At 32.0% G+C, this 134,077-nt stretch overlaps 6 protein-coding genes and 1 long non-coding RNA gene across 7 annotated transcripts; 1 reads left to right on the forward strand and 6 right to left on the reverse strand.

The window, feature by feature from the left end:
* Positions 1 to 3,414: 3,414 nt before the first annotated feature.
* Positions 3,415 to 8,014, reverse strand: LOC143062498 (neuronal acetylcholine receptor subunit alpha-7-like). The gene is made up of 3 exons (XM_076234171.1): positions 7,960 to 8,014; positions 5,853 to 6,087; positions 3,415 to 5,318 (listed from the first exon to the last, which is right to left on the reverse strand). Exon 3 carries the CDS (start codon positions 5,196 to 5,198, stop codon positions 3,927 to 3,929), a length of 1,272 nt encoding a protein of 423 aa, XP_076090286.1. The 5' UTR covers positions 5,199 to 5,318; positions 5,853 to 6,087; positions 7,960 to 8,014; the 3' UTR covers positions 3,415 to 3,926.
* Positions 8,015 to 48,197: 40,183 nt separating this feature from the next.
* On the reverse strand, positions 48,198 to 51,123 carry LOC143062617 (uncharacterized). The gene is made up of 2 exons (XM_076234280.1): positions 50,018 to 51,123; positions 48,198 to 48,204 (listed from the first exon to the last, which is right to left on the reverse strand). Exons 1-2 carry the CDS (start codon positions 51,121 to 51,123, stop codon positions 48,198 to 48,200), a joined length of 1,113 nt encoding a protein of 370 aa, XP_076090395.1.
* A 1,217-nt stretch (positions 51,124 to 52,340) lies between these two features.
* LOC143065382 (uncharacterized) lies at positions 52,341 to 56,303 on the reverse strand. The gene is made up of 2 exons (XM_076238925.1): positions 53,723 to 56,303; positions 52,341 to 52,441 (listed from the first exon to the last, which is right to left on the reverse strand). Exons 1-2 carry the CDS (start codon positions 55,196 to 55,198, stop codon positions 52,427 to 52,429), a joined length of 1,491 nt encoding a protein of 496 aa, XP_076095040.1. The 5' UTR covers positions 55,199 to 56,303; the 3' UTR covers positions 52,341 to 52,426.
* Positions 56,304 to 56,415: 112 nt separating this feature from the next.
* Positions 56,416 to 60,378, reverse strand: LOC143065384 (uncharacterized). Its single transcript, XM_076238927.1, has 2 exons — positions 57,798 to 60,378; positions 56,416 to 56,516 (listed from the first exon to the last, which is right to left on the reverse strand). Exons 1-2 carry the CDS (start codon positions 59,271 to 59,273, stop codon positions 56,502 to 56,504), a joined length of 1,491 nt encoding a protein of 496 aa, XP_076095042.1. The 5' UTR covers positions 59,274 to 60,378; the 3' UTR covers positions 56,416 to 56,501.
* Positions 60,379 to 60,490: 112 nt separating this feature from the next.
* LOC143065383 (uncharacterized) lies at positions 60,491 to 65,196 on the reverse strand. Its single transcript, XM_076238926.1, has 2 exons — positions 61,873 to 65,196; positions 60,491 to 60,591 (listed from the first exon to the last, which is right to left on the reverse strand). Exons 1-2 carry the CDS (start codon positions 63,346 to 63,348, stop codon positions 60,577 to 60,579), a joined length of 1,491 nt encoding a protein of 496 aa, XP_076095041.1. The 5' UTR covers positions 63,349 to 65,196; the 3' UTR covers positions 60,491 to 60,576.
* Positions 65,197 to 75,390: 10,194 nt separating this feature from the next.
* On the forward strand, positions 75,391 to 117,257 carry LOC143062499 (calcitonin receptor-like). Its single transcript, XM_076234172.1, has 13 exons — positions 75,391 to 75,618; positions 80,018 to 80,075; positions 83,895 to 84,339; positions 84,902 to 84,993; positions 104,725 to 104,816; positions 108,785 to 108,938; positions 109,599 to 109,749; positions 111,110 to 111,170; positions 112,515 to 112,581; positions 113,149 to 113,231; positions 113,632 to 113,767; positions 115,452 to 115,493; positions 116,701 to 117,257. The coding sequence occupies exons 2-13, from the start codon at positions 80,028 to 80,030 to the stop codon at positions 116,911 to 116,913; spliced, it is 1,584 nt and encodes a 527-aa protein (XP_076090287.1). The 5' UTR covers positions 75,391 to 75,618; positions 80,018 to 80,027; the 3' UTR covers positions 116,914 to 117,257.
* On the reverse strand, positions 104,394 to 107,743 carry LOC143062500 (uncharacterized). The gene is made up of 2 exons (XR_012974792.1): positions 107,687 to 107,743; positions 104,394 to 104,805 (listed from the first exon to the last, which is right to left on the reverse strand). It is a non-coding gene; the product is annotated as an uncharacterized LOC143062500 (long non-coding RNA).
* Positions 117,258 to 134,077: the final 16,820 nt, after the last annotated feature.

A 134,077-nucleotide genomic window follows, 5' to 3' on the forward strand; every position in this document is an offset into this window, starting at 1 on the left:
GTGTCTTTCGCCATCTTGGATTGTAAAAAACGGAAAATCTAAGGTGCAGATTTTCAATCTAGTTAGCAAAATATGATGCAGAAAAGCAGATAACTAATGTGAATTTGCATTTAAAAGAACAAATTTATAAGGTAATAACTTATGAATGTAAATATTTTTCCAAGTATAGATTATTTTTTGCTTGACTTTTAACGTTTTTAAATGGGCATTTTAAGGGGAGGTAACCTGAAATAGTGCATTTTCTGAAGGAATCTACATTGAGTTTTGCTATTTTGTATTTTAACTCGAAAAAATGCACGGTGACCCTATCTTTTCTTTTGATATTCTCAAAGAATTTACTAAAAGCTATCTTCTTGTATTTTATTTTACAATTCTATCATTTTGTTAAGCTTCTTATCACATAATGGTGTTTTTTCCTGTATAATCCATACAAAATTTGTCATTTTGTCACAAACTTGTAGCTTGAGAAAATGCGCGGTGACCTATCATTTTTATTATATTTTTGATCATATATCAATAGATACTATGTTTTGGCAAAGTATGAACAGATTCTATCATTTTTAATTTAGACTCCCATTCCACCTTAACAACAGCCATAAAAAACCTATTTCGCGTATCAAACATATACTAAAAGAACTAGCCAAGGAATTTGTTTTTGCCCCGGCTGATAAAGCTGCTAATAATATCATTATTGTTTGACGTAAATTTTATATTGAGGTTCTGCAAAAGGAAATTACGAATTCACCAACATTCAAACTAACTTCATTTTCAGAAAACGACATCTGTAACAAAAACAAACTTTTAGCTACTTCTTTACAATACAATGAAAGTCCCAACTATGTACTTGCTTCCAAAGCTACACAAAAAAAAACCTGACAAATTTAGATTTATTTTATCTTCAACCACTTGTTCCACTACTAAATTGTCTATTCTACTTACTAGTACACTTGGTACAATAAAAAACCTGATAATAAATTGTTCAAATAAGGCCTTTGAAAATAGTGGAATTAATTACTTTTGGAGTGTAAAAAACTCATTGGAAGTACTTGATAAATTGCATGCATATATTGGTGATTTTGAATCTGTTCAAAGTTTTGATTTTTCTACCCTATATACCACTTTGCCTCATATTCTTATTTAGAAAAAAATCACAGCCCTAATTAACTTGGCATTTAAAAAGTCAGAATGCGAGTACATATGTGCAAACTCTTTTAGGTCATTTTTTAGTAGCAATAAACAAAAGAATTATGTCAATTGGACATGCTTTGATACTATATATGCGCTTGAATTTTTACTTGATAACATTTTTGTTCGCTTTTGAGATTCCGTATATCGTCAAGTTATTGGAATTCCAATGGGGAATAATTGTGCACCACTTATTGTGGACCTGTTTTTGTATTGTTATGAGTTACAATTTATGACATTTATGACTAAAAGACCCCATCGAAACAACAAAAAATTAACAATACTTTTAGATATTTGGATGATATATTGGCTCTCAATAATGACGACTTCAGTATGAATACTAAAGAAATTTATCCTGTTAAATTAACTGTAAATAAAGCCAATGCTAACAATGACCACTGCCCCTTCCTCGATCTTGATATCTATATCATTAACGGGAAGCTTAATACAAAAATTTATGATAAAAGAGATGATTTTTCATTTCCTATCGTTAATTATCCATTTTTAGATGGTGACGTTCCCTTGTCACCATCTTATGGTGTTTATCTATCTCAATTTGTACGATTCGCTCGTGTATGTAACAACGTATTAGATTTTAGCGAGAGAAATTTATGTATTACTGAAAACTTATTACACAAGGGTTTTCGATATCACAAACTAGTCAAAACATTTACTAAATTTTATCATCGGTATAAGGAAATAATTCGTAAATATAACTCAGCATGCAGACATCTTATACGTTCGGGTATTTCACATCCAATCTTTTATGGTAATATTCTTTACAAAGCACAAAAATGTCAGTATTCACCTCAAAAGCTTACAAAACCTTTAAACAGACTTATTAAGAAGGGATATAGTTACGATACTGTTGCCAGGTCATTAAAGATTGCATATTTTGGCTTTAATATTGATTCACTTATAGGGTCTTTGCATCAGAACTAAACACATTTATTTAAAAAAAAAAAAACAGTTGTTGGCATGACACGGGTTATGTTCTTCTCATATATTTTATGTTATCGGACCACAGATAAATTATCACGTTGTGATTGGGTAAACGCCGTCACGTGGTGACCCCCTAAGAGACTGTAGGGGGTTTTTAAGTTTCATAGGGGGTTCATGACGCGTTAATGGTGACGTCATCTATTGCTGTTGTTGTGTTTCATTGTTTATTTTTCAGAAAAATTCCAGAGTCCGATAAATTCGTTATACGGTTAACTACTGACCCCCTACGGATCCATAGAGGGTGAATAAAATTCATAGGGGATTCGGCCTCCGGCCTCACCCCCTATGGATTTTACTAACCCTCTATGGATCCGTATGGGGTCAGTAGCGAACCATATAACTTATAATAGTATGATACTAAACCCCTAACGGGAGGGATTGTGCCTGATATTCATATGATGAAGACATAATCTTTCAATCAGTATAATTGAGGTCTGGAGCTGGCATGTCAGTTAACTGCCAGTAGTCTGTTGTTATTTATGTATTATTGTCATTTTATTTATTTTCTTTTGTAACATCTTCTGACATCGGACTCAGACTTCTCTTGAACTGAATTTTAATATGCGTATTGTTATGCGTTTACTTTTCTACATTGGCTAGAGGTATAGGGGGAGGGTTGAGATCTCATAAACATGTTTAACCCCGCCGCAATTTTGCGCCTGTCCCAAGTCAGGAGCCTCTGGCCTTTGTTAGTCTTGTATGATTTTTAATATTAGTTTCTTGTGTATAATTCGGAGTTTAGTATGACGTCCATTATCACTGTACTAGTATACATATTTTTTAAGGGGTCATTTGAAGGACGCCTTCGGGTTTCTCGCTACATTGAAGACCCAATGGTGGCCTTCGGCTGTTATCTGCTCTATGGTCGGGTTGTTGTCGCTTTGACACATTCCCCATTTCCTTTCTCAATTTTATCATTATCTTTATTTACATTTGTATAGTATATGTGGTTTTATATGTCATCCAATGGTTTCAGTGAAAATATCAAAAGGTTAATCTGTAAAATTTATAAACGAATTGTTATATGTATTTGTACAAAAAGAGGAGAAGCAAATACATGTAGATCAAAATCCTCTAAAATACCTTAAGGAAAATATGTTTTATAACAATATCTTTAAATATATAACCCCGTGAATTTCGGTACAACTCCGTGAATTTCGGCACGGGTAACATTAAAGTCTGTTGGTCTATAATCGACACTGTGGCTGCTTTAAACGCAAGACCGTATACAATATATATACAAATTTATTCACAAGTTTACAGCTTGAAAGCTAGGGGAAGACTGCCCAAGCAACAGTTTACAACACCTAAATTAAGTCAAAGATAAGGGTATTAAAACATTATAAAAGGTTCTCATAAAATATATATTAGTGTCCCATCTTATGTAATAATAATCGGATTATTGTCCTCCGCGTTGATAATATATAATCTCTTAGGGTATTTGAAGATCTTTGAAATAAAGAAACATTATATTTAAGAATAAAGAAACATTTAAAACAAGAAATATTTAACTGAAAACTAAAATGACAAATATTCAATTTAAACTAAAACCAGAGTTCATAGAAATATTCAAATCAAAAGAGAGTTCATATAATTAAAAACGAGAGTTCATATAAAGCACTTTACGAATTATTGTAAAAGTTCCGATAGTCACTTTTCTTCCGGTTATATTTAAATACATAAAATTACTATATGTTTTCTTTACTTATTATAGCTTGAAAACGAACTTCTTGAAGCTTTTATAGCGTATCAATGAAAAATTTCATATTGCCTACTATAAACCACAATAAATAAAAACAAAGTGAAACTGTGTCCAAGAATTTACTGACTGTCTCCCAGGTTAGTTCGTTGGTATTTTCATCTTTTTGTAAGTCCACTTTGATTTTATCTGTGGATTTTAATACATGTACAGAATTTGGTTCTGTTAAATGTCTATTAAAGTAAGGATGTTTCTTGTTGCAGCAGCAGAATTTAAATCCTACGCACTTACGAATCCATTCAGGTATGGCTTGCTGGTCCTTTTGATAGTATATCCTCGAACTTAAGATAACAGAAATTACAATACAACCACTTAAAGCCATATCTTGGATGAGTAATTCATACAAAGCTGCTAATTTTGGGGTAGCAGTTGCCGGTAGGATGTCTTCAGCTATAGTAATGAAAACTACTACTGCTAACAAAGCTGTTATTGAAAACCCGATCCTTTCTCCAGATTCTTGTGGTAAAATAAAAACAAAGATATTGAGGAATCCTAAAAAGTTGACCGGAAGTAAAAGATTCATGATAAAGAAATAAGATCGTCGTTTAAAATTGAACTTGACTTCGACTCCTGGAATAGCTAATATTCCAAAGACATTTCCTGTAATTGTTGCACTTGATAGTTCCCATCCACTGTTAGTACCCATCAGATCAGTAGCTACGAGACCGTCATTAAACACCAGCGTCTCATTAGAATAACCCCATGTCAATATGTCCATTGTACATATCTGTGTATCGAATGGAAACTTTGAACTATCAATATCACATGTAAATGTAAAACTATCTCCTGGGAAAAACAATACTCGTCCGTCTTCCTGTACCGCTAACATCATATTCTCCACAGTCATAATCTTTATGTTTTTTGCGGCGTTACCATTAACCATGGGTGGTTTCCATAAAACGTTTTCCGGAAAGTCCATTGTATATATGTTGTTATGGTCTGCTGGATTCCATGCTAAATTCTTGTCTATCCACGAAAAACTAAAGAAACCAGATAACGTTACAGTCCCCTGCACTTCACTGATGTCCTGGACAGTTATAATGTTAAAAGACGAATCTATATACGTAATTTCGGACTGGTCAATTACTGGCCGTATTTGTTTATTGTATCCACTTGTTAGATTTTTATATAATATGTCTACATCAGTATAGGAATATGTGCTACACAGTTTTACTAGAAAAGACAAACAGATCAAATTTAACACAAACTGGCGATGTACGTTATTCATCGTCAAAAATCTTGACCAGTACATGTTCTTTTTCCTGGTTGGCGTATAATCGACTACTAATATCCCAAATGAGTATCAGTACATTTTATTTGTTCGTCACAGATCTTGAGCAGTACATGATCCTTTTCCCAGTTGGCGAGTATCCTAAATGATTATCAGTACATTTTATTAGTGGTCAGTTTAAATTTAAGTCGATTACGCAAATTCTACTTGTGTTTTCTCTATTCAAAATGAATGAGGTAATTCTTGTTAACAAATAGAAATACAAATATTTGTGTATTTCATTTATTTAAATAAGCAGAAAAGAAACATACGAGTTATTAAATTGAATATATAAAATAACTTGTATTCCTTCATATATATATCAATATTGATAATTAGACTTGAAAGCATATTAGTTATATATTGTTTGTATTAATAGATGTCGTCAATAGAATATTAACAGGTACGCACGAAATAATCTTTTCAAATATGACATAAAATTAACTTTAACAGTTTAAACAGACTAGCTTTGATTGATTGCTGCTTGCTTAACGTCCAGTGGCAAATATTTTATGCATATGAATCAAATTGAAGAAATGTTTCTAATATAAAGATACAGTTGCTTTACGTTTGATTATTGTGATAAAAGCTATGACTTTATCTATTGTTTTTTTTCGAATACTTTAGATTAATTACCTTGCTGTTCTTATCTACACATTATACGGTATCAGGACTATCAATTCCTTTTTACGTCCATAAGTCCTTGTTATAAACAAGTATTAAAGTTTCAAATTTAATTCCCGCAATGTCTTATACTATATATTATTGTCACCAATTAAAGTTCAAAGCTTTGTTAGACTTAACATTCCACATCATACACTGGTCAATGACACTATTCTAATTCTTCAGTCTGCATTTTATTTTTCAATTCCTGTAGTAATCATAGATTGTAAAAATAATAAGATGTTTTAATACCGTTTGATAGGCAAATAAAACTATGACAAATGTAACCTAATGATTGTCACGGTTTAATAAGGATGAGTTACTTTGCTTTGATCACTTAATCTTAGTGAATTTGTATCCCTATCTTTAGACTTATAAACTGTTTCTCGACAGATTGTAGACACCAGTTGCACACCGTAGGTAATATATATATATATGTTCGTGTAGTGTAGTGATTTACACTTCATGTCTTAACTCAGTTAATATCTGTGTAAATTGTATTACATTGAGAGAGAACTTACACTTTATGTTAACTAATTGATCACATTTTTGCTTCAAACAACCACGAATTGACTTATCATTATGATAGTGCTGAAATTTTATTTTAGTGAACGGACTATATAGTTGTTAATTTCTGTGTCATATTGGTCTCTTGTGGAGAGTTGTCTCATTGGCAATCAGACCACATCTTCTTTTTTTATATATAAGCAAATCTCATGTTAACATGTCCTTTTCTTGAATTGAATATTTGGTCTTACCCTGTCATTTGATTGGTTACCTTAGCAGGGACAAAACAAAAACGGAGATCAGAATAATTTAACGTGGATATCAGGACACTCCGTTATAAAATAGGTGTTGTTCGGGTTTCACAAGGGATACGGGCTCACATTCCATGTGAAGACTCCGAATAATGATAATAATATAATATGATTATTGCAATATAGATAAATCATCAAAATGAAAATCTAATCTGCATTCAAATGTTACTATGTCAATGACAGCAAATTGTAAAATGTCAGATTTGACAGAACAGATAATGTCTAGACTCAAAATATGAATATAGATTTGATCTAAGAATATAGCTAAGCATACAATTAATACATCAAGACCAATTTAATATCTTATAAAAACTGTAATAACTGGCGGATAATGTGTCTGGATATGCAGTGAATAAAATCTAATACCTACTATCAACGACAAATTTTCGAAAATGGCAATAAAACAAGTGAGAAAAATGTATGACAAAAGTCAACAACTAGTAAGGTTCATGAATTGGTACATGCACATACACGTGCATGTGTGGAGGGTAGGCAAACAAAAGGAACTCTCTAGGACTTACATTTACAGCATACTTGATACATGTACATACACGTGCACGTACGGAGGGTAGCAAACAAACACAGCTCTCCAGGACTTAGATCTACAGCGTACTTGGTGATAGACATTCAAGACACTCGTAGCGTATGTATTCAAATCGATTTCATATCGTTTTTGGTTGTCCAGCTGCCGGCAGACAATCGACCCTTGAAGGCACTTCTCCAAAGTTCTAACTACTGTAATAACTGTTTATATGTTTTATGATACAACTAATGTATCTTTCTAAGTAAGTAAACATTTCTTTAATAATGAAACGTGAGTTTCAACTTCGCTAGAACTGTCTCTCTTAATTTGTCGATATCAATAACAAAGAGAATATTGTAAACATGACACACTGTCATGAAGCTTCTTACACATATTAATCTATCTTATTCAGACCGTGTATGAGGGTTCGAGACTGTTTTAAAGACGCAGAGTTTCTTTTTTCCTATGCAGAAATATATATGCAAAATATTTCTTTAGTATACGAACGATCATACAAAACATTAAAAAGAGCCAAGAGCTAGCAGAATTATTGTAAATAATATAGATTTTAAATGCTCATTATGGTAGATTGTCAACACACGCCCTAAACAAAATATGCCAGATTTTCATCACAAGACAAAGACAAAGTATGCTAGAATGTCATCCCAAGGCATGTGTCATGGTGTAAATTTCTGTGACTTTATTTCTAGTCAAATAAAATAAATGTAGTTTCACTAACCTGAAAACAAACCAAGAGAAACTTGAAATATAGATGTTTATTTATTGGAAACAAATCAATAAGTGATCTGTTTCAAAGAAATAGTATTTAAATTTCCTCTAGGATTATTTTCTGTTTAACCAATCGGACTTCTAGATTCTTAGAAAATAGGGGGGACTTGTCAATTCTTAAAAATAAGGGCGGTCCTAAAAAAAGTGTGCCCTGGTCAAAAGTGCTAATTAAAATTACCTGCATTTCAGGACGATAACAATAGCAGCTTAATTAAATCTCTGTCTACAAGTTTGTATCTGTCAAAACTTTATATGGTTGAATCAAAGGTGTTAAACACATGACAAAGATTATTTATAAAATTCTAGAAAAGTATAAAAAATAATCCGTAAGGAATCTACAATCCAGAAGCAAATTAAATACAATAAAAACTAAGTTCCGTCTTAAACGCTTCAAAATGTTAACTTAAAATTAACCTTTTATATAAGATATAAATAAATCTTTATCTTGAGCAGTAAATTGGAAAGTTTTCTATGTAAATGAAGAAACAAATAAAGAAAATAATCCTAGAGGAAATTGAAATACTATTTCTTGGAAACAGATCACTTTCTGATTTGTTCCTAATTAATAAACATCTATGTTTCAAGTTTCTCTTGGATTGATTTCAGGTTAGTGAAATAACGTTTATTTTGTTTGATTATGAAATAAAGTCACAGATATTTACACCATGACACATGCACAAATTATGCTAGATTGTCATACCAAGACATAGCCAAGTATGCTTGATTGTCATCCCATGGTATGGACAAAATATGCTAGATTGTCATCCCGAGGATTGGACAAACAAAGTATGCTAGATTGTCATCCCAAGGCCTGTACAAAGTATGCTAGATTGTCAACAAAGGGCATGGACAAAGTATGCTAGATTGTCAACACACGGCATGGACAAATTATGCTAGATTGTCATCACAAGGCATGGACAAAGTATGCTAGATTGTCATCACAAGACATGGACAAAGTATGCTAGATTGTCATCACAAGGCATGGACAAAGTATACTAGATTGTCAACACTTGGCATGGACAAAGTATGCTAGATTGTCAACACACGGCGTGGACAAAGTATGCTAGATTGTCAACACACGGCATGGACAAAGTATACTAGATTTTCATCACATGGCCTGGAAAAAGTATATTTGATTGTCATCCCAAGGCCTGAACAAAGTATGATAGGTTGTCATCTCAAGGCCTGTACAAAATAAGCAAGTTTGTCATTACAAGGCCTGTACAAAGTATGTTAGATTGTCAACACAAGACATGGACAACGTATGCTAAATTATCATCACAAGGCATGGACAAAGTATACTAGATTGTCATCCCAAGGCCTGGACAAAGTATGCTAGATTGTCATCCTAAGGCCTATACAAAGTATGTTAGATTGTCAACACAAGGCATGGACAAAGTAAGCTAGATTGTTATCACAAGACATGAACAAATTATGCTAGATTGTCAACACAAGGCATGGACAAAGTATGCTAGATTGTCATCACACGGCCTGGAAAAAGCATGCTAGATTATAATCCTAAGGCCTGTACAAAGAATGCTAGATTGTCATCCCAAGGCCTGGAAAAAGCATGCTAGATTGTCACCCCAAGGCGAAGACAAAGTATGCTAGATTGTCTTCCTATGGCATGGAAAAAGTATGCTAGATTGTCATCACAAGGCATGTACAAAGTACTAGTATGCTAGATTGTCAACACAAGGCAAGGACAAAGTATGCTAGATTGTCATCCCAAGACATGGATAAAGCATGTTAAATTGTCATCCCAAGACAAAGACAAAGTATGCTAGATTGCCATATTGTCAACACTAGGCATGAACAAAGTATGCTAGATTGTCATCACACGGCCTGGAAAAAGTATACTAGATTGTAATGATAAGGCCTTTACAAAGCATGGTAGGTTGTCAACACGGGCGTGAACAAAGTTTGCTAGATTGTCTTCACAAGTCCTGGACAAAGTTTGCTAGATTGTTATCACAAAGCCTATGCAAAGTCGTTCTCATTATGTCTATACATATTTATATCGAGAACACATCGAATTCTTTTTTTTAAAGAAACACACATGATTTGTGCAATGAAATTTTAATCAATGCCCAATTTCGGTGTTAAGTGCTTTAATAGCAATATTGGAAAAAGATCAATGAATGAAGAATAACAAGGTAAAAGTTCTCAAAAAAGTTTAGAAATAAAAGAGTTAAATTATGTACAAGAGCACGTAACTGATGCTTGTATCGCAAATTCAGATACAATTAATCATACAAGAGTGCACACGCTGAAATGTCTCGCCTTCTTTGCTAATTATTGATATTATGTTGATAGTCCTAAGTATAAAGCTTTACTTCAACTATCACATAAACTTAATATGATCCAAGAAATGATGTCAATATAAAAAAGAAGATGTGGTATGATTGCCAATGAGACAACTGTCCACAAGAGACCAAACCGACAGACATTAACAACTATAGGTCACCGTACGGCCTTCAACAATGAGCAAAGCCCATACCGCATAATCAGCTATAAAAGGCCCCGATATGACAAATTATGTAAAACAATTCAAACGAGAAAACTAACGGCCTTATTTATATAAAAAATTAACGAAAAATAAATATGTAACACATAAACAAACGACAACCACTGAATTACAAGGTCATATAAACAAAACAAGAAATATATGTACACCTTAAAATCATTCAATACACTAAATATAGTTGACCTATTGCTTATTGTTTCTAAGAAACAGACCTAACTAAGAAAACTTAACATTGACCAATGAACCATGAAATTAAAGTCAAGGTCAAATGAACAATGCCAGACAGACATGTACAGCTTACAATTTTTCCATACAACACATATAGTTGACATATTGCTTATAGTTTAAGATAAACACAAAAACTTAACACTGAGCAATGAACCATGAAAATGAGATCAAGGTAAAAAAAAAAATACCTGCAAGACTGACATGCACATCAGAAAATATTTCGATACACCAAATATAGTTGACCTATTGCATTAAGTGTTAAAAAAGACCAAATCCCCAAAACGTAACTTTAACCGCTGAACCATGAAAATGAGGTCAAGGTCAGATGACACCTGCTAGCTAGACATGTTCACCTTACAATCGTTCCATACACTAAATATAGTAAATCTAATGCATACAGTATAATAAAAACAGACCAAGACACAAAAACTTAACTATAACCACTAAACCATGGAAATGATGTCATGGTCATGACACCTGCAAGTTGGACATTTAGACCTTACAATCATTTCATACACGGAATATACTAGACCTATTGCTCATAGTATCTGAGTTATAGACTTGACCACAAAAACTTAACCTTGTTTACTGATACATGAAAAGAGGTCGAGGTCAAATGAAAACCATCTGAAGGGCATGAGGACCTTGCAAGGTACGCACATACCAAATATGATTATCCTATTACTCATAATAAGAGAGAAATTAACATTACAAAAAATACAACTTCTTTTTTAAAGTAGTCACTTAACCATATAAATGAGGTCGAGGACACTGGACATATGACATACGGAAACTACGTAACATGAGGCATCTATATACAAAGTATGAAGCATCAAGTCTTCAACCTTCTAAGATATTAAGCTTTTAAGAAGTAAGCTAACGCCACGCGGATCACTATCCCTATGTCGAGCTTTCTGCGACAAAAATCGCAGGCTCGACAAAAACGAATGTAAAGATATTGTTATTATTATAATATAATGAAGTTCTTTCAATTTCAGAAGTATTTGCAACTTTCACATTTTAATTAAAAGTGTTGAATTGCATGTTCCTTATTTATAACAATATTAAAATAATTGAATAACAAACAACGCATCATTAGTTTATAACGGTTACACAATCTTGTTAACAAAATAAGATTATATCCAAATGCATTCCTATAATTCACGAGTCAATGCATTCATCAACTTTTATTTCTAAACTATGGTAAATGCCTCTAGTTATTCCGCGTTTGAAGCAACAACAAGTACTACTTAATAATGTTGCACAAGTGTGGGGAATATGAGAGTAATTACGGGGGGTATGACATCTAATGTTTATAAAATAAGCTTTGTACTGCTTTGGTTAAGTGCAGAATTGACCATGTCGTCCTTTTTTATCATTTCACTCCCCAATCTCATCTATCCCTCGATTTTTACCAACTGAAACACGTTGTTTATTCTACTTGAAGTTGAATCCACCACTAGAGTAAGTTTACCTTTTATATTTTATATCGTTGTGAATATTGTTGAATTATACATTTTATGCAACTTCATATTTGATCATTGGTGTTCATTTATACACGACATGAAAAAATATTGCCGCTGTGAATTTACACTACTGTTTGTATGTTTGATGTATGCATTTACCACTTTAATTCCATTCATTATTTGTCCTTCCCACATATTAGGATTTATTTTTGTGTTTTATTGATGTAGCCAAGGATCACGCTCGAATTTTCTAGAAATACAGTCCCGCACAGTTTCAACGTCTGTAAAATTTATATCGTGCACGGTATGAAAAGTACCGTCAATGACAAATGTAACCTATCATTTATTGCATATATAGATACGTGTGTGCAATCTTTTTCTGATATGTTTATATTGTTTTTCGAAATAAATAAATTTGGTGTATTTACTGTCTTCTGATTGGTTAAAAGTATTAGTTTTATTTTCAATGTTATCAATTTTTATGGCGACACGCCCACTCTGACGCGTTGTGTATTCATACTCCAACATTTGTGTACGTTGTTATTGTTAATATAAATAATATAAAAAGGTCTTTGAGCCTTATTTTTGATAGAAATTTATTTATAATGAATGGCAATAATTTATTTTGAATTTATTGACCCATAAAATTAATTTTTGACTCTTCACATTTTGCATAATCCGCTTCGCAGATTATTCAATGTGAAGAGTCAAAAATTAATTTTATGGGTCAATAAATTCAAAATAAATAATAGCCATTCATTAAGTGTAGTGTACAAGAGTTACTTGTATTGAACTAAATAACCTTTTTCTTTGTAAATTTACTACTTTTTGACCTTTATTGTATAAGTGTTAACTTAATAGTATTCTTATGATTGTTATTTTGTACTTTCAGTTTGTAACCCTCTCCGGGGGTTCTGTATACCAATAAACTGTTGATCCCTCAACTACTCATCAGTACAAGCCTATTTACTGACGTTTTCTATTTCTTGTTTTATTTGACGATGTAAAATATTTCGGTGTAGATAAACTCACAAACAACGGATGCAGACTATGCGAATGAATTTTATTTTTACAGGACATTCGGTCTGGTAAGCATCCTAGCTTTACCAGACCGAATGAAATTTTACCAGACCAATTTTTTTTTACATCTAATTGTATATTATCCGACAAAAAACAACAAACATATGTATGACTTTGTTGTGCCCTACTCCTCCCCGAAATTCAAAAATTAAAACAAAATGATGTAACAAGAGGGGATATTGTTATGAAAGTTGTGCACAATTGCTTGAATGCATTTCAGTGAAGAGTAATGTCCCATTTTATTGGATTTTGACAATGTTTGTGAACTAAACATAATTTAGAGTTTCTGTATAAAATATTATTTCCTGTTTCTTCTTTCTTTTTCATATATCTTTTGGTTTTCAATTCTTGTGGTTATATTTCATAGCTAAATTTTGTGATCTGCTTGGATTTTTATTCATTTATTGTATTTAAATCGGCAAACCCGGAATTATCCTTATCCGTTCCCAGAATCTGATCCGGTTTTATTTACATTTCCGGTTGTGCCAATGATGGCATCCATTGTTGTTTTTGACAGTCAGATATGTTTTTACCCGGATTTACACATTACTGGTTGTCGATGTTCGGCATAAAGCTAGCGGTTGAACAAAACAAACATCGCTGTGGTGAATAATAAAGATGAAAATGAATTTGAGATCGTTTGGCAATTTTGCTAGAATGTTCCATTAAAAAAAACACCGGACATTCGGACCGGAATTCAACAAAATTTTACCAGACCGATCCATTATTCACCGGATTTGTCCGACGGTCCGACGTATTTCGCATAGTCTGCGGATGTAATCAAATATCTAGATGACATCATCATTTGATTGACGTTTTTTTTATTATCTGTACCACAACAGAATAGTATATACTTAGCGTGTTATTTTGTGGAATGGTGTTTTCTTTTAACCTTTATAACTCATTTAGCCTTCAATGGTTGTCGTTTGTTCATTTCTGTCAAAAACATCAAAAACAAAAATCTGAGCAACACGAAACATATTTTCATTTCGTAAATAATTTTGCTATGAATTGAGACGATATTTTTCTGAATTCTATTGATTTTTCATATCGGGGCCTTTTATAGCCGACTATGGTGTATGTTTTTTTTCCTCAGTTTCAGTACACATTACATATCCTAATTTTCATAACTGGTTTATATAAGTTTGCAAATTATATCGACAACTATGATAGATAAAAAGAAACATTTAACAGCAAAACTGATAAGCCATACAAGGTCAACAAAATGTTATCAATTTTAATATTTCTTTTGCATCTTCCACTATTCCTTTGCACCAATCAAAATACAGATCATATGTCAACGCTTTTCTGTCGAGCAAAACGTGAACACAGGATCTGAAATTTAATAAGATAGTTTTGGCACAAAATATAATATGAGAAATCCCCAGCTGTTAGAAGTGGGGACATTTTCCTCTTGTCCCTCCCGGCTACAACGCCATGTCTTGAACTCATATTATTACATACAACCGTAAATGAGAGGTAACAGATACCAAAGGGATATCAAACTAATAAGACGAAACGAACAGAGAGTCATATGGCAAAAACAAGCACAATACCAGTGACAATCTGCAATAAACCCGTCAAAAAACTAAAGTCTGAGCAAAACAAATCCTATCAAAGAGTAAAATAACAAAAGTACCGAACTTGGAGGAAATATTTAAACGGAATGTTCGACATCATAATGGCAAAATCAAAGGCTCAAACACATCAAACGAATGGATAACAACTGACATATTCCAGGGGTGATCTCATATGCTCTGGAAGTGTATGCAGATACTGCTCCACATTTATTGTGTTCAATAGTCACCACACTTCTAGCTACGCAGTAAGCAGACATCATTTATATAACGGAAAGTGCAGTTAAAGTTAAACCTGTTTCCTATATATCATTCTTCAGAAGAAGCTGCAATATGAAGTCAGCCTCAAAGGTATAAAGGTACAAGCCGGCGCTGGGTTTTCAATGGAATGTAAAAATAAAACATTTTCAAAGAATTCTTCGTTTGTATCAGAGTGGTTTTCACAATTTACTATTGATCCTTCCTAAAACAAGATATGTATATCTATGTTGGCCATTCTTTTATATGAAACATGGCAAGCTCAATTCATTTAATTTGTCTTTTAAGTTTGGAATTGCGAATCCTGGACAGTTAGAAACGTCAAATTATTTAATACTGATGAAAGTGGAAAAAATTAATGTACTCTAACAGATTGTAACTGGAATATACACTGTCTATGTATATGATTGAAATGGTGATAATATGCATTTATTCGTGTGAAAACTTATTATAAAGATAACGTATTCGTCACAACGCTTTCTATAAGACTACATGGAGGCAATGTTTTTGGTGTAAGTAATTACCAATGGTGTCCAATGTATGCATGTTCTGACAATAAACTGTTAATTTACTGTACGTTTAGCTGTTTCTTGTATTAACACTTTGGTCTAGAAGTGGTTTTTCTGAAATTCAAACCGACCATCCGAGAAGAAATATTCAATAATAGGAGACAAATCAAATGATTTGAAATTTATCAGTTTTTGTTACCTGTAAATCTGACGTATTTTAGTGTCCACATGAAATCACCCCAAGTTATTGGTGGGGTCCTTGTTGCTCAGTCTTTAGTTGTCAACGCTGTGTTTTGTGTACTATTGCTTGTCTGTCGGCCCTTTTCTTTGTTAGCAATGGCGTTGACATTTTATTTTCGACCTATAAGTTTGAATGTCCCTATGCTATCTTTTTTCGCTCTTGTATGCATATGTTTGTAAACAAATCACAGTGGGATCAAAAAGTATCATCTGCCCTTAAACAGAAAGGTTTTATTATGAGCAGATAATATGTATATAAAAAAGTGCAATATACAGTCAGAGAAGCTTGTATAATTTAGTCAAGAACAATTTTAAAACTGAACAAGGTGGTACATTCAAAAGTCATTTACTGAAAGAAGTTGTTTTGCCAAATTACAATTGGGAGAGGCACCATTAATAACATTAACGGTACCAATTTTTCCTGCACCAGATGCGCATTTTGATAATACATGTCTCTTCAGTGATGCTCGTGGCCAAAATATTTGAAATCGAAAGCTTACATAAAAGATGAAGAGCTATAATTCAAAAGGTCAAAAAAGTATAGCCAAATCCGTGAAAGGAATCAGAGTTTTGCATGAGGGAGATACATTCCTTAATTTATAATAATTTCTAACATTTTGTAACAAAAATTTTTTAAAAGTCATATGACGGTTTTAGGGACAAAAAATTCATAAAAAAATCATTGTTGTGTTTCTTTGTTACATATTTGTTCGTTTTTATAGTGATTAAGATTGTAACACAATGTTGACTGCTGTGACCCCATTTTTGACCTATTGTGTCTGTTTGTTTTGTTCATGCATCGTTGTCAATGTAATGGAATTTGATGCGACTGACATCCATATGAGAGGTTCAGCTAGGTGACAAACCAGGTTCAATCCACCATTTTCTACATATGAAAATGTCTGTACCAAGTTAGGAATACGACAGTTGTTATCCACTCGTTTGATGTGTTTGAGCTTTTGATTTTGCCATTTAATTATGGACTATCTCTTTTAGATCACCTGGCCAGAAGGACCAAGTGAGCTTTTGCCATCACTTTGCGTCCGTCGTCCGTCGTCGTTAACTTTTACAAAAATTTTCTCCTCTGAAACTGCTGAGCCAAATTAAACAAAACTTGGCCATAATCATCATTGGGGTATCTAGTTTAAAAAATGTGTCCGGTGATCCGGCCAACCAACCAAGATGGCCGCCATAGCTAAAAATAGAACATAGGGGTAAAATGCAGTTTTTGGCTTATAACTCAAAAACCAAAGCATTTAGAGCAAATCTGACGCAGTAAAATTGTTTATCAGGTCAAGATCTATCTGCCCTGAAATTTTCAGATGAATCGGACAAACCGTTCTTGGGTTGCTGCCCCTAAATTGGTAGTTTTAAGGAAATTTTACTGTTTTTGGTTATTATCTTTAATATTATTATAGATAGAGATAAACTTTAAACAGCAATAATGTTCAGCAAAGTAAGATTTACAAATAAGTCAAATAACCGAAATGGTCAGTTGACCCCTTTAGGAGTTATTGCCCTTTATAGTCAATTTTTAACGAATTTTCGTAAATCTTAGTAATCTTTTACAAAAATCTTCTCCTCTGAAACTACTGGGCCAAATTAATCCAAACTTGGCCACAATCATCATTGGGGTATCTAGTTTAAAAAATGTATGGCGTGACCCTGCCAACCAACCAAGATGGCCGCCATGGCCAAAAATAGTACATAGGGGCGAAATGTAAATTTTGGCATATATCTCTGAAAGCAAAGCATTTACAGCAAATCTGACAAGGGGATTAATTGTTGATCAGGTCAAGATCTATCTTCCCTGAAATTTTCAGGCAAAACAGACAACCTGTTGTTGGGTTGCTGCCCCAGAATTAAGGAAATTTTGCAGTTTTTATGCCCCACCTACGATAGTAGAGGGACATTATGTTTTCTGGTCTGTGCGTCCGTTCGTCCGTCCGTCCGTTCGTTCGTTCGTTCGTCCGTCTGTCCCGCTTCAGGTTAAAGTTTTTGGTCAAGGTAGTTTTTGATGAAGTTGTAGTCCAATCAACTTGAAACTTAGTACACATGTTCCTTATGATATAATCTTTCTAATTTTAAAGCCAAATTAAACTTTTGACCCCAATTTCACGGTCCACTGAACATAGAAAATGAAAGTGCAAGTTTCAGGTTAAAGTTTTTGGTCAAGGTAGTTTTTGATGAAGTTAAAGTCCAATCAACTTGAAACTTAGTACACATGTTCCCTGTGATATTATCTTTCTAATTTTAATGCCTTATTATATTTTTTACCCAATTTAACGGTCCATTGAACATGGAAATTGATAGTGCGAGTGGGGCATCCGTGTACTTTGGACACATTCTTGTTGGTTATTATCTTGAATATTATAATAGATAGAGATAAACTGTAAACAGCAATAATGTTCAGCAAAGTAAGATCTACAAATAAGTCAACATAACCGAAATGGTCAGTTGACCCCTTTAGGAGTTATTGCCCTTTATAGTCAATTGTTAACGATTTTTCGTAAATCTTAGTAATCTTTTACAAAAATCTTCTCCTCTGAAACTACTGGCCCAAATTAATCCAAACTTGGCCACAATCATCATTGGGGTATCTAGTTTAAAAAATATATGGCGTGACCCTGCCAACCAACCAAGATGACCGCCATGGCAAAAAATAGTACATAGGGGCGAAATGTAAATTTTGGCTTATATCTCTGAAAGCAAAGCATTTACAGCAAATCTGACAAGGGGATAAATTGTTGATCAGGTCAAGATCTATCTTCCCTGAAATTTTCAGGCAAAACAGACAACCTGTTGTTGGGTTGCTGCCCCAGAATTAAGGAAATTTTGCAGTTTTCGGTTATTATCTTGAATATTATAATAGATAGAGATAAACTGTAAACAGCAATAATGTTCAGCAAAGTAAGATCTACAAATAAGTCAACATAACCGAAATGGTCAGTTGACCCCTTTAGGAGTTATTGCCCTTTATAGTCAATTTTTAACGATTTTTCGTAAATCTTAGTAATCTTTTACAAAAATCTTCTCCTCTGAAACTACTGGGCCAAATTAATCCAAACTTGGCCACAATCATCATTGGGGTATTTAGTTAAAAAAATGTATGGCGTGACCCTGCCAACCAACCAAGATGGCCGCCATGGCTAAAAATAGAACATAGGGGTAAAATGTAGATTTTGGCTTATAACTCAAAAACCAAAGCATTTAGAGCAAATCTGATATGTGGTAAAATAATCTATTATGTCCGAATCTATCTGCCCTGAAATTTTCAGACAAATCGGACAACCTGTTGTTGGGTTGCTGCCCCTGAATTAGTAATTTTAAGGAAATTTTGCAGTTTTTGCTTATTATCTTGAATATTATTATAGATAAAGATAAACTGTAAACAGCAATAATGTTCAGCAAAGTAAGATCTACAAAGAAGTCAACTTGACCAAAATTGTCAGTTGACCAATTAAGGAGTTATTGCCCTTTATCGTCAATTTTTAACCATTTTTCAAAAATTTTAGTATTCGTTTAGAAAATCTTATCATCTGAAACTACTGGGCCAAATTTAGCCAAACTTGGCCACAATCATCATTTAGGTATCTAGTTTTAAAAATGTGTGGAGTGACCCTGCCAACCAACCAAGATGGCCGCCATGGCCAAAAATAGTACATAGGGGCGAAATGTAGATTTTGGCTTATATCTCTGAAACCAAAGCATTTAGAGCAAATCTGACAAGGGAATACATTGTTGATCAGGTCAAGATCTATCTTCCCAGAGATTTTCAGACAAAACAGACAACCTGTTGTTGGGTTGCTGCCCCAGAATTAAGGAAAATTTGCAGTTTTTGGTTATTATCTTGCATAATATAATAGATAGAGATAAACTGTAAACAGCAATAATGTTCAGCAAAGTAAGATCAAATAAGTCAACATAACCAAAATGGTCAGTTGACCCATTAAGGAGTTATTGCCCTTTATAGTCATTTTTTAACAATTTTCATAAATTTTTGTAAATTTTTGTAAATTTTTAGAATATATTTTCCACTGTAATTACTTGGCCAAGTTCATTATAGATAGAGATAATTATAGCAAGAAGAATGTCCAGTAAAGTAAGATCTACAAACACATCATGATCACCAAAACACAATTTGGTCATGAATTTATCTGTGTCCATTGTTTAATATGCACATAGACCAAGGTGAGCGACACAGGCTCTTGAGAGCCTCTAGTTTACTTTCCCCTGTAGTTCAGTATTTTTGTGATTTTATTTTTTAATAGTTATTTTGTGTTTTTTTAATGATAAACAGAATGAGTATTTTATTCCCAGATGTAAATATATGATTCGTAGCTGTGCAAAAGCCTGTTATCGTATTGTAAATATTGTATACAGTAAATAATGTACTTAAAGAAATGTTTAAAGTAGACGAATTTTCTATAATGATGTTTAATCTCTGAAAATTTCTGTTCATACCATATCCCTATTTTCTATCAATGATATTCATGTATCAAGTCAGGAATATCCCAGTTGTTTTCCATTTGTTTGATATGTTTGGATATTTGATTTTGCCTTTTGAAAAAGGACCTCTCAATTTGAAATTTTCTTGGAGTTTATAAAAAAAGAAATATGTGAGGTTTGAAAACAATTTTAATGAAACACGAACATAGTGTTGTTATTTTTGTATCATTTTCCGCTACTTATACTTTCAACTATCAAATGGATTGAACAATAAAGGGATTTTATGGATAATAACCTGAAGTCATCTAACTTAATGTTTTTACAACCTAATCCTATTTAACTCATTGTTTATACAAATATACGCACTACAGTCAAATTTGTTATAGAAGTTCTATATTTTATTTTTTTTAAAGACCATTTCGTCAAAAATTTTGTTCAACAATTCGTCCATGATTCATGTCAGGTAATTGGGTAATAACGTTTCCAAGGAGCTTTCAAGTTTGGAAAGGGAAGCAAATAAAATATTTTGAAACATAAAAACATTCAAGGACACTGGCTCTATTGGACAGATACTATATTTATATCAACAATTAGATGTGCATTATGTAGGACTAGTGGTTATCATTAGTCTTAACAATTGACTCATAAAAATTCTTAGGTTTCAACAAGCTATTTATTTTACTATCACATTTAATAAACAACTATTCAGTGTTATGATTAACAAAGTAAAAACACTGTCAAATCCGTCTTAATGGAAGACCGTCAAATACTTCTTTTATACACCAGGAGATGGATTCTATCACCAAACGTAATTATAAGACGGAAACTTAATAGATTAGGAAATCTGTTTTTGTATCTTGTATTGGTTATTATTTGTAACGAGGTGATAAAAACAATTATAGCTATATTAATGATGAGAGAAAAACGATTTCTACAGAATCAACAACACTCATAAAACAGGGACAATATTATCGTCTAATGTCTTGAATTTAGGTTTTATTGTTACGATCACTTTTCATCTAATTCTTTGGAAATCTTATACGCTAAAATTTGATATTTAATACTTTAGTATAAAATCTATTTGTTTTCGTGTTTATAAGCGATAAGCGTAAAACATAATGAAAAGAATTAGGGACCGAAAAACATAATGAATGATATTTCCCCCCAAATTTGCTCACAGAATTGCACGTTATGTCGTTATTGGTTTTTTTTAGGAGGGGGGGGGGGGGGGTTCTCGAATGTACCCTCTTAAACATAATAATAATATATGGTTAAATCAAATAAACCTGTTTGCTGTTCTGAAATTGTATTGGTGATTGACCTATTTTTTGAAACATATGCAGAATATAATTTAACTTAGTTATTGGGCACCCTCTACATCATCTTGTTGGTTAACTTGATTCAACAAAGTATGCATTATTTTGATGAAACTGTCGCCCAGTCATAATGTTGACATTGCTCACGCCCTTTTTTATGACATTGATTCTTTGTTATTTTTAAGCGAGAGCTTTTTAATCAAGAGAATGCTTTATTACACAATGAATACAATTTGAAGAAGACGGTTGTATTTCTGTGATAGTAAAACTATTTGTAATGTAATATTTATCAGTTATGGACTTTTGACGAGGTCAATACGTTATATATGGACTTGTTCAGATTATATTGACCGAGGACGAAGTCCGAGTGTCAATATAATCTAACATGTCCATTTATAACGTATTGAATGAGTAAAAGTCCCTAATTTCTGTATTAGATATGTAAATAATAGTTTATGAAAATAACGTTCAATGTTCTTTCGGTTCATCTTTATAACTATTTTGATCTAAGCGTCACTGATGAGTCTTGTCTAGACGAAACGCGCGTCTGGCGTATTCAATTATAACCCTGGTACTTTTGATAGCTATTTACATCACTGGGTCGATGCCACTGCTGGTGGACGTTTCGTCCCCGAGAGTATCACCAGCCCAGGAGTCAGCACTTCGTAGTTGACATAAATATTAATTATATGGTCATTTTTTATAAATTTCCTGTTGACAAAACATGTTATTGAAAATATCATTTTTTTTTAACTGCATAACTTGTTGCATAAGCATTCTTATATTCTTATAGTTTGCAATTAACATAAAATTCATGAAATCTCTTGATAAACTTGCATATTTTCTTTTCTGATGCGGCACTACCTCCATGGTTGTTATGTGTGACGTCATGACGTCATAAATCTAAACTTAGCAAGATTTGTTTTATATTGTCCACCAATATACATATACATAGCGTCAATGTACGAAAAATTAGAAACAAAGCGTCAGATACGTAAAATAAACTATGAAACACGTAATCGTCATATCCATTGAAAACAGTAGAATGATACAAATTGTGTAATATAGATATATTATATAAATTGTATCGGAAAAAAATTACTTCAACGCTTTTAAAAAAAGGGTACCAAAAAGTAAAATCACAAAGTACCAAGTTCCAAGGTAAATTAAAAAAGGGGGAGTCCATAAAAATGAAAATCTAATTTCAAGTCGAATATTGTTTATTTTATCTGTTGTAGACCTACTGAAGGATCTTGCTTTTATCTATTTTGATAACCATATAAATGCTTATATTAGACTAAAAGTATCCAGTCGTGTAGAAAAAATCTTCGTCTGCAACAGATATATGTTTTAATTCTAAAGTACGACCGAAAATTGACCTTTTGTATAATAAAATATCATCTACGTCACAAATGTATCAAGTATATTGATTTGATATATACAAGGCAATAATTATAATTAAATTAAATATGGTGATACATATACGTTTTATGTAAGTTATAAAATTTAGAAGGGTAAATCTACTTAGCAATCAATTTTTTTTATATCCATATGGAGTTGAATGTCATTGCTCTAATTTCTTTTTTTGTATGCTCGTTCAAGTATCTCCCTGGAAATCTTTATTTTTCTTTTAATGGAGTTTTTACAACAATTTTAACATACTTGATTAACTCTTAATATATATGTTCCGGACCATATGAGTATTTGGACCATACGCGTTTGGTCATGACCATATGCGTATACTCATATGGTCCGACCATACGCGTATGGTCGGACCATATGAGTATAATAATCGTTTGGCCGGACCATATGAGTATTTGGACCATATAGGTATGTTTTTTTTAAATTATATTATAAAAGTTTCAATAATACAAAAACTCAATCTTAAAAAAACAATGATGGTTACATGACAATGTATTATTTTTATAATTCAAATGCTACGTAAAAATTAAATATTGATGCCATAGTTAGTTTACATCGCTAATTACATTCTTGCATGTAGACTTGGGGTGACATTTACTTCCAACCGGTATCATAGCTGTTTTGCATTTGCAAGTCTTGGTTGTGCACGATCCTTTTCATTTACACCTTTTGTTTGCGAGTGAAAAGCTAACCGTTTTGTAGCTGCGTACAGTGATACCGAGGTCTTGGGCCAATCCGATATGTCGACGGTGTTTTTCAGAAGCTCTAGATCTCAAATATCGTAGCATTACTGCAATACACCATACTCACAAGATAACTTAAATAAACTATGTTACTTTCCAGTGACTTTTTGTGTAACAGTTCATTACGAAATTTTGGAAATTTATTTTTTAAGGCGACATATTGACATTCACTCGTAATAACAAATCGGTATTGACCATCGGTATAAAATGTGTTTATTATAGTTTTGACAAGTAAATAAAATTAACTTTCTGAAACTTCTTATTTTTATTTAGCTAATCGTTTTATTATTATATAATAATAAAACAACCTATATGATAGCGTCTTTTTAATGATTGGTCATATCATATGAAGAGTTTAGAAGTATTAAAAGTAAACTGTAACAGAGTGTTAATTACCCCGACCATATGAGTATATACCCATATGGTCATTACCATACGCGTATGGTCCAAATACTCATATGGTCCGGAACATATATATAATATATATATTTTGACATACAGCTGCATGGTTCATATCAAAGTGTTATGCTGTGTTAAGCAACATTTGTATTTTCTTTCATACCTATGTTAACTAACATTTTTTTCCCTTTAAAAATGTCCTGTACCAAGTCAGGAATATGGCCATTGTTATATTATAGTTCGTTTCTGTGTGTGTTACATTTTAACGTTGTGTTTCTGTTGTGTCGTTTGTTTTCTCTTATTTTTTAGTGTGAATTCACATTACTATAAGACGTGTCACGGTACTTATCTATCCCAAATTCATGTATTTGGTTTTGATGTTATATTTGTTATTCTCATAGGATTTTGTCTAATGCTTAGTCCGTGTGTGTGTGTGTGTGTGTGTGTTACATTTTAATGTTGTACCGTTGTTTTCCTCTTATATTTAATGCGTTTCCCTCATTTTTAGTTTGTTACCCCGATTTTGTTTTTTGTCCATGGATTTATGAGTTTTCTACTGTTGCCTTTATTTAACTAAAAGACACTCTGACTGTTCCTCATACCGAACTACATGATTTTTTCACCATTCTGCACCTTATCCTGATATTATCTTATTAGCATAGCTTTAACTTTTTAACTCACATCGGCTAAACGTTGTATCATTTTGGATGTATACGATTTGGATTTTCTTATATTTCGGCCTTGAGTATTACTGATGAGACAATTGTTGTCAAAATAAGCATCTTGTGAAAGAACATTGGTGACTTTAATGTTTTTATGTGTTCTCTTAGCTCACATTGCCGTCCTTATTCGACTATTTGTCTGAGAAATTTCACAAAACGGTTGTAGTCATCTTTTTTACATACAGCAAAAAAAAAAAGGAAAACACAAATTTGTTATTCTTTATTTTAATATTAGTATTGTTTGTCACTGCGAATTTTCCAGCAGTAAACATATCTCTTGTGAATATGATTTTCAACATTTACAAAATTTACAAAAAAGTTAATCGTATATAGTGATTAAAACATAATTACAAATTTATAAATTAAAGAAAAAGCTAAGACACAAAGGAACATTTAAATCTCATAAGTCGAAAAAAAACCATGACAATATAATATCAAGAAGTAGTACACACCAGGCCGTATCAATCTCACCTGAAGTCTCAGATGTCAATATACTTTCTTTTAATTGGTTGATTATCAAAGTAAAACTCTGAAGACACTTCAAGGAAAATAATAATGTAAACAATATATACAATTCAGTTGTATCCTGAATGTTTTGTATAACCAGTACGTACTCTATTCTCGGAATAATAAGTGTTAGGTCCACAAAAACATATGTCTTCATTATAATAGTGTTGCTTTCACTTCAAAGCAATGTATCTTTAATTTTCATATCACCATTATAACAATGTTTATGTTGTCATTTCTATGTTATATTTAACATTGCCATTAAAGTGCGAGGTTTGGCATGCCACAAAACCAGGTTCAACCCACCATTTCTTCCTTTAAAAATGTCCTGTACCAAGTCAGGAATATGGCCATTGTTATATTATAGTTCGTTTCTGTGTGTGTTACAATTTAACGTTGCGTCGTTTGTTTTCTCTTATTTTTGAGTGTAAATTGACATTGCGATAAGACGTGTCACGGTACTTGTCTATCCCAAATTCATGTATTTGGTTTTGATGTTATATTTGTTATTCTCGTGGGATTTTGTCTGATGCTTGGTCCGTTTCTGTGTGTGTTAGTTACATTGTAGTGTTGTGTCGTTGTTCTCCTCTTATATTTATGCGTTTCCCTCAGTTTTAGTTTGTTACCCCGATTTTGTTTTTTGTCCATGGATTTATGAGTTTGAACAGCGGTATACTACTGTTGCCTTTATTTATATGATGTTGAAACATGTTGTGTTACATTTGTTAATTTAAGTGGGCTAAGTTAAACCCATAAACGAATTATGTGTACACCAGGCCATATTAAAAACTAAAGAATCAGAATTTTATTAAAGCTAAGAAAACACATTAGCACATTAGTATATTTAAGAGTTTTTGTGTTGATGGTAGTAATAGAAATTATTATTGTTTATTTTAATATTAGTATTGTTTGTCATTGCGAATTTTCCAGCAGTAAACATATCTCTTGTGAATATGATTTTCAACATTTACAAAATTTACAAAAAAGTTAATCGTGTATAGTGATTAAAACATAATTACAAATTTATAAATTAAAGAAAAAGCGAAGATACAAAGGAACATTTAAAACTCATAAGTCGAAAAAAACCATGACAATATAATATCAATAAGTAGTACACACCAGGCCGTCTCAATCTCACCTGAAGTCTTAGATGTCAACTTTGATCTTGCAGTTACCATCAGGAATTATAATGCAGACGTTGTTTGTTGTGAGATATTATTTAATCATAGTATTGTTTGGGTTAATTTTCAGTTGTTCTTTAATATCCTTTCTTTTAATTGCTTGATTATCAAAGTAAAACTCTGAAGACACTTCAAGGAAAACAATAATGTAAACAATATATACAATTCAGTTGTATCCTGAATGATTTGTATAACCACAGTGACACTTTTCTGTTGCCATGAGCAGTACGTACTCTATTCTCGGAATAATAAGTGTTAGGTCCACAAAAACATGTGTCTTCATTACAATAGTCAAAGCAATGTATCTTTTGTTTTCATATCACCATTATAACAATGTTTATATGATGTTGAAACATGTATTACATCTGTTTATTTAAGCGGGCTAAGTTAAACCCATAAACGAATTATGTGTACACCAGGCCATATTAAAAACTAAAGAATCAGAATTTTATTAAAGCTATGAAAACACAATAGCACATTGACAATGAGGGTCAGTTGAAAACAAAACTTTACGACAAAAGAGATGATTTCAGCTTTCCAATTGTGAACTTTCAATTTCTAAGTAGCAACATTCCAGCAGCACCTGCATACGGGGTATATATCTCCCAATTGATACGATATTCCCGTGCTTGCATTTCCTATCATGATTTTCTTGATAGAGGGTTACTGCTCACAAGGAAGCTATTAAACCAAGAGTTCCAAATGGTGAAGTTGAAATCATCCCTTCGTAAATTTTACGGACGCCATCACGAGTTGGTTGACCGTTATGGAATAACCGTTTCACAAATGATATCGGATATGTTCCTTACGTCGTAACTACAATCCCCTTCCCTTTCATGAATGTGACCTACCGAATTAGACTATTTACCGGATTTGTAATCACATAAGCAACACGACGGGTGCCACATGTGGAGCAGGATCTGCTTACCCTTCCGGAGCACCTGAGATTACCCCTAGTTTTTGGTGGGGTTTGTGTTGTTTATTCTTTAGTTTTCTATGTTGTGTCATGTGTACTATTGTTTTTCTGTTTGTCTTTTTCATTTTTAGCCATGGCGTTGTCAGTTTTTTTTTAGATTGATGAGTTTGACTGTCCCTTTGGTATCTTTCGTCCCTCTTTTAGTATATTTAAGAGTTTTAGTGTTGATGGTAGACATAACAGTCGTACTTTTATTGTGTTACATCCTATTTGCTGTGGTTTTTATTATTATATTTTGTTACATTACGTTTTTTTCATTCATTATGTTCTCTTTTTTGTAATAAGGGGAAAATGTGGAATAAAAGTTGTATCATGATAGCTTATTATGAAAATAAATTGTATAACAAAATTTTAATCTAAAATAGGAAGATTGGGTTAGGCAGCAAAAGTCTTTATATTGAACTTTTTCATGACATTGAGTTGTTATTTAATTGACTTTTACCCGTCATCTCTTCTGATTATTTTCATTAATTTTAATTATAATCCCGTAATCTCCTGCAAGCCTCCAAAATATGTACCTTCCATTATTATGTAGCAGCATTCCAGCAGCAACTGCATATGAAATATATATATATATATATCCAAGTTGATACAATATTTGAGGGCTAGCATTTTCTTATCATGATTTCCTTGATAGAAGATTGCTGCTCCTACAAAAAAGCTATTGATTCCAGAAATCCAAGTGATGAAGTTGGATATCCTTTCGGAAATTTTACGGAATTCATCATAACTTGATCGACTTTATTGAATATTCTTAACTTCGAATCTAATTTGTTCTTTTATAGCTTTTTCCTTTGAGCCTCCATGATGAGTCTTTTGTAGACGAAAAGTGCAGTTGGCGTATTAGTATATATATACTTTTAATCATAGTTTCTATGATGAGTTTATTTACAACCACTTGGTCAAGCTAGTATTTCTCAATTTGAAACAAGGATAAATTCGATATTATAAACAACATTTTTACATATTATGACTGTTTTTTGTTCACACATCGTTGTTAATAAAATGGAGTTTAATGCGACTGTCATACAAGTGAGTGGTTTAGCTAGCTTTAATAATCCACAATTTTCTACATTAGAAAATGCCAGTACCAAGTGTAATATGAATGTTGTTATCCATTCGTTTGATGTGTTTGAGCTTTCAATTTGACTATTTGATTAGAGACTTTCCTTTTTGAATTTTCATTGGAGTGTAGTATTTTTGTGATTTTACATTTTACTATGATACTGCTAAAAGAGGTTTCCAAACAAGGGTTTCACCAGCCAAGTAAAAAGCACATCTATGATGCAATGAATTATTATTGATATTGAAAAAATCAAAAATTAGCCGTATACAAACGTGAATTTTTTTGAAATACGTAAAATTTTTTAACCAGGAATAGATAACCGAAGCTGTATTTAGAAACCTTTTCTTGAATTTTTGGCATCAATGCATTAAACTTTGTACATTGTTTGGCTTTCTTAAACTGTTATGATTCTTGTGATTTTTTAAGACGAAAGGCACATCAGGCGTACACAAGTTGTATCCTGTTATCTATATTTTTTTTCAAGTATTATCTCCTTGAAAAATGGTTCCTTAGTCTTGACAAGATTTTATATTTTTATCCTTAAAATGTTCTAACAAGAAATAAATCACCAATTCATTATATCCCAAACTTCAGATAATAATTTTGCCAAAATTTATGGTTCACAATTATAATGCACACATATGTTTGCTTTAGTATCGAATTCATAACAGTGTGGCTATGGACATTGATTGGCGCACTTTAATATCCCATTGACTGGGACAGATTAGGTGAACGTTCGTCTATAACGCCCATTGCTCACGACGTCCTTAATATAAACATTTAAACCGTGGGGTCACCAAAGGTTCTCAACGCCTATATAAAATAATTCGAAATACTAATCAGGAATTTGTGTTTTGATTTATATTGATTAATTAAACGTCCTTTACTTGTGTTTTTGTTATGTTTCGACAATCAATTTTCATAATAAGATATCGCAAAGCCATGTTCTTTCAGAAAAAAAGAATGACTTACTGAATGCATGTATTGATTGATTATCTTTTTCGGATTTAACAATTGCGATTGTCGAGTTATGTAATCTTTTAACTTTTATCTGGTCTAATTTTATTTTAGAACGAATGCATAATCCACTTTCAAAAGTTGTACAAATACGAAACATAAAGACAAAATATACTTCTGCCCTGTCTTTTTCGTACTTGAAAGTTATTGGATAGTAAGAAAGCTATTTGGATTAAACCTTGTGAAATTTGCATGCATTTACGTTATTGTATTCAATTTGGCAAAATGTATCATTTGGTGTATATAGGAAACTTAAACCGTTCTGCTATACTGCTACTATACTTGTGAAAAACACTTGGCAACAGAAACGCATTCATCTTATCTATATAAAAAAATCGACCCAATTTACATAGAAATGGACGTCTTCGTGCATTTGTGATCGCAAATAAAATATGTTCCGGACCTTATGAGTATTTGGACCATACGTGTATGGTTGGACCATATTAGTATACCCTTATGGTCATGATATATGCGTATGGTCCAAATACTCATATGGTCCGGAACACATACATGATATTCTGTGTGTTGTCGGTCGTCTATTAATTTTTTTCTTTTGTTGATGGATTTGACGTCTTTCTGTGAGTGATTATATGTTCATGACTTAAAACTTACTTGCAAATAATTTAAAAACAAGACTTGATTTATAAAAATGTCTAAACAAACCATGATTTTTTTTAAACATACATCACATCCATTGCAAAAGGCTAAAATTCGCCAGGTCTTTAATTTCAACTAAGTGAGTTGACTAAATTAATGTTGCGGACCATTTTCCAATTTCCATGCAGTATCCCTATTTTTTTTCTCGCTCATCTTTTATGTTTGTTTTTTTCATCCCAAGACCTCTTGGAGCTTTCATTCTATAAAGTGTGTATTTTACTAATGGTCGAAGGCCATACGGGGACCTATAGCTTGATAACGCCTGTTGGTCCCTGGAAAGAATGTGTCTGATTGCCTATCACACTTCATATTCTTATTTTAACATGCAGTTATATCTATGATAAGAATGAAAATTGAATTGTCATTGAGACAAAAACCCAACCAAAGAGCAAAAAAAAAAAAGGAAAAAAAAAGAGCCCAAGGCAACATGTAGATCTTTCGTATCAAGGGAATTGCTATAAATATGTTTATTTCAGGTTAATAGTATTAGGCCATACTCAAGTTATAAAATAGATCTTGTCGTCAACTTTTGCAACCAGCTTCTATGTTTCTATAATGCACTGTTCATCTTTTTTGGGCTTCGACTTTTCCATTGGACAGACAATTTTGTTTTCGACTGTTTTAAAAAGATGCATTTTTTTACAAAATCATACAAGTAAGGAGTCTCTGGCCTTTGGTAGTGTTGTATGTTAATTAATGTTTGTTTATTTATTTGTTTAGGAAATAAGTATGACGTACATTTTCACTGAACTAGGACACTTTTTATAATAGTTTTTCGATATCGCTCGGGCAAAAATAATCACGAATATAATGCCTACCCATGTTAAAACTACAATAAAGTATAGTTTGCATCAATTATTTCTTGAACCTACCATTTTTTTTGTCTGTGTTGGATTTGTGTGGCATTGAAAAAAACGGGTATAAACTACACAGTGCAGCTTCCAACAAGAATACAAGATTTATTGATTTTCAAAATGCGACCAAAATTAAAAATTTGCTCGCAGCGGAAAAAATTCAACAGTTTGATTTTCATTGAAATAAAATAATTGTTATGATTTACACACCGTTACTTTTTCCAATATAAATATTCGAACTATTTTGTTTGTTGTTTCCTTTATAAATTTACATCATTTTTAAAAAGACCACGCGTCTTCGATATTTAGAAGACTATAAAAGCGATGTTCATTATCTTTCTTCTGCTGTAAGTTTAATTTAGTTATTTTGTGTCATAATTGCCATCTCGTATGTTTTAAATTTGAATAAAGAAGATTCAGGTTGTCTTATACGTCAATGATACACACAAAAAAAAAAACGATAACAAATAAAATAAGGTGCAACATTCATTCTCCATGAAAAGAATACATCACATGGATGTAATTTTTGTAAGAAAAATACCAATTTCGTGAGAAGTTGTGTGTTGGACTTGAAGAGCCAAGGCAAACTGACAAATATCTGAATGAACGAATCGATTTATGGTATATAAAAAAAAAACAAAGCCCACATGGTTAGCATTGAATAAATAGAAGGCCACTCTTAAATGATCACAACGTAGAAGTTTTTGTTCTCTTAATCAATAAGATATTTTCTGAAATAACGCGGGTCCCTATTAACTTAAAGTTTTTTTGTTTTTTTTTACCATGAATAAACTTTTTCTTTTTTATTATTATTTATTGATATCAGCTCTGGACATTAATATTCTTAAAAGTGAAACTGTTGTAAGTGATGGTATAACAATTATTTAAAATAAATTCCTTAAATGATATGTGAAAAGAAAGTTTCATTTTATGTATCAAAATGTGTAACAAATGGTTATTTAAATCCCCACTTGAAGGCCTCCGATAGACTGAGTGAGCATAAAATCATCGCCCACGACAAACAGGTTAAAGGTAAACTTTTCAGTACAATTACTAATAAACGTTTTACTGTCGACCACACTGTTATGAATTTCGTTCTATTTTGGTCGATCTGTTAGACATGTATTTATGTTTTGTATCAGTGTAATCGCTAAAAGTATCAAGTATAAAATTTAGACTCCTTGATATAAAAATCATTAAGGTGTCATTCAGCTTTTGGCTGCTTAAGTGAGATACATAAAAAGGACATCAAAGGAAGGCTACACAAACGTATGTGCGGTCATGGATCAGACATTAACCTCAATGCTAACGACATTCTTTACCAGCATTTCAATCAGCCCGATCATTCCATCGTTTCTATGACAGTACGCATTTTTGAAAAAAATATACCATAGTTCTAACAATCCTAATCTTGCAACGCCTCTCCGTAGACAAAAAGAGGACTACTGGATTATACAATTGGGAACTGCGACACCATATGGTTGCAATGACAAAATTGATGGTATAGGTATTCTATCTAGTCCTTCGTGTAGCTCGGTAAATGTGATGAATATTTTCAACTCTACTCCTCGACGTAGACGCAGTCATGGTCATCGTCATTATACATCACCTACTCTGCATGATGTCTCTATTAATGACTTGCTGCCATTTATACAAAAGCCGTTAGGTATTCATCACATTCGCACGAAACTTTATTCATTACCCCTTTCAAAACTTCATCCTCAGTTCAATTTATTTTAGGAAACCAATGTTACAAACCTTCATTCAAACCGATACAATTTTACAGCTATAATTTCGGATATTGAAAGTCACAGACTTTTCAAGCCAGTCCGCATTGGAAAAGATAAAAAAGAGAAAAGATCTTTCCTTAATCTTTCCTAAAAAATTAATCTAAAAAGGGTCTCGATGGCGTCAACTTAGGCAATATCCTTCATCATAAATTAGTTCAATCGAAAATACCTCCTTATTTCAAAGACCAGTCTGTACCAATCATTTTTTTATACCTATATCAAACCTATTGCAACTAAAATTTTCAATTACAAACACGTTTTGCAAGATCTCAGTATTGACGACTTCAATACTGAGTCTAAACCTCCTGATTGCACTTGTGCTAATTCCCTATTCACATATAATCCGGCTGGCCACGTTATTACGGTGACCTCAACATTGTTAATAACACTTCCCTACGAAATGTGTTATCGAAAGGTCCAAAATATCGTGAGCCGAAATCCATCAATTGGAAATACAACTTTAAAATTTTGATGGATTCAGTCGAGGATTATACCAGGCAATGGGCTAAGCGTGAGAAAGAAGACGTAGACACTCTTTCCGAATGGATTAAGGCAGTGAGGTCGTTGATACAAATCAGAATTAAGAAACTGAATGAGTCTATCAATGCCCATGCTACGTCAATCTTTAAAGACCCTAATGTTGCAAAACATTTATCCTACCTTCATGACAAATATGTTGTTGTCCCCGCAGATAAAGCCCCACACAACATCGTTTTTGTGTGTAAAACTTATTATATTAACTGCTTGATAAACGAATTAGGTATTGACAATTCACTTGGAAACCCAACACATACCCTCACGACACTTACCAAAGAGGAAATCCTGGATAATCATAGGTCTGTTCTATGTTCCTTTGGAATTTCAACCAAAGATGATGAAGTGGATCTTCCTTCACTTCATTGGATACCTAAACTGTATAAGTGTGCTTACAAACAACGGTATATTGCTGGGTCTTCTAAGTGCTCCACGAAACCTCTTTCTAAATCATTAACATCTATTTTATCAGCAATCAAAGACGGGCTTCAAAGTTATTGTGAAACTGCCTATTCTAGAGTTGGCGTGAATCAGATGTGGATACTTAAAAATTCCAAAGATCTTTTTAGAGTACATACAATCTAACTCTCTTTCATCTTGTAATAGTATTAAAACATTTGACTTTTCTACACTGTATACAAGTATTCCACATTCCAAACTAAAAGACAAATTGAAAGAGATGGTATTGCTTTGCTTCATAAAAAAGAATGGCCAACGAAGATGCAAGTATCTTGTCTTAGAAAGGAATAAATCCTACTTTGTAAAGGATCACTCTGATTCAAACAAAAAAATCTCTGAAACTGACATTATCAAGATGCTTGATTTCTTGATTGACAACATATTTGTTACGTTCAGAGGACGTGTTTTTCAACAGACTATCAGCATTCCAATGGGAACGAATTGTGCCCCTCTTCTTGCCGACTTGTTTCTTTATTATTACGAGGCTGACTTCATACAGGAACTTCTTTCTTAGGAAGAAAGATAAGAAGTGAGCGATATCCTTTAACTCTACTTTCCGCTATATAGAGGATGTTCTTTCACTAAATAATTCAAAATTTGGTGACTATGTAGAACGCATCTATCCCACTGAACTAGAGATAACGGATACAACAGATACAGTTAAGTCGGCCTCATATCTTGACTTTCATCTAGAAATTGACAATGATGAGATCACCCCTAGTTTTTGGTGGATTTCGTGTTGTTTATTCTTTAGTCTTCTATGTTGTGTCATGTGTACTATTGTTTGTCTGCTTGTCCTTCATTTTTAGCTATGGCGTTGTCAGTTTATTTTCGATTTATGAGTTTGACTATCCCTCTGGTATGTTTCGTCCTAACTGCACCTACATAATCACTAATCATTATTCAAATCTAAGTTCTTCATCGATACATGGTTTAACCTATAACTCAAAAGAGGGAATATAGTATCTAATGATTTAAGCCCTTTATAACAGATTTGTGTAGTCTTTTCTTGTATATGCCTATATCTAGTCAGAAACCTATGATTTAGCGGTTACCAACTGTGACCCTAAACTTGTTGACTTGTTTCTTCGTTCATATGAGTATGACTACATACATGAAAATTGAATTAAAGAAAAGAAGTTAGCAATATACTTTTCTTTTCGTTATATCGATTATGTTCTTTCACTAAATAATTCAAAATTAGACTATGTTGAACGCATCTATCCAATTAAACTTAAAATAAAGGATACAACAGGTACAATAAAGTCTGCATCGTATCTTGACCTACATTTAAAATTTGACAACGAGGGTCCGTTGAAAACAAAATTTATGACAAAAGGGGTGAGTTCAGCTTCCCGATTGTAAACTTTCAATTTCTATATAGCAACATTCCAGCAGAGTATAAATTTCCCAGTAGATACGATATTTGAGTGCTTGTATTTCCTATCAGGATTTTCTTGATAGCGGGTTGCTGCTTCCAAAGAAGCTATTAAAAGAGAAGGGCAAAAGATACAAAAGGGACATCCCTTCGTTAATTTTTTGGACGCCATACCGAGTTGATTAGCCGTTATGAGATACCTGCTCCATAGATAATAGTAAAAAGGTTCCATGTTTTGTATCTACAATCCGACCTCTTATTTCAAGAATCTGACCTACCAAATTAGACTTATTAATTGGTTCATACTAACACGAGCAACACGAGCAACACGATGGGTGTCACAAGTAAAGCAGAATATGCTTCCCCTACCGGAGTACCTGTTATCACCACTAGTTTAGGTGGGGTTTGTGTTGCTCAGTCTTAGGTTTTCCATGTTGTGTTTTGTGTATTATTTTTTGTTGGTCTTTTTTTTTTTAGCCATGGCGTTGTCAATTTATTTTACTTATGAATTTGAATGTCCCTTTAGTATTTGTTTCTAACTTTCATCGTTTGTCGATTTTGCAGTTTTTCCTATTTGATTTTTCGATTATTGTGTTTTACATTAACCAGACATTTAGTAAAATCTGTCAATTCAAGGTCTTTTATAGCTTACTAAGTTCGTCCGTACGTTGAACTATTATAGTCACCTTCTTCAGCATGTGGTCCCTGGTGGAGAGTTGTCTCATTGGCAATTATACCTCATCAGCTTCTTTTCATATTTTCTATTAAATACTTCGAAAAGCAAAACGATTCAAGGATATCTACATTGCAACAGCTAATTAAATTATGTTTTATGAAGTCAGTTTCAGTTCACTGTTAGAGGTCAATACACGGCTGTCTACAAAAGACAAGTGTCATGACCATATGTCTGACTCTAAATCATTAGTTGAGATTTTAGATGCCGTATAACAAACAAAGATGACAAAATTTTACGAATTACTGTTTATACAGGTTTATAATATTTTACGTGCATCATTCAAAACTTGAACATTTTATATTATAGTTGATGTGTTTCCCTCGGTTTAAGTTTGTATCCTGGAACTGTTTTCTTTCAATCGATTTATGACTTTTGAACACCGATATACTACTGTTGCCTATATTGGTCTTCCTTCCTTACGTTAAGAAAATATACATTCTTTAGTTATTTGTATTGTTGAGAGAGAGAAGGGACAAATCAATAAACTAATATCAATAATTCGAATATACCCAGACAACACCAATGCTATGTAAAAAAAACCCACAAAAACCAATATATGACTACAGAGGAAACATCTAAACATTAAGAAACATTAAACCCACCACAAACAGGGGTGAACTCATGTGATCCGGTAGGGTTAGTAGTTACAGTTCTACTATTGACGATCGATATTACTTCCAGAAATACGCGTTTAAAATTAGACATTTCTAAATAATAAACGATCGGTCAGACGAAATCTGAGAAAAATGAGAGGTAGGACAGGTTTTTAACAACATTTGAGCGTCTACAGATCAAAGATGGGCAAAAGCCACAAGTGGAACTGTCAAACTCATAAATCGAAAATAAACTGACAACGTCTTGGCTAAAAATGAAAAAGAAAACAGACAAATTATGACTTGGATGGAGAGCTGTCTCATTAGCACTCATACCACATCTTCCTATATCTAGATAATAGTACACAAGAAACAACATTGAAAACTAAAAACTAAGCAACATGAACCCCACAAAAAACTAGGAGTGATCTCAGGTGCTCCGGTAGGGTAAGCAGATCCTGCTCCACATGTGGCACTTTTCATGTTGCTCATGTTATTACAAACCCGGTAAATAGTCAAATTCAGAAGTCATATTCACGAAAAGAGAAGGGGATTGTTATTACGACATGAGAAACATATCCGATATCACCTGTGACATTGTAATTCCATAACGGTCTACCAACTCGTTAGGCGTCCGTAAAATCAAAATTTTCATCTTTTTAGCATGTAGATTCTAAATTTTGCGTTAGTTTCATTTTTTATTTCACATTTGAGAAAAAATGGATGGGATTGAGGATACGAAATTCTGATTATTTCAATCGTCATCTTTGAAACAAATCTACCGTAATGATCAATCAAATTATACTCTGATTGATTGGTGATTGCTTAACGCCACATTTGCACACAAAGACTATATTGCGGTGAGTCCACCAATTCGTGATGATGAACCGAAATTATTCGAAAATATGATTTCAACTGTACCATTTGAAACCCTTGTAAGCAGCAACCCTCTTTCAGGGGTATTTTGATAATAAACACAAGGTCCTGAATATTGTATAAACTGATAGAAGTGTGCACAATATATAGGCGCTTCATCGATATGGCTACGTAAAATAGAAATGTTCACAATTTGAGTCTTAAAATCATGTCTGTTTGTTGTATAGTTCTGTAAACAACCGACTCAGATTGTCAATCTATAGATGCACTCTAGTAATCAGATCTTTGGAATTTATTAGTATGCACATCTAATTCACAAGTAATTTCATTTTGATTTGTGACCTGTTGTTGTTGATTCGAAATGAATCTGTCTAGCTGATAAACTAATAAAAGTAATTTAAATGACACATTTCAATTGAATCATAATGTTCTTCTGTTCTTTTTCTGGATATCTTTTCACAATTGCGGGTAACAAAGGTAATGCAATAAAGTCGATATCAACATGAAATATATTATTAATTTAGGAGGATATTTTAGTGACTCGTCAATAACAATTTCGAATATTCAAGAATAATATAGCTTATGCATTTTCGTACAGTTCTATCATCGGCATTAAAATTTAATGAACTATATTTCTTGTAATCTAGATACAGATTCACGACTCAATAGATTTGTGCCATAATCTATGACAAACAAGACGATTTTAATTTTGAAATAATAAATTAGTTAGCTTAGTAGCAATATACCAATTTCACCTGCATATGGGATAAACATTTACCAACTTGTTCGATATTCAAGAGCTTGCAGCTCATACTCAGACTTTGTAAAACGTCACCAGTGTCTGAGCAGAAAGTTGATGAACAAGGGGTATGCCAAAGAACCTCCCGTCCTTTTTCTAAAAAAGTTCATCGGAAGGTACCAAGACCTTGTGGATGAATATTCCGTATCAACTTCACAAATAATACATGATGGTATTGATGTATAGATTCTGCGTTATGACGTTGTTTATAATCTTAACTATGTGTTATATTGTTCTTTTATTTGTCTTTGTTCAATTTATAATATTACTTTCACTGTTTGGTCTGTTTTATGTGATATCCATTTGACGTGGCTCAGTACTTATATATCCCGTCATTGTGTATGTATTATCGTTCATTTTTGCTGGTGTGGTTTGTGTAAGCGACTTTTTGTGTTTCCTTGTTTCTTATAATGTGACTCTGTACGTTTAAAGATCCCGGCAGTATGTTATTGTTCTATTATATGTCATTATGTTATTGTTCTATTATATGTCATTATGTTATTGTTCTATTATATGTCATTATGTTAATAGTTATTGCTCTATTATATGTCATTATGTTATAGTTCTATTATAAATTTGATAATACTTTGAAAAACAAACGACAAAATTATTTCATTCGCGTAGTAGTATTAACCATTTATGGATTCTTAAAAATTCTAAAGAACTGCTGGATAATTTTTAATCTCGGTCTGTTTCTGTAATTAATTCTAAAACTTTTGATTTTATAACCCTGCATACCACCAGTCTCCATGTGAAATTATAATTGTTTAGAATAGGCATTATACGACAAAATTTCTTTTTTGTGACGTTTTCATTTTGTGACGCCCAACACGCGAAACAAGGAAGGTAATTTTTGATTTGATAGTACTTTTTGTGTTTTTTGTATATGTATGTTTGTCTTGAGATCGTAACACAGTGATGACTGCTCTAACCATATTTTGACTATTTTACCGATTATGTCTTTTTTTACGCATCTTTGTAAAAATAACGGAATTTGATACAACTGTCTTAAAAGTGAGAGGTTTAGCGCTATAAAACCAGGTTCAATCCACAATTTTCTGCATTTGAAAATACCTTATCAAGTTAGGAATATAACAGTTGTTGTCCATTCGTTTGATATGTTTTATCCTTTGGTTTAGCCATTTGATTAGGGACTTTCCGTTTTGAATTTTCCTTGGAGTCCAGTATTTTTGTGATTTTACTTTTTGTAACAACTTACCACATATAAAATATGATATACAATATACATGTACAAGGGAGGTACCTTATATGTGTGTTATTCTTAATATGAAGAAGAACTTATGTAAAGTACATTAATCTATAATTATATAAATCATTAAAAAAGACTGTTATCCTAGTTATAATTTTATAGCAGCAAAAGTTACATAAAAAGTCCATAATAAATGAATAACATTTTCATGATTTGACAATTTTTAAAAGAGATAGAGGACAAAAAGGAGTTCAATAAGAAAAAGTATAAACAACATAACAGAATCTGTTCACAGACAACTACAGATTTAGCAACACCAAGCCAGTCAAACAAAAAAACATTTCGGAAAAAAGTGCCATTCAATAAGTATTAGTTGGCGTTTTTATCAACTTGACCTTGAAAGTCGTCATTTCATTGAATTATTTTTCTATGTCATTGGACCATACAAAGAAAATAAATGCTATATACTCGATTAAATCGAACTAAATGATAAATAAATGCTGTGCGATATTAAATCATATTGATACTACTATACCTAGTAATTAATTAGAGTTTTCCATTTTGAGTTTGATTTTGATCTGTTGCCTTAAGATAGTCTACATGGAAAAAAGGTTAATTGCTGTAAATTTATGTTTTCTTTTTGACTTTAATGTGTGACGCCTTTACAATTAATTTGAAACAAAATCTTAATAAGATAAATACTGAGATGTGTTATGATTTCTAATATTTCTAACAGAGACAAACTGATGTGGGTTTATGCAATTATATAGGTTAATGGGAACAATGTTGTCAGCTACATGTCAAAAATGAGGCTAGAAGACAAAAGGTAAAGTGATTAAAACATGTATTCACAAAAGAATCATTTTACTAAGGACAAGATGCATTGTAGTCTCGTTGAAAGTAACAAAACATTTACAATTACTTTTAATCAGAAAGATAAGAGTTAAAACCTAAAGAACCAACCTCTTATGGTAACGCTCTTTTCGAAAAAAAAAATCCAATTCAACGACGGGTATACAAAATATTTTTAATTTAGATAAGAAGATGTGATGTGATAGTGTCAAGGCAACTCACCACCTGGGAACAAATTAATATAAACGGTAAGCAACTTTAGGTCACAGAACGACCTTCACCAAAAAGCCAATTCTATACTGCTCATCAAGCTTTTAAAGGCCCGAATAACATATTTAAGGCAACTAAAACGAAAAACAAGGAATGCTTAATGTGGGATATCAAACAATAAACGAAAAATATAATAAAAAGCAAAAGATGACAACCACAGAATAAAGGATCCTGACTTGAGACAAGCACATACATATGTGCTGGTATTACGATAAATGAAAGTGATCAAGAATTTGAGTAACGAATGTAACTAACTTTCAAGTGCATTAAAACATCCATATGTGTACATGATAGATAATAAAAAGAAATAAATTATAATTGCCAAAGAGAAAACCATTTCTGTAAAGGATCTTTATGTCATCACCATTCGGAGTAGGATGCTTGAAAATTGAAGACATTACTTTGCATAGTCCTGCGCAATTGAAAGTCGACACATGAAAAAGAATTTATACAATTCACTCGCAACAAACGACTCAATATAAGAAACGAAATGAAATTTGACATGCGTTTGAAAATTAAAATATTTACAATATTTTGATTTCTGACAACGTATTATCATGAATATGTTTCAAAGTATAAATTCAAAAACAAAACTATGCTAGAATTAGTATAAATCTGTCTTTTCCAATAATGAAAAGAGCATTTGTGACTACTGAAAATACGCAAAAAAAATGAATTATGCATAATTCATATCAAAACGTTTTCCTAGCACGAAAGAAAACATTTTCAAAACAAATGAAAAGTAATAATAACATTATCTATAAATGAATTCGTAGTCGATGTAGAGTCGTGATTTACAACAAAACATGGTTTATATTAGGAACTTATTGTCTATCATAGAGATATCATAAATTCTATAAGAAATAAAATGGAAATAAAAACCGTTTTCTAAATTGAAATCCATTTTAATTAGATAGACAATCATTGTATAACTTCTCAGAACACGAATAAGACATTACATGTGCTCAAGGGAAAGCTATATTGTATAGGAATCCAACCACTTAGTACAGGAATATCTTCAATTACACCTAGACAAAAACTGAACAAAACAACCTAAAAACTGTAAGAAGAGGGAAGTCCATAAAACCTGCTCAAATGATACGCTCGTCTAGATCATTTAACGTAACGGAAGAAATGGAAAAATATACATTATGAGAAATCCAAGTGTTCTTTGTCATCGATTCGTTTGGTTTATCAAAGAATTTTGTAAATATTATGCCCCCAAAGCGCTTGTCTCCATTTAATATATTAAGGAACACCCAGAACTAAATATTAAAGAATATGACTTACAAACTCTGAAATATTTAAAAGATATATGACCAAAATAAATTCATCAAAGATACCAAGATTGAAATTTTATACTTGCGCAACGCGTGTTTCGTCTACAAGAGACTCATCATTGACGCTCATATCAAAACAAATGTAAAGCCAAACTATTACAAAGTTGAAGAGCAAAATTTTCCATAGTGACGCTCGAATAATTTGAAAAAAAGGCCAAATAAAGTACGAAGTTAGAGAGAATGGAATTTTTGTCGAAATTAGAACATAAAAAAGAAGCCAAATTCATCTACGGTCAACCTCTACTAAGGTAGTTTGATTCATCAACAGATCATTTTGGACCCAACCATGTGTATAAAAAGTAAAATCACAAAAATACTGAATTCAGAGGAAAATCTAATAAGTTCATAATCACATGGCAAAATCAAATAACAAAACACATGAAAAACGAATGGACATGAACTGTCATATTCCTAACTTAGTAAAGGCATTTTCAAATGTAGAAAATGGTGGATTGAATGGTTTTATAGCGCTAAACCTCTCACTTGTACGACAGTTGCGTCAAATTTTGACAATGATGCGTGAACAAAACAAAAAGACATAAGGAACATATCCGATATCATCTATATAACAGATATTCCATATCAATCAACCAACTCGTGATGGCGTCCGTAAAATTTACGAAGTGATGATTTCAGCTTCCCAATGTTATACTTTTGGGAAGCTGAAGCTTAACTCATCTCTTTTGTCGTAAAGTTGTGTTTTCAACCGACCCTCATAGTCACCGTCTAGATATAAATCATAATCAAGTGGCAAAATCAAGAGCTCAAACACATCAACTGATAACAACTGTCATACTCCAGACTTGGAACAGACATTTCCTATGTAGAAAATGGTAGATTAATCCTGGTTTTATAGCGCTAAACCTCTCAATTTGATGACAGTCTCATCAAATTTCGTTATATTTACAATGAGACAAATGTCCACAGGAGACCAAAATGACACACAAAATAACAACTATAGGTCACCGTACGGCCTTCAACAATGAGCATAGCCCATACCGCATAGTTTTTGATTTTAAACATATTTTAAGATTAAGATATGAAAAAGATTGAGCAACAGGCACAGCCTATAAAAGCTCTCTCTATAATACATGTACAAGGTATAATTCAATAATAACAACTGTATTCAAAATGATGCATTATAGTAGACCATGCATGCTACTTGTGAGCACACACGAGCAAATATATGTTAACAGTGTTACTTACTAAATGTAAGGTAGATTTAAATATATAGGCAATTAATTATCAGTTATATATAGGTAATAAATCATCAGTTATATATAGGTAATTAATCATCAGTTATTTAAAGTACCTTGAAACATGCAAATATCCTTTATAAGTCATTAGAAATATATATATATATATATATATATATATATATATATATATATATATATATATATATATATATATATATGGCTTGAAAGAGACACTAAGCTTGCATAGTGGAATAAATGAATTAATGTTGGAGTGTAGGAGAAAAAAAAAAATAAATGAAGCAAAAATTAGATAAGTTTCAAACAAAACGTGGAGTGTCACTGATATATTTCTGAACAGATTTAAAAATAGCAATATTCATATCATATAAAAATATTCTGTTTCCAAAATGTAGTAATTCAATACGTAAGTCACCATTATCAACAATGTAGTAAATGGAATCAAGAAGGATCTGTCTTACATCATGATACTTAGGTCAAATAAAAAAGAAGTGTTGGTTATCCTCAACAAGATGGTTACAGTTTGCACAAAAAGTGTTCTCGGATAAGAACTGATTAAACAAATAAGATATAAGGTTGCTAGCATAATTTCTGAGTTAACAATGACTTATATTAAGTCTCCTTATCCCATAGTTGAAAGGTTTAAATATATCATCAGTCCTATAGACCTTATCCAGTCCACTTCTAAATATCCCCAAACTTGGTGATTTTTGAAAACTCAAAGGAAGACTATTCCAAAGTCTTAAAGTGGAAGGAATGAAACTATTAAAATAAGAGCTAGTTCTAGCAGGGGGCGGGTGAAAAGTGTTCTTTTCATTCCTCAAAGTATAAGGGGTTTGTTTGGGAAAATATGGCTGGACTAACTCATATAAGTACGCAGGTGTCATCCAATTTAATATTTTATAGAATAGTAAAAGCTTATGATGTACACATAAACAAACGACAACCACTGAATAACAGGCTCATTAGACTTTTCTAGACTACACAGATATGGTTTTGTCTCTTATATTTTTATAATCGAACATTTTTTTATAACTTATCATGAAGCTTTTCAAAAAGAGGGACGAAAGATACCAAAGGGACAGTCAAACTCATAAATTTACAACAAACTGACAACGCCATGACTATTAAAATGAAAAATACAAACAGAAAAACAATAGTACACATGACACAACATAGAAAACTAAAGAATAAACAACACGAACCCCACCAAAAACTAGGGGTGATCTCAGGTGCTCCGGAAGGGTAAGCAGATCCTGCTCCACATGTGGCACCCGTCGTGTTGCTTATGTGATTACAAATCCGGTAAATAGTCTAATTCGGTAGGTCACATTCATGAAAGGGAAGGGGATTGTAGTTACGACGTAAGGAACATATCCGATATCATTTGTGAAACGGTTATTCCATAACGGTCAACCAACTCGTGATGGCGTCCGTAAAATTTACGAAGGGATGATTTCAACTTCAGCATTTGGAACTCTTGGTTTAATTGCTTCCTTGTGAGCAGTTACCCTCTATCAAGAAAATCATGATAGGAAATGCAAGCACGGGAATATCGTATCAATTGGGAGATATATACCCCGTATGCAGGTGCTGTTGGAATGTTTCTACTTAGAAATGGAAAGTTCACAATTGGAAAGCTGAAATCATCTCTTTTGTCGTAAAGTTTTGTTTTCAACCGACACTCGTTGTCAATTTCTAGATGTAAGTCAAGATATGAAGCCGACTTAACTGTATCTGTAGTATCCTTTATCCTCAATTCGATGGGATAGATGCGTTCCACATAGTCACCAAATTTTGAATTGTTTAGTGAAAGAACGTCATCTATATAGCGGAAAGTAGAGTTAAAGGATATTGCTAACTTCTTATCTTTCTTCCTAAGAAGTTCCTGCATGAAGTCAGCCTCATAATAATAAAGAAACAAGTCGGCAAGTAGAGGGGCACAGTTAGTTCCTATTGGGATGCCGACAGTCTGTTGAAAAACACGTCCTCCGAACGTTACAAATATGTTGTCAATCAAGAAATCAAGCATCTTGATAATATCGGTTTCAGAGAATTTTTTGTATGAATCAGAGTGATTCTTTACAAAGTATGATTTATCCCTCCCTAAGACAAGATACTTGTATCTACGTTGGCCATTCTTTTTTATGAAGCAAAGTAATACCAACTCTTTCAATTTGTCTTTTAGTTTGGAATGTGGGATACTTGTGTAAATAGTAGAAAAGTCAAATGTTTTAATATTGTTTTCAAAAGCTATTACAAGTTGAAAGTTGACTATTGATATGTTTTTTAATTGAGGGCTGCAAAAGTTTTGTATCTTGATGTTTTATTTGAGTTACTAAAAGTAGGCAAGACAATAAATATACTTATCATAGATACCAGGATTCAAATTATATACGCAAATCGCGCGTTTTGTTTACAAAAGACTTATTAGAAACTCTCGAATAAAAAAAAGTCCAATCCGTATGCTTTGTGTTTTTTTTTTTGTATATATGTTGATGTATGCAACTCCAATAGGCAAAATTCACCCAAGGTGAATATGGCTATATTTTGGGGGTAAGAATAAAGGACACATCTAGTTAGGAAATATACATTTTAATATCTTTACATAGTATCTTGTCACATGCTGTTACACCCATATGATAACTTGCATGCGCTGATGTTTAGACCGAGGTAAGGCAGGCGATAAAACGACTAAGACGAACGGAAAAAATATTTATGTATATGTTAAACGGATACTCAAAATTACTAGCTAAAGTCATTAAGGATTCTGTAAAATTTTCAAAAATTTCAAATTTTTTTTTATTACGTACCGTTGGTTCATAAGCAGTAATTATATAAGCAAAAAAAAAATAAAAAAAAAAATACCGAAGGCAAATTTAAAAAGAGTGAAGTTTATAAAAAAAACTGACATAATAAAGCACTATCACAAAATGGAACAAGTAAAAAATGATGCCATATTACAGAAATTTTCAGACAAAAATGGTGGGTATAACCTGCATGTTTTTTTTTTTTTTGTATGACAGTGTTTCAAGCTCCGTTATATTGACAAAATTGGGTAAGCAAACCTAAACAGACAAATTTGGTTAAAGTGACAATAATTCGAATCCTGAAACATTTCCCAAAGGAAATCTTGATTGGGATGGCAAGCGATTCTGCGATGATATGAGGTGATATGAACATATGTGTAGCATATACAAGGTCTATGTGAATGTTGCTAAATAAAAATGAAATGCTCCCCATATAAAAAAGTTGAGTCAACAAACCGACCATTACTCGCAACTTACAGCTGTCAAGATAATATAAGACCTTGACGTGTTAGTGGTATAACTAACAATAACAATTTTATGAGATCGATGCAATAAAAAAGGTCACTTAATATGCGGAAGATTTTCATGATTGTACAAACCTTAATACATGCATTATCTGACTTGTATACCGTTAACAAATATCATTTTTTTTCAATTTAATATCACAGGAAAGATTTGTTTCTGTTTAAATCTTTAAAGAATATTAAAGAAGATAAATTGTACTGTTATATCCAAATCGACAACAACACCAGATTATTATTTTTTAACTCCAGTTTGCATTTAAATCGGGAAACGTTATGACCTGCAGAGGTTTAGGCATTATTTTATATCATTAAGCACATTTGTATTGCAACTTTGTACCGCCCGTGTTGTTCTGATGGGACATAAAACCGTATGAGTATATGAAGGTCGAATAGTATACACCTATTTATCGGGAATGAGGGTAATGACAGGTTTGTTGTCCCTATGATACCCACTATTGCTCGAGGCGAAGCTAAAAGAACAACACACTTGATATTACTTTTATAACCAGTCATTAAGTGTTTTATTATACCGAACAAAACAACTTTCTAGAAAGACTGCATGCAACACTTGAAACAAAAACCGAAATAGTCATATAAACATGCTCAATAAAGGCAACAGTAGTATACCGCTGTTCAAAACTCATAAATCCATGGACAAAAAACAAAATCGGGTAACAAACTAAAACTGAGGGAAACGCATTAAATATAAGAAAATAACGACACTAGATTGCTATCAGGTTTTGCTCGTGCGATAATTGACAATTGTTATCAACTGTATTCAAGACCAGGAATCCTTGTGTAAATATTCTTGTGCATATGATAAACGCTAGCTAACATATTTGACCGTACACCAAAGCGATTCAAGATTGCCTATACCATACGTTTATTATGTATTAGTCCTGAAAATTCTTGAAATATGTCTCGTAGATTTTCTTTTTTGCTTCAGTCTAGTAAGTAATATATTAATTTGAAATAACACCACATACATATAAATTATACAGTTTACGATATTTCAGAGTTTAACATTTACAGGCGCATAAATCGAGAAAAAAAAATCCAATGACGCAATTATTGTCTAATGACAAATCAGTATGAAAAAATACGGGAAATATGTTTTTTTCAACTATTGACCGGGGATACAGTCTTGAAACTATTGACTGGCAAATGGTCTGTGGAATGAAATGGCACAAATACATTTAGATTTCATCCTATTTATAAAGTAAAACATACTGTCGAATAATAGATAACACTATTGTTCGAAGCTTGTGACCTTGTTTAAATGTATCAGATAATTTTTCTTTCCCATATTTGTATCAACGACTGTAGAGATAACATTTTCACAATAATTATACGGGAAACAACTAGACACAAAAATAGTGTTTATTTGCTTCAAGACCATAAAACGCGAGTTTTATATTTCATAGTACATAACAATATTTCCTGATATTCTTTCTTTTAAGTTAATTGGTTTTTTGTCCTCTCGGAATGTAGAATTGACAAAATTTCAAGATACAAAGAATTAATTATTTACTTTTGTATTTTGAGAAAGGAACAATGTTATTTTATGTCAGGTTTATTATTTTCATTCATTAGTTTTTTTTTACTTTTATGTACTAAAATACAGACCTTCATATTATGGGAAATGTATGAACATTATCAAAGAAAGCCTTAATGGAGATGAAATATAAAAATATAATTAAACCAGCGTCTTGGCATCAAAACAATTGTTTATAGTTTAATATTTGTTTACCATGATTCATTTTAAACTCATCATTTGTATGCCAAGAACATGGAAATTTAGTTAAGACAAAAAATGTTCCTTTGGAAGTGATCAGACATTGGCGTGTTGATACGGTTACAATTGCGCAATTATTTGTTTACATTTCACCGGGAAGTTTTTGAACCCAAGATGGTAGTAAGGAAAAAAATCTATGAGGCTTCTGATTGGATGGTATGCCTTCAATTTATTGATTTTATGAAAGATAAACCATTTTTGTGCAAAAATAGTAACAATTTGGAATGATTGATTTAGTATTCTCTGTGGAAATATTTTTTTTGTGGTAATAGGTTGACTGAAAATTTTGCTATGTCATTTAGTGCGGATTTTGGAAGCGTCCATAACAACAGCTATTTAAGGCAATTTCCGCCGCATAAGCATGTTGTTTTTTTTTACTGAAATAAATTCTTAGTATGTCTCCTTTCAGATTCTGGCTTTGGTTTCTCTGCAATTTATGTACTTTTTTTTTATTAGGATTCAAAGAGACAGGGTACCCTATGGAAAATGCATTGTAAATAATTGCGCAATTGTAACCTATAGAATTTCTCTACTTTCACTTTCGATATTGGATTTTCAGAAAATCTGACTCTGAATCAAACATTCAATTGATTTGGATTGAATTTTAATCAATATGGATGACTTTTGGAGAGAACTACAACACAAATTCAACAAAAAAACCCAGGGAAGTGTCAATGGAAAGGGGTGTATTGAGTGGTCGGGCACAAAAAAGGGAAAATCTGGTTATGGCATACAGGTTGTGAAATGGCCACAGGGGGAGGAAAAAAGGGAGGCTGCACATAGAGTGGCATATATGATTAGGCATAAATTGACCAGATATGATATGCCAAAGGTGGATGAAAACAATAATGCAATAGAGTGTAGCCATATTTGTCACAATGCATCATGTGTAAATGTAAACCACCTTGTGTTAGAACCTCATGCTATTAACTTGGACCGACTGCACTGTAAAAACCAGGGACTATGTTCAAAGAGTCACAAACCATATTGTTTAATTTAAAAGTACTAAATTTATTTATTTTCGAATAGAAATCTTCTTCTGCTTCTTGTTCTTAACATACGGGTGGTCTTCATGTTTCGATTTTGATGATTTTATCCCGCGGTCAGCTTTCATTAGCATATTCTTTTCATATTGGATTATTTCGCTGAGTTTTTCATATAATTTGTATAACTTGCACCTTTTTTCACCTCGAAATACTTTATAATTTACACTTTGTTTGTGTTTTTTCTGCAAAATGTCAGTTTTTTGAATATTTTTCAGAGCCTTGTATGCACTACTGCCTACTGGAATATCACAGTGTAGAGCACTACAGAGTTCTAATATAGACTCCCCTGGACCATAATTAACGCTGTGAGCTGCTGCATGTGCACGACCCGACATGTTTTTCTTGAAAGTAACATTTGAAGGTAATGATCTTCTTAAACACCTATTAAATCCCTCAACAAAATTGGTGTTCATGTTTAACCGTGTCTTTTCAAGCACTTTGGAACCTAGTCGCTTATTTATTTGTTTCCGAAGCGAGTCTAAATTCTCATTGCAGCTACTTATTTTAAAAGAATTTGGTAAGAAAGGACGGCCTTTTAACCACGATCCCTGAAATCCTTTACAGGCAAAGGAGTTTTTTCTGCACCTGGCATGATCTCCCATGTAGCAGTAAGCTATGGCATCCACAGTGTGAGAAATTTTATTTTTTACTTTGTAAAAGTCTCCAGCATAAAATTTATAGGCCAGTAATAGTTCTTTGTTACATCTCTCAGTCAGATCAACAGAGAAATTATTCAAAAGTTTTTGTCTTTTTAGTTTTGTTGTAGCTGGCATCACTTTTAAAAGAGTTTTATCTGACTTTGCTCCTTTACGTACATGGTCGGAAAGATGTCTAGTGTCTAAAAAGTTTTCTGGCTCAACGGTATTTATTCCCTCATTGTGAAGGTCCATGGCAGCTTTATAGGCAGAACTGTCTGCATCAGTAACTAAATGCTCAATTTCAAGTTGGTCTTCCTTTAAATCAAGGAGGCATTCCCTGGCCCAGGTATACTCATCTCCTATACTTTTTACCATGGGTATATTTGCACTGCAATCATCTGTGCAATCTTCATGAAGTCGGCCTGAGTCATTGTCTACGTCAAGACTAGAATGTTTGGAACAGAGCTTGTTTTTGATATTTAATGCTAATATATTGTGTTTTGATGTTTCATTTTCAGCTGCCGTATAAATTGTTTGTGTTGCTGGTTGAAATGGAGTGCGGCCTACACCAGAATACAGTGGATTATTGTACATTCCATCCATTTGAACACTTATAGCATGTGGATTTTCCTTGCCTCTTAACTTATTTATTTCTACAATATCATTTCTTCTTCTTTTCATATCCTGTTTATTAATTTGTTCAATTTGTTTCATGACTGTATTTGCTCTTCTTTGTAGGCTAGATGTTGTTGGTGCCAAGATGTTACCACTTAAGAAGATTTTTTGTATACCAGAATAAGCAATGGGTGATTGACTCAGGCCGACATGAATTGCAGTGTCAAGTTTTGATGCTTTTCTCCCAGGTTTCCCACTTTCCAATTCTTCATACAGGGTGTACCGCTTTGATTTGTAATCACACTTTGTGCATATTAACTGTTGTCGCGTTCCAAAGCCTCTTTTCTCTTCATTTTCTAAATCGCATAGCAGAATACCTTCACACTGTGGATTTCTCAATTGATGTTCTTTAAATGCTGCATTCCACATTTCCTCCATCTTGTATATACATATTGCTCTGTTTGAATTGTAATCCGGTCTAAAAAATATAAAAAAAAATAAAAATTAGACTTAGCAAAGTACATATGCCTATTTACTGATTTTGAAAATAGAGTTACCTGCCCCTTAGTTGACAGATATTTTTCTCTGTGATTTTAGATGGTACATAGACTTTTAAATCTTGCAATATGTATGAAGATGCTTCTTTTTATTAATATATTTGTTGTTAAATTCATAAAAATAACAGTTTATATGATTATACTGTTCTTTTTTAATTAAAAAAGGTGCATAGTGGCTCAAAATGGGCAATTTTTTGTACTTTTTACTCTATTATTTCCAAATTATTGTCTTTTTTGGTAAAAATATTTCACTTAAACTGTTTATGAGTAAATATTATTCAATTGTTAGCTTACCTTTTGTCCTTTTTAGCATTTTTCCTGATTGGTTTGGTAAGAAGCACCTCATCACTCATTGGACGGAGTAATCTTGCAGCACGGCAAACCCTTTTGGATTTCTCCTGTGGATTAGCATACGGATCATTCACTACTAAATTGTGTTTTTCTTTGGTAAGTCTAATGTACTTAGATGTGTAAGAGTCACTTTTATTTTGTTTCACAGTCTTTCTTTTCTTGTTATAAGGAACATTTCCACCTTTGAATTTGTGTGTATTTCCCTTTTGGAATACCATATTTAGTAAAACAACAGAATTTTCACTTATATTCTACACTGTCTTTTTTTTTTATATGCTGATTTTGAATAATGTTCTTATAATTTCTTTTTGCAATATAAGTTGAAATCAAATGCTCACTAATTTATAGAAGAAATTGAAAAGAAACAGATGACCCCTTAAATTTTTACAGAATTTCTAAATAGACAACAAGATAATGTTTTGATATTTTTATAGTTTCTGTGAGGACAGCCAGATTTAATGCATATCATCTTTATTTCTCTTATCATTGGTAATAAAATGATAGAGGTTAATGATTCAAAGTGCCTCTTCAGTACACTTTTTTTTGGACAAAAGTTTTGAAAATATATGAAAAAAGACTGTTTTTCACTATTTTCAATAAATCTTGGGTATATTCCACCCTGAATAAAATTTGAAATCAACTTATACATACACAAAGAAACATTGCTTATATGTACATGAAAAAACAACATTTGTATTTTTTTGTAGAATTTTAATGCTTGAAATTTTCATTTAAACTTCTGTTTCAGTTGGTATTGCTGACTAAATCTTCTACTGGCCGCAAACATGGGATGAAGTATAGAAATGTCCATTTCTCAAAGAAGACTTCACCGATCACTTCCTAATTTGGTGTGTGTGATAGACATAGATAGTTGTATATGCAGGCAAAAATAAAGTCTCATTTGAAAACTTTTTATTCTTTCTATAGGTTACAATTGCGCAATTATTTGTTTACATTTCACCGGGAAGTTTTTGAACCCAAGATGGTAGTAAGGAAAAAAATCTATGAGGCTTCTGATTGGATGGTATGCCTTCAATTTATTGATTTTATGAAAGATAAACCATTTTTGTGCAAAAATAGTAACAATTTGGAATGATTGATTTAGTATTCTCTGTGGAAATATTTTTTTTGTGGTAATAGGTTGACTGAAAATTTTGCTATGTCATTTAGTGCGGATTTTGGAAGCGTCCATAACAACAGCTATTTAAGGCAATTTCCGCCGCATAAGCATGTTGTTTTTTTTTACTGAAATAAATTCTTAGTATGTCTCCTTTCAGATTCTGGCTTTGGTTTCTCTGCAATTTATGTACTTTTTTTTTATTAGGATTCAAAGAGACAGGGTACCCTATGGAAAATGCATTGTAAATAATTGCGCAATTGTAACCTATAGAATTTCTCTACTTTCACTTTCGATATTGGATTTTCAGAAAATCTGACTCTGAATCAAACATTCAATTGATTTGGATTGAATTTTAATCAATATGGATGACTTTTGGAGAGAACTACAACACAAATTCAACAAAAAAACCCAGGGAAGTGTCAATGGAAAGGGGTGTATTGAGTGGTCGGGCACAAAAAAGGGAAAATCTGGTTATGGCATACAGGTTGTGAAATGGCCACAGGGGGAGGAAAAAAGGGAGGCTGCACATAGAGTGGCATATATGATTAGGCATAAATTGACCAGATATGATATGCCAAAGGTGGATGAAAACAATAATGCAATAGAGTGTAGCCATATTTGTCACAATGCATCATGTGTAAATGTAAACCACCTTGTGTTAGAACCTCATGCTATTAACTTGGACCGACTGCACTGTAAAAACCAGGGACTATGTTCAAAGAGTCACAAACCATATTGTTTAATTTAAAAGTACTAAATTTATTTATTTTCGAATAGAAATCTTCTTCTGCTTCTTGTTCTTAACATACGGGTGGTCTTCATGTTTCGATTTTGATGATTTTATCCCGCGGTCAGCTTTCATTAGCATATTCTTTTCATATTGGATTATTTCGCTGAGTTTTTCATATAATTTGTATAACTTGCACCTTTTTTCACCTCGAAATACTTTATAATTTACACTTTGTTTGTGTTTTTTCTGCAAAATGTCAGTTTTTTGAATATTTTTCAGAGCCTTGTATGCACTACTGCCTACTGGAATATCACAGTGTAGAGCACTACAGAGTTCTAATATAGACTCCCCTGGACCATAATTAACGCTGTGAGCTGCTGCATGTGCACGACCCGACATGTTTTTCTTGAAAGTAACATTTGAAGGTAATGATCTTCTTAAACACCTATTAAATCCCTCAACAAAATTGGTGTTCATGTTTAACCGTGTCTTTTCAAGCACTTTGGAACCTAGTCGCTTATTTATTTGTTTCCGAAGCGAGTCTAAATTCTCATTGCAGCTACTTATTTTAAAAGAATTTGGTAAGAAAGGACGGCCTTTTAACCACGATCCCTGAAATCCTTTACAGGCAAAGGAGTTTTTTCTGCACCTGGCATGATCTCCCATGTAGCAGTAAGCTATGGCATCCACAGTGTGAGAAATTTTATTTTTTACTTTGTAAAAGTCTCCAGCATAAAATTTATAGGCCAGTAATAGTTCTTTGTTACATCTCTCAGTCAGATCAACAGAGAAATTATTCAAAAGTTTTTGTCTTTTTAGTTTTGTTGTAGCTGGCATCACTTTTAAAAGAGTTTTATCTGACTTTGCTCCTTTACGTACATGGTCGGAAAGATGTCTAGTGTCTAAAAAGTTTTCTGGCTCAACGGTATTTATTCCCTCATTGTGAAGGTCCATGGCAGCTTTATAGGCAGAACTGTCTGCATCAGTAACTAAATGCTCAATTTCAAGTTGGTCTTCCTTTAAATCAAGGAGGCATTCCCTGGCCCAGGTATACTCATCTCCTATACTTTTTACCATGGGTATATTTGCACTGCAATCATCTGTGCAATCTTCATGAAGTCGGCCTGAGTCATTGTCTACGTCAAGACTAGAATGTTTGGAACAGAGCTTGTTTTTGATATTTAATGCTAATATATTGTGTTTTGATGTTTCATTTTCAGCTGCCGTATAAATTGTTTGTGTTGCTGGTTGAAATGGAGTGCGGCCTACACCAGAATACAGTGGATTATTGTACATTCCATCCATTTGAACACTTATAGCATGTGGATTTTCCTTGCCTCTTAACTTATTTATTTCTACAATATCATTTCTTCTTCTTTTCATATCCTGTTTATTAATTTGTTCAATTTGTTTCATGACTGTATTTGCTCTTCTTTGTAGGCTAGATGTTGTTGGTGCCAAGATGTTACCACTTAAGAAGATTTTTTGTATACCAGAATAAGCAATGGGTGATTGACTCAGGCCGACATGAATTGCAGTGTCAAGTTTTGATGCTTTTCTCCCAGGTTTCCCACTTTCCAATTCTTCATACAGGGTGTACCGCTTTGATTTGTAATCACACTTTGTGCATATTAACTGTTGTCGCGTTCCAAAGCCTCTTTTCTCTTCATTTTCTAAATCGCATAGCAGAATACCTTCACACTGTGGATTTCTCAATTGATGTTCTTTAAATGCTGCATTCCACATTTCCTCCATCTTGTATATACATATTGCTCTGTTTGAATTGTAATCCGGTCTAAAAAATATAAAAAAAAATAAAAATTAGACTTAGCAAAGTACATATGCCTATTTACTGATTTTGAAAATAGAGTTACCTGCCCCTTAGTTGACAGATATTTTTCTCTGTGATTTTAGATGGTACATAGACTTTTAAATCTTGCAATATGTATGAAGATGCTTCTTTTTATTAATATATTTGTTGTTAAATTCATAAAAATAACAGTTTATATGATTATACTGTTCTTTTTTAATTAAAAAAGGTGCATAGTGGCTCAAAATGGGCAATTTTTTGTACTTTTTACTCTATTATTTCCAAATTATTGTCTTTTTTGGTAAAAATATTTCACTTAAACTGTTTATGAGTAAATATTATTCAATTGTTAGCTTACCTTTTGTCCTTTTTAGCATTTTTCCTGATTGGTTTGGTAAGAAGCACCTCATCACTCATTGGACGGAGTAATCTTGCAGCACGGCAAACCCTTTTGGATTTCTCCTGTGGATTAGCATACGGATCATTCACTACTAAATTGTGTTTTTCTTTGGTAAGTCTAATGTACTTAGATGTGTAAGAGTCACTTTTATTTTGTTTCACAGTCTTTCTTTTCTTGTTATAAGGAACATTTCCACCTTTGAATTTGTGTGTATTTCCCTTTTGGAATACCATATTTAGTAAAACAACAGAATTTTCACTTATATTCTACACTGTCTTTTTTTTTTATATGCTGATTTTGAATAATGTTCTTATAATTTCTTTTTGCAATATAAGTTGAAATCAAATGCTCACTAATTTATAGAAGAAATTGAAAAGAAACAGATGACCCCTTAAATTTTTACAGAATTTCTAAATAGACAACAAGATAATGTTTTGATATTTTTATAGTTTCTGTGAGGACAGCCAGATTTAATGCATATCATCTTTATTTCTCTTATCATTGGTAATAAAATGATAGAGGTTAATGATTCAAAGTGCCTCTTCAGTACACTTTTTTTTGGACAAAAGTTTTGAAAATATATGAAAAAAGACTGTTTTTCACTATTTTCAATAAATCTTGGGTATATTCCACCCTGAATAAAATTTGAAATCAACTTATACATACACAAAGAAACATTGCTTATATGTACATGAAAAAACAACATTTGTATTTTTTTGTAGAATTTTAATGCTTGAAATTTTCATTTAAACTTCTGTTTCAGTTGGTATTGCTGACTAAATCTTCTACTGGCCGCAAACATGGGATGAAGTATAGAAATGTCCATTTCTCAAAGAAGACTTCACCGATCACTTCCTAATTTGGTGTGTGTGATAGACATAGATAGTTGTATATGCAGGCAAAAATAAAGTCTCATTTGAAAACTTTTTATTCTTTCTATAGGTTACAATTGCGCAATTATTTGTTTACATTTCACCGGGAAGTTTTTGAACCCAAGATGGTAGTAAGGAAAAAAATCTATGAGGCTTCTGATTGGATGGTATGCCTTCAATTTATTGATTTTATGAAAGATAAACCATTTTTGTGCAAAAATAGTAACAATTTGGAATGATTGATTTAGTATTCTCTGTGGAAATATTTTTTTTGTGGTAATAGGTTGACTGAAAATTTTGCTATGTCATTTAGTGCGGATTTTGGAAGCGTCCATAACAACAGCTATTTAAGGCAATTTCCGCCGCATAAGCATGTTGTTTTTTTTTACTGAAATAAATTCTTAGTATGTCTCCTTTCAGATTCTGGCTTTGGTTTCTCTGCAATTTATGTACTTTTTTTTTATTAGGATTCAAAGAGACAGGGTACCCTATGGAAAATGCATTGTAAATAATTGCGCAATTGTAACCTATAGAATTTCTCTACTTTCACTTTCGATATTGGATTTTCAGAAAATCTGACTCTGAATCAAACATTCAATTGATTTGGATTGAATTTTAATCAATATGGATGACTTTTGGAGAGAACTACAACACAAATTCAACAAAAAAACCCAGGGAAGTGTCAATGGAAAGGGGTGTATTGAGTGGTCGGGCACAAAAAAGGGAAAATCTGGTTATGGCATACAGGTTGTGAAATGGCCACAGGGGGAGGAAAAAAGGGAGGCTGCACATAGAGTGGCATATATGATTAGGCATAAATTGACCAGATATGATATGCCAAAGGTGGATGAAAACAATAATGCAATAGAGTGTAGCCATATTTGTCACAATGCATCATGTGTAAATGTAAACCACCTTGTGTTAGAACCTCATGCTATTAACTTGGACCGACTGCACTGTAAAAACCAGGGACTATGTTCAAAGAGTCACAAACCATATTGTTTAATTTAAAAGTACTAAATTTATTTATTTTCGAATAGAAATCTTCTTCTGCTTCTTGTTCTTAACATACGGGTGGTCTTCATGTTTCGATTTTGATGATTTTATCCCGCGGTCAGCTTTCATTAGCATATTCTTTTCATATTGGATTATTTCGCTGAGTTTTTCATATAATTTGTATAACTTGCACCTTTTTTCACCTCGAAATACTTTATAATTTACACTTTGTTTGTGTTTTTTCTGCAAAATGTCAGTTTTTTGAATATTTTTCAGAGCCTTGTATGCACTACTGCCTACTGGAATATCACAGTGTAGAGCACTACAGAGTTCTAATATAGACTCCCCTGGACCATAATTAACGCTGTGAGCTGCTGCATGTGCACGACCCGACATGTTTTTCTTGAAAGTAACATTTGAAGGTAATGATCTTCTTAAACACCTATTAAATCCCTCAACAAAATTGGTGTTCATGTTTAACCGTGTCTTTTCAAGCACTTTGGAACCTAGTCGCTTATTTATTTGTTTCCGAAGCGAGTCTAAATTCTCATTGCAGCTACTTATTTTAAAAGAATTTGGTAAGAAAGGACGGCCTTTTAACCACGATCCCTGAAATCCTTTACAGGCAAAGGAGTTTTTTCTGCACCTGGCATGATCTCCCATGTAGCAGTAAGCTATGGCATCCACAGTGTGAGAAATTTTATTTTTTACTTTGTAAAAGTCTCCAGCATAAAATTTATAGGCCAGTAATAGTTCTTTGTTACATCTCTCAGTCAGATCAACAGAGAAATTATTCAAAAGTTTTTGTCTTTTTAGTTTTGTTGTAGCTGGCATCACTTTTAAAAGAGTTTTATCTGACTTTGCTCCTTTACGTACATGGTCGGAAAGATGTCTAGTGTCTAAAAAGTTTTCTGGCTCAACGGTATTTATTCCCTCATTGTGAAGGTCCATGGCAGCTTTATAGGCAGAACTGTCTGCATCAGTAACTAAATGCTCAATTTCAAGTTGGTCTTCCTTTAAATCAAGGAGGCATTCCCTGGCCCAGGTATACTCATCTCCTATACTTTTTACCATGGGTATATTTGCACTGCAATCATCTGTGCAATCTTCATGAAGTCGGCCTGAGTCATTGTCTACGTCAAGACTAGAATGTTTGGAACAGAGCTTGTTTTTGATATTTAATGCTAATATATTGTGTTTTGATGTTTCATTTTCAGCTGCCGTATAAATTGTTTGTGTTGCTGGTTGAAATGGAGTGCGGCCTACACCAGAATACAGTGGATTATTGTACATTCCATCCATTTGAACACTTATAGCATGTGGATTTTCCTTGCCTCTTAACTTATTTATTTCTACAATATCATTTCTTCTTCTTTTCATATCCTGTTTATTAATTTGTTCAATTTGTTTCATGACTGTATTTGCTCTTCTTTGTAGGCTAGATGTTGTTGGTGCCAAGATGTTACCACTTAAGAAGATTTTTTGTATACCAGAATAAGCAATGGGTGATTGACTCAGGCCGACATGAATTGCAGTGTCAAGTTTTGATGCTTTTCTCCCAGGTTTCCCACTTTCCAATTCTTCATACAGGGTGTACCGCTTTGATTTGTAATCACACTTTGTGCATATTAACTGTTGTCGCGTTCCAAAGCCTCTTTTCTCTTCATTTTCTAAATCGCATAGCAGAATACCTTCACACTGTGGATTTCTCAATTGATGTTCTTTAAATGCTGCATTCCACATTTCCTCCATCTTGTATATACATATTGCTCTGTTTGAATTGTAATCCGGTCTAAAAAATATAAAAAAAAATAAAAATTAGACTTAGCAAAGTACATATGCCTATTTACTGATTTTGAAAATAGAGTTACCTGCCCCTTAGTTGACAGATATTTTTCTCTGTGATTTTAGATGGTACATAGACTTTTAAATCTTGCAATATGTATGAAGATGCTTCTTTTTATTAATATATTTGTTGTTAAATTCATAAAAATAACAGTTTATATGATTATACTGTTCTTTTTTAATTAAAAAAGGTGCATAGTGGCTCAAAATGGGCAATTTTTTGTACTTTTTACTCTATTATTTCCAAATTATTGTCTTTTTTGGTAAAAATATTTCACTTAAACTGTTTATGAGTAAATATTATTCAATTGTTAGCTTACCTTTTGTCCTTTTTAGCATTTTTCCTGATTGGTTTGGTAAGAAGCACCTCATCACTCATTGGACGGAGTAATCTTGCAGCACGGCAAACCCTTTTGGATTTCTCCTGTGGATTAGCATACGGATCATTCACTACTAAATTGTGTTTTTCTTTGGTAAGTCTAATGTACTTAGATGTGTAAGAGTCACTTTTATTTTGTTTCACAGTCTTTCTTTTCTTGTTATAAGGAACATTTCCACCTTTGAATTTGTGTGTATTTCCCTTTTGGAATACCATATTTAGTAAAACAACAGAATTTTCACTTATATTCTACACTGTCTTTTTTTTTTATATGCTGATTTTGAATAATGTTCTTATAATTTCTTTTTGCAATATAAGTTGAAATCAAATGCTCACTAATTTATAGAAGAAATTGAAAAGAAACAGATGACCCCTTAAATTTTTACAGAATTTCTAAATAGACAACAAGATAATGTTTTGATATTTTTATAGTTTCTGTGAGGACAGCCAGATTTAATGCATATCATCTTTATTTCTCTTATCATTGGTAATAAAATGATAGAGGTTAATGATTCAAAGTGCCTCTTCAGTACACTTTTTTTTGGACAAAAGTTTTGAAAATATATGAAAAAAGACTGTTTTTCACTATTTTCAATAAATCTTGGGTATATTCCACCCTGAATAAAATTTGAAATCAACTTATACATACACAAAGAAACATTGCTTATATGTACATGAAAAAACAACATTTGTATTTTTTTGTAGAATTTTAATGCTTGAAATTTTCATTTAAACTTCTGTTTCAGTTGGTATTGCTGACTAAATCTTCTACTGGCCGCAAACATGGGATGAAGTATAGAAATGTCCATTTCTCAAAGAAGACTTCACCGATCACTTCCTAATTTGGTGTGTGTGATAGACATAGATAGTTGTATATGCAGGCAAAAATAAAGTCTCATTTGAAAACTTTTTATTCTTTCTATAGGTTACAATTGCGCAATTATTTGTTTACATTTCACCGGGAAGTTTTTGAACCCAAGATGGTAGTAAGGAAAAAAATCTATGAGGCTTCTGATTGGATGGTATGCCTTCAATTTATTGATTTTATGAAAGATAAACCATTTTTGTGCAAAAATAGTAACAATTTGGAATGATTGATTTAGTATTCTCTGTGGAAATATTTTTTTTGTGGTAATAGGTTGACTGAAAATTTTGCTATGTCATTTAGTGCGGATTTTGGAAGCGTCCATAACAACAGCTATTTAAGGCAATTTCCGCCGCATAAGCATGTTGTTTTTTTTTACTGAAATAAATTCTTAGTATGTCTCCTTTCAGATTCTGGCTTTGGTTTCTCTGCAATTTATGTACTTTTTTTTTATTAGGATTCAAAGAGACAGGGTACCCTATGGAAAATGCATTGTAAATAATTGCGCAATTGTAACCTATAGAATTTCTCTACTTTCACTTTCGATATTGGATTTTCAGAAAATCTGACTCTGAATCAAACATTCAATTGATTTGGATTGAATTTTAATCAATATGGATGACTTTTGGAGAGAACTACAACACAAATTCAACAAAAAAACCCAGGGAAGTGTCAATGGAAAGGGGTGTATTGAGTGGTCGGGCACAAAAAAGGGAAAATCTGGTTATGGCATACAGGTTGTGAAATGGCCACAGGGGGAGGAAAAAAGGGAGGCTGCACATAGAGTGGCATATATGATTAGGCATAAATTGACCAGATATGATATGCCAAAGGTGGATGAAAACAATAATGCAATAGAGTGTAGCCATATTTGTCACAATGCATCATGTGTAAATGTAAACCACCTTGTGTTAGAACCTCATGCTATTAACTTGGACCGACTGCACTGTAAAAACCAGGGACTATGTTCAAAGAGTCACAAACCATATTGTTTAATTTAAAAGTACTAAATTTATTTATTTTCGAATAGAAATCTTCTTCTGCTTCTTGTTCTTAACATACGGGTGGTCTTCATGTTTCGATTTTGATGATTTTATCCCGCGGTCAGCTTTCATTAGCATATTCTTTTCATATTGGATTATTTCGCTGAGTTTTTCATATAATTTGTATAACTTGCACCTTTTTTCACCTCGAAATACTTTATAATTTACACTTTGTTTGTGTTTTTTCTGCAAAATGTCAGTTTTTTGAATATTTTTCAGAGCCTTGTATGCACTACTGCCTACTGGAATATCACAGTGTAGAGCACTACAGAGTTCTAATATAGACTCCCCTGGACCATAATTAACGCTGTGAGCTGCTGCATGTGCACGACCCGACATGTTTTTCTTGAAAGTAACATTTGAAGGTAATGATCTTCTTAAACACCTATTAAATCCCTCAACAAAATTGGTGTTCATGTTTAACCGTGTCTTTTCAAGCACTTTGGAACCTAGTCGCTTATTTATTTGTTTCCGAAGCGAGTCTAAATTCTCATTGCAGCTACTTATTTTAAAAGAATTTGGTAAGAAAGGACGGCCTTTTAACCACGATCCCTGAAATCCTTTACAGGCAAAGGAGTTTTTTCTGCACCTGGCATGATCTCCCATGTAGCAGTAAGCTATGGCATCCACAGTGTGAGAAATTTTATTTTTTACTTTGTAAAAGTCTCCAGCATAAAATTTATAGGCCAGTAATAGTTCTTTGTTACATCTCTCAGTCAGATCAACAGAGAAATTATTCAAAAGTTTTTGTCTTTTTAGTTTTGTTGTAGCTGGCATCACTTTTAAAAGAGTTTTATCTGACTTTGCTCCTTTACGTACATGGTCGGAAAGATGTCTAGTGTCTAAAAAGTTTTCTGGCTCAACGGTATTTATTCCCTCATTGTGAAGGTCCATGGCAGCTTTATAGGCAGAACTGTCTGCATCAGTAACTAAATGCTCAATTTCAAGTTGGTCTTCCTTTAAATCAAGGAGGCATTCCCTGGCCCAGGTATACTCATCTCCTATACTTTTTACCATGGGTATATTTGCACTGCAATCATCTGTGCAATCTTCATGAAGTCGGCCTGAGTCATTGTCTACGTCAAGACTAGAATGTTTGGAACAGAGCTTGTTTTTGATATTTAATGCTAATATATTGTGTTTTGATGTTTCATTTTCAGCTGCCGTATAAATTGTTTGTGTTGCTGGTTGAAATGGAGTGCGGCCTACACCAGAATACAGTGGATTATTGTACATTCCATCCATTTGAACACTTATAGCATGTGGATTTTCCTTGCCTCTTAACTTATTTATTTCTACAATATCATTTCTTCTTCTTTTCATATCCTGTTTATTAATTTGTTCAATTTGTTTCATGACTGTATTTGCTCTTCTTTGTAGGCTAGATGTTGTTGGTGCCAAGATGTTACCACTTAAGAAGATTTTTTGTATACCAGAATAAGCAATGGGTGATTGACTCAGGCCGACATGAATTGCAGTGTCAAGTTTTGATGCTTTTCTCCCAGGTTTCCCACTTTCCAATTCTTCATACAGGGTGTACCGCTTTGATTTGTAATCACACTTTGTGCATATTAACTGTTGTCGCGTTCCAAAGCCTCTTTTCTCTTCATTTTCTAAATCGCATAGCAGAATACCTTCACACTGTGGATTTCTCAATTGATGTTCTTTAAATGCTGCATTCCACATTTCCTCCATCTTGTATATACATATTGCTCTGTTTGAATTGTAATCCGGTCTAAAAAATATAAAAAAAAATAAAAATTAGACTTAGCAAAGTACATATGCCTATTTACTGATTTTGAAAATAGAGTTACCTGCCCCTTAGTTGACAGATATTTTTCTCTGTGATTTTAGATGGTACATAGACTTTTAAATCTTGCAATATGTATGAAGATGCTTCTTTTTATTAATATATTTGTTGTTAAATTCATAAAAATAACAGTTTATATGATTATACTGTTCTTTTTTAATTAAAAAAGGTGCATAGTGGCTCAAAATGGGCAATTTTTTGTACTTTTTACTCTATTATTTCCAAATTATTGTCTTTTTTGGTAAAAATATTTCACTTAAACTGTTTATGAGTAAATATTATTCAATTGTTAGCTTACCTTTTGTCCTTTTTAGCATTTTTCCTGATTGGTTTGGTAAGAAGCACCTCATCACTCATTGGACGGAGTAATCTTGCAGCACGGCAAACCCTTTTGGATTTCTCCTGTGGATTAGCATACGGATCATTCACTACTAAATTGTGTTTTTCTTTGGTAAGTCTAATGTACTTAGATGTGTAAGAGTCACTTTTATTTTGTTTCACAGTCTTTCTTTTCTTGTTATAAGGAACATTTCCACCTTTGAATTTGTGTGTATTTCCCTTTTGGAATACCATATTTAGTAAAACAACAGAATTTTCACTTATATTCTACACTGTCTTTTTTTTTTATATGCTGATTTTGAATAATGTTCTTATAATTTCTTTTTGCAATATAAGTTGAAATCAAATGCTCACTAATTTATAGAAGAAATTGAAAAGAAACAGATGACCCCTTAAATTTTTACAGAATTTCTAAATAGACAACAAGATAATGTTTTGATATTTTTATAGTTTCTGTGAGGACAGCCAGATTTAATGCATATCATCTTTATTTCTCTTATCATTGGTAATAAAATGATAGAGGTTAATGATTCAAAGTGCCTCTTCAGTACACTTTTTTTTGGACAAAAGTTTTGAAAATATATGAAAAAAGACTGTTTTTCACTATTTTCAATAAATCTTGGGTATATTCCACCCTGAATAAAATTTGAAATCAACTTATACATACACAAAGAAACATTGCTTATATGTACATGAAAAAACAACATTTGTATTTTTTTGTAGAATTTTAATGCTTGAAATTTTCATTTAAACTTCTGTTTCAGTTGGTATTGCTGACTAAATCTTCTACTGGCCGCAAACATGGGATGAAGTATAGAAATGTCCATTTCTCAAAGAAGACTTCACCGATCACTTCCTAATTTGGTGTGTGTGATAGACATAGATAGTTGTATATGCAGGCAAAAATAAAGTCTCATTTGAAAACTTTTTATTCTTTCTATAGGTTACAATTGCGCAATTATTTGTTTACATTTCACCGGGAAGTTTTTGAACCCAAGATGGTAGTAAGGAAAAAAATCTATGAGGCTTCTGATTGGATGGTATGCCTTCAATTTATTGATTTTATGAAAGATAAACCATTTTTGTGCAAAAATAGTAACAATTTGGAATGATTGATTTAGTATTCTCTGTGGAAATATTTTTTTTGTGGTAATAGGTTGACTGAAAATTTTGCTATGTCATTTAGTGCGGATTTTGGAAGCGTCCATAACAACAGCTATTTAAGGCAATTTCCGCCGCATAAGCATGTTGTTTTTTTTTACTGAAATAAATTCTTAGTATGTCTCCTTTCAGATTCTGGCTTTGGTTTCTCTGCAATTTATGTACTTTTTTTTTTATTAGGATTCAAAGAGACAGGGTACCCTATGGAAAATGCATTGTAAATAATTGCGCAATTGTAACCATACACATTTTACATTACAATGTCTACAATGCATGTATATAAAATACATTTACTCACTGCTTTTCTCCTTCATAAAGTTATTACTTAATTGTGGGTGATTTGGAATGGGCGAGCACGGACGACAAACTATCGGTATCATGGTATTAATATTATAAGAATAAATACGAACTATACTGTATAAAAGAGGGATGAAAGATACCAAAGGGACAGTATAAGAGCGATTATAAACAAAAACTTTATAGAAATATGTGGATGCATATTTAGTGATTCGGTCATTCTGGTTACTTTCTACGTTCACTAGTTTTTATATTCAAGTGAATTTGTCCAAAGCATAGCTCTTCTATTTACACCCTCCAGACTTTTTACGATCATGTTTCTAAAATCTTCCCCCAGTTTTGGCAACAAAACATTGGAAAATGAAACCATCTATTTAAGATTTTTAAGTTTAAAATAGGCAGGCGATACAAAAATGTAAACGAATATCAAAATTAAAGAAGAATTACCGTTCTTAAGGGAATCGCAACCCTGAAGATTGTAAAATGGCAGAAACATCACTAGCCGAGTTCACCGAAATACTGAGATACAAAAAAAAATGTGTCTCGACAGAATTTAAAACTGTAAAATGAAAGAAACGTTACCAAGCAGACAACCAATTGCATAATTGACAAACAGGAAATAAAGGAAGAAAAGACAAATATAGAAGTTAAAAAAAATAATGATTGAGTAACAAAAATCGGATTTGGAACATTTGGTGTTGAAAGCAGAAATTTGACAGTCTATTCTCTATATACTTGGGCGGATTAGAGCTAGGACCATTGTATAGACCAAGTGTATACTTCAAATTTCTATGTTGACATTATTGTTTATTGGGTATAGTTTATGTCGTTTGGGTGTAATTTCTGTCGCTTTGTATTTATATTATGGTTAATTACGAACCTTTGTTTTATTCATTTTTTGCATACTAAGGTTAAGACCAATGTTGAGAAATAAATCTTTTTATGTAATCTATCATTATCTTGTCAAATTGACTTCAAATATTTTACAAAAATATAAATAGCCTTCAATTCACAAAAGTGACATGGTTTAATCTAATTTGAATTTGAAAGTCTACAGATCATTTCTATTTAATATATAAGACATTTAAAACAAATTGTCTGAAATCGTGCCATAAATATTTTATTTCTTGTCTTAGATTATAATGTCATTGTTGATGAGAAGTCATATTAGTGAACGAGGAAGCTGTCCACATTGTTTATTGCAGTTTTGTTTTGGTAAGAAATGCAATTTATAGCTTTCAATAGATGTCAATACATTAGATTTAAAATTGTCTGTGAAATTATAAAAGTACAATTATTTTAATTTTTTAAATCCCAACTGAACTTGATTTAATCAATATTTATTTGGGTCCTTAATGCTCTTCAACTTAGTACTTGTTTGGCTTTATAACTATTTAGATCTGAGCGTCACTGATGAGTCCTACGTAGACGATACGCGCGTCTGGCGTATTAAATTATAATCCTGGTACCTTTGATAGCTATTTACACCACTGGATCGATGCCGCTGCTGGTGGACGTTTCGTCCCCGAAGATATCACCAGCCCAGTAGTCAGCACTTCGGTGTTGACATGAGTATCAATTATATGGTAATTTTTATAAATTTCCAGTTACAAAATTTAGAATTTTTCGATAAACTAAGGATTTTCTTATCCAAGGGAATAGATTACCTTAGCCGTATTTGGCACAACCTTTTGGAATTTTGGGTCTTTTATTATCTTCTACTTTGTACTTGTTAAGTTTTATAACTATTTTGATCTGAGCGTCACGTGACTGATAAGTCTTATGTAGACGAAACACGCGCCGGCGTATTAAATTGTAATGAATAATACAAATACATTTTATAAAAAAAATTCACAATTATGATCCAGAAACAAGCAAAAGGTGCTTATTTCTGAACTTGACATTAAGTCAATGAATATCGTAGATTCGTGTCAACAAACACTAAGAATCATTAAAATGTACAGCCCAATCAACTTTTAGCTAGGTGAGAGGTGTAAAATACCAGATCAATCTGATCATTCCTGTCGACAGTACCTATGATGTGTTAATGTATATTGGGTTTTCATAATCAGCTATGTTATGCTGTTTGGTGATAAGCTATACCAGAAAATGCAGGATCGAGTTTTTTGCAGATTCCCTCCCATAGACGATTGCATGCCATGGGTAAATTACGTGCTCAATCTTCACAAGCGTTTCTTCTTTGTTAACTCTCATATTTCTTGATTTTTCAAAAATCTTATCAAAAGAAAGTGATGCTAAAAATACCCGAAATCAAATCCGAGTCACAAATCAACGAAACAAAATAAACGCGAACATAAATAAAAACGGACTATTTGAAGACGACTGCTATATTCTTGAATTGGTACAGGACATTTTAAGAAGAAATGGTGGGTTGAACTTAGTTGTATAGCAAGCTTAACCACCTGCTTGTATGGAAATTTAAAATACCGTTAAAACATTACGTGACAGGAATACAGTTAAAATACAAATAAGAATACTCAGTACAGAGAAAAACATAAATAAATAATTTAATAGTACATAAGAACAATGTACACCACATAATAACAACGGGTCACAACACCCAACGAATTTACGACATAAAATTACTAACTGTATAAGTCTTATAGTGTGACTATTTACACCCTCAGCTTTTTTCATCTACAAAGTATGTTAGCCAACGAAAGTAAACAAGCCCCTACAGCACACTAGAAGGATTCTGTGAGAAAAGTTTTTGATTATCCCTGCGCATGTTTTGTGGACTGAATCATAATTGTGTTGAACTTTATGAATTATCAATGTAATGCATTTTTGTATTTCACAATAAACTCATCATAGATACCAGAATTTAATTTTGTACTTACGCCAGACGCGTGTTTCGTCTACATTAGACTCATCAGTGACGTTAAAAAGGCTCAATGAAGGAAGAAGTTGAAGAGCAAGAAAATCCTTAATTTTTCGAAAATTCCAAGTTTTGTTACATGACATTTATGAATATTACTATATAATTGATAATTATCAAAGGTACTAGGATTGCAATTTAATACGCAAGACATGTGTTTCGTCTACAATAGACTTATCAGTGACGCTCAGATCGAACTAGTTATAAAGTTAAACAAGTATAAAGTTGAAGAGCATTGAGGACCCAAAATCTAAAAAGTTGTGCCAAATATGACCATATCAATGATAACTCATGTCAAACACATCTAGGGAAATCTTCACTTTGGTAGAAAATCCTTAGTGTTTCGAAAGTTCAAAGTTTTGGTCGTTGTTGGGGATTTCTTTGTTCATTCTTAATCTTTTATAGTAGGCTATTGTTTTGTCTTTTTTATGTGTACCGTTTTGTAGACTAATGTTTCGTCTTTTCGTTGTTTACTGTGTAGTGTTTTGCAGTTTTTTGTCTTTTTTTTTTATATTCATAAAGTAATTGCGATAACCATTTTCATCTTTATAATTAATAAATTTCCATTTTGTGTAATCTCATTCTTTATGATTCTTATGTTGTAGTCCTAAGTTTTATTAAATTATATTCTATGCATATAACCAATACTAGATTTAATCTCATCACAAACCTACATATTTTTGTAACTTCCTCCTGTGCTTCTAAAATTAATACCAAAAAGGTTCGATAAGAAATGCGCTTCAATTTTCATTAAAACGCAATTGATGACAACATTATTGAGTTTTGTTTGCAGTAATCATTTTAACATTCACGAAACCCGTCTTCCCTTTGACAAGGTCTATGAAATTCAGTTGTACCTATTCGTATGCCTAAGACATATTTTACCTTTATTTATATCATTTCAAAATATTTCAGAAGATAGGTCTAATTGTTATCTTTTGCCCCTCTTTAACGATCATTTTATAATTGATTTGAAATAATGAACAACCTTGTCTTGCCTATAAGAACTTGTTAGTCTGATTCAGAAGTTCTTGAAAGTCATCGTTGTAATAATTCAATAATATAATTGATAAGAATTGTAGTTTAACTAATCGATTGCATCCTGTTTTGCTTTGGCATTTGATTGAAGATCACTCACGTTTAAAATAGAAAAATGTTCTCAAATATTCCCAGTAATTATATTAAAGAGAATAACATTGAATTTATTGTACATAAGTCTCAGACCGTCCCTAATAAAGATTATTTATGCAATAACGATCCAGACCGACTGTCATGAAGGTTATTCATTATGAATACGACCCTGTCTATATTTGGTGAAGGATATTTATTTTCAATGCGATCCAAACCGATTTTGTATTATATAAATGGTGCGTATCGTACATGGTTGTGGTTATTTATTGTCAATACAGATATATTCGTATCATGGTAAAGTAAATATTGTCAATATGTTCCTACAAAAACACATTCTCAAAATATCCAGCTACAATCATCCTTAGGTTACCTAAATTAATAATAAAATACCTGCAATCTTTGAACCATGAGAAGGACATGATTCAGTTACTCGGGTAAATTCGAAAAAAAAGACTGACGGGGTTTGGGGAAAATATTGAAAAAAATACTTTGACCTATAATTATTTACTTTTGAAAATTGTGACTTGGATGGGGAATTGTCTCATAGGCACTCATACCACAATTTCTTATATTCAAATAATCGAACATTAGACATTTATTATATAATACGTACATGAACCTACTTTCCCGAGTCGGTTTTTTTTGTATAATATTAATGAATATGTTCGAAATCCCTTTGATATGACCGGCTTATCATTCTCTTTTAAAAACCAACGAAGAACGCACTGGCCAGAGGTTAGACTATATGCTAACCTTAATATGAGTTCACTTAATACAGTGATACTAAATCCTCATTAATGGTCATTTCAACATATGATGCCATTAATAGTGGACTTTTCTGACTTCAGAGTATCACCATTCCTGTAGTTAGCACTCCTGTGTTAGCATGAAATATCATTGCTCCGGTAATTCAATATGAACACTAAGTTTGTCTTAACCCATACAAAGATAGCCTTAGACGTTTTTAATTAAGTTTTTGGAACTTTTTTTCTCTATGCTCTTCAACATCGTATTTTGTTTTGCCTTCAAACTAATTTGATACGAATACGCCTCGTAAACGATCGTCCTGGGCACAACATTATAAGCCTAGTATTTACGGTTATTTCTTTTTGAAAGGCACATAAAGAATTGGGCAAAAACAGATATGTTTGTTATAAGTTCCATTTTGATTATTTGTTCTTAGTCTTCATGGCCTTTACAAGCAGTATTACAGTAGCTATATCCGAAATAGTTTTGATTTTATACTAGTAATACTGTATATTACATGTATATCAGGCATATCTTATATAGTTATGTGCTTTCATATACACGGATTTCACATATCATTACCCAAGGAATAAAACCACCTTCTTCTTCATGATAACTATTTCACAGGATATAGATTTACAAGAATTGAACATTTACTGTTGCCTTAATCTATAAGAGTATACAATTTCCATATGATCTCTTAAGATGTTAGCTTACAGTTTCAAATCAAATTGTGAAACGAAAAGCCTAATTTGGTTCGAACCAAGCGTTAATTGATTACAATAAAACTTTATAAACTGCATGCATCCGACGCGCTTTCCTGTATTTACATTTATAGGATTCCATTAGCGAGCTATGTGTTACGGTGTTAGTTTTCCATAAAGTTTTGTGTAAAACAAAAACAAAGGAGGATGAAAAAACTTGACCTATTTTTCTGTTACCGTAAATAACACCAAACATACCAGATTCATGGTTCGTATGACATACAGTCACACGTTTCGTATACATCAGACTTATCGGTAACCTGGAATAAAAAAGCTATAGCGCAAAAAAAAATAATAACGTTAAAGATGACTGAGCACAATTATTTGGAATACAAATGTCTTTTTGTTTCTAACAATTCGAAGTTTTGTAAACAGTTGATTTATAAATATGACAATATAAAAGATGATTCAAGACAACACGGAAGTATAAATAGATCTACTTCTATTCGTCTTCCTTTCGTCGACTGTTATTCAACAACTTAAGGTTGCCCTTTTCCGTATACATTTTGTAATAAATACCTCCTCGATACGTAGCTCTTTTTTACGAGCTACATGGAAATAAAGAGACTTAAGTTAATAGTATCAACGATATAACATGTCATTTAAATGACATTTATAAACTGATAATACCAATGTTAAAAATTTTAATTTAAAGGACATTTTCAATCTAAAAATACCATCTATAATAAAAATTTGAAATGACTCAATGTGAAATGTAAATAAACTGAACGCAGAATGTGTATGTGATTTCTTGACGAGACACAGCACCTTGCATTTAATATACTTGTCTAGTATAGGTACATTGCACAAATCTTATAACAATAGTATATCTGTCACAATGAAAAACAGCCAAATGCAAATAAATTTCCAAGAGTAAAAAAGTTGACAATTACTTTTCCAATATAATGAAATTCTTGCATACTCTATAAATCACATTGAAATTCAAATTAAATCTGCAGAAAATCATTATGTACTAAAAACTAATAAATATAAATCTAAAGCTGAGTAACTGTAACATTTAACATCCTACATTACTTCTTGTAAACTAATCATTCCTTTCACAAAACAGGCCATCCCGACTTTAATATGTATCCTACCTTAATTAATCATTTCCGTTATTGAAGCAGAAAGTAGTATCAGAATTTCAATACTGTTAGCAAAAATAAGAAAGGTTTACCCGACAAATCTTTTTATGTGTTGCTTGAATTCTAAGAAAAATATTTTTTAGAAACGTGGACCATAATCTAGGAACAAGTGTCAAGCAAGGATTAATGGTCTCAACTTTAAGGTCCGGTCTTGTTCCGTTAAATTCGAAAAAAAATCTTTCATTATCCGAAGACCACTAACAGATGTTTTAATAAGAAATGATAGAAAGTATTATTACTCAAGTTCTACATGTTTTATTTCTTGCTACAAATGAAAGTATCATTATTTCTTTTTAAAATTTATCTTCTCTTATATTGCAAAAGGTTTAACCAAACAAGTATAAATCTTAATTTGCCGAAATATCAAGATAAGACATATACCGTAGCTCACCTGATCAAAAATCTTCAAAGGTGCGCTTTTTCTAAATGTTGAGATCGACCTACTTTCCATTTAAAATAATAGGTTGAACCATTTTTTATACTCCTTAAACATGTTAAATGACGAGTTTTACCTTTTTTTCTTCATTTTTGTATATTATCTCAAAAGCTCAAATAGATCGATATACCTTTTTCAACTTTGAAATTAATATGATTCTCAGAATTTGAGCACAACTGATGAGTTATTTGTAGGTAAAGTGCTTGTTTAACGTACTTTCAAGCGTGGTATTCTAATTGACCTCTTAATACTTAAAACACCAAATCCGTTTGAAACAGAGAGTTAAAAACAAACGCATAATTTCAAAACCTACTTGATGTATGCTATACTTTATTTGCATTTTCAAGTTTAGTAAACTTTGAACATGTTGTTATATGTAAAAAGTAAAATAACAATTATCGAACTCCGAGGAAAATTCAAATCAAGAAGTCCGTAATCAAATGGCAACATCAAAAGCTCTAACACATCAAACGAGTGGATAAGAACTGTCATATTCCAGTTTTGGTACAGGCAATTTTTATGTATAATGGTGGATTAAACCTGGTTAATAGCTTGCTGAACCCCTCACTTGTTTGGCAGTCGTAAAAATCTTTCAGTTACTCAAAAGAAACAAAACCATGGAAATATCAATATAAAGTATCTGATGCACGTTACACCTAAGAAAAGGTAAACAATAATACAGTATGATTTCAAATTTTCTCTTTATAACGTAGTATTCTTTTAATTTAACACAGAAAATGTTCTACTATTTGAATTCATGTAAGGTTGTCACCGAGCCAATCAATAACATCAGTACAAATGAATCTACATGTGAAATTGATAACACAACTATCAAAATTATCTCATTACAACATTATACTGTTACACTGATACAAACCAAAGCTAAATCAATCGTCAAACAAACACTGCAATAACAAATGAATCAAATTAAACGTTATTGTTTTTCTGCCTTTAATACGCATTTGTATATCAATTTCAATCATATACAAAGACTGGACGGAGCAACCTTTCCCCGAAATGAATATCGTATGTTTTAGTTGAATGTTATGATTATAAGTTACATTTTGCTGTATTTAACTGTACAATTCCTATTACATATATTGATGATACAAGTAGGTTTATTTGTATATGTTATTTCATCATAAACACCTACGTATCTGAGGTTTGATAATGAAAGAGCCGACAGCAAAACTCAAATGCATCAATACTATTCAAATCTTATATAAATAAAGTATGGTAAGAAATCAACTCATCTTAGATACCAAGATTGAAATTTTATATTTGCACCAGACGCGCGTTTCGTCTACAAAAGACTCATCAATGACGCTCGAATCAAAACATGTTAAAACGCAAATGAAAATACGAATTTGAAGAACACAACAGGTATATTTGACGGTGGGCAATAAAGCGCATCACAATTTTTTTCATCTTGTACCATAAGGCTGTTTTCAATTATTGGTGGATGGTATTGGTTCCGCTTGAAGTTAGTAAAATAGAAAGCAGAACAATACTTGATATAGACAAAGAAAGTGATGTCTTGCAAAAACAATACAAATGAGAGACACAAAATACCACATGGAAATTCAAATTCATCAATCCAATGGCAAATAAAGGCAACAGTAGTATACCGCTGTTCAAAACTCATAAATCCATGGACAAAAAACATAATCGGGGTAACAAACTAAAACTGAGTGAAACGCATTAAATATAAGAGAACAACGACACAACATTAAGATGTAACACACACACACACACACATAAATCAGAAACGGACTAAGCATTAGACAAAATCCGTTGAAAATAACAAATATAACATCTAAACCAAATACATGAATTTGGAATAGATAAGTACCGTGACACGTGTTATAACAAGTTTAATTTTTTTAAAACGAATCACAACGTAAAGAAAAAACAATGTTTAACAAAATTTAATGTAGAAAACTAATCTTGGAGGATATTCTGAGAAATCAGATTTTCATTATTAATTTCTAGCATCATGTGTGACGTGTTATACAATACTATACTCTTTCAGGTAAGATAACATTGGTTGGTCAATGTCACGTCCTTACTCGAGTAGTTTTGTTCAGAACTAATATGGATATCCAGAAAATCAAGATCAGCTTAAATTCTAATTTCCTTTATATAATCCTAAAATTTGTAAACCTCCTACAATGACTGTGTGCTTGAAAGCCATGAATGATTTAAACATTATTACGTTAACTTTAATTTATGCATATATGAGATGAATGAATTCTCTGATGTTTTTAACATTTACCCTGATTATATTTACACCTCATTAACGTACAAATACATTTCCAAAAAGTGTTTTAAGCAATATAATTTTCAATAGTATATTATATCTTACTGTTTTTCAACAAAACAGTAATTTTCGCTGTTTAAATCCCAACTAAACAAGAAGATGAATAAAATAATTGTTGGTCGTAGTGTATGCTACCAGCACAAAGCTTCAATAATATAGATATTATTAAGGCAATGATATTGTTGGAACAATACATTCAAATTAATATACATTTATCATATGATGAAAATCACCATGACACAAAAAAACGGATTGAACAAAGAGGTTCATTAGCCATTCATAAGGAAGACATAGTAAATAATTGTGTAAATCTATGTAGTGACAGATTGAATAAAATAACTTACTGACGAAAATATATTACATAAAATATATTGTTATTAGATTAAAAACGTAAAGTAATAACAATCTATGGCGTTCTGCAATGGATAGGATCTTGATTAAATGTTACAAATTTAATACAGACTATATGCCGATTGTACGCTTTAAACATGATAATCCGCTAAATATTATTTTCATCCCATAAAAGTTTTGACATTAATAACTTACTATGACTTTATTGATCGGTTACGTTTATATGCTATAGCTGCTATACTCAGCATCAATAGACGTTGTAGCAATGAGGGAATGTTGTATATAAAATATTGTTATAGTTATAAAATCACAGTTCGTTGTATCTGTGAGGGAAAGTAGTTTATAATACATTGTTCTGGTTATAATCACAGTTCATTGCAGCTATGAGGAGACTTGGTAGTTAATGCTCGAGAGTTAATGCATTGTTTTGTATATACCTGATAAATCATAGTTCATTGTATTTGTGAGGGACCGTAGTATATAATACATTGCTTTTAGTTATACTTGCTTTTTTTCAGTTCACTATCTACTTTCTGGACTAATAACTTACTATTCTTATTCCCAGGTAAGACATACATTGCATTTCAATTTTATCTGAACTCTTTTCTTTTCTTGTTTATTCTCTTGAAAAGAATTACTCTGGCATATTAATAGATGAACAAAATAAACTAATGACTTCCTCATAAGTTATAATAATAATAATAATAATAATAATAATAATAATAATAATAATAATAATAATAATAATAATAATAATAATAAGTCTACTATCTACACAGTCTTTACATCTGTAGGGATTTTACATTGAAGTCTCAATGTGTTTTGATTTCATAGTATAATTAAATGCCGGTATGCTTCTTCTGCAATGATTGTTTTTTTCTTGTTTTTTTTTCTTGTGAAATATGCTTGTATCGTTTGTGATGATTGTTTACTCGTGTTATACTTGATTGATTCTCGTGTAAAACTTTTGTTTGTCGTGTATATGTTTGTTGCTTGCTTACTGCTTAGTTATCGTTTAATATTAAACAAAAATATATGATAAGAAGATGTGTTATGATCGCAATGATACAACTTACTACTAATGACTTGTTTTTTTTTTGCAACGCATATTTTTTGAATTGTTTAGCTGTAACGGTTTTACCCCTTCATTTATTAAATTTGATTTTGTTCAACGTAATCTGTACGATGTTTTACGTGTGAAGTAAGATTCAAAACAAACCGGACATAGCTATATAATATAGTTAATTGCTACATTAGTTTTCTATTAATAAGTATTGAAATGTGCATTGTTATTAAATGTAATATCAGTATTTAGTTCAAATATAATCTTAAATCAATCCTAATTCTATCTTATTCATTCAAATGTGACGTCATTTTTTTATTTTTTGATATCTGTTTTACAAATTCAAATGTGACTTCATTTTTTTGTCATTTTTTACAATTTCAAATATGACGTCACTTGGCGTTGAGGTTTTCACTTATTCAGATGTTTCTATTTTTTGTGTTGCATTTTGTCGGGTTATGTAATGTATTTCGGTTGTTTCCTGTAATTAGTTAATACTTCAGTTTTATCATGTATATCTTTTGTATAGTCATTTTATAAAATTTACTGTTTACAAAAGTATAAATCATTCTAAATAATAAGGATGTTCTGGTACCTAACAAAAATCCTGCCGTTTTTGGCACAACTTTTTTGAACTTTTGGTCTTCGATGCTGTTCAACTTTGTACTTGTTTCGGCTTTCAAACTTTTGTATCTGGGCGTCACTAGTAAGTCTTGTGTGGACAAAATGCACTTCTGGCGTATAAAAATTTTAAACTTGTTGCCTTTTGTTAGCTATTATTTGTATGTTCCTATTTATTTATATTGTAGTCCTGTAATTTTGTGTTGTCATTTTAATGTTATATTTCAAATGGCCATAAAAGAGGGAGGTTTGGCATGCCACAAAACCAGGTTCAACCCACCATTTTTTCCTTTAAAAATGTCCTGTACCAAGTCAGGAATATGGCCATTGCTATATAACAGTTCGTTTCTGTGTGTGTTACATTTTAACGTTGTGTTTCCGTTGTGTCGTTTGTTTTCTTTTATTTTTGAGTGTGAATTCACATTATTATAAGACGTATCACGGTACTTATCTATCCCAAATTCATGTATTTGGTTTTGATGTTATATTTGTTATTCTCATAGAATTTTGTCTAATGCTTGGTCCGTTTCTGTGTGTGTCACATTTGAATGTTGTGTCGTTGTTCTCTTATATTTGATGCGTTTCCCTCGGTTTTAGTTTGTTACCCCGATTTTGTTTTTTGTCCATGGATTTATGAGTTTTGAACAGTGGTATACTACTGTTGCCTTTATTTACCCCGCTGAATCAGTAATTGAGTCAACCATTATGTTACTTTGTCTATAGTTAATGTGTGTGTTGTTTTGTGGAATATATTTAGTCTGGTTTTTTTTTTCTCTTTGCTTTTGTATTGCCAGCTTTTAATCAACATTTATTTTTTATTGTTCCGTTTATAATTATTAATCCTTTTGTTGTTTCATTGCTAAGTATATGGTTAATTTATAAACCAAAATCCGCAGCCTCTTCATTTGACAATTCGTATTAAAGTAATAATTGCATTCAGTTCTACCAATGACTTCCCTAAAACAAGTATATAAATAAATGTATTGATTACAACATGTATAAGTATAGATTTATTCAAGTACACCTTCTACATTGCCCTATATTTTAGTGACTCAGGACGAAGCTTTGTAAATATATAAAGTTTGTTTAGGATCTTTTTAAATTTATTTAAAAGTATTAGTACGTCATGGTCAAGTGCGTTATCTAAGTTTAAAATTTAACATAGAAAATATTTTAAAAAAAGTCTGTGAATATTCTGCAACCTTTTGGATAAATGTCCATATCATCCCCATATTAAATACAAAGAAACAGTATACAGTACACGATACAGTATTACTTTGAACAGTAGTTACTGTTGGTAAATGTACAGAAATTCTCCTCTGTGACTTCGACTTTTGTATTTTTGCTGTTTTCGTATTGAAAATTTCGTAATACACATCTCTGCATAAGGGGCATCAATCTTTATCTCTTAATTTTAATTTTCATTGTTTTAAAAACAAAATTCATTTAGTCTTGGTGCTGTCATCTTATAGCGTTTTACTCTGTCCATTGTAAACTCTTCTTCGTATCTTTTTATCAGAAATGTCGTTTTAAAACCTTCTGAAAAGTAATCGACAAATAAACAAAAATAGCAGTTAACTATGCTATGATAAAATAACTGAATTTAAACAATAGGTGCACAACAACTGATATTATCACCCTTTTGATGAGCAAGTGGAGTTTTATTTACATGTCGTCATCTCTGATGTCGACTTTCTTCTCTCCTTTAATTCTCAAGATAAAAAAACTTGAAAAAAAAATGTAATAATAGATTTTTAACACATTTGCTTACTATATTTATTAAAGAATCGAAATTACTTTATTGAAATTATTATTCAGACATACCAATCACCACTAGAGCTAGTAAAATTCCAAACCAGGAAGAGATTTCAATACGATACTAGTAAAGTGATAACGGAACTATTTTAGGAAGCTTTTTTTCCCAAACAAGCTAGATAATAGATATCGATAAATAAGAATTTATATAAACTTGTTTATTCATGATTTAGATTGAAATATTACGATTTAGTTTAGATGTAATGTAATATAATGATAACCAGAGAGTAATCCTAGATTTCTTGTATAAAATAAAGGAACCTTTTACTAGAATGCTGGACTTGTGATGTAAATTGTTAACAGCGTGCAATATTGTTAAATGAAAAGAAAATTACCAGTGAGGCTGAAAAACACTTTCCATCGAAACCTAAACAATATGATATTCCAGGACACTCTCAGATTGGGTTTATAATCATTTCAATCTATGTTTCTCCTTAAATTTTAATAACAAAATGGACAGAGGGGATTTGTTGATTTACCATGCACAATTATAACACGCACTGGTGAAAACAATCAGAATAATTACAAAATTACTTGTACTGCAGACGTTATATGAGGAAAAAGAAATTTGCATTTTAAGTATTTTCATGTGCACAATTCTTGCAAATTTCTATTCTTCTTATATTAGAAGTTAATATAATAAAAAATAACGTACAAAAACAATCACCAGATGCGTCGAAGTTAAACTTTGACTGGGTGTTGGAACATATATTCTTGACAACTGTACGATTTGCAATCATCCATTTGTAACTTAAAATTTATTTATCCATCTGAAACTTCGATAGGTCTTTAAAATGTGATAAATGTGTTCTCACCTTTTATATTATCATTGTATCGTCTTTACATGTTGTACTTGATATGTAATTCTTTATTGCTTGCTATAGGACATGACACTGATTGTATTGATAGATTATTGACACGGACGTTCATTCAATATTACAGTCAGTCTAGATAAATGTCATCACAAGACAATTTTTTCAGTCATCATTATGAAGTTGTCAGAGTAAAAATGTGCCACGTAAATATCGTTGATGATTATTCGGTCCGATCGACTTTATTTGGATGTAAGAGGGTTTATATCATATAAACACAAAACAAATCCAGATTGTCGTATAATTGGAGGAAACTCTTACGTCCAATTCAAGTACAAATGATGTGATAAGGTCATGACGGAACTAATAAATCTTATAGAAAAAATAATACTATCATCAAATCATCTTTGACCGAAGGCAGGAAATTAATTTTACGGATAAGAGAAATAAACCGGGAATGTTTCGTATCTCTCATGTAAATATGACCGTCTTAACAATGGACACGTTTTATCTACTGATAGGTCTGTCGCTTTGATTATCGATTCTGCATAAGACAAAATTTTAAAAAGAACTTACAGGGTAGTTATATGGTTGTATTTTTTTTTCTTTTATTACAATTTGTTAAATAGAAATTGTCATTTCTTCCTTTGCAGGGAAATAATTATGACTCTTGGTACAAAATATACGTCATTCCTTATATCAATAATGTTTGTGAGTATATCTTATTCTAAATTGATCGAAATCTAATTATAAATTAACTATTTTTGTATGTTATGCAAATGTTAATGGGTGTTTTTACGACAAGGACTTGTCGAAATTCGTTATTTACCACACTACATTTAACTTCTGTTTTCCTTACAAATGATTTCTGAACATCACCGAGCATCACGCATCACGCACATTCTTGGAATAATGACCGTTAGACTTCTAAGATTTGATTAGTCATGCATACGTTACACGAACATTCAGTTTTGACATAACTGAATTTGACTTATTCCGAATACACATCATATTAACAGTTTTATTTTTTCACTTAAAATTTCAATTGTTATTAATTTTGTGTTAGATTCAATTATCATTGAATATTCGCTTACCTAAGTTAGCTAATGTTTTTTTTTTTATTTTGTTATAGTCACGGTGGGTATGGTTGTCCTGCGAGAGAATGTTCTGTTCTGGTGATTCTGTCCTGACGGGTGCTGGTGATCAATGAAAAAATGTAAACAAAGACGAAAATGATGATTTTTGACGTTTTCACTCATAAAAAATAGAAGAAAACAGTTGAGATTTTTCAATTTTGCTTCTTATGGGTTCATATGTAAACCATTAAAAAGTTGACCCTCTAAACTGTTTCAGTAAGCGTAACACAAAAATGCTCATTTTCAGAAAATCTCGAACTGAAAAAATAAAACAAAAATGCTCATAGAGTCCGCTTTCTATACCGCAATCCACACGACAAAACTATTTTGTGAAAAAACATTGCAATTTATTAAAATTTAGCATTTTTTCAATTTATTCATGTCCTGATACTGTGCTGGTGGGTCCTGTCATTGTGCTGGTGGGTCTTGATACGGTGCTGGTGATTTTGGATAAGAAGTTGCTCATATTTGAAACAAATGTTACAAAATCAATAAAATTGGGCAGATAATTATTGTCAATAGGATCTATGACTCCTATTTTAGCTCTTGTGCATCCATTTGGCTGTTTAATATGTGTTTTCAAATGATCGTTACTTGTATTACACAATTACATAACAGGGCAACCTCTTTCGTCCAATATCAGATAACAATATATACTATCTGAAATAAAAATAGTTTTATTAAGATATTAAATGCCCCTTACATTGATGCTTCAACAATGATCAAAGCCCATGCTGCATAGACATGTTTGTTAGCGCTCCGCATACCCCTCCCCACTTACTCAACCCCCCCTCCATTTCCTCCTTCATTGTTACAGTGGTGTAGCAACACAACAATTTATCACAAAAATAATAACATAAAGACACACATTATTGAACAACAAATGCTCACAGGTACTGAAAGCTAGTTCAAAGCCGCATTTTCAACTAATAGATAAACCATGTTCTCATATGCAAAAATCCAATCGTGTCGATTAAAAAAGTCTCAAAACTTAAGTTCACATTTTAATGTTTGATTAAGCAGAACTATAATTAAAAGTGTGCAGTGAATCTTGTGCGCACAATAGTTATTGTCATAATTATGTTTACATAAGACTTATAACGGAATTAAGAAGGTACCAAGAAATATTTTACAGTTCAATTTAATGATCATGAATGGAAGGAAATGGTACGGAAGTTTACATAGGACAAAAAAAAATTGATAGTATTTTTTGGCGAAAGACTTAAACGCTTCTTTGCATTATATAGTAAAACTCTTCTTTAAAAGCATGCAAAAAATAACTTTGATTGACTTGCTTGCTATGTTTGCTACAAGGATATTTTCAAACAATAGGTAGGCGGAGTTTCAATACATACTGGGATTTGATTGGACAAATACAAACTGACAGGAATTGAAGTTAATGTTTATTGTCCAAACATATTCTAGTATATAGTAAACTTTCGGTCTGTAGGACCAGGCTACTTCAAAAGGAGGGTACTTTACCTTACCTAACAATGACCTCACGGTTTAGCTAACAAGCTATTTTGGAATTTTGAAATGAAAAAGCTAAGAAATCTTAGTTTTGTTAGTGTGTACTAGGTTTTTGAAAAAAATACCTGATAACCCTTCAGACAAAAAAAAATGTTGAAAATATCTTACAGATACAGCAAGTGATTCTTAATAGCTATAAGATACATTTTTCTTTTAAAATACAACTTTTAAATCTTACGGGAAACTATTCCAAGCTTAAAACTTTCACTGTAGCCTCGCATTAACTAATCCCCCATCCCCCCCTCCCCCGAAAAAAAAACCCAAAACCAGCAAACCCGCAATACTATTGTCATTCCTATAGTCAGCACTCAATTGTTCACAAACAAATGTGTTTAAAGCTGCTAAAGACATATGATTCAAACGCTCAGAAAGTCCTTTGTTCGATATTTTTGCTCTCCATTTTTATGCAAAACCTTTTACATTTTTATTTTATCGGTTATTGTTGAAGGTCGTACGATGACGTATGGTTGTTAACACATACTTTCTTTGGTTTCTTATGGAAATTTTTCCATTGACAACAAACATACCACATCATCTGCATTATATAAGTATTGTATAAATTACAACGTATTTTGGTAATCTTGCAAAATGATCGTAATCCCGAAAATCGTTAACATATTTTCTTATCTTAAAAGGGGCAAGAAGGGTTCCATCAACAGGCCAATAAATAAAATTACAGTTAATTTAAAAAAAAAAAAAAATAGGTGTATTTTTTCTCTCATAATAACAGTAAACAGATTCACAACAATGTCAATTTCAAGAAAGCAGACAACAGTTAATTAGTCAATAACAATGCAGCATCACTGATCTTGAATATATGCTTGTTTTAACTAAAATATAAAGGCACAGAACCAGGACATTGGAGCACAGTACCAGGACCGTTTTTTTTATCACTAGCACAGCGTCAGGACAATTCCGTTTAACGAACTTGTACGACTTTTGCAATATAATATTGTTGTAATATACTTTGCATAGTACTTATGACGCATCAGAGAAAAATTAAGCAACAAAACAGTCGTTTTATTGCCGTTCTGATACAATGTAAACAAACCCACCAGCACAGAATCAGGACCCACCAGCACCTGACAGGACCAAATCACCAGCACAGTACGTTCTCTCGCAGGACAACCATACCCACCGTGATAGTGCAAATAAAATATTTGTTTTTATATGGAAAAGTTGAAAAACTGATAAAAAAACTACACATGTGGGTATAAGTATAGTAACAGACAACTGCAATAACAATCTTTCACACGAATTGGAAACCATGCTTTTATTTTGAGTGTTTCACTTGTTCTTGGTCGAAAGTTACAAATTTAGCATTAAAAATTAAAATCACACAAAAAACTGAACTCCAAGGAAAATTCCAAAAAGGAAAGTCCCCAATCAAATGGCAAAATCAAAAGTTCAAATACATCAAACGAATGGATAACAACTGTCATATTCCTGACTTGGTACAGGCATTTTCTTATGTAGAAAATGGTGGATTGAACCTGGTTTGATAGCTAGCTAAAACGTCTTTTGCTATGATAAAGATATAATAATTAATCAAACTTTTTCTGTTTTCATGTTCTAAAGTTTGCGTTTTCCGGTGCATTTTTGCGGCCATGTATATTATCGGATGTATTTGGTAATGTTGATTACTGTGTAACATGCATGATGGTGCTCTTTGAGTGTCTACTGTCAAAGTAAAGAGAAATCTATAACATTGATGTTAATTATAATTAATATCATATCTTATGTTAGTCGACAGGAATGTTTCGTTATAAAATATTACATACATAAATCATTCCCAGTTACTGTATCTTGTAAATTGCCTTATATATTTGTTCATTCTTATCATGAACAATTATACAAATTTCAGGTTAGTTTAACAAGTACACTGGCAAATAAGAAGTGCCATTCAAGACTTGGATATCATGACCCTGCAACATTTGATTTATACTCATGTGCATGGTGTTATGACTTTCTCTTCTCTGTAGATGGGAAATCATTAAGCGCCAACATCCATGAACCATACCTCCGAGAAAGAGATCAAACGATAGCCGATAATTATATAGTACCAGATATAACAGACAACGGCAATTTTAGTCGTATTTGCTCAACATTAACAAACGACGAATGCAAACGGTGGCATGCTTGCTGTATAAATGCACATGATTGTTGTGGAAGGCAGCTCTCTGCACCACCTGTAACAAACGGAACATGTGCTAGAACTTGGGATGGGTGGGGTTGTTGGGACGATACCCCACCTAGTACGTCTGTTTACCTTTCTTGTCCAGCATATATATCATTTTCTATTCCAACAAGTAAGTTCTCTTGTTATATTTTATATATTAACTCTGAAAATCTTATGTCATATTCATAGCGTAATCATTTAGTTTTTCTCGTAAATAGAAGATAACTGCTATAAATAGTATGTAATGTTGCTTCATCGAAATTGTGTTTTATAGAAACAACTGTGATGGTACAAAGCTACAATATAAAACAAGACAGCATGTATTATCTATAAACTATATAAAAATATTTAAACAGTATGTTTTTTTTTTTTTTTTTAATTTTCCCTGTAAACATCAAAACATTTACACTTGCGTAGCTCTTAATTATTAATGCGTATAAGATTCATCGACAAAAACACTAATAAGTTCAGCATACGGAACTATCATTCATAATTCTATTTTGTTGTTCGGTCAGCTGCTGATTATTTTTTTTCTATATTTGAAAACTTTAAGATATGTGAAATACATCTGGCCTTTATTTAAACACTTGTAATACTTGCACTATTTTATATCAAATACTTCAAATGACAAATTTTGAACCGTGTGAATTCATTATTTATAGTTAATTTCAAATCACAATCATTTATTTCAGTACAAGCTGAGAAGACATGTGCATCTGATGGTACATGGCAAATACGAGATGGACAACCCTGGACCAATTATCAACCTTGTTTGAACTTTCATGTAAGTTAAACTTGTACGTTGTAACTTCATTGGTTACTTGTCTATGGAATGTCAATATATTATGATTTTCGAACAGCGGTATACTACTGTTGCCTTTATGTAAAATATTATTAGTATTTTTTTTTATCATCGGCGACAGTGTTGAAATTATCTTCATTTGATACTTAGTATCTTTTTGTGGGGATCCTGTTGCTTAGTCTTTAGTTTTCTATGTTTGTTTCGTATTTTATAGTTTCTTTCTTTGTCATGGCGTTGACGGTGTGAATGTTCTTTGGGGTCTTTCCCCTCTTTTTATTGATAAAACAACCCCAAGAGAAGTCAAATGGTGGCATGCCCATCTTCCTACTTAAATCATGTACAGTATCATAGCAACTGTCATTTACGTCAAATTTCTGAATTTCGTTGTTTCAAAAATGTTAATAGATAAAATGTAAACACTGCAGTTATTCATAAAATGGCAATCATACAACTTCTATTTTTTTTTTTTATTCCTTTTAATATTTATTGTCATTCTGCCTGACTTAATAGAAACTTTCTAGATAAATATCATTGACACAGATACAAAAAAATTCTTCATTGACACAATAAAATGTACATTCATTCAAACATATGGTTTTGTTCACATCGCTTGATGTTGTTATGTAAATGTTCAATTAGGTGAACACAGGGAAACGGAGACATTTATTGGAAGATTGGTCATTGAAATATTCAACTGGATTTTATTTCAAAACTTCTTGAGAGAAAATTTAGTATCCTTTTAAAGCATATGATAATATAATTATGTTTAAAATATAACACACATTTTACATCTGTTTTTGTTTCTATCTGAAAGACGAAGCAATTCGATGTTATAATGTAAATGGAAAATAATCAAATGGACATTGATATAATTGGTGTCTGAAAAACAGAGAAAAAAGACAGCAGGCTATTCCCTACCGTTCGACGGTAATTAAATAAACCACGTTTGTTTGTCTCATGTGTTATAATGGAATTGTCAGATATTAAATTAAAGCCAATATATACAACTGAAATATCTAATGATAGAAGTTATATAGTTTGTCGTTTGATTTCAGTACACTTTGGTTTTATGTCAGTGATATGAACGTATTTTAAAATAGTATCCAGATTACACATTGATGAAAATCAAATCGTCTATAGTTATATCAGACAAAGGAAAGGGAACACACAAAGAATTACAGACACCCATGGGTTGTATGAAATACAAACACTTGAACAAATATATGCTAACCTTGTGTATGTGAAATGTTACAATTCCACGGCCGACACTCTGCTAACAGGGAGATTGGTCGGTTAATCTATATTGAGTATGCGGCTATATGGGCGGTTCGTCTGTTAATCGGCTTGGTTATACGTCTGTTAAGAGTAAAACGCACAATTTAATGTCAAACTCTGTTAAATATACAGATTTTTGGCATATTATAAGAACCAAATGAAAAAAAGAAAAGTGTCTGACAAAATGATATCTATCATAGAACATTTCCCACCTGTAAAAACAATTTATAGTCAGCAAAACTAAAAGGCGTCGCGCAGGTATGTAGTATGCATGCTTATACGCACATCAATCTTTTTTAATAAAAGTCGAAACAAACAATTTTGGATATAATTTAAAGGACACAAAAAAGTACTTTGGTTCTAAAAAATAGACTGAAATAAGTAAATATTTCATAAATGTAATATAACGTAATAATAGCACGTTTTAGTAAAAAAATATGGGAATAAAGTCTGTTAATGGGTTGGACAATTAAAATTGTGTCAGTTAAGAGTTATTTAGCCACAACAATAGTTTTGCTACCTTTATATTTTCCCATTGAAAAAGTTAAGAATGAGATGTTCTTGAGTAAATAAAATGACAATACGGAGCAACAGTATCCTTCTAGTAAGAACATTTTTATTTTGGACTTTCTTTGCATTTTATTGAAAGGTGTGTCACTTCAATATAGCGTGATATGGATTGGCCGCTTGAATATGCATGCATTTATTATTAACGTTTTCAATCAGCCTTAATATTTGTGTCTGTTCAAATTAAAGTAGCACGTTCTAAAATCCGATTTAATGTGTCTTTCTGATACAGCACTGGGTACAAAAGATATTTTTTTATTTCCTGTTATGGGCCCAAAAAGGAATAAACATTACAACATCAATAATTTTCATAATACAGTACAAACAATGATAAAAAAAAAAAAAAGAGAAATGAGAACTATTTAGGTAAGAAAAAAGCAACCCAAAAAGAAAAAAAGAAAAATAGATATACATATAAAAAAGAAGATGTGGTATGATTGCCAATGAGACAACTGTCCACAAGAGACCAAAATGACACAGACATTAACAACTATAGGTCACCGTACGGCCTTCAACAATGAGCAAAGCCCATACCGCATAGTCAGCTATATAAGGCCCCGATATGACAATGTAAAATAATTCAAACGAGAAAACTAACTTATTTATATAAAAAAAAAATGCACGAAAAACAAATGTGTCACACATAAACAAACGACAACCACTAAATTACAGGCTCCTGACTTGGGACAGGCACATACATAAATAATGTGGCTGGGGTTAAACATGTTAGCGGGATCCCAACCCTCCCTAACCTGGGACAGTGGTATAACAATACAACATAAGAATATATGTATAGTACACATTAAGTTGGAGCAATTTTTCAATATATACATATAACGTGTTGTTATTCTCATATGCACATGATATTTGTCACTGGACGTTAAACCCTAATTCATCAGCATTATCCAATCGTTTCTTTTCTTCTATTACTTGATCATATGTTGTTTACAAATCATTCTAAAGAAGTAAAAGGAAGGATCGAATGTAGCTACATTTGGTTATCTTAAGTTTTAATTCATTTTATTCGGTTTAGTTCCTTTCTACATCAGTGCAGAGGACAACTGTAGTTGTCCGCATGTAAACTTCTAGCATTTGTCACCAATTTGAGTACATCGCAATGCGTTACTGTTTCATCACCCAAGGGTGTTTAATGTCTGTATTCTTAAACAATTATTATTGTTTTCTCTCTTTTTTAGCAATGCACCACTCTCTACTGTCCATGTCTATTATTCTATATTCTGCGTCTCCATCCAGATTCTCGTGTATACCATGAGGGTCTGGGTTGGGGGTGTTGTTTATTTCTGTATTCTTTAAATTGTTATGCCACTTTTCTCTACATTTTATTTATCTTACTCAATATTACGGATTACAAATGTTTCGAGGTTTGTGATTGGATAACAACACAGAGATGTCAGTATATATTCAGGAAACTGCCGGGGTATATACGACGTTTTTATCCCCAATTGAAACCTCAAAAACGTCATCATAACACCGGTTACTATGTGACGTGGTCATGAGCTATCAGACTGTCAGAGGCTCACAGAGGGAAAATAATGACGTGCTTCAGTCAATAATACATTTTTAATACAAAATCACGCAATTTACACTTATAATACTTTAATTTAATGTTAAAAGTGTTATTATAAATTATTACATACATGATAAAATTATGTCCACAGCAAATTAGAAAATCCTTCACGTATGCTGAAAATATCAGGTTGGGTTTTTCAATATATATGTGTTGTCAACAAATACCTGTACTGAAAAATAACATTACCTGTGTAATTCAGGTCTCAGAAAGGGTATATACTGTCTGAGACCTGAATAACATATATCATTCTTTCTCTATTCTTTACATTCTAGCATCCCAATAAATTTTACTTACTGATGTTTAGTTACATTACGACGTTTATCTCTGATTTATATACTTGTTACCAATGTAGCCGATGACTTTTGAACAGAATCCTCAAGATAAATGCTCCCATTCTTGGATGAAATTAATATTACTTTAATATTACACTTTTTGAAACCATTTTTATCAATTTTCAATTTCTATTGTCTAAATTGTTCATTGTTCATGTGTTGTTTCCGTATATTTTATGTTTCATTGTTCATGTGTTGTTTCCGTATATTTTATGTTTCATTGTTCATGTGTTGTTTCCGTATATTTTATGTTTCATTGTTCATGTGTTGTTTCCGTATATTTTATGTTTCATTGTTCATGTGTTGTTTCCGTATATTTTATGTTTCATTGTTCATGTGTTGTTTCCGTATGTTTTATGTTTCATTGTTCAGGTGTTGTTTCCGTATATTTAAGACGCTCGTCTTGAGCCTACCCATGATCCGACAACACCCCATATAGTAGCAATAAAATTATACTTTTATTGCCATTCATAACTCTTAACAGACCAATTAACAGACCGAGTTTTATACATCTGACCCATTAACAGACCAGGTTTTAAATAAAAATTGATTAATGTCACCAAAATACAGATTTTCGTTAAGATTTTTCACACAATGATATTATTATGGTTAACAAACATAATGCCTGTCTTTTTTCGATGTTCAAAATATTGCATGCAAGTAAATTCGACCAATGTGCCATTTTGTGTACAATTTGTGTGTGTAAAAGTATTGATGAGTAACCCGCCCTTTCATTTTATAGAACGTTTATCGAAGCTAGAAAAAAAATATTACACCACTGGATTCAGTACATTGAATTGTTTTGTCAGACATGAATATTTTTTATTATAAAAATATTTTTAAAAAGTTATACAATGAAACATACTGAACTTGCAATGATTTTCTCGATAACACATGATTAACAGACTTCAGCCAACCCGATTAACAGACCAACCGCCGATATAGCCGCATACTCAATATAGATTAACCGACCAATCTCTCGGTTAGCCGAGTGTCGGCCGTGAATTCTAAAGTTCATATGTATTCATAACGGTGGCTTACTGCATAGGCCTTTTCATTGTATGTCCCTAATTCATATATATGTGAGATAAAGTGTCGATTTAATACTTTCGTTTGCATAATAGAACCATGATTTTAAGTTGAATTTCATGTATTTCGATGGTTTTTATTTCTCTATCTGTTTAATTATGTAGCTCATTCCAGTAAAGGAAAATTAATTCTAAATTATTATAAAAGCACTATCTTGGAATTAAGGGTAGCTATTTTGTTTTGAAGACTCGATAAGTAACTCAAAATTAGTAACAATATTTCAAATAAACTAGAGGCTCTTAAGAGCCTGTGTCGCTCACCTTGGTCTATGTGCATATTAACAATGGACACAGATAAATTCATGACAAAATTGTGTTTTGGTGATGGTGATATGTTTGCAGATCTTTCTTTACTGAACATTCTTGTTGCTACAATTATCTCTATCTATAATGAACTTGGCCCAGTAATTACATTGGAAAACATTTCCTAAGAATTTACAAAAATTAACAAAAATTTATGAAAATTGTTAACAATTGACTATAAAAAGCAATAACTCCTTAAGGGGTCAAATGACAATTTTGGTTGACTTATTTGTAGATCTTATTTTGCTAAACATTATTGCTGTTTACAGTTTATCTCTATCTATAATAATATTCAAGATAATAACCAAAATCTGAAAAATTTCCTTAAAATTACTAATTCGAGGGCAGCAACCCAACAACAGGTTGTCTGATTTGTCTGAAAATTTCAGGGCAGATAGATCTTGACCGGATAATTAATTTTATCCCTTGTCAGATTTGCTCTAAATGCTTTGGTTTTTGAGTTATAAGCCAAAAACTGCATTTTACCCCTATGTTCTATTTTTAGCCATGGCGGCCATCTTGGTTGGTTGGCCGGGTCACACCACACATTTTTTAAACTAGATACCCCAATGATGATTGTGGCCAAGTTTGGTTTAATTTGGCCCAGTAGTTTCAGAGGAGAAGATTTTTGTAAAAGTTAACAGACGACGCCGGACGACGACGGACGACGGACGCAAAGTGATGAGAAAAGCTCACTTGGCCCTTTGCTCCAGGTGAGCTAAAAAAAGGAGAAAGTTATTGGAACTGTAGTAATACAATAGCAACCAAACGACATAAAAAAGGTTATCTATAGGCCGAACATTCTTATCAACATACATTAATGTCAAACAGTGAAGCGAGCTATAATAAATACGAATAGAAAAGTTGTAAATAATTTTAATTGAGACCACAGACTACCTTATATTGCGACCACGAGAAGTATACCTCTTTTGAAAAGTTTCAAACAACGTCAGCGACTGGTACCTTTGATGGTTTATACTTATACATAATATAGAGAGTCATCATTTTTTCGAACATCTAGAATCAATTTGTACCGCGTTTGAAAGTAGATAAAAAAGTAAAACAAAAATACCGAACTCCAATGTAGATTCCAAAAGGGGAAATCCATTAAAACTGGCCGTAAACGTGATTCCTTCTCACCAAACAAAAGAATGACAACAATAGTCACATTATTTAATTTACGATGAAAATGGTGGATTTAGCTAGTTGAACATCTCTCCTGCATGAGAGTTCTTTTTGGTTCCTTTATTTTTACAACATTGGAAAAGCAACCAATAATACATAATAGGTTTATGTGACTTCAATTGAGATATAGTATCAAGAACTGTGCTAACATACATCAAGACAGCAACTGAAAAACATCAAACAATGGTGCAAAGACAACAGCAAAAATGATTTTGGAGTAAATATTATTTGACAAAGACGCCTACAAAAATATTTTTGTAGTTGCTACTTCATACCTTAATTGTTTATTGAGAATGTGTCAACATGTCAACATAATAAAATATTTCTTCAGGCAGTTAATTCGGAAAGTCGGATTCACAAAAGTATTTGATTCCTTTAAAACAGTTGGATGTATTTTTTTTTAATGACGCACACTATTTCATTTCAAAATATAATTTTTCAAACCTTTGATTATTTTAGGGACAAACTGAATTGACTTTATTTTTTATCATTGTTTTACCGTTTGTTTCATGATAACTAGAAATCAGATTATAGCTCTCTCATAACTTTTCAAGATATTAAAAACCTTATGCAAAGATGAATTGAAATGACTTTAACGATAATGGGTCATGGATCATAAAAAAGATAACTTTAATAGGCCAGTACGGAGTCATGATACAGATCTTCCGAGTGCACGTTTTGAACAACAGTCCCGCCTCGATGTTCTAAAAAAAGTGTATATTTTGATACGTGTGAAACGCTATCAAAATAGAAAATGATATATGAGTATTGTGTTGTTTTTCCTTGAAGGGAAGCATGGGTGATTATGACATATAGATTTTTATTTCATCGTTTTAAATATTCCATTTGTACTGCACTTTCAAGTTTGATAGATAATATCTTCATCTGTAAATATGGAAATCAAGTATAATAGCATTTAGGTCGTGTGCCCACATGTTAACGTAATCCTAGTTTTTAATACATGTGTAAGCTTGTTTTTTTTATTTTACACGAGCCAGAATCTTTTAGATGTTAAAACTTTAAAATCGTCACACCCCCTAGATAGTAATGTGTAATCCATAACTATCGTCACACCCCCTAGATAGTAATGTGTAATCAATAACTATTGATAACTATTGATAACATAAGGGGTTATAATTCGGGGTCAAATCGATACGAACATTAATTTTGTGTTTTTGATTTTTACAACCATTTTAAGGCATTGCATGAATGAAACATTTGAAACTGAGATTGTTAATCAATGGATTATCTTTTAATTAAGATGCATTTGATAAAATCCTGATCAATTTCCTCAAACTTTATTTAAGACACATTTACAATTTTAATTAAACTTTACAATGAATGAAAAAAGTCAGTCAGAAAATTTGAATACGGCTGCTTTATGCTCCCATTCAGTAACAAAAACAGCATATGATATTTCACACTGTATTTGCTTTTGAACACCGTTTTGCTTTTAAAAGATGAAATATTTTCTATCACATTTAAGATTCAGAAATTCAGAGCAGAATTGTTTGTTTGAAAATAATCCGAGTTAAACTGTCTTTACATGCCTTTCCTTATTTGTTGGCGTTTTGCTCGAGGAGTTTCAGAGTTTCGTTTATTCTTATTATTTTTAATACTAATACAGTTTTGACCTATACTGTATTGTTTAAAAAGAATAATGCTGGTTGTCTTTTCGTCGTAATCCAGTCTTGTCAAGTTATTGTCGAAGGACAATTGATTTAGCATTGTTCCCTTTTGTTATATATCCCTTTATATTTAAACATGTCAAGATCTACAAAGAAACGCTAATCTTAAAAAAATGAAAATCAAAGATAGTCTGTTTTTATCATCCCCAAGCTTACATTACCCATCAACTTTTTATTTTATCATCAAATATATAAATAATGCCAACTTTTGGACACTTGCACAATCTTTCCGATTTCAACTCAGAAACATAAAATCTAAAAAAACGGGTATTTTGTTAAGTCTAAAACCTGTTGAACTGTATCATGTGCTGATGTGTTACCTTGGGTTATTAAGGTTATGTCATTACAGGAACTAGGTTGTAATGACAAAAACTTGCTGTAGGTTATATTGACATGTTGTGTTGACACTCGTCTTTTGTTGTTGACCAATGCTGATCATTAGAAAACATTTTGTAGTGTGTTTCTTTGGATTCTGTTAGATTGGGATACACAATTATTCATTGCATCAATTTTATAGAAGATTGCAAGGTTCCATGAAATTATACTTGAGTTGTCGTGCAGCATATCAAATTTTGCAAATGCTTTATTGCTTATTGACTTCTATGTTTTACATCTTTTTCCTTTATGTCTAAGTCAAACAATTACTTAAATAAATACCAAATCGTACTACATCTTTTAATTTCTATGACAAAGAAAAAAAATTATTTGGGCGATATAATCCATGTTGTTTTTCTTTCTATATAGTAAATAAATCTCTTAAGATAACACGTCATGTACCATGTCAGGAAAATGTTATATCAAAGTTCGTTTCTGTGTCTTTCTTGATAGTGTTGTGTTTCCGTTGTGTCGTAGTTCTTCTCTTTTATTTGATGTTTCTCTCTCAGTTTCATTTTTTAACCCGGATTTGTTTTTTTTTCTCGGTATACTACTGTTGCCTTTATTTAGTAGAAAAATTCCATTTATCGATTCATACATATACATTATATTGTTCTTTCACAGATCCGTTGACCAATTAATTGATCATTTGTAAATGTAATATGACGTTTCGCTTTATATTAACTATAGTATGAGATAATATTTAATCCGTGAAATATATCTATAACATAAGTATTCTATTCATCTTGATTACTCTGATATAAAGCTGAATATTTTACGATTTAAGGGAATCATGTACCTTACATTTTCGATGATTCTGATTTAATTATCTTTGAAAAAAAATTAAGGTCCTTCAACTGTTTTGAATTTTTCTTCAAAAACATATTTGGGTTTATACTTCATATGTAGCGCCAAAAAAAATGTTAACATCTCACAAATACAAAATATATACATTCGTTGAGTTCAAACTTAAGGCATATGGCAACTGACAAATTGCTTCAACTTTGACGGTAAAGTCTCATGTTGAGAATGATCTGGCTACCCCTAAGGAGCACATGATATCGCAACAGTCTTTGTATATGCTGTTGTTGCTTAGTCTTTTGAATTTTATGTAGTTTTGTTTGAGTGCTTGTTGTCTTTCCGTCGTAATACAGTCTTGTCCTGCTGTTGTTGAATGACAATAGATTTTGGTATTGTTCCCTTTTGTTATCTTCTCCATTTAAAAACATCTCATCAATATCAACAAAGGAACGCTAATCTAAAAAATAATGAAAATCAAAGAGAGCCTGTTTTCATATTTCCCAAGCTAACATTAACCGTCATATTTTATTAGATCAAATCAAATAAAATATCAAAATACTTATGGACAAATGCATCATTTTTCGATTTCAACTCAGAAACATCAAATCTAAAAAGAAATCAAGGGTGTTTTGTTAAGTCTCAAAACGGTTGAACTGTATCATTTGCTAATGTGTTGCCTTGGGTTGTATATTAAGGTTATTTCATTACAGGATTTAGGTTGTGACATAAACTGGCTGTAGGTTATATTGATAACATGTTGTGTTGACACTCGTCTATTGTTGTTGACCAATTCTGACCATTTTAAAACATTTTGTAGTTTGTGTCGGATACACAATTTATTCATAACATCAATTATATAGAACAATGCAAGGATTCATGAAATTATACTTGAGTTTTCGTGCAGTATATACAATTTTGCAAATGCTTTATTGTTTAGTGACTTCTATGTTTTACATTTTTCCTTTATGTCTAAGTCTAACAAACTACTTATATAATTACCAAGTCGTAATACAGCTCCTAATTTCTATGACATAGAAATGAATTTATTCGGGTGATATAATTCATTTTTTCTCTCTATTCTAGAACGAAAATAATTCTTTTCAAATAAAATGTATCAATAGAAAAACCCATGTATTGAATCTAAGTCTTGTGCTAAAAGGAAGAACACTTAATTGATTCATTCATTATTTGGCCCTTTCACAGATCTGTTGAGCAATTAATTGATCATTTGTGATCACAATATGACGTGTCGCTGTATATAAACTTTAGTTGAGATAAAACCTAAGCCTTTTGAATAAATATATATGTATAATATTAGATCTTAATGAATCTGTAATAAAGCTGAATATTTTACGCTTCATGTGAATCATGTTACACACGTTATGAATGATTCTGTTTTAATTATCATTGAAATATTAATTCAAATCAATACATCTTATAGTTTTTTCTTCTTATTTTTTTTTAACTTTTATGTATATATATATGTAACTGATGTGATGTAAACAACTCACCAAATTTAATCTAGATGTATTTTTATCGAATCTCCTACCTTTTTTGTTTTTGTTATACTTTTTCGTTTATACTGACACTTCTGGACAAAAAAATCTGATGGGTCACAATCACTCCGAGTTCATAGTTTAAAACATACTGTATAGTTATATAGTGTTTCTGGTATTCTATCCGATGAACAACGTGGCTGTTTTCCCCATTTGAAATAATGTAAAAAGGGGGGGGTCACAAACAAAATCGGAGAATTAATAACATATTTTTAATTCTTTAGTTGAAAGTATTATCTAGGGATTGTATGTGGATTTCATTGTTGATACCTAGTATTAAGTTCCTACGGACTGAAATAAGCAGACATTATCACCAAAATTATTCCAAAGGGATCTTTTTATCAACTAAATATGTACTATGATATGAAAAATTTTGCCTCAGATTAATGATTCTTCAACATTTTCTGTTTTCTTTGTAGAAACTTTGCTCACATAAAGTTTGCATTTGTTAAAACTAGTGTCGAATCACATGGATTGTCCTGAACATAAATAATATATTTGCTACTGGACTTTAAAAATTCAAACTATCGATCGATAGAATTTTTGTCTGAACGGCCTACATCTGAACAAATTATAGGAAATAAGAACATTTTATAAAAAAAAAACAATACGGGGTACATACGCACATCATGAGACACTTTCCCTGTTGACGCCTCTTTTCCCGCTATGTTTAGTGTTCATACTATTTTCGCAGGTTTTTGGTATTTTTTTACATTGTTTAGTCTTCTAAACAAATGTATGAAATTTGAAAATCGGTAAACTATGTATAGGTTGCATTTCTGTAAAGAACTGCAAGGCAACTTCCTATAGGAACTCCTTTTACAGCTAAAAATGCAATACTTTTACTATGACGTTTTGAAAAAAAATAATATCCTAGAATGGAAAGTTCATTTGGAGTCATTTTTTCAAAAGTCAAAATATAGGGCTGTCCAAAACAAAATTCAAAAATTGTTAACAAGGCAAACGCACGGATACAAAACTCATACATTGTACAAAGCTATCAAAAGCTCTGGCATGACAAAAAAAGAAAACTTTTAAAAAGAAACCAACGACCTGATTATAATTTAAAAAAAAAAAGATTAAAGGATGTGGCGTAGATACACGTTTGGTTTAAACTCCCTTTATTTAGAACAGAGATGTAACAGCGCAACATAAACTATACTTTAAAAGTTAGTCGAAAAGGGTTTGGCTTAAAAGACAATGCACAAAAAGCAACAAACAAAAAACATTATCAAAATTGCCTGTCTAAGCTTTTCATGTTACTGAATGCTAATTCAATTCAAATGTCAAGTAAAGCATCATCCATGTTTTTCCATACCGTTTAGTCAGCGTTTTACCAAGGGATATAGGGTGCAGACGTCATTAACTATCTACAAAAAAAAAAATGGAAACAACACGTTTAATTATTTCAAAATCAGGACTTAAAATATAAGTATCGACATGATGTATGACCATAGGTGTTCAAACATTATTCAAAATGATCAATACATAACTTGATGTTTTTAAATATCCATAATGTGTGGTGCTTGAATATTTTTTTTTACTTTTCTTTAGATCGGGTCTTATGATATGATCAAGCTTTTTACAACCCTATTTACATTTTTTCGTAATGGATGAACTTCATTTCACCCTATAATTGGTTTGCAATAGTCAATGAAGATTGCGTGTACAAAATTCACAATACTTTAAGCTATAATCTTATTGCATAAATATAAAGCGACAAAGATTTGCATGAAATAAATCAAATTTGATTTCAAATACATGAAGCGATTTATTTAGGCTTCTGAACCTGTTTCAAAATGATTAATTGGAAAGAAGGGGTATTTACTATAACGATAATAGAATTAGAGTTTAGGTTTCCGCTGCTTTCAACTTGGATCATAACACTTGATATATAGTCGTTACATATTTATAAACTATCCTTGTTTTTTTTTATTTGGCTTACCGATTAATCTTCGCCTTTTTATTGTCTAGCCATTCATCTACATTATTCTATCTATACAAAAATATTTACAACAAAGAACTCATTTCTCGTTGTACTAAATTAAGGATTCTAGTTTTCCCTCAAGAAAGGAACCATTTAATTTCGAACACTTTTGAAAATAAACTGTTGTGATCTGTTTGTCAATAAAATAACTATCTATCAGAGTTCAAATGACAATTATCTAAATAATGATAGGTCAGCCCACGCCCGTCAACATTTCAAAAACCTCAACTTCAAATGGTTTCAACATGAAATATGTGAAATCATTCAAAGTAAAAAACGGCATCATTTACAACAGTACATTTCACAAACTTGGGACAACGCACGAACCTGAATGTAGATAAATGTTGAAGAATTTACGCGTAGTGTATTGTTGGTTGCTTTATCGCTCGGTACGAACACAAAACGCCGCGATAGTACTAGAGTTATAAGCATAAAAATGGGCGTATTAAGCCCTTTTAATGAGTTCTAAATTACTTTTGAAATGTGATATGAAGATATCCCCGCTATACAGTTATTTGTTCTAGTAGGAATCAAGTAATTTTAATCAGCTCTTTGTTGTTTACACCAATTTTTGCAAAAGGAAAAAGAGCAAGAATGACCTACGACACGCTTTTCAATTTATTTTGACTGGGTCAATGTTTGGTCCTTTTGTAAGGTTAACACCTCTTGGTTTCGAACCATCTTAAGGTCCTCATTTCAAACATGACCATATGTATCGAATCTAAACTCCAATGTTTCGCAGTCTCGTGTTGAAAGATTACTGTTGTCTGTACTTGTGACTAATAGAAAGAACGTTAACATAAAAACTAAAATGTCTGGTTTTATTCATACGAATGAAAAATTATAGGTGACTATAAGAAATAGCGGTAATAAAAATACTAGTCGAATTCATCAATTCAGTGCCTTTTTATGTATTTTGAGAACACGTAGACAATTGGCATTTGAATATATAGCTTTCCTAAATCGACTTTCATTTATTAATCATAAACAGAGATAATTTCTAATAGCATTCACCTTGTACGTTTTAACAGAGTTGATAAGAAAAATTTACCTCGAGTTACGATAGCTTCATTTTATGCAGCCTAGTTGGTCGAATTATCTGGGTTGCTAAACATTGTCCAGGAGGAGACATCTTGTTGCTCAGTATTTAATATTCTATGTTGCGATATTGAAATAATTGTTTGTCTTCTTATCTTTTTTTTTACCATGGCCTTCTTAGTTTGTTTTTGGATTAGTAGTTTGAACGTTCCTATGGTTTCTTTTGATTTTTTTATAACCATAGGCTCAAAATATGTGGATCTAACCTTGTTGGGTTAATTGTCAAAGTAAGTGTAACGAAATTAATAAAATATATAAGAAGATGAAAAACACATTCATATGTATTTGACTAAATTTAAGAGTACTCTGAATTCAAAAATATTTATCGAAAATAATTTTATTTAAATATCCAGTATAATTGTATACACTGCAACTAATAACCTATCTTTTATTAATTAATATTGGAGATTGTGTCCCCCTCCAGGACAAATCAGTAAATGTTATTGAGGTTTGGCGTTGTCAACGTGATGGCAGGTGTTTTTATTCTTGATTACAACACCATTAATAAAGCAAAAAAAAAAGCGAGTTTGAAGTACTTCGCAATTAATTTAGGATATTTCCTTCTGCGTGTGGTACAAAAGAATAAGAAACATGTTTTGAGTTGGAGATCATTTGACATGAAAAAAAAATAACATATTTCTTTGCTATTCATATCAACTTTTTTTTTTACCCTGGATGAATTTTCAAATACAATTATCAATAAGGATATCTTTTGACATAATCTTCTACTTGAGAATTATTCACCCATATATATATATTACGGATTACAAATGTGTCGAGGTTTCTGATTGGATAACAACACAGAGATGTCAGTATATATTCAGAAAACTGCCGGGGTATATACGACGTTTTTATCCCCAATTGGAACCTCAAAAACGTCATCATAACACCGGTTACTATGTGACGTAAATAAACGTTGAAAATATACCGCATAGCCCTATATTTTGACCTTTGAAAAAGTATAAAAGAAATTGTATTGTCGATATCTAAAGAATGAAACCTCAAGCAACATAAAAAAAACGACGAAGGTGAAACACCGATTGTCACACTGGTATGTTTTAAGCAGAAACTCTTATACCATACGAATAACTTAACAACAAAGGTTAGGTCGAATTTTAAAAGATTATTGACACTGATCCCTATAAACTAGATTAAGCTTACCATTATGACATATCAGTATCGCAGACGATAACGGATATTGTCAACTCGGTTAACAAAATCTGTGACTGCTGTACCCAATATTTTGACTAATTTATTTATTATATCTGTTAAATTCACGCATCATTACAAATATAACGGAATTTGATAAGACTGTCAACAAAATGAGAGGTTTAGCGCTATAAAACCAGGTTTAATCCACCATTTTCTACATTTGAAAATGCCTGTACCTAGTAAGGAATATGACAGTTCTTGTCCATTCATTTTTTATGTGTTTTGTCATTTGATTTTGCCATGAGATTAGGGACTTTCCGATTTGATTTTCCTCTGAGTTTAGTATTTTTGTGATTTTACTTTTTCACCAAAAGTATATAAAACAATTGTAGAGTTTTCTAAAAAAAAAAGTAAAATATCAAAAATACCGAACTTAAAGTAAAATTCAAAACGGGAAGGCCCTTATCTAAAATTAAAACCTTAATCACATCAATCGAATAGAAATCAACTGTCATATTCAAATGCTTCTAGCTCTTACAATGCCACAGAAAAAACAGCACTACCTAAGCACTAGTGATTTTAATGCAGTTTATATATGTTACAATTTATTTGAGTAGTGTAGACATGAAAATGTTTGCACCTGTCCTAAGTCAGGAATCTTATTACAGTAGTTGTCGTTTGTTTATGTAATTTATACGTGTTTCTCGTTTCTCGTTTTTTTATTTTATATAGATTAGACCGTTGGTTTTCCCATTTGAATGGTTTTACACTAGTAATTTTGGGGCCCTTTATAGCTTGCTCTTCGGTGTGAGCCAAGGCTCCATGTTGAAGGCCGTACATTAACCTATAATGGTTTACTTTTTTTAAATTGTTATTTGGATTGAGAGTTGTCTCATTGGCACTCACACCACATCTTCTTATATCTATGAAATAAAGTTGACAGCTCATAATTATCTGTTGTGATAACTGATTGTATTCCTACAGATAACAGGTTAATGATCCTTAGAAACTGTCTGTAGTAATGATAATAGGTTAATAATACAATGAATCTAAATAATCAAGTGACACAAGTCCGTTACTCGGATTATAGGTTAATAATCTTTTATAATGGTCCATTATTCGGTGACATGCAAGTTACCAATTATGCGGTCTCCTAAACAAATAATACGTTATTAAGCATAATGTCTTATTATGCAGGTATAAGCAGGCATTTAATTGCAAATGGTAAAACCGTTTTGATTTTTTTTTTCTTGAGCACAATTCCATCCTCATTTTGGAGAAATTTGCAACAACAGTAACGTTTTCTCTTTTAAGCACAATCACAAATAACACCATTATTATTAAAATATATTTTCATGATCGACGTTGCGACATGAGTCTGGATTATCCTTTTTCTATGTAAGTGGTGTGGTCTTATTTTTTCAACTTTTGTTACTTCGATCTGGGCATGTCATCAAATTTTGTTAAAAATACCTTGCATTTGCTTTCATTACTTTGTAGGGGTCTTTTTGCGTTTAGTACTTGTAGGAATTTTTGTTATAAATAAATATATCATTTCAAGACTTTTCCTTCAAATGAACACGATAAATGCTTGAACCATATTTTTGATATCTCATTCTTCACTTTTTAATATTTCAGTGGGCGAAATAAGGATCAGGTATAGCAAAACAACGAAAACAAATTATAATAATTCTTATATGATTTGCATATTAGGGAATATGTTGATATGATTGTTCGAGCAAACTACCGGTAGTTGACCTTGACGTTGGTTATTTTTCGATAGACGACGTTGACCGAACTTCTTTTCGTTACCAATGTAAACAACATGAAGGCGATAATAACACCGACGTTACCAAATTCATTTTTACTGCAGGTTAATTGTTAAATAAAATAATGCACCAAAACATTCGTTTGAATTCTAATAAGAGTTTTTGCAGTTTAATTTTTATCAGATAGCAAATTTCATTGAGTACATATTTTTGCGTTAACAAACAAATATATTCATGCGCCAGACCTATTCAATGACATAAATATACATTTTACGAGTGATAGAGGTAAAAACAATAGAGGTGTGGAAAAATATATTTCCTATCTCAAATTTTAAAAAATTATGAGGATAAAACGCCTTTTTACAGGAATTTATTGGTGTATAAACTGGACCAAGTGATTCATAAAATATATCATAAAAGTCCTTTGGACTTTGATTTGTTTGTGACTGAATTGGTCGAGTTTAAATTTACACCAGTAAATTCCTTTAAAGAGGCGTTTAATCCTATAATAGCGTATCAAACATTCCTATTAGTACTGGCAGCAAGCACAAATTAATAAATTTTTATGATTAATGATCTTGTGATTTTACGTCCGGAACTTTAAACAAAAAAATAACACCACGGGTGCCGTATACGGTACAGGAAACGCTTACCCTTCCGAAGCACCTGATTTCACTTCCGGTTTTTAGTGGAGTTCGAGTTGTTTCTTATTTATTATTTATAACTGTTGATGTAAATATCCTTTGGTTTTGTGAGTCTTTGTTTACTCCTTGGTTGTGATTGTTATGATCTCTATAGGGTGTCTTTATCAGATTCATTTCAACATCATTTTTAGAAAATAAATTTTTAAATTAGACCTCATAATCATAAAAGAGGTGATTTAGTCCATGTGTTGCATATGAAATCTATGGAAGTATTTACATAATATTATTAATATGGGCTCATAAATTGGTGGATGTGATTCGAATGCGTCATCAATTGGAAGATGCATTACCCCAAACAGGTAACAAAACGTGGCTAATCTATGATTCCACTTGAAAAACCGATATAAACATGTATTAGTATGGCGTTCATTATCACTGAACTAGTATATATTTGTTTAGGGGCCAGTTGAAGGACGCCTCCGGGTGCGGGAATTTCTCGCTACATTGAAGACCTGTTGGTGACCTTCTGCTGTTGTTTTTTTTTCTATGGTCGGGTTGTTGTCTCTTTGGCACATTCCCCATTTCCATTCTCAATTTTCTGATACAGTGATTTTATATTGTTGAAATTCGCACTATATAATACTACTTGTGTATTATCTGCAGTCAGCTGCTACGTCATATAATTTTCTTAAGCGCCCCTTGTCTGTTGAAAAGACACTGAGTGGACTCAACTAATACTAGATATTTACACCAAATAACACACAACCAGATCTGGCAGAAAAATTGGCGCCAACTATCAAGATTCAAAATTTCAAAGGAGAGTAATAGTCGGTTGAAGCAAATGATATTTATATTGATTAATTTATGTTCAATAGGGACATAATCCGTTATATATTGCATGATTCGGTCCATTATGACTTTACGTTATTGAATTTTGATTTATCAAAGAGATGATCTTCATATGGCAAAAAATAATAATTGTGTGACATGTTCAATAAAATCTTTTTTTTAAGAAACTGTTCTTTGCATAGATTACCTTAGCTGTATTTGGCAAAACTTTTAGGAATTTTGCTCTTCAACTTCGTACATTATTTTGCCTTTTAAATTTTTTTGGATTCGAGCGTCACTGATGAGACTTTTGTAGACGAAACGTGCGTCTGGCGTATATACTAAATTTAGTCCTAGTATCTATGATGAGTTTATTCACAACCACTGGGTCGATGCCACTGCTGGTAGAGATTTATTTCCCAGAGGGTATCACAAGCCCAGGAGTCAGCACTTTTTGTGGTGACATGAATTGTCATTGATATGGTTATATTTATAAAATTACTGTTTACAAATTTTTGATTTTTTTAAATACTAAGGCTTTTCTACCTCAGGCATAGATTACCTTAGCTGTATTTGGCAAAACTTTTAGGAATTTTGGTTCTCAATACTCTTTAACTTCGTACTTTATTTGGCCTTTCAACTTTTTTGGATTCGAGCGTCACTGATGAGTCTTTTGTAGACAAAACGCGCGTCTGGCGTATATACTAAATTTAGTCCTGGTATCTATGATGAGTTTATTTACAACCACTTGGTCGATGCCACTGCTGGTGGAGATTTATTTCCCCGAGGGTATCACAAGCCCAGTAGACAGCACTTTTTGTGCTGACATGAATTGTCATTGATATGGTTATATTTATAAATTTACTGTTTACAAAGTTTTGATTTTTTTAAATACTAAGGCTTTTCTACCTCAGGTATAGATTACCTTAGCTGTATTTGGCAACACTTTAAGGAATTTTGGTTCTCAATGTTCTTCAACTTCGTACTTTATTTGGCCTTTCAACTTTTTTGTATTCGAACGTCACTTGTGAGTCTTTTGTAGACGAAACGCGCGTCTGGCGTATATACTAAATTTAGTCCTGGTATCTATAATGAGATTATTTGCATTTTGTTTTAAAATATAATTTTCACGTAAATACTCAATTCACCAAACCATCTATTTTATTATCGTAAATTAAATTAAATGTTGAAAATTATGTATTCAAACTTGAACATTTCGTTCAGATTTCAATCACAGAGCTATAGGCGTAATATACTAGCCAATTCAGATGACACTGATGTGTGAGTGAAATACAAATATTATCTCAAATACTATCGATTACAATTAAATTGTATGATCTTTTTTTGGCAGTATTTGAATCATACGTGTATTAGGTGTGTCTACGTATACCTTAATTTGAAATATAAATTAGCGACAATATTCTAAATATATATATCCACTGCTATCACAAATAAGATTATTTATATTTGACAGGAATTGAAGACGTCTGTATATATAGGTATTGCATGCAGTGCATCAAGCATTTCATTGTTGTTTCCAGCTTTGATCATTTTTCTGAAATACAAGTAAGTATAAAGTAAAATCACACACATTCTGAACTCCGAGGAAAATTCAAAAAGAAAAATTCCTAATAAAATGGCAAAATTAAAAGCTCAAACACATCAAATATATGGATAACAACTGTTATATTCCTGACTTGGTACAGGCATTTTCTGTAACATTTAAAGAATAACTAATCGAAAAATATTCAACGAGTGACCGAACAACACATTGATTCACGAATGCGCGTAGCGCATGAGTTAATTATCAGTGTTGTTCGGTCACGAGTTGAATATTTTTCAATATTTGAATTCTTTAATTAGTTATTCTTTTTATTACATTGGCAAATGGCTTTTTTGAAAGAAATTAATGTAAAACATGTGAGGAACTATATCTTTTTTCAACGCATTCACAATTTGTTTTGATCCGCCGTTATCGACGTCTTGACAACGCCTATTGTTATATGACGTCAGAGAGTGAAATAACCACGTTTATTTCACATGTGAAATTATCGGTGTTTATTTAACTGGGAAATCAATGTAATTCATTGCAACCAATGTAATAAATATTGTCATCATGTAATTCGATATCAATTTTGATTTCGTTCGTTTGTGATCTAAATTTCAAGCATGTTTGGCAATTATTGATGGTTACATTTGCCTATATTTTTTATAACTTTTATGTACGGTGAAAGTACTTTTATTGGCGGGGAACCAATTTTCGTGGTGTTCATGGATGGCTTTATCCACGAATTTAAGTGTCCACCGGAATTAAACAACCGTTATCCAAATCAAGACATGGGAAGATCCCCATGTAGGATTGACTACTGATATGATCTTGTGAGTATATTGAATGCCGCCAAATCTGAGAATACTATAATAGTAGTCACAGGGCAAACGCACTATGAACTACAACAGCAGGCAGAATTATACCCATTTAATATATAAAAAACTACTTTTGATCTTTTAATTCTCATAAAAAATATTGTTGATTAATGAAAGTCAGATTTCCGGGATTGATATGCTATGATAAAGTGTTCATTTATATCCTTATAATTTTCATACTGAAAATAATAATTTTATGCTGGACTTGCTTTTGATAAGAATTATTTTACAATTCAACATACATTTGTTTTGTAACAGTTTCGTTGGTGACATGTTTATGACCTAATTAAATGTTTACTTTGCAATTTTCTTCAATCCAGACAATTTGGAACTTCGTTTCAAATATTGGCTTTAATTTTTCAAATATTTTTTAAGAAACTCAAATCCACGAATTTAGAAACCCACGAACATGTAAATGTTGCTCAAACCATGAAAATCGATACCCACGAATTAAAGTACTTTCACAGTAAGCCATTTAGGTTATGTTTTTAGTGTTTAAACGTCATTATTTGTTACCATTATTGATGAGTGATATTTACCTTGAAGAACAGATGTTATCACAGTGCCGGTGGTTTTATTCAAACCCAATGCAATGATAAAAATAAAACTTCAGAGTTGACATGAATTATCATTGAGATAGTCATTACGATAAATTGAATGTTATAAAATTTTGCCTTTTTCCCAAAACTTTGGATTTTCATCTGCAGAAATCAATTACCTTAGCTCCATTTGGTAAAACCTCTCGGAAATTTGGGTCTCAATACATATCAACTTAAACTGTAATTAACCCTTATTTTACTTTGTTTGATTCGAGCGTCACTCATGAGTCTTTTGAAGACGTAACGTGCGTCTGGCGTACAATTTTAATCCTGGTATTTATGATAAATGTATGCTAAAGTCGTACACAAGACATTCGTTTCGGCCACAAAATACTTAACTGTAGTGCTTGAAGTCTTTGGGAGATTAACCTAAACATTTGTTTATAAAAAAGTGTGTAGTGTTCTGCAAAGTGATTTTTATAAATAAAGGCAACAGTAGTATACCGCTGTTCGAAATTCATGAATCGATAAAGAAAAAACAAACCCGGGTTACAAACTAAAACTGAGGGAAACGCATCAAATATATGAGAACTACGACACAATAGAAACATAACATTAGAATGTAACACACAAGAAACGAACTATAATATAACAATGATCAATTTCTTGACTTTTTATAACAATGATTAAAAATTTCTACGACGATTTTCTAAACGGAATAACTTCAATAGCATAACAAGTTAAACAAGTTGACAAAACTTAGGTGGTCGAGCAGTGGACAGTTCTTGAGCATGTGAACTTACTGTATACATGATTTCTTTATCATAAAATCAACACGGTCCTTATGTTTTGTCGGGATATATTGCTTGTTCCCGGCCGTTACAGCTGTATGGTATATGCTTTTAGAATATTATCAAATACAAAATGCTTTATAAAATGCAGAAGATATGTGTACAGTCGACAACACTCATGCACTTTTGACTGTTTTAATTCAGTTTTCTTCTGTCATGATTTTGGTTTTAAATTGACATAAGTAAAGAATTGTGTTGTCTATATATTCAAAAGATAAATGTACAAGTACAGATCTATATTTTGTTTTCCCATAAAAAAACATTCTAGTAAACAATTGAACTTGCAAGTTTAAAAATACACGTATTTTGTAAAACAAACGACATAAGAAAAATTATAGACCATGTTAAATAAAACAAATAAGAAAACTGTATAAATGTTAATATGATATTTTAACTTCGTAATCCCAAACAACTGCTTTATAGCCATAATGTTAATTGTTTAAAGAACAGACGAAATACTAGTAGACAAACAGTTTAACAGACAACAAAGACTCATTGTACAAACACTATTGACCTATTTGTTTAATCATGACGTGAATCTTACTTTCCCTGTAATTGTTAATATATTTATATGAAAGTTCTGCACTAGATCAACATACAATATTCAGAATAATGTAATTACCAATATGGATAAACAGCAATACGTCCATCTGACACAAAAACGTGTCATAATGATTCCTTTATAAATCTTATTACAGTAAATAATACACTTTATAAAGATTAATAGAAAGGAAAACGTGCCTATCATAATAAATTGAGGATTGTTCATAATCTGCTCTCTGTGGAACAACTTACTAAATCTAATAATGTCTCTACTTTCTTCGGTAAAAGTGCCAAAATTGCCTCTAATTTAAATTTTAATTTGCTTATGAACAACACATTATTTCAACAATATATTCGTCGAGTCCTTATAAGCATAAGAGAAATTTGTCTGTGAATAAATGCATTTTTAAATGTCGCTGTCTTATATTATTTGTGCTGCTTTTATTACGAAAGTGAGCTAGAATTCATAAAATGCAGGCATGCCTCAAAACAGCAGTATATTCTTTTGTGTGTGTCGTATGTTGACCGATTCAAGAAAGGTTAATGTTTGGGTATTTTCTTTTGAATCTGTGGTTATTGTGCGTGTTTCATTTTTATTACTCCGTTGATTAAGATGTCATGTAAGACTATCGAGTACTAATAAATTCTAGTTCAACTATAAAAAACGTATAAAACAAATAGGACCCCGTTTACACTGACAAAAAAGATCGATCTTTGGTCCAGTGTAAACGGGTAAGATCGATCTTCAATCGGACTTAAAAAGTCTACCTCAAAAGGTGGTTTTGAAAAGGTCGATCTTATTTGAATCGATCTTTTATTTGGTAAAAACGCTTAGATCGATCGAGATCGATTTTTTTCCACGTTAATGCTATATTTATATATGAAAATAAAGGTCAGACCGGTTCTTCTTATGTTGTAGTTTAAACGCACGGGATTAAATAAGATCGATATCGATCGATCTTGCTTGTGCAATGTAAACGCGAACTGGTCTTTTTAAGATCGATTCAAATAAAGATTGATTCAGTTTCGTTTCCAGTGTAAACGGGGTCTAAATGATAATTCAATGAAATCTACTAAAAACGTAATCAACTGGTTTGTAAATTGCTGTTTGTCTTCTTTTTTTTTGTAAGGAAGACTTATAATAAAATTTATCTTTTGAATGTAAATTTATTTCCAGTTCTTTAAGAAAGCAATGTAGAATACGACTGCATATTCACTTTTTCCTGGCATTATTATTGAAAGAGATAGCATCAATACTGTGGGATGTGCTTGTTACATATGATAAACTCTCAAATGATTCCGTTTATACAACAACTTTAGCTCAAAACACGGTAAGCTCAAAACACGGTAAGTGTGCAGTGAAATTATTTCGCAAAAGCAATGAAAACAACAATATATAAATGTCATGCGTACGAAGCTCTTTTCTTGGTTTTCATTTATCAGAAACACTCAATGCCGACTATTGAAAGCCAGTAATGATTCAGAACCAACTCAATTAAACACCATTACGAATTAAAACATAGCTTATTTTATTTTGAGGGATTTGAAACCGTAGTACACTTGTATTCAGATTCCATTTTTAAATCTTTTTTAAATAAAGCCGACATCTTGCAGATTCGTTAGACCCTGATCTCGATGACTTGTTTTTTACCATTTGTAAGTGGTTGTTTATGTGTTTTTGGCGGCGTATTGTATTAATAAATAACTGGCAGCAACAATATGTGCAAACGTTCAAAATGATTTTTAAAACCAACAATTAATCAATATCTTTTTTTTTTTTCTCGTTTAGATAGCAAATTCTATGCATATTTTTGGTTTTATTGTACAAATATTCATATTATTAGCTTTTTCAGTTTCTTAATTCAAAAATCAAATTTAAACTATTTTACTACATAGCTATGGTACGGCATGATATATTTAATTCCTTCTGAAGTTTAGAATGTTTAAGTCACATTGAGATAATATATAACTTTATTTTATTTTATTTTTAGCATTGGTGTAAGGTTTTGTCATTTTGTAAAATGTTTATGAAATGTAGTACATATTCTTGGATGTTTTGTGAAGGATTTTACCTCCATCAGTTACTAAGCAACGCTTTTTCACCGCCTAGATCTCTAATATGTATATCTGTGTTTGGTTGGGGTATGTATTTATATAATATTTTCAGTTTTTATTTTAAATGATATCTATCTAATTACATAAACATGAACGGTCAAAACCGTCATTATAAATAGAAACAGTAAACCTTAATATCTCCGGTACTCTTGCAATTATAGTTGAGTTTGTATTTCATAAAAGCCGAACAAGTAAATGTTTAATGATTTTGGATATGTTCCTTACGTCGTAACTACAATTCCCTTCCATTTTCATGAATGTGACCTACCGAATTAGTCTATTTACCGGGTTAGTAATAAAATGAGCAACACGACAGGTGCCACATGTAGAGCAGGATCTGCTTACCCTCCGGAGCACCTGAGATGACCCCCAGTGTTTGGTTGGGTTCATGTTACTTAGTCTTTAGTTTTCTATGTTGTGTCTTGTGTACTTTTTTTTTTGTCTGTTTATCTTTTCATTTTTAGTCATGGCGTTGTCAGTTTATTTTCGATATATGAGTTCGACTGTCCTTCTTATATCTTTCTCCCCTCTTTTTATGTTGACTAATGAAACTAAAAGATAAGAGATACTTTAAAAATTGCGCATATCGTCAGCTTTTAGCTTGATCGACTTAGATTGTGTATTTTAAAAAGTGCTGTATGCTATATTTTACTCAGTGGAGGTAAACACTCGGTCATAGCGGGTTAGTCATTAAAACCAAATAGTATGGTTTCTGTGTGTACATTTTGTTTCTCGAATTACCTTTATGCGGTAAATAACGATAATTATGAAACAAAAATTGCCGTTCGATTGGTTTTACACTAGATTTGGGCGCCCTTTATAGCTTGATGTTCGGTGTGAGCCACTGCTCTGTGTTGAAGATCGTATTTTGATCTATAACGGTTTACTTTTACAAATTGTGACTTGGATGTAAAATGTATCTTTGACACTATACCACATCCTCTTATATTTATAAAAAGCTAGCTTTCATTACTTCGTAATATCATCATTATAATTCGTTAATCTCGTCACACTACTCGAGACTGTAGTAACTTTTAAATTTTATAGTGGGTGTTGATATTTGTATAAAAGATTTTACAGCATTCAAGCATATTTTCTATTGTTATTGATGTCCGTCTAGTTTTAAAATGCTATGATTCCAAAACCAAAGATTTTCTTCCCATGATGGATACACAAGTCTCCTATTATTGATGTTTGTCTGGTATATAAATATACTGTTTCACCATTTTAAATAATATCTTTCCCTAAGAGGAATAAAACAAAAATGAAATATTAAGATAAGGTTCGTCTGGAAGCTGACTTAATCGATTCTAAAGTGGTTTTTTTTTTATTATATTTTGATTTATTAACCTGTAACATATGTATACTTGACAGTTTGACTTTTCAGGAATCCCCCTATTGTCTGCCTCATTGTACTCATTAGTACGAGTTATATACTCAGATGAAAGGTAAGTACGATTACCAATGATTTGTTAATTTTTGTCATTTTTTATTTCACGTATTTCAGTTCATACAAGAAATTGTCTTTCAATCTTGTAATTGCAATACTAGTTCCTTTGTTTTGAATTATTTATTCCAGCTACAGGTTACGTTTTGTACATTTTTTCTCAGTTACCTTTCTAATAGTGTTGTGCTTTGTGTCAACCCATATTCAGTTGATGTTTAAACTTTGTTATTATTAAGTGTTGTTGTACCACTGTAACGGATGAGCAGGAGATTTGGCGTCCGAAAATTTGTTTAACCACGCCATATTCTGTATGTATCTGCCCTAGGTAGTAGTCGTGTTGGTGCTGTTAATCCATTTGTTTTTCGCTTGTTGTTTAGTACATATTAGTTATCAAAGGTATCAGGTTTATAATTAAATACGCCAGACGCGCGTTTCGTTCACATACGACATAAATCAGGCTGTCGGTTTTACCGTTGAATCATTTTTCTAGATTTGTCATCACGTGACATTTTGTTTTCTTTGAGGTATGAGTTTTTCTTGTCATTGATGGTGTGACCTTTTGTTCTAAAGCTGTTTAAATTTATATCATCTGGTCTCCAGTGGATAGTTCTCTCATTAGCATTCATACTTCATTACTGTATTGAATGATTAAAACACCTCGAAGATAAAACTGACCTTTTGAATATTTGGTTTTAAGACCAAAATTATGCTTCATGTTAATTCATGTTTCTATGCAAAATTTGGAAACAAAACTTTTCTTGTTAGTAGTTTTCGAAACCAAATATTGAACCAAAAACAACCACTGAACAATTGGCACCAAAGCTTGTATTCAATTCATTCAATGTAATTTAGATTTTAAAAGGAATATTTATCTGATTATTACCAGCTCAAATTACGTTGATATTGTTGAACGAGGAATACTGCTTTCTCAAAAGTTGCTAAGACAGGGCTATGAATCAATCAAATTAAGGTCATCACTCAAGAAATTTTATGGTCGCCATCATGAGCTGATCGTCCATTATGACAAAAGTGTGTCAGAAACGATATCTGATATTCTTCCTCAGTCATAATAACCTTCCATCATTACCGAACTGAAAAAGAAATAACACGACGGGTGCCGTATAGGGTGAAGGAAATGCTTACCCTTCCGGAGCACCTGATTTCACTCCCGGTTTTTAGTAGAGTTCGTGTTGTTTCTAATTTATTATTTATAACTATTGATGTAAATGTCCTTTGTTTTCTGAGTCTTTGTTTACTCCTTGGTTTTGATTATTATTGTCTTATTACTCACCTCTGTTTTAAAATTATGTTTTTGAAAAATCTTCTATATGATATATTATTTCAGTTGCTGGACGATATATTTCCAGTATACAGAATGGATATTGTATACACCAAATCTTGTTTTCATTGTGGTAGGTTTAATTATTTATAAGTGGTAATTCAAAAATAATACAATAAAATATTTTTTGAGAAAAACTTAACTGCGTCGATAGCATAGGAAATTTGTCAACATAATGAAATGAAGATAAATTTAGAAGGATTTTTACAGGACGTTTACACTTTGAAAATCTGTACACCACATTTTGATGAAATATTTTGTAGACTTGATTCGCTATTTGTCGTCTTCGGTTTTTTTTACGATAGCCTTCTCAGTTTTCATTTTGATTAGTTGTCAAAGGTACCAGGATTATAATTAAGTACGCCAGACGCGCGTTTCGTCTACATAAGACTCATCAGTGACGCTCAAAGAGGAGCGAAAGATACCAGAGGGCCAGTCAAACTCTTAGATCGAAAATCAACTGATAACGCCATGGCTACATTTTTAAATCTTCCGCCTATTTATGAACTATGAACACTTGCACGTTGAATATACTTTCGCTTGTGTAAATATACCACAACTTCTATGATTACTAGAAAAAAAGTACATTGGTTTATTGTTTGTTATTGGCAGACAAATTAAATTATTGTGTTTATTGTAGGCCAATTTACTATTCCTATGTAACATAGTTCGTATATTATTGACACAAATGCAATCTCATCCTAATGAACCAAGTAATTTCAGGTAACTATTGTTCGTATTTACTAAAGATATACTTGTCTATGCCTGTTTATGTTGAACACTTTGTGCAGGTTTGAGCTTAGTAATATATTTTCGTTATTAAATTTCATTACATAAAAGAATTTAGATTCATAGAACAGTAACATACATTGTTATGAGGAAAATAACTTTGCAAAAAAAGTCGTATTGACTTTTTTAAGCCGACTATGTTCAATGGTTTCGTTACAATTGTGTTAAATAGTGATGCAGTTAATTGGTTTAGTTTTTTTTTGGGGACGCGTTCAATGTTTGAACTTAAGTTCGAAAGTCAAATTCATGATAACAGAATCATCTCTTCTATTTTTTCTGCATTAAAAAAAGGATTCCTTATATTCATAAATGTTTTTGTGCATTTTCTTTTCAGACGAGCAGTTAAAGCGACGTTTGTACTAATACCATTATTTGGGGTTCATTTGTTCGTAACAATATACCGGATTCCAATTTCAAAAACTGGCGGGATGGAATATGAACGATTTACCATTTGCATTGATAATTTGCAGGTATGCTTTTACATTTTTGTATGACTAAAACTTCGGATGTTATTTGAATCAATCAAATGTACATTTAGCTTAACAGCTAAGTTATAACAGCAGCAGTTTACATATGTCTAATTCATTTAGGAAGGTACAAACCTGAGGGAATCACATGAACTTTGAAAAACCGATATTATATGCGTTGACAGGGTTGTTGTGTCACACTTTTTACTACCTTTAATCTGAATTCGACCTTATTAAAAAAACACAATTCGATCAGGAATAACACTCAACCTATTAATTAACAGATTAGATGACATTTTATTTTTGTTATTAAGTTAACTTCGACTGCGAAAATATGTCGCTACTGAGAAATTTTATTATACATAATATTTGACACAGTAAAAACTTTCGTAGTGTCGGTTATAGTCGTTTTTTTTTCTCAATAGTATGTTGGGGTAGGTTTTTGTTGTAGTCTGGAACTTATTCATGTTCATAAAGTACGTATATTTGAACACAAATGAAAGGAAAGTATTATTTAAAAAATATGTTATTAACAGGAATGGAAAAGTAAAATCATAATGATTTGAAGGCATCCGTTTGTATGTCCGGAAGGAAAACTAAAGTACCTTGCACAATGTGTTTTCTTTCTTTTATGTATAATTCAATGACGTAGCATTCAAGAATAACAGAACGTGGTTGTGGTTTCAACAAATGAACGCATGAAAAAAGGAAAATCACAAAAATACTGAACTCCGAGTGAAATTTCAAGAGGAAAGTCCCTTAACAAATACCAAAACCAAAAGCTCAAACGCATTAGACAAATACAAAACAACTGTCATATTTCTGTTTGGTACAGCTGGCATTTCTCTTTGTACAAATGGTGGATTAATCCTGAAATTTATAGATTATTTTTTTTTATTTTGACAGCACTCGTTCAATTGCTACTAGTGGACTGAATATCAGTCCTCGAGGGTACCATCCGTCCAGTAGTCAGTACGTCAGTACTTACATGATTTATCTCAACTTTTTTGAAATTTTCGTTTATAATTTTACAAATTATTCTTAAGCTAAGATTTCAACTCAATAGGGCAAAGTTGACCTTAGGTGGATTTGGCTATTATGTTCGGTCCACTTTGGTCATAAAGATAAAACAATATTTCGCTTCTTATACATCATTGGTTTCAAATATCAACTTTGAGCATTCCTAATGAAGATAAATCCAGAGAAGCCGTTTTCAATTTTAAACATTGCCGTAGTTATCCATTGTTTATAAAATTCCTTGTTAGCATAAACCCTCTATCAAGGAAATCATAAAACGAATTACACGCCCTAGAATATGGTACCAAATGGGAGATATCATTTCAATACGCAGGAATTATGCTACATAGGAATCGAACATTAGCTATGACAAGCTAATTTATCAAATCATTTATGCATTCGGCATCATTAAGTATCAACACAATCCTCTATAGGTGCACAGTAAGTGAATATTTTAAAACCGACTGTGCACATATTAAAATTAATCAGTAACAAAAATAAGACTGTAATTAAAAAACATATAGAAAGTTATTCATAAAATCGTCAGTGTATTTGTTTTGGAATCAGTAATCTAACATTTATACTAATAATATCGTGAGAATAATTTTAAACAGATGAATAGCATATTTTGTTTTGATTTTGACAAAGATTTATCTTATCTTCTTTTCAGGGTTTTTTCGTCGCACTGATATTTTGCTTTTTAAACAATGAAGTGAGTACTTTACAGAAAACTGACTGATTTTGAGATTTTTCAGACATGATATAATTATCAGTTGAAAGTTAAGATCAGAAGCTGCAAAAACTCTGAGATAGGTACTTTTGTATTTAGTCTCAGTATGAATATTGTTCATTGTTGAAGTCCGTGTAAAGAACAGAAAATGTTTACATACCTAGCATTTGGTTGTTTCATTTCCCTGATATCACATATAATTGTGATTATAATAGTCCACTAGAAGACATTTATATTACTACTTAATGCACACTGAATGACAATGTTATAATTGCAGACTTCAATAGAAAGAATTATAACAAAATTACTTATTTAAAAATTAAACTGGTGGTAAATAAAAGAAATACAAAAAAACGCTAAATTGTAACCAAGGGACAGAAATAACAGTTCAGTGATTTATACAATATTTACTTTAAAAATAGCAATATCCATAATGAAGACAGAGGTAGTCAAAACTGTGATATATTTTATTTAGGCCGGGTATGTAGACAGTGCTTTCTAAAACAAAAAGTTATCAGATGATAACATACAAGTATACCGCAAAAAAATAAGAAACTGATGGAGCAACTAAACAAAAACAGATACTTTGCTTCGAAATCAAGTACTTAACCATTTGTGTTAGACAGTGAATGAGGATTTAATGTTAATTGCAAAGTTTAACGAGATACTGTTCTCAATAAATATTGTTCACAATCATTGACCATATACAGCTTGGTCCATTAACTAGAGAATATATAGGTAAAGATCAAATAACAAAATGAGAAATATGAGATTAATGAGAAGATGATATTCGAAATATGTTTGACAGATGTATCAATACTCAAGGTTTATAAGACTGAAATGGAAACAATATTCTTTCGGGATCGCTAGAAAGGATCTCCCAGAGTGTGTTGTTTATGTACCCGTGGATTTTGTCGGTAATACGTTGATCGTTTTTTTATTTTTAGTGAAATATTTTTTATGGTTTGGAATGTTTTCTAATTATATGATGAGTAAAACAGTATCTATTAACAAATGAATAAAATAATTGTTATTTAGGAAATTACGTGTCACTAAAATCCCAATAAAACTAGATAACGTCTAGGGGTTATTTGTGTAAGAAATGTCATAACTGCATGAAACCTATTACGCTAATAACTTTAATTTTTATTGTTTAAATACGTCATATAATTTTAATCTTTCACTTAAGGTAAATGGGAAATTGCGCAGAACATGGCGTCGTCAAGTCAGTGAACGTTTTACCTCACGTAATAGAAGAATGACATTAACACTGAATCAAACCATGTCACTTCGCTCTGACATAGAGTTCAAATCTCCAAAGATTTCAAGGAAAGACGAAGAGAGAACAAGTATAGTCAATGGTGATCACAAAAGGTCTGATAACTCAGTTGTAGATGTTTGATTACTAATCTGCTTTGTTGTCAGTGGTAAAACAATGATATCACCAAGATTGTTCAAACTACAAATCACCAGGAAAAAATGTTAATCGTGGTAAACAGACATAGTAGTTGTGGTTGTAAAATATATTAAAACTCAACAAAAACAACGTTCTGGTTTATTCAGAAAAACTAAGTATAAGTATTGGATATAAGTTTAAAAATATATGTACCTTTTCTATAAGGTCTTTCCAGTACGAAATACTATTGTTGACCTTCATGTTATTGATCTTGTTTTACATGTTTTTTTATACATATTATACATTTAATTTATCAGTGTACGTAACTGTATTAAATGATCGTCTTTTTATTCTCTTTTTTTAATGTTAACTACCTTGGTGGGTATCAATACTACGATGTAATTGAGAATGGAAATGGGGAATGTGTCAAAGCGATCCGACCATAGAGCAGACAACAGCCGAGTGCCACAAATGGGTCTTTAATGTAGCGAGAAACTCCCGCAACCGGAGGCGTCCTTCAGCTGGCCCCTTAAAAATATGTATACTAGTTCTGTGATAAAGGACGTCATACTAAACTCCGAATTATAAACAAGAAACTAAAATGAAAACTCATACAAGACTAACAAAGGACAGAGGCTCCTGACTTGGGACAGGCGCAAAATTGCGTCGGGGTTAAACATGTTTATGAGATCTCAACTCTCCCCCTATACCTCTAGCCAATGTAGAACAACGTAGATGGTTTTTAACGTGTTGATTTAGTTTACAAGTTTTTTAATTTTCGAAGCCTGTCCAACAGAGTTGTTATATATATTCATAGAAATAAGATTATTTTTCATTGCATAATATTGAGAATGGAAATATGTGTGTCAAAAAGATAACATTCCAAACAAAGAGCAAACACATTTAAATGCCACTATCTTTAACACAGCGAGAAATTTCCGCACCCGGAAGTGATCTTGAGCTGGCACCTTAACAAAAATGGGAACTAGTGCAGTGAAAATGGAGGCCACACTAAACTCCAAAACATATAAATCACTAAAATTTAAAATCATAAAAGATTAAAAAGCCCATATGCGCCTGACTTGGGGAAGACACTAAATGCGGCTGGGTTAAACATGTTTTGTGAGATCTCAAATCCCCACTTATACCTAATGTAAGAAAAAATCTCACAACTATACGCACAGTCAAAGTCATTTAAAAGAAATCAGAGTCCGATATCAAAACAAATTACAAAAGAAATTAAGCAAAAGGACAGTGATACATACATTAACAAAGGACTACTAGCAGTTATTTTTTTGGCAAAACTTAAAGAAATTTTGGTCCTCAATGCTCTTCAACTTCGTACGTTATTTGGCCGTTTAAACTTTTTTGGATTCGAGCGTCACTGATGAGTCTTTTGTAGACGAAACGCGCGTCTGGTGTATATACTAAATTTAGTCCTGGTATCTATGATGAGTTTATTTACTAACATGCCAGCTCCATAACTCAATTAAATTGATGGAAAGATTATGTCTTCCTCATATGAAAAACAAACACATCTAAAAATGGATAATTAACACATCTAAAAATGGATAATTAACAATAGAAAATTTACAAATCATCTATTTTGTCATAGACATAGAGATATCAAAAGTATAGATATCAAAATCCTGGAACGGACAGTAGTCATTGTTAGTATTCGTTTTCAGTTCAGCAGGATATATACAGCGTTCAAAAGAGAATAGGCATTTTCTTCTTTTTAAAATTCAACTGTCGGACGTTTTAAGTGAAACAAATGTATGGAGTCAGTAGCTCCCTCTTACCCAGAATCACCTTTTCTTTTGCAATCATGATAATCAAAAGTTGCAATTGCATATGGTAAAACCTCTGCTGGGCCTTTGTTTAAAACTTTTCATGATATCGTATCTACTGCTTTCACCTTCTACGGACACATTTATTCAAGAGATATGCATCTCAGCTCTACAAATAGATGTCGTCTGACTTCAAACATTATAGTTCAGTGTTACCTATTGCAAGTAGCATTCTTCTGTGACTTTGTGTCTGAAATTGTTTTCTCTTCAAATATGTGACCCGCCATGACATTTCCAGGTTTATGGCGGTAAATGTCAGAATGAGAAAACCTCGAACTAAAGTTTGTAACATAATCGGGGAACCTGTTATCAAATGTCCAATTATATCATACTGATAAACAAATTTTCATTTCTTCATGAGGAAATTTAAATTTTGTATTAAGTAAAATATCAAAAATATTGAACTCTGACGAAAGTAAGATTTACAAAGCCAAAAAACATTTACGTAAATATCATTGTTTAACATTGTAAGGCAAAATGGAAACATTGATGTAGTTTTCCTTACGAAAAAAAATTAAATCCCAATAATTTTGTTTGCAGATTAAGGTACATTGTTGCTATGGCAATCGAATAAAAATTCTTCATATAATAATTTATTTGAACTACACTTACATTTATATTAGTAAAATTGTACTTGACAAACCCTCCTCCCAAAACAAATTAATTACATAAAAAGTTGCAATTAGTCAAGTTGAAATTATCCCATCGAGTTGGTTGACCGTTCTAAATATCCATTTCACAAATGGTAATGAATATGTTCCTAATGCCGTAACTATAATCCCGTTGTTTTCCCACGATTGTTACCTATGGAATTAGACTTATTACCGGGTTTGAACTTGCTTGTGCAAAACGACAGATGCCACATGTAAAGCCGGATCTGCTTACCATTCCTTAGCACTTGAGATCAGCCCCAGTTGTTGATACTGCGTCTTAATTTTTCTATGTTTTGCTTTGAGTACAATTGTTTGTCTGTTTAACTTTTTCATTTTTGACCACGGCGTTGTCAGTCTATTTTAAACTTAGAGTTTCTATGTGCCTCTGATATCTTCCGCCTCTTTTTTACCATTTTTATTATAAGATGCAAGATCAAATCGACGAATCGTTTCCTCGCAGAAACAATAATTGCTCAGATGAATATGTGTACTGAACCAGTCTAGAACGCAGGAGATTCAACTAAATGAAAAACAAATTAAATATTTCATTTTTAGAAGACAGTTATAACTTACACAATATTTAAAATTATCCTTGATGACGTATCACTTTGAAAGATTGATAACATCGGAAATTATATTTAAAGCTATCGTGCTAACTGTAAAACCGACAAAGGAGGATCTTAACAATTGATCTTACGTCCATGTTTTGCAGGATTTGACATGTTTTATAAGATAAAAGAGTCTTCCTTAATTAAAGTGGTATGACTGATAGCGCCACGTTTTGTGATGGGGAAGATGTCAACTTAAAATGGATGAAGTTTTAATCGTTTTACCTTTCTATTTAAATTGGCGTTAAGAACTGTAATTTAGAGAAAAACTGGCATGTCAATGCATTATAATACAATATAATGAAATAATTACACCAAACACTGCCTAACATACTGACAAAAGGAAGTCATTATGATTGAAAACTGTTCTCCTGAATGATAAAAATTGTTGTTAAATTGAACAAAACAAAATAAATATAGTAGCAGCAATGGTTAAACTAGTATTATATAAATAACAATTATGAATTAAACGACACTTTTGACTTCCACGAAACATGAAGTTTAAAAAGCAATAAGATCTTAAATTTTTACGTTAGCCACATAATATAGCAAGGCTCCAAACCATTAAGCCAGCCACAGAATAGGCAATATCTAAACTATCAAGCCAGACAAATAGTATTGCAAATTATAATCAGATTGGACTAAAAGAGATCAGTATGAATTGAAAATCTTTCTGGTGATAAATCGAATAAGGTGACCGTAGATTCCTGATGTTTGAATCTCGTATAAAGTTTGTTGCTACAATGGAACAACAGACACAGAACATACTATTATCAAATTTTTATAAAATAGAAAGGGTATTAATGAATAAAAAGTATCCTTTTCAACTTCATTCCTGTTTTGGCTTCCTAATTATTTTGATCTGAGCGCCACTGATAAGTCTTGTGTAAACGAAACGCGCGTCTGGCGTATCAAATTAAAAGTCTGGTACCTTTAATAACTTTTTACTCTGGACATGAAGTAAGAAAAGATATAATACTAATAATTCGATTTGGTCAAATTATATTGTAAGTCTATTGTAAATATTGCAATATGTTTTTTTCTCATATATAGTTAAATCTATTGATTTAGAGATTCTTCATATTGTAACTTAACCTACAAGTCTTACATTGATTTATGTCATAAGATGTCACCTGCATAGCAAATAATGTTCAAGCATACACTCTGATTAAGTAAGTCTCTTTTTTATAATTTTCAACAGAGAATCTTTTAAAGTTTAGAATACCTGGGTCTCAAATTCCTCAAACATCTTTTACGATATTCGAGTGGTACTTTTATTAAACTAGTTTTGAAATTACAGTCCCAATTGTTTCATTATCTTTGTGGCTGTCCCATTCATTAATGTTAAGTATTCATACAAAACTGTTCATGCTTTTGTTTGAAAATTGCATATTTTACCTTTATATTTATATAAGGATAAAGGTCGATATGAACTATTCATTTTAGGAAGGCATTGATGTTTACATTCGTTTGATGTGTTTGAGCTTTTGATTTTGTCATTTGATACTTTCTGTTTTGAATTTTACTAGGAGTTCAGTATTTTTTTTATTTTACTTTTTCTTCAATTTCTCTGTCTATAGCGAAAACTTGGAAATGTTTAGTGGCCCATGGCCAAACTGTTGTTTTTGTCCCAAATGTAGTAAATTATTTTGGTTCGAAACAGAATGAGCATTTCTGCAATGTTTTTCGCACAACGAAAAACCATTTGTGTATAAAGCAAGACGTATTTTCAAAAATTTCCAAAAAATTAATACCAGTGAACCCACCTTTTTTTTCCTAACATGTCCTGTACCAAGTCAGGAAAATGGCAGTTGTTAACCTATAGTTCGTTTCTGTGTGTGTTTCATTGTCGTTTGGTCCTTTGTTGCACTTTAGTGTTTATGTGGTTTCGATGTTTTACTCTTATACCTTATAACCTTTGTTTTAGCTTGTAACTCGGATTTGGTTACTCTCAATCGATTTATGACTTTCGAACAATGGTATACTACTGTTGATTTTATTATTCATAAAATTGAGAATGGAAATGGGGAATGTGCCAAAGAGACAACAACCCGACCACAGAGCAGACAACAGCAGAAGGTCACCAACAGGTCCTCAATGCAACGAGAAACTCCCGCACCCGGAGGCGTCCCTCAGCTGGCCCCCAAACAAATATATACTAGTTCAGTGATAATGAACACCATACTAAACTCCAAATTGTACACAAGAACCTAAAAGTTAAAATAATACAAGACTAACAAAGGCCAGAGTCTCCTGACTGGGAACAGGCGCAAAAATGCGGCGGGGTTAAACATGTTTGTGAGATCTCAACCCTTCCCCTATACCTCTAGCCAATGCAGAAAAGTAAACGCATAACAATACGCACATTAAAATTCAGTTCAAGAGAAGTCCGAATATGATGTCAGAAGATGTAACCAAAGAAAATAAACAAAATGACAATAATACATAAATAACATCAGACTTATAGCAGTTAACTGACATGCCAGCTCCAGACTTCAATTAAACTGATTGAAAAATTATGTCTTCATCATATGAATATCAGGCACAATCCTCCCCGTGAGGGGTTTACTATATATATATAATAGTATCATACCATCATAACATATATGAGAAGAACATAACCCGTGTCATGCCAACAACTGGTTTATCAATAATAAATGTGTTTAGTTCCGATGCAAAGAAATGTATTATATAGTTATCTGATATTGAAACAATCATGATGAGCACAGTCACTTGCTAAAACAGCAACATGTCCAATATCATCGCAGATTTTCTTAATGTAAAAATATAATTATTGACAATCTCGCTTTGAGGCGCATTAATGATAATGAGCCAGGTACAATATCAGGTCTGTTCGACATTTAACGAAGACTATAAAAGTCTCGGATATAAAAAAGGGGGAAAATTACAAAATAGAAAGCCAAAGACTTACACTTTAACTATGAAAGAAAACAAATATACCATTGGTTGTATTAGGTATAAATAACGCCGTTGTAATTTCTCTTTTGAATACTTGTTGTCATTTCGGAGACTTTTAAAGCTTTCCATTGTTATTGCTTTATAATATTTTTATAGTGTCATATATTTGTCCTGTAATCTCTAGTGGACGTATCCATGGAAATCTTATTCCATCTTTTTATATTTATGTGTATATGGCAAACAACGGATTAAGTGTAAAGACGTCATCAGCAATCTGAGACACGTGTGACGTAGAAAAATGTTATAGACAGAATAAAAGTATAGACAGCACGTGGGATCATATGAGTAATTATATGTTTTATATATGTGTAAAACTATTTAAAACAAAATAAAAGTAAGAGTCGATCTCACTACAATATTAAATTGATAACCTCAAATGGTTTGTTCATAGGGGCAACACATTTATTCAGAATTGAATTAATAGCTATATAAAAACGTCACCGGACAAAAATAGAAAGTAGATTTCATTTGTTATTAGATTTCTTTAGAATTGAATTTGATAACATTGTCGTTCTTTTATGTATAGTTGATTAATGTCTGATTGGCAACCAAACCGTATTTCTATGTTATAATGATAAGGACTGTTTGACATTGAAGGACATATTATACACAGATTGATTTTAATTGGAAGGAAAACAAAAATTTTGGGTTTAATGAGGGATGTATGAAATTCTCTAATATCGGTGTACAAATTGTTTAAATTTACCAAATGTGTGACAACACTAAGTAAATTATAAGCCTGGACCTTTGATAACTAGTTATTGCTCTGCTCCTTTTATTACAGAAATGATCGGAAAAGTATCTTAAATTGACATCCATTTTAGACATATCAGATTCTATATTGTTCAAAATAACTGTTTCATTCACCAATGATTGTTAAATAATGATGATATTTGTTCATAAATTATTAAGGAACATTATTAGAATATGTAACCCGAATTAATATATATATTAATGTATGGCTTGGATTGTTATTTGTAAAGAAAATTACAAAATTCATAGATTGAAATTAAAACAATAACTAGTCAAATATATTGAGAGAAAAAATTTGGGAGATAAAATGTCTATGCTTATTTAGATGAATATAGGTAATAATACCTAAGTAAACACCGTTTTAATGAGACATCTCTCTCTCTCTCTCTCTCTCTCTCTCTCTCTCTCTCTCTCTCTCTCTCTCTCAATATGTGTTTATTTCATTACTCTATTTGTAATAATACATCACCTATTATTTGCCAATCCTCCCTATCAATTAGATGGTAAGTGCTTTAAACTTGTGAACTGAATGGACTCTTGTATAAACAGCTAGTAAATAGGTTTGTCTAACGGAAGTGTTTATCATGCTGTTCTGACTACTCCTGAAAGTAGTTTTCCTGTAATGAAAGTCATAATTACGTCTATCACGAATACAGAACAGTTCACCGCTACTTCACTGTCAATAAAAGTTTCGCTTGTTAAGTGAATTATTTAGAAAATATAATTACCGGGCAAATATAACATAAAAGAAACAATTTCAACTTATTTTTACAACAGAACGAAGAAATCTGATAAAAAGTGATAATATATATTGTTGTTGTTTGGGACCACAAAAAAAAATCGATTTTTCTTACTTTGCCTAAACTTTGGGGAAATTCTAGCAATTCCAAAAATAACGATAAATGTTTGTTTTTCCTCACTGAGTTTTCTTACTCGATTTCTTAAAAATTGTTGAATGGAAAAATAATGTACTTGTAAATTAGGCAATACCATCAGATTTGGGTTTTTTTATCCGTTTTGGTCCTTTTTGGTCATATAATTCATTACATATTCAAGTATATGTGTATTCCTGGCTTTCATCTATTGGAGTTGAATGTTCCTTACAAAGGTATACACGGACATTCGTTTCGGACACACCAAACTACCAATAAAACAACTTACAGCTATATCCAAAAACAATCCTGTGAACATATGAATTAAATATTTTATAGAACAAACGTTTGTGTATTCTCTAAGAGACATGGCAAGATATTGTTGTTTCCTTACTCATCAAGAGGGTACCTATACTAAAGCTTTAATATGGGCAGAACTGATACAGTCATTATACTTTCCGTTTAGAATTTTCCTCGGGTCTCGGTAAGTTCTGTTATTTAAAATTTGTTTAATTGTTAAACAAGAGTGTAACCGCTAGTGTAATATACTGGTTTATCATAAATTTTTGAAGAATGGTATATGGCAAATTTAGAAAACTCGGAAGATTCTTTAGTTCAAAGGTCCAAACGTGTGTCCTTTTCGATGTCACTGCTGGTATAGTTTTAATTCCCCGAGGGTATCAACAGTCCAGTAATCAGCACTTATGACATGAATCATTATTGATATGGTCATATATAAATATTACCTGTTTACAAAACTTTTGAATTTTTGAAATACTAAGGCTTTGTTAGCTCGGAATAGATTACCTTAACTATATTTGGCAAAACATTTAGGAATTTTGGTTCGAAAAGCTCTTTAACTTCGTACTTTATTTGGTCTTTTTAACTTTTTTTTTATTCGAGCTTCACTGCTGAGTCTTTTGTAGACGAAACGCGCATCTGCCGTTAATACAAAATTAAATACTGGTATCTATGATGAGAAAACAAAAGATAAATACAAGCAACAGTAGTATACCGCTGTTCGAAAGTCATAAATAGATTGAGAGAAAACAAATCCGGGTTACAAACTAAAACTTAGGTAAACACATCAACTATAAGAGGAAAACAGAAACACTGAAGTGCAACAAAAAACCAAAACAACAATGCAATACAAATAAGAAATAAACTATAAGGATACAACTGCAATTTTCCTGACTTGGTATAGGACATTGTAAGAAAAAATGGTGGGTTAAACCTGGTTTTGCGGCTAGCAAAACCTCTCGCTTTAATGGCAATGTTAAATTTAACACTAATGACAACATTACATGACATGACTACAGTACAAATAAATACAAGAATATTCAGAACAGGGAAATAGAAAAAGATTACAGATAAGACACATATAATGCTATTCAAAATCTGCGAAAAAAATATGTCGATAGTGAATGAAGATTCAATTCTCTACCTGTTTTATACTCAAAATAGTATCTGGTGGATTGGTACTGTTAACGTTTATAGAAATATTGTAAACTATCATGCGCCCTTAAACGGTTGGTCGACATATGATTGGCATAATACAAAAATATCAAAAACGAATATAAAAAAGAAGATACGGTATGATTTCCAATGAGACAACTCTCCACAAGAGACCAAAATGACACAGAAATTAACAACTATATGTTACCATACGGCCTTCAACTATGAGCAAAGCCCATACCGCATTGTCAGCTATAAAAGGCCCCTAAATGACAATGTAAAACAATTCAAACGAGAAAATAACGGCCTTATTTATATTAAAAAAAATGAACGAAAAACAAATATGTAACACATAAACAAACGACAACCACTGAATTACAGGCTCCTGACTTGGGACAGACACATACATACATAATATGGTGGGGTTAAACATGTTAGCGGGATCCCAGCGCATGCATTTAAGGAAATCATAAAATAGAAATATGAATAGACAAAAATAGCCATGTAAATTCGTGCCCCGAAAAAAGAAACGGTAATAAAAAAAAAAGTACATTTGTTTTTAAAAACAATTATCAAAAAATGTATATGTTTTAACACTGTTTACAATTGGTTGAGATACATAAGAATAAAATCTTTAAAAAAAATGGATTTAATTGTAAGTATTCTGAAAATGAGTCGGGAAAACATTCAAATTTGATATTAGAAAACATCTGAAACAAAATAAAATTATACGTTAGTATTGTATTTGGGTAATAAACTCATGACATAATGAGAAAAGTACAAGATTTCAAGCGTTAATGCTTTTGTTCACACTTGAGAAATGATTTCTTCTTAATAATACTGAATAGTGCTATTACTACAACAAACGAACTGCCTTTTGTCATTGGATGAGGCAAATCTAATCAATATCATAGCAAAGTCTAATATAGGATGCACTTAAATTGTTACACATTGATATTAAATCACATCGAAAACGGAATCCAGATGACATAATTAGTAATTGTGTTTACAATAATTGTAGGAAAAGTCTTTCGGTCGTGAAGTTATACTAATTTAACAGTTTCCTCTTGTTTTTATTGCACTTTATTGTTGTTTTCAATGTTAAACCTTGATCTTTATTCCAATACTTTGTTGTAAATAACATCTTAATAAACTTAGCTTAATAGATATTCAAAATACTTACGTTTAAACATTTTCTTCTTTCAAAAAAGACGTCAACGACTATTTATGAAAGCGTTCTAACGATAATCTTAAATCTACTTTTATTCTGCAAAGTTTACAAGAAAGTTCAGATCGTAGCTGATGTAAACGTTTATAAACTGTGAATTATGTATTTGCATTATGCTGACTTTTTTCTTTAATTGGATGTTTCTATGGTGCATTGATAACTTTGAAATTTACATAAGGAAGAAAAAACTATCCCAATAAGTTACAAAAAACACAAATTCAGCATTATTTGCACTGTAAGGAACGAATAGTTACGACTGGATTCATTTATATGACCTATATTGTATTAAGTATGCTATCTTACGCTCCGTCTAGAAAAATTGTGTTGCTGTTTTAATTGTGTATCTATATGCGTTAAGTATGTTGTATCTATGTTGGTTAAATAATAAAACCCTGATTAATACGGCGATAAGTGTTTCAATGGATCTAAGAAGGTTGTTAGTTTTCTCGTTTGTTTTACATCTGACATTTCGGGTCTTTTATAGCTTACTATGTAGTATATTTTTCATTTGGTATCTGATGGTAAGTTGAATCATTGGAAATAATGCCAAAATTCTTATTTATATATTCAAACAGTTCCAGAAACATTTCTACAAACATAAGGGTAATCTAGAACTAGATTTATTGGATAAAACTTTGCTATCGCTGGAAACTGTATGTTGTCGTTAAGATGCTTTGTTAACTTTTCCGAGTTATGAAATGCGTGAAACAAACTGAAAATAAACATAATTAATTAAATGGAATATGAAACGTGTCAATCAAAGATCATTAGAAATACCAAATTTGAATCTAGTAAAAATCACTTATCAAGTGAAACAGATCATTAAAACGTTCTTCCACTGTTTACGCCATTTTTAATTTCTTGAATACCATCAACATATATTTATAATGTTTACAAAAGTACAATTAAAGAGGAAAAATCTTCATAATACTTTCATATAAGGCCTATTGCAGCCGATATTTTTCATATGTTAACAAATCTGGCCACGAGCATAAAGATACTTTGATTGTAGAAAAGGCCATCTGGTAAATTAAGATTTGTACCGTTAACGTTAATATATGTATTGGAGGCTATCATGTACCCTTAAACAACTGGTCGACATAGGCTGAATGCGAAAAGATAAAAACCAAAAAATATGTGCCCCGCAACAAATATGTGCCCCGAAACAAATATGGGTAATAAAAAAGTTAATTTATTGTTAAAAAAAATATATCAAAGGATGTATATATTAACCATGTTTACAATTGCTTGAGGTACATAAGAATAAAATCATTAAAAAATGGACGTAGTTGTTAGTATTCTAAAAGTGGGTTGGGACACCTGGGGTCGGGCTGAACTTCAAAACCATTAATTTCTTAAAATGGTTGAGGTGAGGGGTGTAAAAGAGCAACACATAACGATTTTTGGCCATTTTTTTCTTAAAATTTAACAGCGTGCGCCTATGTGACCCGGATAAAAATATGTCGATTTTGACAGCAAAAACAGTTCTCATGACACTGCGCAGGCACCAACAGAAATTAAAAATTGTTGTAAAATTCCTTGCAAAATGAATAATAATAACAATATTTGGATAATTACAGAAAGTTACCCGCCCCCCCCCCCCTCCACCTCATCCAAGTGCTAAAATAAGTGGTTTCGGAGTTAATACGGATATACTTCTGTATATAATAATTTTTTATTGATCAATTTTAATTAGACGAAATGGACAGCAAGAAAACGATGTAGATGATGTCGTCACGATGTTGTAAACATCACGACGTTGGCAATGTTAACGATGTAGACAGGAAAGGGGGACGATGTAGACAATGTCGTCCCGATGTTGTCAACATCGCGATGTCGGCGATAACTACGATGTAGACAGGAAAGGGGGACGATGTAGATGATATCGTCACGATGTTTTCGACGTCACGATGTTTTCAACATCACGATGTCAACGATATCAACGATGTAGACAGAAAAATGGAAAGGAAAAAGGTACGATGTAGACGATATCGTCACGATGTTGTCAACATCGCGATGTCGGCGATATCAACGATCTAGACAAGAAAGGGGAACGATGTAGACGACGTCGTGACGATTTTGTCTACATCGCGATATCGGCGATAACACAATGTAGACAGGAAAGGGCTACGATGTAGACAATGTAGTCACGATGGTATCAACATCGCGATGTCGGCGATATCAACGATGTAGTCAGGAAAGGGGGACGATGTAGACGGTGTCGTCACGATGTTGTCAACATCGTGTTGTCGGCATTTCAACGATGTAGACAGGAAAGAGGGACGATGTAGACGATGTTGTTACGATGTTATCAACATCACGATGTCAGCGATGCCAACGATGTAGACAAGAAAGGGAGACGATGCAGACGATTTTGGCGATGTCAACGATGTAGACAGGAAAGGGGGACTATGAAGACAATGTTGAGAGCAGGTATAAAATCATGAACGAAGCTGACAATATCGGCGATATCCTCACTACATCATGCACTGGACATACCTCAATTTGATACGACTGTCATACAAGTGAGAGGTTTAGCGCTATAAAACCAGGTTAAGTCCACAATTTTCTACATTTGAAAATGCCTGTACTAAGTCAGGAATATGACAGTTGTTGTTCATTCGTTTGATTTGTTTTGTCATTTGATTTTGCCATTAGATTAGGGACTTTCCGATTGAATTGTCCTCGGAGTTCAGTATTTTTGTGATTTTATTTGTCATCAGAACTTGAAATAAAAAATATCTGTGATGTAGATTAACTCATATCATAGATACAAGGATTAAATTTTGTATTTACGCTAGACGCACGTTTCGTCTACAAAAGACTCATCAGTGACGCTCGAATCCAAAAAAGTAAAAATGGCCGAATAAAGTACGAAGTTGAAGAGCATTGAGAACCAAAATTCCTTAAAGTTTTGCCAAATACAGCTAAAGTAATCTATACCTGAGGTAGAAATCCTTAGTTTTTCAAAAATTCAAAAGTTTTGTAACGATTAATTGATGAGTATGACCATATCAATGATAATTCATGTCAGCACAGAAGTGCTGACTACTAGGCTGGTGATATCCTTGGGGACTCCACTAGCAGGGTCATCGACCCAGTGGTTGTAAATTAACTCATCATAGATACCAGATCAATTTTCTTACACCTAGAAATAGATAGTGAGGGCTAATTTTCAAATGAATTCACAAGGTAATAAATCACTTTAATTCTCACATAATTTTAATTTAATGTTACAACCTCACACAAACATCTTCATATTGATTATTTAACGCAAGTTAAAACGGTTTTTAAAAGTTTAATAACATGTGTATCTAAAGTTTTGTTTGATAAAAAGTAGCAGCTTACTGCAATATGGAGTCTTCGTGGTAAAGGAACTGATGTTAGGACGCCTTCATCATATGTGTGATTATTATACAGGTATCATTTTTGCTTCATTTGCAGTATTTGCACTCTGTATTGCTGTTTGGACGACGAATTTAACATTAGCAAACATTTTAATCTTATCATGAGACACACTACCATGTTCAGGAGCTTTCATTTGTCCGAGTTACTTGCGTTTAAGGCCCAGCTTTAGATGTAGTACATGATGTCTATTTATTCTCCTTGGTCTTGTTCTCTTAGTTCCCTGTGTTGCGTTTAATGGACTAGTTGTTAATGTTTGTGTCATTTTGGTCTTTTGTGGATAGCTGTCTCATTGGCAATCATACCACATCTTCTTTTTTATATTGGTTGTTGTGTCGTTTGATTTGTTATAAAAGATGTCTTCACAACACGTAGCACTAGCGGAACAGAAACTGTCAATCAATCATCACTCTTTTTTTTTTGTTGTGTTCGATTTCCGTCTCTTTGGTTTGAGTTTTCTTTATAGTGTTTGTCTCTTAATATTTTTTTATTTCTGGTATAGTTGTGTGTCTTTATTTCACTTGTACGTTTTGTACATGTATTATCTCTACTTTTTGGGGATTTTTCCTCTTGGTATATCTTTTATATGTACGTTTTTGTGCATATATATAATTTTTTTTTAATGTGTTTCCTGAACAAACCATTTTTCAAAGTATCATGATGAGTTTAATTACAACCACTGGGTCGATGCCACACCTAGTTGAGTTTTAATCCCAGAGGGTATCACCAGCCAGGTAGTCAGAACTTCTGTGTTGACTTGAGTTATCACTGATATGTTCATAATTATAAATTAACTGTTTAAAAAACTTAGAAGTACTAAGGCTTGTCTACCTCAGGAATAGATTACCTAAGCTGTATTTGGCAAAACTGTCAAAACATTTTGGTCCTCAATGCTCTTTAATTTTGTACTTTATTTGGCTTTTTTAACATTTTTTTTATTCAAGCGTCACTGGTGAATCTTTTGTAGACGAAACGCGCGTCTGGCGCAAATATAAAATTTCAATTCTGGTTTCTATGATGACTTTATTTATAGGGAAACAAAAGCAAAAAAACGAATTCCAAGGAAAATTCAAAACGTTATCAAATGACAAAATCAAAACTTTAAACACATCAAACGAATGGACAACAACTGTTGTACAAAACATTTTCTTATGTATAAAATGGTGTATTCAACCTGGTTTTATGTCTAGCTAAACCTCTCACTTGTAAGACAGTCAGATAAAATTTCATTCTATAAATAACAATGTGTGAACAAAATTAACATACACATTAGGTAAAAGTGTCAAAAATAAGAGCAAAGCAGTCAACACTGTGCTATAATCTTAATCACTATTAAAGCACAAAGAAACACAAATAGGCATATATATATATATATATATATATATATATATATATATATATATATATATATAGACACTTGCTAGCACATTAGCAAAAAGGAAAGACAAGAATACCTAGTTTTACCATAGCACAATTACATAATGACGGGTTGTATAGGTTCCGAGGCCCGTCGGATGGATATTAAAAAAGCTCAGACTTAACAGTAAAAGTAATATTCATAAAGACGTGAATGAATTTATTTTAGAGAAGGATAATTTGGAAATTGTTTAGCACTGATTTACGCCAGTTCTGTGCAACTATAATGTTCTAAAACTCATTGAATCATTTCAAAGTAAATGTATGCACAATTATATAAATCAATAATATAACCAGAATATATCAATGCGAAATTAACCAGAAGTACATGTTGTCAACACAAGATTATTCGGTGGCACTCCAATACAAAAATAAATTTGGAAGGTAAAAGTAACTAGTAGTTAATATAACTGAAAACCAAAATTTCAAAACGGTGAACCAATCCTTCTAATGTCATCTGTGGTTGACAGACCTTTTTGCTTTCAATGATTTTAACGTCATATGACCAGTAAATTAACAAAATATAACATAACAAGACATCTCATGAAACCAAAGGAGAAACAACTACATTGCTAAGGATACCCAACTTAAGAATATAGTAATCCTTTGTGGTTTTTGTTCGGCCAGTCAAAAAACATGGCTCAAAATAGAAAATGGAGTTATTGTCTTGTATTTTTGAACTCCGTGATAAATAAAGCGACAATATGACAAGGGCAGACATCGATAGGAGTTTCAGGCAAACCTATTTCCTAGTTTTATCAAAATTATCAGATGATCTGTTTTGAAAGAAGTTATTGTTTAAAAACGAGAGACGAAAGAATGCCAATTGACATTCAAACTAATAAGTTGAAAATAAATTAACAACGAAATGGAAAAAAAACAAAAAAAGACCAAAAGAGAAACAACAGTATAAAAACATAACACAGAAAACTTAACACAAAGCCATAATAACCCTACTTACACAGGGGTGATATAACAAAGAAAACTTAACACTAAGCAATACTAACCCTACTAATACAGGGGTGATCTCAGATGCTGATTAAGGATAATAAGATGCTGTTTGATATATGACACCGGTACCGTCGTGTTGTAAGTACAAACCTGGTTATAATTCTTATTTGATACGTCACATCCGGAGGGAAAGAGGACACAATTGTGGTTACAACAATTGGGACATAGCCATCATCATCTGTGAACCAGATATATCATAACGGTCAATCATCTCATGATGGCGTCGAGGAAATCATAATATGAAATGCAAGCCCTGGAATATCAACTGGTAGATACATGCAGACGCTGCTGAAATGTTGCTACATAGAAATAGAAAGTTCAATGATATATCTGGTTCACACATCTCATGATGGCGTCGAGGAAATCATAATATGATATGCAAGCCCTGGAATATCAACTGGTAGATACATGCAGACGCTGCTGAAATGTTGCTACATAGAAATGGAAAGTTCACATTTGGGAAGCTGAATGTATTTCTATCGTCGTAAAGTTTTGGTCTCAATCGACCAACATTGTCAATTTATTAGTATGTCGAGCTATGATGCAGACTTAAATTTTCCTGTTGCATCCTTTTATTCAAGCGTTTGATGGGATAGAGGCGCTCAAAATAGTCACAAATTTTTTAATTAGTTAGCAATACAGCGGAAAGAAATGTAAAATGATAATGTTAGCTACATTTTATTTTTGATAAGAAGCTCATGTATGAGGTAAGCTTCAAATGAATAAATGAAAAGGTCGGCAAGAAGAAGAGCACAGTTGGTTCACACGGGAATTATGTCTTTTAAATGATTTAAAGGCTTTTGCCTATTATCTAAAAGTATAATAGAAAGATAGAACTGTAAACTGAAAACTGAAAACATAGTCTAAAATACAAGATCTACAAAAATACAAAACAGCTTTAACACTTGGATGACTCCTTAGTGGTCATAGTCTTAAACGA

This window comes from Mytilus galloprovincialis, chromosome 2 (genome assembly GCF_965363235.1).
Source record: "Mytilus galloprovincialis chromosome 2, xbMytGall1.hap1.1, whole genome shotgun sequence".
NCBI classification, from domain to species: domain Eukaryota; kingdom Metazoa; phylum Mollusca; class Bivalvia; order Mytilida; family Mytilidae; genus Mytilus; species Mytilus galloprovincialis.

Excerpts from the sequence above, each read along its gene's own strand:
- LOC143062498 (XM_076234171.1), bottom strand. The coding sequence starts at position 5,198 with ATGTACTGGTCAAGATTTTTGACGATGAATAACGTACATCGCCAGTTT.
- LOC143062617 (XM_076234280.1), bottom strand. The coding sequence starts at position 51,123 with ATGGAGGAAATGTGGAATGCAGCATTTAAAGAACATCAATTGAGAAAT.
- LOC143065382 (XM_076238925.1), bottom strand. The coding sequence starts at position 55,198 with ATGGAGGAAATGTGGAATGCAGCATTTAAAGAACATCAATTGAGAAAT.
- LOC143065384 (XM_076238927.1), bottom strand. The coding sequence starts at position 59,273 with ATGGAGGAAATGTGGAATGCAGCATTTAAAGAACATCAATTGAGAAAT.
- LOC143065383 (XM_076238926.1), bottom strand. The coding sequence starts at position 63,348 with ATGGAGGAAATGTGGAATGCAGCATTTAAAGAACATCAATTGAGAAAT.
- LOC143062499 (XM_076234172.1), top strand. The coding sequence starts at position 80,028 with ATGACTCTTGGTACAAAATATACGTCATTCCTTATATCAATAATGTTT. Across the intron at positions 84,994-104,724 it reads AACCTTGTTTGAACTTTCAT|GAATTGAAGACGTCTGTATA; the intron begins GTAAGTTAAACT and ends TATATTTGACAG. Across the intron at positions 109,750-111,109 it reads TATATCTGTGTTTGGTTGGG|GAATCCCCCTATTGTCTGCC; the intron begins GTATGTATTTAT and ends TTGACTTTTCAG.